This window comes from Seriola lalandi, unplaced genomic scaffold (assembly GCF_002814215.2).
Source record: "Seriola lalandi dorsalis isolate HSWRI2012SDOR001 ecotype SW California unplaced genomic scaffold, Sedor1 jcf7180002053074, whole genome shotgun sequence".
In the NCBI taxonomy this organism is placed as follows: Eukaryota; Metazoa; Chordata; class Actinopteri; order Carangiformes; family Carangidae; genus Seriola; species Seriola lalandi.
In genome coordinates, this window is record NW_019523627.1 from 213,833 (window position 1) to 336,079 (window position 122,247).

At 39.7% G+C, this 122,247-nt stretch overlaps 2 protein-coding genes across 7 annotated transcripts; one reads left to right on the top strand and one right to left on the bottom strand.

The window, feature by feature from the left end:
• Positions 1-6,637: 6,637 nt before the first annotated feature.
• arhgap40 (Rho GTPase activating protein 40) lies at positions 6,638-32,383 on the bottom strand. 5 transcript variants are annotated; one of them, XM_023400934.2, is made up of 16 exons: positions 32,238-32,383; positions 29,821-29,955; positions 21,211-21,434; positions 20,144-20,364; positions 19,292-19,370; positions 18,158-18,306; positions 16,680-16,845; positions 16,093-16,184; positions 15,653-15,730; positions 14,465-14,624; positions 13,469-13,551; positions 12,044-12,250; positions 11,586-11,729; positions 11,191-11,342; positions 10,561-10,619; positions 6,638-9,902 (listed from the first exon to the last, which is right to left on the bottom strand). In XM_023400934.2, the coding sequence occupies exons 3-16, from the start codon at positions 21,413-21,415 to the stop codon at positions 9,796-9,798; spliced, it is 1,902 nt and encodes a 633-aa protein (XP_023256702.1). In that variant the 5' UTR covers positions 21,416-21,434; positions 29,821-29,955; positions 32,238-32,383; the 3' UTR covers positions 6,638-9,795. The 5 variants fall into 5 exon arrangements, with proteins under 5 accessions (XP_023256702.1, XP_023256701.1, XP_087028652.1 ...); XM_023400933.2 differs by lacking the exons at positions 29,821-29,955; positions 32,238-32,383 and adding an exon at positions 26,281-26,441; XM_087172526.1 differs by lacking the exons at positions 29,821-29,955; positions 32,238-32,383 and adding an exon at positions 26,281-26,440 and having other exon boundaries at positions 10,561-10,616.
• Positions 32,384-46,753: 14,370 nt separating this feature from the next.
• On the top strand, positions 46,754-118,241 carry ppp1r16b (protein phosphatase 1, regulatory subunit 16B). 2 transcript variants are annotated; one of them, XM_023400942.2, is made up of 6 exons: positions 46,754-46,900; positions 73,037-73,453; positions 97,909-97,979; positions 109,508-109,653; positions 112,627-112,730; positions 118,024-118,241. In XM_023400942.2, the coding sequence occupies exons 2-6, from the start codon at positions 73,186-73,188 to the stop codon at positions 118,224-118,226; spliced, it is 792 nt and encodes a 263-aa protein (XP_023256710.2). In that variant the 5' UTR covers positions 46,754-46,900; positions 73,037-73,185; the 3' UTR covers positions 118,227-118,241. The 2 variants fall into 2 exon arrangements, with proteins under 2 accessions (XP_023256710.2, XP_087028653.1); XM_087172527.1 differs by lacking the exon at positions 46,754-46,900 and adding an exon at positions 71,569-71,732.
• The last annotated feature ends 4,006 nt before the right edge of the window (positions 118,242-122,247 follow it).

Here is a 122,247-nt window from a genome sequence, read left to right on the forward strand (position 1 = left end):
GGGTCATCGAAGGCAGTACAATGCTTTATCTCGGGACCATGAATGTCTGTACAAAATGTCATGGCAATCCATCCAATATTGATATATTTGAGTCAGGACTAAAGTGGTGGAACGACATTGCCTGCTGTAGAAAAATACCACTAGAATGGCTAAAATCTGGATACCACGTTCTACGATGGTGCCCCATTCATTGCAGTGAAAACTGGTCACTGGGGGCATATGCACAAAAAGTCTTTTGGGTTAATAGAGCACGTGCAATAGAGTCCTTCTACAGCCAAGATGGTGGAGAGTAAGACTGCCTCCACACATGAATGGAATAAAATGAAATTACATAAAATAATTAAATGATACAGCTTTTCTAAACTTTCCTAATTCTGTAATGGAAATTTGATATACGCCGTTTTGTATTTGTTGTGGGCTATTTTCAGCTGCGGATTAAAACACATTTGGGACACTAGCATGCAGCATCAGGATGTTGCATGTAGAATCAACTTCAGAGAAACACAAATACTTGTTAGAAGGATCAATTCCTTGTTGTTTTTGGTCTTTTCGTGGGATTTATAGATCATTTAAAAAAAATAAAGAATATCATCAGACTTATTAATAAATATGAATTAAAATGTAAGTATTAAAAAAAAAGCACTGTAGCTGACAGTGTGTTTTCTCCCTGCTCACTATATCTCTGTGTCTAGCTGTGTGTGACCCTCTCTGTACGTCCGCTGTCGGCCCATGTCTCAGTCTGTCTGCGGCTGAATGAAGCGCTCCGTCCCGTCTCTCTGTCACAACACAGCAGCAGCATCATCACCCCCTGACACACTGAGATCACAGGGGCAGGGGTGTCCCCCACCCTGACTGACTGAGACACACACACACACACACACACACATAGATATGTGACTGGCTTGCCAACCTCCGGCGTCCCACAGTCATCATTACTACTGTCCACCCACATCCCTCTCCCTCTCTCCTCCTTCCTCATGCTGTGGTTAGGAAAAGCCCCCTGGAGGGAGTGGTGCAGCGCGGGTGTTTCTCCACATTACGCATGGCATAAAGTGAAGCAGTCACCAGTGGGGACAATGTGGTGATGACGTTGGTGTGTCGGTGGGTGTGTGCCGAGTTTGTGGTTCTTCATTGGATGTTGGATTTGCGTGTGCATGGTCACGATTGTGGTGCAAAGGAGCTGTTTGACATCTGAGGGTACACCTGAAGGACAGGGCTGCACGTTCAGCTTTTCTTCTCTTCTCTTTTCTCTTCTTCTCTTCTCTCCTTCCTTTTTCATCTTCGTCTCCTCTCCTACCCTCTCTTTTCCTCCTCTTATGTTTATTCCTCTCTCCTTGTTTCCCCTCATCACCTCTCCTTTCTTCAATTCCTTTCCTTTTGTCCTTTCATCTCTATCCTTTCCTTTCCCCCTCTCCTGTCCTCTCTCCCTCTCCTTCCTTCTCTTCCTCTCTTCTTGTTCCCTTCCCGCACCTTTCTTAGTTTCCTCTCCTTTCCTCCTCTTTCCTCTTCTTCCTCTCTTCTTGTTTTCTGTCTTTTTTTTTCTCTCCTCTCCTGTAGGTCAGGGTAGAGGTGACAAATAAAGACACTGGAACAGAATATAAAACAAATCAAAGAAACCAAGTTTTAACTTATATAATGCAACACAGTTTTTTTTGTAAGCGAAGATGCATTTGATTTGTGTTTATGTGTAACGGGGTGAGGGTCTGTATGGCAGTGCTGCATGTGTGGGGGGCAACATGAGTCATGTTGAGGAGGGGAAGCACAGCCCTCCTCCTCCTCCTCCTCCTCCCCCCTGCTGTCCTCAGTGGGTTTTTTTTAAATGAGGGACACAGCAGCAACATAACGCTCCGGGCAAAGAAGCTCCCTATTGTCACTGTGTTGAGGCGATAAGGTTTATGTGCCACTCAGTAGCTGCTGTCAGTGTGTGTGCACAGGCATGCAGTCACACAGAGACACAGACACCTCCCTCTTTTTCTTCTTTGAAGTGTGAAAGAATCAGCTTGTGCAAACATACAGTCAGATTTGTTCAGTGTGAGACATGCTGTCAGTCTGAAGTGTCACTGTTTCTGTGTGTGTGTGTGTGTGTGTGTGTGTTTGCATGCTTATCGTCAACATCAGCTGTTTGAATCCTGCCACAAACACAAAAGCCACTGCAGACACAAACACACTAACAGCATTTTTCTGCCACAACCCAGTGCCTCACACTCCAACAAAAGAAAGTAAAAGGTTATCAGACTCAAAAACAATACAACAATAAATAGTGCAGTTAAAATTAAAATTATAACAATAAATAAATAAACAAATAAATATGCTTGTCCTTTAACTTTCAGGCAGTTGACTGAATTTATCTGTTGATAAAATAAATTAAAAATGTTACTCTTCACATGGCACATACAACACAATGACATCAGTTTCATAACAGTTTTCAACTATGGCCTCAGTTTCGCACAATGGTCGCTCCAGTCATATAATAGGTTTTGAGCTAGTCTCGTTTAAAAAGTAATAACAAGCAATCAAGTTGGAGAAATGGTTCATGTCAGCCTCCTAACTGGAGATATTGGTCATTTTTGATACCAACGATAACTCCCTCTTGAAAGAAACATGAGTGTTAAGAAAATGTTGGCAAAATGGCATCCAGTGAAAACTAGTTTGTGAGATAACGCCAAACTCTAAAGTTCCCCCTTGTTTTATAAATATTCTTATGATGAAGTCTTCCTCATAATTCAGTTTATGATGTGAATTTTACTCAGTTTGGTGTGGTTGAGTTTAAACCTTAAACCACTTACTTATGTACTCAATTACAAAATAAGTTATTGTATTGATTACAGTATGAATATTGATCACAGACTGTATGTAAAAATATTAATAGCACCAGGACATGTAGAAACCCACACCCAGTAACGAATACAGAAACACTTTATACCTACAAGCCATGGAGCATAAATAACTATAAACTAAAGTTCATTTTCAGAAACACAGTCTGTTGGTAGATACAGCCCGCTGACATTTCTCTGAGAAGTCTGCGAAGAAGGCATTTTTTAGGTATTGTGTGGGTTTTACAGCAATAGTTTTTTGCGGGGGTAAAAATATTTAATCCTAAAAAAGACTGAATGAAAGCATTACAACCCTTCTACTTGCCTTGGTTGGGCACTGTTGCTGGTGGAGGAAAGGTATTAAAGCACGTATTTTTACACTTAATTAATTATACATCTGATTAAAAAAATATATATTTTTATTAAAAATGTATATATAGTGTGTTTTAATGGAAAAATATTTTCTGAATAGTTAAAATGAGAATGAAATTCCCATCAGCGTGAATGGATCAGTTAGGGTTATCTGCACCGGAAGCAGCCTCCTTTAAGCATATTTGCACTGATGGATATTGAAAGATAAAGACGGCCTTTTCCATGCAATCATTTTATCTTTAATTATGTGTTTTATTAATGGCACTTTTTATATGGAAATGTGATTATATTAACACTACATACAAATTGTAGGTTTATTTAAAGCTGCTCTGCTTTTAATTTGGCCCTTTTCCTTAAAGGGGGGGGGAGTGGGGGGCGAATATTTGAATATCTTTGATGTTCCTTTCAGTGTGTCTTCCTGATGCAGATTCACAATCAGCTCTCTGCCTGTCTGTCGGCTTTCTGCAGGAGAGATAGCGCTCTCTTCATTACGCGCTTCATTAATTTAAATGCTAATTGATTCTGCGAGGGCCTTTCAGACCGAGGGCCAAGTCCTGTCTTCCCCCATTGATTGTGTGTGTGTGTGTGTGTTTGTGCTCGTGTTAGTGTGTGTTTTGTGCACCTGCTGGATCCTGGAGTGACACGTCCTGACAGAACAGCCTCTCCTGCCTGTCTGTCTGCCTCAAGTGTGGCACTGATATGGTTTGAGTGCTCCAAGCCAGAGAGACAAGTACTAAAAAAAAAAAAAAAACACACACACACACAAAAAACGAAACACCAACAATCTGAGTCTGGGTAGTTTCGGGGCCTGAGTGTTGAAAATAAGCACAGAAAATGTAAATAACTGCAGTTGGCATACTGTGTAACAACTGGAGGAATAAAACAGTGGATGCAGGGGCAGTTAAATTATCCATACTCTGTTGCTAGGAGACACCAGGGCTGGATGGTGGAGATAAATGCTGGGATCCACCCCTGGCAGCAAGCAGAGGGTAGGGAAGAGTGTGTGTGTGTGTGTGTGTGGGGGGGGGGGGTGCAAAGGGTAAGAAAGGAAGATGGGGGGGAGGGGGTGAGTCATGTGACAGAGACATCCTCCTTCATGGTAGATGAGCTTTTCCTTTTCTCCCTCCATCACCCCCTTTTTTCCCCTTCTTCTTTCTCATCAGTTATTCACAAAAGTGAAAGTTGATCAGGGGCCTGTGTGATTTCCAACCTTCACACGTTCACTTTTACACCTTTTAACTCATTCAGCCACTTAAGAATGTGTCGTTATTTTTTTTAAAAACCTGATGCCTTGAATCTGTGTCACTAAAAACAAAATAGTCAAACAAAAACATAAAAATTCAGAATCTGTGAAAATGTAAATTTTCATAACTGCTGGACACAAGATGAATCTTGATTCACTGAAAAGTCGATTCTTCTTAGTGTTTGTTTGTTGGAGGTTTAAAGTTTCCACATCATACTTGAACTTGAAGTTATATATTGAACCATGATTGGTGAAGTGAAACAAAATGACAATTCAGTCTCATTACTTTCTTCATCAATGAAAGAATGAATTACTGGAAAAACACCAGGAAAAGCTGTGATGTTTTTAAAAATACACTGTATGTATTTATATAAATACATGTGTATGGATACATACATGGTTTATCTATTCATGTTCATAAATGTTTCCCTTGCACCTGAACCCCTGAGGCAAGTAGCATTAAACAACTTTCAAAAAGTGTGGATGTTCAGTAGTAGTTAGTTTGGATCTGTCATATCCTTTTCTTTTGTTTTTTGTATGTTTGATTTTGCTTTGTTCTGTGAGTTTGTTTTACACAATAAGGAATTGATCACAAAAAAAGGTGTTTACCAAAAATCAAAGTTGAGCTTAAAAATATCAGAATTACCTTCAAGAATCGACCATGTGTAAAATTACTGTAATTAGTCCTCCTCAGCTCATTAAAGTCCCCACATTACCAGAGACAACACAGTTATGGCCCTGCCTCAGTTATACTTTGACAGGAGTAAAATCATACCCAGTTTGAACTGGTCATCAAGCCTCTGAGTGATCACTTCAGTACAGTCCTGTAAGTCTGTTAAATTAATAGCACACACACCCCCACCCCCCGTTTCCTGCCTCACTTGAACACATCATTAGCAGCAGAAATTATAGTCTAAATTTTTATGTGAAACTTTACTTTTGTGTAAAGTGTCTCATCAGTGGTGAGCCTCTATATCTGGAGCCAGGAGGGAAGCCATGGCTGCCACCATGTAAGCACAGGAAAGAGCTTCATCTCACAACGTCATCCCTCATCAATCCGGTCGACTCCGGTCAGCCCGACACAAAAAGACAAAAGGAGGAGAGGAGTGCTTCCTCCATCAAATGTGAGGGAAGTGGTGAGCTCTGAGTGCACATCGTGATTAGCTGTGAATGGGACGCGGCGGTCTGATTGGTGGAGAGAGCCGGGGGTCAGGCGTTCTGCCAGCAGCTCGTACAAGGCTGCTGATTGCTATTCATCCTCTGATTACAGTAATTTAGACCTGCAGCAGGCCAAAGGGGCCTGCGTCTGGCAGGGTGGATGCTGCTGCTGCTCTGTCTGGGGGGTGCAGTTCGGTCTGCTTAGGGATTTTTTTGTTGTCAGAAATGAGTGAATCAGGCTGGAAAAGGAACCAAACACAGTATTTACTCAGAAAGGCATGTGAGTGATTCATGTTCTCTGAACTGAAAGTCTGAGAGGTATGATGAAGGTGAAAGTGCAGACAAAAACACAAATATCTGCTTTTATAGACGGAGAATATTTGAAGGCCATTCCGGAAACGATGCTGAAGATGATCAATAAAAGCAGATTATTACATCTTTAAAAAAATGACCTCTTTAAGTAATGATACTGATCCATCCCATCACAAATCATTTTGTAATTCTATATTCAAACAAACAAATAAAAGAATATCTAATTTTGGATTTTAATGCTTAATTTACAACCATAATTAATTCCCCACACGGAGCATGTCCAAAAATATAAAATCCATATCTCCAAACTCTCATTTCGTGAAATAAAAAAAAGCAATGAATGTAATGTGATACATCAGTTTTAGTTCCTTTTGTCTTCCCTGTCGTCCGTTTGGACCCGCTGGAACCTTGAATAATCGAAGCTGATGAGGCAGTTAGTTGCGAATGGTTTTTCGAGGAGCATGGCGATGATTAATCAAAGAACTGAGCAGCAGTGGCCTCTCCACCCACACTCATTACAAGGTTAATCTCTCCATTGATTATTTCTGCAGAATAAACCAATACTTCACTACAGATTTTCTCTGTTTTCACAAATGTGTGTATGTTCGCTTCATTCTGTGGATGCATGAATGTGGTGGGAAGCAGGAGCAGATACAACTGTAGATGTGATGAATGGTGCTCTTGTTGATACCATCTTTCCACCACACCCATTACCCCATATTGAAAAAAATAAATCATGTTTAGCACAACATTAGATTCACATTTATTGACATAAAAAAAGAACATTTGTTTTCTCTCTACAACAAAGCCTAAGGTATTTTCACAGAAGTATTAAAAACAACGACTTGTGTAAAGGGCATAAATATACATTCTGATGTCTGCTGACTGACGTCTAAACTCTTCACCACAATAAAAGTTGGACGCTGTTGAAGACAATAAGAGGTCCACAGCCACACTTTGATCAAGACAAGGGACAAGTGTCCCTCATAAATGTCCATCATTTAGTCTTGGGTAATTACGTATATAGATAACACTGTTTCAGAGATATCTACCCCTTCTCTCACACACAAACACATTCACATATATACAAACACAAACAGTCAACAGTAAACTGGTGTAGTGTGTGAACTCGCGGCCCCTGTTTTAGTTTGTCCGTGTGTGTGTGTGTGTGTGTGTGTGTGTGTGTGTGTGTGTGTCTTGTGTTTAGACAATACGTGTCCATGTGCTCTACTCCTCGGGGTGTTTGGACTCACACTGCTTGCCCTCTGGGATGCTGCTTCAGAGGTGACCTAGTTCTCCTGATTGTCAGCAGAAGGCAGTTTCATCAGCTCGCTTTGTGCCGGGGCACTGAACTGTGCCTGGGACCCTGGGACAGGCCAATTGGACTTGTGTAATGAAGCTCATCACACACATGCACACACACACACACACACACACATATGCACACTCCTGCTGCTGTCGTCAGGTCCAGGACCGCAGAATTTATAACAGCCATTTATTACCTTCTCCTTTATCAAAGAAATGTGATTCCTCGGTGCGTTTCAGATGCATGCACCACACTGCCATTATAGTCCATTATGGGGAGGTGACAGAGATGGAGCAGAGGGTGTTGATAGATGTTGGTGCCGGGCCGGCTGTCATTACTCCGTCTATCGAGTGGAGTGTGTGCGAGATACTTCCCACAAAATGGCCGCGGAGCACCAACATGGCTGCGATTGCGAGGAGTAAATGATTCACATCTGACGATCGGTACAAAATGTTAAACACATTCATTTGCTGCTTGCGTGTGTTTGGAATAACTTAACTGACTTTGAGTAGCAGCACGATCACAACAAACCGTCGTACTGCGGTGATTTTAGTGCCTCTTCACAGCAGAGTGCATGACTGAGCAATATCTACACAGGAGATCTATCTTACTGTACTGTTCAGGAGAAGCAGATGTAAAGAGATCCATCGGGAAAAAAAGAAAACAACTGAGCATGAAGATATATGTACAAGAACACTGCAAATTCCCACACTGAGTATGGGCGACTTAACACAACATACTGTTACACTTAGTGCAGCAAGTCCACATTTATCCTAAAGTCTCTCTAGCCTACAGAATACTCATCAAGTACAGAAGCAACAATGGCATTACATTCATATAAATAATAATAATCCCAGTATACCCAAGGAGTCACTTCAGCACTTTTGGCTCCATTCATGTGTTTAAAAATGAAAACTGAAGACCAGCTTCACTGTGTGTCATTAACAACTCCCTTTAGAGGTACAATAACTGTCCTTGAGGTTGTGACACCAAATCCCTTGGTATCAAAAAAAAAACAGAAAGTCTCTTTGAGGACTGTTCTGTACAGGTCAGGGGTCCTTGGAAGTCCATGGATTTTTTTTTAATTTTTTATAAGGCCCAGGAGATCGCAGGGTTTCACAGATAAAGGGGATATCAGTTCACCGGGGTCTCTTTCCCTCTTTGAATGGCACAGACGATGAAAGGAGTCGATACAGAGGAATCTTCCGTCTTTGTTTACTTTGTGATCAAAATGTCTGCACTGCAGAGTGGACATGCCGGCAGGAGAGGGAGAGAAAGCGTGAGCGAGAAAGATCAGCCAGTTGATTAGTTGATTGATCAGTCAGTAATTGTCCCCACCAGTAAGTAAGTTCCCGCTCCATTTCCAGGTTGACTTCTGTTCCACTAGCTTTTGGGTTTCAATGTATTTTCTCTCACTGCTGTTTTTATTATTATTAGTAATTCATAGAAACTGGGATGCAAAGGTTTTCTGTCCATATTCTAGGCTGGGGTGGGACGGGTTTCTACTGCAGTCAGTGTGTATGCAGTCGGCTGTCTCCAGTAAATTGATTTCTTTAATGTTAAAGCAAGAAAACTGGTTTCTGTAATCAGGGTAGCAGATTAATTAAACCTGATTAGAAATCTCCTAGAGAACACATGTATACAGGTAACCAAGTTTCTAACTGGCTTTTTACAAACACACGTGCAGGACAAAATTCTGCAGACAGGGAAAGTGAAAGCTGAGACCATTACACGGAGTTATGTGTAAAGTCCAACTGAATTTGAAAATTATATTTTCCTCTAGAAGTCTAAATAAGCAGGTTTCTACTGTTGAACATTTGACTCCTAAATTCAGAAACAGTCTGTACGTGTGTTTCGATCACAAAATCTCGACAGCTGTTGTTTCCAAAGACAAGAATGAAAAAAAAACGCTGTTTTCTTCTGTATAAAATAACAACATGTTTAACATTTACCGACTGGTGCAGAATTAGAAACCAATTTAGCAAAGAATATGCACAGAAAACTCCTGTATGATGTTTCACCTTTTCTAAAAACGGCTCATGAATGAATCCCACAGTAGGAAAAAACACACTGTCTGACTGGCCGGAGAAAAGGGGAGGGGCTCTCTATAGCCAGAGGTGCTCTGCATCCCCATCTGCTCACTAATGGTTGGACATGATTGTTTGAGAGGAAAAGATGGTGAACCCAACTGCCCAGCCGCTCTCCCTCCTCTCTTTTCTATGCAGCAGGTTCTCTGTCGGAAATAATGAGTCACGTCAGCAGCTTTTTGCTTTCAGCGTCGTAGCCCGGAGAGAAATGATGGAGTTAAGGGAGAAGAAAATGTAGAGAGCTAGAGGAGAAAGAGAAAGAGCGCAGTGTGTGTTCATCTGATCATAGACAGTTTTTAGGCCCTGCTCCTGGCAGATTCTGCATTTTTAGTGTTTCTGCTTCCTCCATCTGTCTCCCTCTCCCATGTCGCTCGAAGGTTAAACAGGACAGGAAGTGGAGAGAGGGCTGTGTGGATTTGATCCTTTTTTTAGGCTCTGCATTTGTCATCTTCAGCAACGTGTTCCCAGATCTGTCCATCCTTCAATCCGTCCACAGCCTCCATGTCACAGCCCTCTGCTTGCGTTGGGTTTCAGCTTGATGACCCACTCCCCTCCAGGGTTACTGTTGTACAAATCCAGGAGATGTGTGTCGGGATCCAGACAGTGCTCACCTGCAAACACACACAAAAAAATTGACTTAAAGCTCTAGTGGTTGGAATTGTTTACTGGTGAGTTATAAAAAGTTTAGGGTTTATTTTATGTATCAATCAGGGTTGCAATTAACATTTATTTTCACTATCAGTTAATCTGCTGATTAGTTGATTATTTGACGTATTCAAATGTCTGGTTTTATTCAATCATCAGTCCAATACCCCAAAATATTCAAGTTTACAATTACATAAAACAGAAAGAAGCAGCAAATATTCACAATTGTGAATCTGTAACTACGGATTTAAATACCGATTTAAACCAATTATCAAAATAGTTTCTGTGAATTACCTGTTTGTTTCAGCTGTAGTATCAATCCAGGATTTGTGTTTGTATCAATGCAATTTGCATAAGTCAGTAATCTAGGTGCTAATGTGCAGATTCAAAAGTTTTCCATCACAAAGTTGAAGTCAACAAGTTTCACTGTTCACTGTGTCAGCTCTCCTGTGAGAGCACAGACACGTGTGTAATAAGCATTTGTCTGCTCTGATAACTGCAGACGCACTGCTCGTCTCTTTGGCGCTCGCACAGTTCATTACATAAGACCTTCCTATCCTCATCAGTTCAATGAACAGAAAGACACGCAAATGTCAGCGCTGCAGTGCAGCCGCTTCCACTTACCAATATTCCCTCCCACTTCGTACAGGGCACAGTCTGGACATGCCACAGCGCCGTTTCTGCTGAGAGACATACAACACACATGTATCATCGTCTGTTATTCCATAAAGGAGATATAACACACACATAATATTTTATTCTTAGAGGTAAAATCCATCAGGTGACAAACCGACACTGTTACTTGACAAAATGCTTAAACTAGACAGCTACGCACATTGAAGTTACCGGCTGACATCAGACTTTTGCTTGAGTAGATTGAAATCATTTGGTTTTTTTTTTTTGAAAATGAAGCGTAATGATTTTTTTCCTTTTCCATCCCACATCATCTTGTTGGTTTCATATTTCTCAGGATACATCCAATTATTGTTCTCGGGTTTCATGTTAAAGGCATCTTTGCGTTTTGATATACAGTTTGTGCTATGCCTTTTTCGAATTCAGATTCAAACTAGTCTTTAGTCATAATCTGCTAACTTTACTTTGTGCATTTAAATGAAATCTGAGCCTTGGTACTTATTTGTTTAAACACAGTAAAATGAATTAAACTCCTGACTAAATACAAAAAGTGCACACAGCATTAAAATGAATAGAAGGCGGAGGTTAGCATGTATTCTTTGAAACTCTGTGATATAGTACCTTCGCATTTTGCCCTTTCCATTTTCAGGGCTGCGGAGGAACTGGCGGTGAAACTGGGCGAGCAGGTCTGAGGTTCGTGAGTTGATGTTGAGCTGGAACTCCATGGTGCCGCTCAGCAGATCCCCGACCTGGACCTTCACCGTACGGCACGGCTTCAGAAACAAACAGGGGAAGAGTAGTATATTTTTAAGTGTGTACTGTGGCTCTTATTCTGACTCCACTGTGACAGTTACCCACTATTTGCTGTTCACGGATCAACATTTGTATTTGTTCCACGGACAAAATGACCACATGAATTGAGATTTGATGTTGTAATTTACACTGAATCTTTTATCGGTTCCACAGTTGCTTTTGCCCAGAGGTCCAGTCAGCAGAGTGTATAGAGCAGTGCTCACCTCTGAGGTGTTTTTATCAGGTTTTTCCCGGCTGTCTGTGTGGATCTTCCTCAGCAGGTTCTTGATGCGGCGATCGTAGAACTGGTAACGCCGGTTACTGTTCTCATTCAGCTTACGCACCTGGCTCATGAGGAAATTGGGGATCTGAAAAAAAATTGGTTATGGTTATATTTTTATGCAACAAATGTGTGTGCATTTTGATTACAGTTTGACAAAAATTCTTACTTTTTTATGGAACTTTCAGCTGGAAAAGCAGAATAAAGGGAACCTTGTGATAAAAAATTTCTTTTGTCAAACTGTTCTTTCTTTAAGTCAGGGATGTTTCAAGTTCAATTAAAGCTTTGGCTGATATTTCATTCCCCAACCAGCATATTAAAAAAGTACATATAGAAAAGCCTCTAAATAATTGAACTATTGGATTTTTGTTGTTTCTTGTTGTCTGACCCTCCATCACCTACCGTCCAAAGCAGGTCCTGGTAGCGGATGAGGAGCCTCATAACATCAGCTGCCTTCTCCGCCTGTCCTTTCTCTGCCCCCTCTGTCAGTCTGCTGGGGACGGCCTTATGGAGGAAGAGGTTGGGAGCCATGATGGTCGCTACGGCCCACAGATTCATCCTGTTCCTCTTCTCTCTGGAAACCACCTTACTGAGGAACTCGAGGAGGGCCTGCAGGACACACAGATGGAGACACGGATAGTTTGTATAGAGTTAAAAGACATTCTCTCACTTTCAACTCAGTGATCTGTAATTGTCTTTCAAAAGAGAGAGAGGCCACTTAAACACAAGCACAAAATGGAGTGAAGTGAATGATCACGATGACTGAATCATCTGTAACACCTCTGCTGAGAAGTATGTTAATGCACAGTAAGTTTCAGCTGCCTCCACCGGAGTCAAAGTAATTAGTTCAGGTGGGTTTTATGCTTCTGGATGCTATAAGCAGAGATGACTGCACACTTGTGTCAGTGAAAGTGAGTCATGTTTATTATATAACAGAGCAGAGTGTTTAAACTGTGGATTAAGAGCAGCACAATACAGTGTATATGCATATATGTGTTATGAAACAGTGCTTTGGTCTGTCGTATTTCACGAAGGCTTAAACTGGAATCAATTCCTGACAACCCTAAGAAGAGTCTGAAGGGTGTGGTGAGGAATCCTAAACACAGCTTTACAGCAGAGGTTGTTGTTCAAAAACCCCATTTAACATTTTCATAATCATTTATGGATTTTGTAAAATTCCTGTAGTGTTTTTACACTTCACCATGAAATATTTTTTCTCCAAAATTTGTCAAGGACACAGTCACATCCTTTACTTAAGTAAAAGTAGCAAACACCAAAAAATAATCAGTTACATGAAGATATTAGTTCAGAAACAGCACGTATTAAGTATTACCTAAAGTACCAAAAGTAAAAATGTCCCCTGCTAGTGTTATAAAAATATAAAATGTATTATTTGGTTATTAATACTGATGTATTAATGCACAAGGAACATTCTGATTTACATGCATTCAGTCATGGTGGAGCTCATTTTAAATATTTTATAATTTGCTACGTACTTTAATTTACAACAATGAATTATATTCAAAAAAGCTCATTGTCTGTTTAGTGTATAAAATCTAAATTCATACAGTAACTACTACTAACGCTATAGCTGTCCAATAAATATAGTGGGCAAAAAAATCCAATGTTTCTTTAAACCAGAAACATTTCATGTTTAAATGATGTTTTACAAATCAGGCGACTGCCAGAAACCAAAGAGTCTGATTACTGAGTGCATGAAAACACAGTGGTTGAGATTATATAAGAAGAGAGCAATGGTAGGTGTTCAGTCGATTCCAGATGTGTTGTTTAAGTGTGTGTGTCTGTGTGTGTGTGTGTGTTCTGTACCTTGAGGGTGTTCCTGTTGGGCTCAGGCAGCAGCAGGATGAGCAGGTTCAACATGTGGAGTTTCTGCTTCAGCTCTGTGATGTCTGACAGAGGAGGGAGGAGCAAAGGTAAGACAGGTCACACCCAACACACACACACACACATACACACACACACACACACACACACACACACACACACACATACACACACACACATACACACGCACACACACTCTTCATTTCCTCTGTGTTTGGCTAAGAGTAATGGGATGTCTAAAGATTAATGGCATTGTGACAGGTGGTCATTAAGTATGTTAGTTTATGTCTCAGTGGTCACACGTCATTTATCAAATTGCACTGAGTCTCCTCACAAACTACACATCAGTGAGTCATCAATCAGATTATATTAATATCAATCCATTGTTTTATTAAGGTGAAACTAATGAGAGAACAGCTGATCTTTCACTCCTCTCTGACACTGTGTGTGTATTTGTGGCAGTGTAGAGAGGCTTCTTAAAAGTCTATGAACTTGTTCATGTTGATGTTGACTTCTGAGCCGAAGCAGAAAAGACAAGCGTCACGCTGTGCTGCCATCATGGTAAAGAGACTCAGGTAGTTATCATGTGAACCCTGCTGAGCTGTCTGGAAAAGTGGGCTGCAGACTGTTATCAGACTGTGAATATACAACTTGCCTGATATGGAAACACACACATAACACAGGCAGTCACTTCAGCAACACACCCATCTACATACTGATGTACTGTGTGATCAATCACAGGTGTGGAAGAGCTTTAATCCAAACAGACATTTGTCCTGTGTCTCTGGATAACAGCTTCCAATGACTAAAATATAATGGTTGTGTAAATGTGACGCAACACTTTATACATTTCGTTCAGTCCTTGCACAGTATAAATCTAAAAAGCACTACATTTACATTTGGGAAGTGGAGCTACAACTGCTGGTGTTAAAAGCTGAGGGTAAAACCAGCACAAATCTTCAACTTGTGTCCACTGACCTCTGACGGCGCTGAAGGTGTTGAGGTACTCAGCGGTGAGCAAAGGAGCGGGAAGCTCCCGGATGAACTTCTTCAGCAGTGCAGCAGCATCGTTTGGACTCACTTCGTCCCAGCTGACCTGCCCTGAGTAGAAGTTGGTCTCCAGATTCTGCTGCAGCATCTGCAGACAGAAAAAAATGTTAAAAATGATCGTTATTAGCTAATTTACAGTTCTTAATTATTTTATGGTTGCTTATTTCTAAAAATGTCTATTTATTAAGACAGTAAAAAATCTCATCTTGAGGGTAAGTCATCACTGATGAGTGACAGCTTATGTGAATCTCTATGTCACCCTCAGTCTTTGATTGGAGAGTTGTTTGTTGCTCACAAAGATGATATGGCTTTGGAGCAGCTATATAAAAAGGTAACTGCAGTTCATAACTAACTAGCTGGCAGAGCCATTAGTCTCTATTTGTGCCTCAAGCATATGTAAGACTATGTAAGCACATTTGGTACCTATGTTGGTTATAAACTTGTGTTACCTGTTATTTATTCTTATCATTTGACTCATCTAGGAACGGGCAATAAAAACTAGCTTAGCCTATAATGCTGTGGTATGTGGCACTGGTTCATGTTGTATGCTTGTTCCTGTAAAATCACATTAAATACACAATAATATTGTAATACTTTGGTTCACTATCAACACCCTAAAATAAAGATAAAAAAAGGAATTTGGTCAATTCTGTCGCATCCATGATCCATTAGCAATTACATGATTGATGAAAGCACATTGATGTAAGAACAATTTGTCTTACATGTTTTTATCCCTCAGTGCTACATGGCGCCCTCTTCTGGTAGTTTGGATGTAATAGCATCACCATCTACTGAACGTGTGGTGAATTAAATACAGTATCATAACGGGTATCTGGCAGCAGCAGTTGAAAAAACCTTATTGATTTTGTCTTATTGGACCTTGTATTTCTAAATGTCACCTGTAGTTAAACTCAGTACTCTGGCTGATTTTTCTCTCTGCTATTGCAGCACTTTTGACATTTTACAGTGTCAATATTTTACCTGCTCTTTAGGTCATGAAACATTTTTTCTTTGCTTTGCTTTAAACATCAGACAGAAAAAAGGGCAAATTCTGTGATAAAATAATCTGGTGCCAGTGTTGTGTAACAGACATAAGTGTAGATCCAGATTTTGTACCTTAATTCTGGACTGAGACCCTGGAACCCGCAGGATCCCCTCCGAATCGACTCCTTTCTTTTCCAAAAACGACAACAACTGCAGAGAGAGAGAGAGTGAGAGAGAGGCGAGAAAGAGACATTAGCAGAGAGTCAGGCACGGCTGGATAAGAATCTCTTGCTCACCTCTGCTGGTTATTTTCAGTAACTGCTGCTACATACAGGGTGTGGTCAAAGCATTTCACATTGAGAGGACAATGACATCGTGTTATGTGCTCTATCTGACGATGTGAACTTAACAAAGGCAAAAAGAAAAACAACTCATTTTATGTCACACCAGGGGTGAAAGCAGATGTGATAAAAGAGTTTTTGCATTGTTCTAACTTCTTCAAACACTTAGTTTATTTATTGTAAGTTAAGAAAAAAAGGTCTGTTGACGTCATATGTATTTTGGTCTCTCACCGCCTGCAGGAAGAGAGGAGTCGCGGTGGTGGGCTTCATTTTCTGATCGTTCTCCATCAGCGTGGCCAGCTGCACCCCAAAGAGTGTGCTCTCTGTGAAAGACCCAAGTGTCATTCAGTTGTTCATCAGCCAAAACAGCATCGTGCATGTGTGAACACGTTCATACTGCCAAGTTATTGCTAGTGTAATTGTCTGTAGGTGAGTGTTTCTACATACAGTAATTGCAGTGTGTCAAACTATGGCTGCAAACCAAAAACTGCAAGGATTATTTATGAATCATACATTCCTAAAGAGAAACAGGTGCTATATAAAATATTTAGTAAAGAGGCTGGAGCAAAATGCTCAGTTTGTAAGTCTTCTTGAAACCAATATAATGAGCAACTAATCAACAGTATCTGTAGACCCACTGCAGTCCAGTTCTGGTTTGAGTCATTGTTTTGATATGATTTGAGTGGCTCACACTCAGAGACAAAGTATGACAATCACAGACACAAAATAAACATAGTTAAAATGTTATTGTCTCTGAGCTTTATTGTCTGTACATGTTTTTCTTTCTTGTGTGCACGTGCCGCTGAATGTCGTCATACCTGGGATTTTTCTCTTGCAGGTTTTGTGTCTTTTGACCTCGAGCTCTAAGAGGTCGCACAGCGCCGTCATGTCGATGAGAGCCAACTGACGCACCTTCTTCATGTCAGTGTGGGAGAGATCTTGGATACGAGTCACTCCTAGACGGCACTTGGGGCAGATCACCCGCTGAGGAGGTGAGAGTGGATGGAGAGAAAAGTGAGGAGAGGGGAATTGGAGTTGAGAGGAGGAAAGAGGAGATGAAGTGGTAAAGAAAAACAAAAAATATTTGAAGCAAAAAATAAAAAATAAATAGAAGAGGTAGTAGGCAGAGGTGAGTGGGGTAGAGGAAAAAGGATGGCGACATTCAAATTCCAATGTATGTACTGTACATACCGTAAGTTTATATCATTCCCTTGCTTAGTACTCCATGAAGTGTCTTCAAGTAAATGTGGTAACTGTATCAATACATATACAGTTAACACATTTAAAAACCCACTAATTCTTCCCTTTAGCTGAAGAAACATATTCAGCCTGACATAAGAAAATAAATCTGATGTTACACAACAACTCTCCTTTTGTTTTGAGCTAATTCCTTCATTCCTTTACTCTGTTTAACCCTGTTATCAAACCAACAGTGGTGCTGAATACAACTGGCTTGCAATAACATGTGTGAGTGTGAGTAATTTGAACTCAGTCTGACCCAAAATCCAAAACACTTTGGTCCAAACACAGACTGAAATGTACAGGGACTTCCATGTATATGTATTGTATTGTCTCAAGCCCTAAAGCCATGAATTACTAAGATTGATTTTCCCTTATCAGTTGCAACTACTTTTATTTTTCACAGAAGCTTATCATAATCAGAACCACAAACACAGAAAACCTTTTTAAAATAATTGTAGGTTGGTTGAAAATGAAGCAAAGTGAAAGTGTAAGACCCTGAGGTTGTATCTAAGACGTTTAAAGTATGTGAAAACCAGAAGCTTTGGATGCAGCTTGAGCTGCAGAGCAAAAGGTGAAGATGAACACACATCAGAAAACAGTGTTTAAGGTAGTTCTGACATTAAAAAAAACTTTTTAGTATTGCATTTCATATCTTTAAAGGATTAAAATTAAATTCAAAAACTGAGTTCTCACCTTGTACATACTTTTAATCTTAACTTTGTTATGACTTTTACTGACAGTAACTTGAAACCCCTTTTACTAAAGATGAATTTCCATCCTGATACACAAGCCAAACTTTTAATAGGGGTTATTATTCATCATGAATGTCCATTGCCTTTTTCCAAAACTATGTGGTTCTTATTTCCTCTTCATCTGTAAACAAGTGTCCTTTCACACCCACCAAATGACATGAACGTAGGAAATAGAAGCACTGAAAAATATTTCCCTTTTATGCCCCATTTGCAGAACTTCTCTTCCCACTACATGATGTCACTGGAACATTTACAAAATTCCTCATTTGAAAGAACATTTTAAAATGTGTTTGGGTGCTTACAGGCAGAGTGCCGTCCTCTTTCCTGCGTTGGCTGTTGTTCTGCGGCAGTTTGGCCTGTTTGAGGAAGATGACAGCTTGTTCGCAGTAAGCCACATCGGTGATGAAGAATTCCTCTTTCGGAGCACCACGCTGATGCTCTGGTGTCACAGCTGAGCAGGAAACACACCCATGAATACACACAAACACGCACACATACACCAATGTTTTAGTTCATATAAGGAAGTCCACTATAGAGATGTAATTAAGATAAAATTTGAATGCATGCTACATGAGGGAGCAAGAGGAGGAAACACAACAAAAAGGTCAACAAATATGAGGAAACGTTTGTACCCACACACTCGCTTTATCTCTTATCAAGGAACAAAAAAAATCTTAAAAAAATATTTGGCAGAAGTGTCTACTCGGGCTCTTTTAACTGTTGAGCAATACTACAATTGTCACTATTTATTGTGGCAAAATTGATCCGTAGCATCCCTTTTGATTTTAGTTATGTTATCATCATATATGTCATTATATAGAACACTATCTGAGATGTTTATAAGGTTCACGTCTCCAGATTTGAACCTGTTGTATGTTTTCACTCTTAAAGTATCGGCAGTGGACATTACAAAATCAGGCATGAGGCATTTTCTGAAAGGACTGTTTTTCATGCTAATTTTTTCTCAGTATGAAACACTGAGATTTGTCAAGTGACCTCAGCACGGTGTGGACAGGGACTTTCTCCAGTGGCAGTGTGTAAAGACCAGGAGTTACCTCGGGATTAATCTGAACCAATTAAAAGATCCAGACAGACAATCCCTCAAAGCTGCTGCTCACCCGACTTCTTCAGGAAAGTTTATTTTTAAAGATAAGGCAGCTGATGTGTAGTTAAGCCTATGAGTAATTTGTAAGATGACACAGCCATGGAAGTTCCCAGTTACTTTATTCAGATGTAGTAGGCCTGGTCATGGGCTGAAGTCCTTAAGTCCTTCCAGACTCAGTCTGAATATCAAAATAACTGCAGCTGTTGCTTTTAGCACTTTTAAAGAGCTACATACTTGCTCTTGAATGCCTATGAGTGTACTTTTACTTCTGTGTTATTCCCTTTAGTAACTTTCTAGTTTTAATTTTTTAAGTATATTGTGTAGCTCTTACCTGATAGAGGTGTTTTGGCAACTGAAGCCATGCTGTTTTGGCCAAGGTCTTCACTATGCTGAGACTCAGGCAGAAGGGTCTGGTGAGAGAGAACATTGACACAAATACACTTTCTGTAAATTTAATAAACCATCAGCCCTGTCATATTTTTTCCATCACTGGGAATAGTAGTAGTGTTTCATTTTGTCAATGGAGCAGATGAACATGGATACAAAGAGTGTTTCTTTTGATAAAGGACTGATATAGATCAGAAAAACACTGTCCCTATTCCCCTCTCAGGGCTTCTCAGGCAGACAGGGAGGACAAAGCATGGCCTTTACATGTGATTTTCCTTTATTGTCACAGGTCAACCCCTCTGCATAGAACAAGACAGCACAATTCACTGGAATGATTTGAGGTCTCTCGCTGAGTCCTGACAGTCCCCATGGGTATTTTATATTTTATTGCATTTTATTACAGCTGTGACCCAGACGCGCTCTCTGTTGCTGTAAACTTGTATAACAGTGTAACAGTAATACTGCAACTTGAAACCCTCGAAACTGATGAATTTGTGTGTATCCAGGAAAGTCAAGTCTGTGTATGTACAATACATATACAATTTTTAATGTGTATACTGTATGTATGCATATTACTCTGCATTATGAACTGCATTTACAAGTCCCTCTTACATTTCCTTCTTAATTTAACTTTCATTTGTAGATCATTTGAAAACGTGGAAGGCTAGCCTTTTTTTCCTTTTATTGCTTTTTCTGGCTTTTCCTCCTCCACCAGGATGTCTGACTTTGTTTCCTCCCTCACACTGGCAGGGATTCTGGGATTCAAATAGTTAACAAAGTATTTCAAAGTCCTAACCTGAGTGATGGGGGAGTTGAAGATGTCGCGAACGTCGCGCGGCGCCGGTTTGTTCCTCTTGCGGAGGGACAGCGTATAGGAATCCAGTCGACGCTGGACGGCCTCGGCCTGGGTCCGAGTCAGAGTGGACAGCAGCACCACGTTTTCTACATCTCCACTGTCCTCGCTGATGAGGGTCGACAAACCAGCATCAGCCAACCACTGCTCCTCCTGTTCACCCTCTAAGAGACACACAGACAACAGGCATGAATAGATCCAAACGGGCCACATGTAAATATACACTGACAACAGCAACAAGAAGTGGATAAAATACTGAATGTTACAACACTAAAGTATATTTTTGATGTGATATAATGAATGCACCAGCTATCCAAAAGTTACACCTGACAGTTAGTGTGTGAATTTCTGACCATAAGAACTAGTTTGTGTGGTGCAACCTGTTTTAGTGATCTGCTAATCTCCACTTTGTAAACACATAACATTATAACCAGGCTAAGTTTGAAGTGATGAAGAGCTGGTGCAAAGAGCTCTTTATGGTCACTAAATACAGTCATTAGTAAGATGTTTAAAGTTAATAAGCCACAACATAAAATTGTTTACCCTCTCAAAATAATAATGAGCAATGATTACACATAGACACAAACACACATACACACCAAAATCTAGACAGAGGGTTTAATTACTTGTAAAAAATACATCTAAATCAGTGCCTCTGTTTAGCATAACATCAAAAGGATCTGTTAAAGGTAGAATTAACACAATCAGATCCTTTGAATGGACAACCTAAAACGGCATTCCCACTGAGTCAGCATTCATGAATGGCTATTTGGCTTTTGCATATACACCACTTCCTGACACAGAGTGTTTGATAGTGTTGTCATGGTGATGAGCTTTACTTTGCTGCATGAGAGAAACCTGATATGTTGCCATGGCAAATGCATCATTTCATGGTGGATCTCCGTAGCAGCTGTGCTGCAGATTAAAAGCTTGTAATTCTATTATATAAAGTAATAATGACTTCTTTGTATCTGTTCTTAATCTATCAGCGCAGGATTTGCAGTATTTACCTTCTGATTGTCTGGAGTCTCTCCTGGTGCAGTCGACGTCTGTGTAGCCACTCCCCTGTCGGATGGTCTCCACCTCACTCCAAAAGGAGTCCAGACAGAGTTTGTCGGGGTGCTGCTCCTGATCCTGGGCGGGAAGCGCGTGCGTGCTGTGTGCGTGTTCAGCGGCTGCCTGGTCCTGCGGGCTGGCCCAGGGCTCCACGCTCATCTCGGTGGGGCTGGGATCTCTGGTGCAGACATACACACACGTAAGGAAATCACACGCATGCATGCAAACAAACGAGCAGAAACACTGAGACACATACAAACACAGGAGGAATGGTGAAGAATGAGGTGCTCCGTGGAGGATAAATCAGCCAGGACAGTCCAGAGAGATGGAGAAACAAAAGGAGTGGGATGGAGGAAGGGCCGCAGTGAGGAGAGAGACGGCGAGAGCGGACACAAAGGGGGGTCTCTATTGTTCTTGCAAAATGTGGCCTGGAGGCAAAGTACCCTGTAGATCCACTAGATGTCACTGTAACGATGTGAATTCTGTTTTCATAAGGGTTACACCCCTCTATCAACTGAAACAGGCACATGAATTTAAAACACTACCAGTGGAAGATGAAACATGCAATGAACAATAAAAAAAAGAAACTCATCTACATCTGCTCCCAGTTTCCTTTCCAAACACAAGCAAGGGAAATACAGTCTGCTTTTTCCTGTGTAGCACTCAACAACAGAGGATACTGTTCTCTAACAAACAATGAGACACACTCAGCTGGCAGACAAGCTCGCACCCTCAAGCACTAAAATGTGACCTAGTGATCTCAGGCACAGGAAGTGGTCAGCTGACTCATTCAGTCGGTGTGCAGTTCAGTCACATTCTTGTAGTCAGCATATCTCAAGATACATACCGAATAGCACTAGCCCATTTCTGAGGAACGGCGGATGGCTCATCGTGCCAGCATGATTGAAGAGAGAGAATTAAATGATAGCTCCTGATGTATCAGAGCCAAAATACAAATCATACTTTCAGCTGTGAATCGATGAGCTTATGTTCCTCGTTCAGTGAATGACCACATCAATTACAAGTCAGCTGAAGTCAGATCAGATCAGGTTTGTTCCAGATCAGTGTTTGGTGTGTTAAACCAGTTTCTCAAAGTGGGGTGGGGGGTTGAGTTTCAACAGATACTAGCAAGTATTAGCAAAAAAAAAATAAAGAAACAGAATCTGATTTCTATGTTACGTCACATCCTACACCAGGGACTATTTCTCATACACAACTGAATTGTGAATCTGATGGTAACTGCCAACAGTTGGGTGAACCAAAACAGACTGGATCCTAAACCAAAATGCAGTTCTGACAATATCCCATAAAACTATAAGTACTTTTTTATCACAGTAAAACTTGTAAATGTTTAAATAAAATGGGTCATAGTATTGTTTTACTGTTCTAAACCAGTAAGGTCACATTCTAACATACAGCGCAGTGGTATACTATGTAATGTGAGTGCCACTCAATTTAATCACGCATGTCATTCGAGAAACTTCAAACATTTCAGTGGTTTAAAAAAGAAAAGTCCTCCCTCAACATGACCATGAAATTACTTAACTAAATGAGTCATTGATTGCAATGTCAAAAAATTATGCACAGATCCAAAATAATGCATTGGTATCAGCAATGATGACATTACTAATTAGCCAGACAAGACAGATCTATCAATTATTTTTCCAATCAATCCTTGAAGTGTTATGTCAGCAAACAGTAGGAAAATCACTCCACAACTCTTGGAATTGCTGGTTTAAGTCCAACCAGCAGACCACGACCCAAAGATATTCTACTAACAATAAAATAAATCAGAGAACATCAGCAAATCTTTACACAACCTTTATAACAGTGCAGTTAAAATTTGCACAAACCTAAAAAAAAGAAGTTATATGACCATGACAGAACATGACCAAGAAAATATAGAATCCAGCATCTGATCAGAACATCAGTTGATACTCTGAGTTTGTGTAGGGAGTCAGTATTTGGATACAAAAATGCAGTATAGATGCATTCTTAATACGAAATATGGACATAATAAAGACAGACAGTTGTCCAAAACCACAACATGTGCTCATACCCTGTCTGTCATCATATGCATAAACTACATCAAGCCTCAGAGACAGCTGACTCAACAGAGCGCTCATGCTCAGCAGCCACTTTAAAGGCTACCACAATTCAAAATCAAATTCACCTTGTTTCTCTCTCACAAATGGAGGTTTTTCTGCAAACTGTCATACAATCAAAACTTTAATCATATGTTTTAAATGTTAGGACCAATATAAAAATAGAGTCAACATCTAAAAAAGTTTGGGAAACCAAGACTTTGTCATAAAGTACACGAACCACAACTGCATGGTTTTGAATGACATGTTTATGTTATGATGTTGCAGTTCACTGTCAGGTTATTTTCTGACTTTAAAACACATTGTACCATCTACACAACTTCTGTTCAAGAGCTGACAGCATTCAAGCTTTCATCAAAACATTTTTGACTTCGGTCTTGCCAGTCCAGCTCAAATGCTACTGTCTCATCCCACATACCTGGCTTTTTTGCTGTGGGAGGATGGCTTCACACGCTTGCCCATCACTGGGCTTCGGACAGGACGGAACCTGAAACGGTTCAATCTGGTGTGTGTGAACTGCATGTTGGACCCGGGCATGCTCCACACAACCTCCTCTCTGCCTCCCATATCCACCGTGCAAAAGGAATAAAGGAATCACAGTCCAGCACAAAACCCAGCTTTATCCAGTCTTGGTGGTTGAACACCATGTGAGTGCGATGTAAATCTGTCCGCTGCTCCGGTTTCTCTGTGCGGTGACAGGAAGGGACGTTGCAAGTCTTTACTGGGGCTCGAGGCTGTGTGGCGTGTTTGTGAGCTGAGTGGAGCTAGAGCTGGAATGCAAGAGGGAGTGACGAATCTCTGAACGTCGGCACATCATTTACACCTGTCCCCTCCCTCGCCACTATGAGGTGACACGCCCTGCCTGCATTCCTGATGGCCATCAACTTCCTCTTTGGTTCTAACAGGAATCTATTCCCTGCTACACTTCTCAAAACCCCACTTAAAAATACTTGAACTGAAATTCCTTGTTTCTGTGTTGCTTAAGTCTAATGGGCATAAACAATGACGCCTCGAGCCACACGAGGAAAAGCTGACTAACTTCAGTGTCCACTCACATGTGCTCCTCAGGCACTTTGTTGTCCTTTTAGTGAAAGCCACACAACTCTACTTGAGCTAATTAATCAAGGATTCTTTGTTGGAAAGACGAGACATGTTATCGCCTCTTTGCTTTAATGTTAATGCACGAGTCCAGAAATAAATTAATCAAATGGATCAAAGGATAAAGATGTTTTCCTCTTACTCAAACTCTGTTGTTGAGCTTGCATTGCAAACAGGCAATCTCACATCAGCTATCACATACTAGTGATGTGACAGCCAGTGTTTTGGTGTCATGCCTTATATGCAGGAGACAGACACCTATTGCGCCATTCAAAAATATGTAACAAACATCCTAGTTCAACCTGAGCATGACTAAACAGTTGATATAAATAACCATCAGGTGTGGAGATGATGTGTGGGTGTGTGTGTGTCTGTGTGTGTGTGTGTGTGTGTGTGTGTGTGTGTGTATGTGTGTATGTGAGCATGAAGCAGTGTGAGAGAAACCGATCAGAGAAAGTGCAACAGGTCTGTCAACATCGCCTGTGAGCAGCACTCTAACTCCCCAGCCCCTCAGCAAATCACTGCCTCATCTTCATTCTCTTTTGTCGAGCTGATGACAACCAATATATCAGCTGAGGATGTAAACAGACAGAAGCAGACGCCTGGTGAGGTGAGGAGAAAAGTGAGAAAAACATGCCAGTGGTTTGACACACGTGTCATTTTGGTGACGATTACTGATACTATTTTCACACACTCCTGCCTAAAAACAGTTGTGTTTTTGATGTGTTTAATAAAAGCTACATGGAACAAGTTATGGAATGTATGTCCATGAAAATTCAACTGAAACCTGTTGTGCAGCTTACAAGAGCCTAAACAGTTACCTCAACCTCTGCAGTTTGTCATATGACTTTCTATCTGAAAATATACCCAGTATAAAGATTTCAAGGTCTTGAGCCAGACTCATAACAACTGAAATCATGACTTCTCAAATGACCAAAAAGCCATCAACCTCTGTATTAAATATCCTCAGAGGACAAATTATAAATAAGAATGTTTTTTGCTGACTTTCTTTTGCCCCAAGAATCAAGAGGAAGAGGAAAAACAGTTTATTTTTAAACCTGCTAATAATACTCTTAGCCAAAGCTCAACTACAAAACAAAGCAAATGCTCCATGCTAGTCCATGCTAGACAATTAAAGAAAGTTTTACTGCAAATGTCAAGGTGTTGGGATTGTTTCTTGTTGAATGGACTTCCCATTAATGCAGAGAATCAACAGGAAAGCGTCCACTCTGAGAGAAGAATGGACAAAATGTCAAACGGTTGACTTATGTTTATACTCAGCACTAAGGGAAATAACACAAAGTAACCCTGACCAACAACTCAGGTCAAGGAATACAGTAATCCACTTGAAAAAGCTGCTTGTGTTGAAAGCAACACACTGTTAAATCCTCGTGGCTGAATTCCACTGCAAGCCTCTTAGCTTGCAGAGAATGCAACAGTTAGCTCATACAGCCATGAGAAAGTGCTTCTTCTCAAGGTCTGTCACAGCATGTAAGATCTGTCATGTGATATGGAAAATCCTAAACACAGAGTCACAAAAACAAGTAGTTCAAAACACAAAAAAGCACCAAACAGCAAAACAGAGATATTAAAAATTCAACAATTAGACCATAAAACTGTTGCACTAACTAACCAATAAAGACAGCTTCCCATCATAGATTTCTCAGTCCATCTCAGTCAGTCAAGTTAGACTATGAATCATAGAAGAACTGTGTTTTAACAATCCCAGTTTAGTTAAACAGTAGAGTAGCTTAATCCATACAAGAACCTCAAGCTCGAGCGGAGCCTGAGTCCACAGCAGCAGCAAAGGCCTGATCCTACCTGGCCTTGGCGCGCCCGCTGGCTCTGCCCGACAACAGCAGCAGGACCGCAGAGCCACTTCTTCCCCACGGCATCCTGCTGTTGTCCCCCCAATACTGCCGCGAGCTGTAGGAAACAGCAGCTGCCTGCCCCTGGCAAGCTGCTTCCTTGTAACCTCTTCAGTGCACAAACACATTAGGACAAGGACAATTTCAGTGCGCTGGCAGGCACGTCACTACACTGCATCCTGGGGCAGGAAAGGAGGTCTGCATGGGAGGGCGGAGAGGGAGAGAAGCTGAGTGGTTGACTAGCTAACCAGGGCTGAGACACAGACAGAGCGAAGAGATTGTCTGAATCTGGTAGGATGGTCAGGGCTGGAGCTGGGAGTTGAATGGACAAGGGCAGACAGCTGCATGCCTGACTGTGCCTGACTGAGTGGACGGCTGGCTGGATGGTTTGACTAAGTGTTTGGATAAAGTTACTTAGGGCCTGTATCATTTCCCCCACTGGGACAAAGAAAAGTGGAAAACATCCTTTATCCTAGTGGCATCATGTTCACTCATTCATTTACTGGTTTACTCAAACCCAAATGCAAGAATCTGCAATGTTCCCTTTAACTTGACCTCTGGTCTTTAATCTGTACAGTTTTCGACGGTAACTGGAGTGATGATCCAGTCTACTGTCACTTATTTACAGCTTGGTTGAATATCAATGAATAGCAGCAAGGTGTTAGTTCGACAGGGAGGAATGAAAAAACAGTGGCTCTTAGACTTTGGATCAGGCCTACAGGAGAGAGGAACACAGGGGACAGTGGATTGATGAGATAGGGCGGCATGAACAACACACAATAAATACTGTGTCCTCTGTCTGTCTTCCCTTACATATGTTTGGGCATGACCTGGTTTAAAGCAAAATTCATATCTGACTTGCTATAATTCTGCCTCCGGATAATAAATGTGATTTGGGACCAGTCTGCGTGTGTTTCAAGAGCTGTACCAGGGTAAACACACTGTTAAGTAATTATGCTATGCATAGATAGAAACCAACTGCCAGTTGTCTTGCTCCAACTGCTGAAATGATGACTTTTAATTCCATGTTTTCTGCTGTCTGTTATTAACATTAAATCACTAACATTTATTGTAGTTATAACCTACTTAAAACTGCACTTTTAAATGTACTGTTGTAAGTATGCCTTTGTGTGCCTTAGGTAAAATGCATTAACCCACTTTTGTGTATGAAATGCTTTTTACAAAGAAATTAGTCTTGTGCCTTCTTGCCTTTTTTGGCAACACTTGACAGACACTGTAAATGTGTGAGGAAAAATACTTTTGATATGCCATATGAAAGGGGAACTTTTAACACCTAAGAAGACAGGGGCCTAGTTCACTCTGCCCTGTGACTGTCCTGTTCTTTAGTTATACAAACTGTTACTTGGTGGCTTTATTATGACGTTAAAATCAACATCAAAGTAAAGGTTTACTAAATTTGTCTCATTATGAGAGATAGCTTTGAGAGCTCAGTAGTAAGTATTGGACTTTGTACCACAGCAGTGTTAGGTAAGCTTTAAATACAAGGAAATCTATACAGTGTTTCTAGGAACATATGTGAGCTAGATCATGTGATAATGTGACATCTCAGACTTTGTTCACAGCAAAAACCTTTTAAAACCACCAGGGCATTGAGCAAATTTGATGCCCTTGCACACTGTGCTCTATACACACAGATGAAAAATTATGTGAATAGTATAGTAAGTGTTTATTTATTCTGTAGAATTGTAGGACTAATTACTACTAATCCTCATTGAATTCCCACAATGGGTATCTTCATTAAGCCTACAAAAAATTGGTCATGGATTAGATTAGATTAGATTAGATTAACTTTATTTATCCCACAACTGGTTCGCCCACTGCTTTGACTTATGTATTTGTCACTAATGGCATGATTTTAGGTTTTTAGGAGGTACAGAGTGATATATGTTATATATACTGTATGTGTGTGTGTTCAAAGTATATCCACTGTCCTTTGTGTGTTTTTCAGTAATGTTCTTTTCAGTTCAGGTGTACCCTGTGTCCACTTCATACTGTATGTATGCCCAGTGAAGCTTCCTCATTACAATTTACATAATTGAAAACACACGCCGACTTAATTTTACTTCCCACTGAAATGAAAATCATCTTTGTGCCTATCAGTCACTGTTGGAGTTAATCTTCTCAAAAATGTTCCTCCATAAAAATACTCCCATTTCAAATTAAAAATTAGTAAAAGGATCGAGTCACACAGTGTATAACTAAATACGCAACCAATTAACATTTCCATTTGGTGTGGATAAAATCTAATTTGACCCCACTCTGTTGTACAGTATTTGGTGGTATCAGTATAGTCTATGCTTGTGTCTCAGCTCTTTGGCAGTTTTCCCAGTCACTTCAATCTGATCAACACAGATTAGGGAGAACTCAGGGATGCCTCTTGGGATTTTGCTTTCCGCACCAGCTCCCTCTGCTCACACTAACTTATTACTTACTCCTCTTTTCTCCATTGTTTTAGACTAGCATGACAACCAGACCTCTCTGAGGTCTCCCATGTTGTGTGCGACCCTCTTATCTTGATTTACCTCCTTTGTAAAACCACGATAACTCCTCCCCTGAAACTGCTGGTAAAACCATACTCTTTGTATAATACATTTCTCTTACAGTAAACTAAAGCCCCTCTTGCCCCATCCTTCTTCAAAATGTTCAAATGTTTCTTTCCTTTCTCTCAAATCACCTCTGACTGTCATTCTTGGCAAGACAAGCCCTTTTCTCGCCTTCGCTGACAATCCTCCTTAGCTCCCAGATATGCCTGGAGGAAAAGGAGTGGAGAACGTGATGGTATGTCACTGTGTGACCCTGCAAATGTCATGTGACAGTTAGCTCAGCCACGTGCAGCACTCATCCACCTCTTGGCAAGCAGGGCATAGAGCCTGTGCAGAGGGGAGAGGAAGGGATGAGAGGACAGGAAAATGGAGCAGGGTATACTACAAGAGAGGGAAAAAAGATGAGAAAGAAAAGAGGGCATATAATGACAGCGGAGAATAAGAGATACTTGCAGGACTGGGGGTCGGAAGAATGGAGAAAAATGGGCAAAAACCACAATTAACTCCCAAAAATGTCTAATAGGAGAATCTGATCAATGTTCAATAGGATGAATTAGAAATTAGGATAAAAACAGCGAATGGCCCCAGGCTGAGGCCAGGCTCAACAACAGACTTCCAGATGGTTTGACTTAGAATCAAATGGTGACACAGAGCCAGAATGATGAAGCACGTCACTCATACCAACAGCTCCACACACAATTAAAGACCAGCATGCCAGCACACTGTACTGTAAACGCTCACTGGTGTATAAACACAAAAGCACACAGAAACAAAGCAGGCATATGTACTGTGATGCTAATGTTCATTTGAGGCAACTGAGGCAAGTTCGTTTACAATCAAACGACCACAGCACTAATCCACACAAACCAGTGAAAAGATTTTTATGAAAAAATGAATCATGCACATGTGATTTTCTTCTGTATACATACACATAGAGAGAACAGTGCTGCAGCGATCAAATTCCTGTATCATGCCCACAGTGATGTGGATTTTTCTGCTCATCATTATTTATGGCTGCAAAGTTTGGCAAATTTATGAATCCGGGCGCTGTAGCTGAACTTGTTCTGAAGGACAGACAGGGAGTGAGTTAGAGAAAGCTTTAATTATCTGGTCATGTAAACATGCATCATTCAAAGTATGTCCTTGTCCCTGTGCAGGGCACTAAAAGAAAATGTAAAAAGAAAAAAAAAAGGAGCAAAATCAGCCTCAGCCTTTTCTGTTATAAATGCTATGGTAATGGTATTATTTCACCCAAACTATGGTTTCCTTAAATTGTTCTCAGGAAGCTGAATTCATAAATCTTTACCAAATTAGCACACTGAGGACTATTGGAAATTTTCATTTAATTGTTTGAGAAAAAATATAACATTCAACATAAGTGCTCACTGCTCAGCGTACACTATAACACCAGCTGTCAACTGCTGCCTCCACACATGCACAGATGAAGTTATTGTATTTCACATTTGTTTAAAAGACTATGTCTGGTATGAAAGATACGCAGGCCTGGTGAGTTTAGAAAGATCATAACCACCTTCGCTCTGGTGGCAACAGCTCATACTCTATAAAAAGACCATATGATGCATGGCAATTAATTCCTCGCTGTTTCTGTATGACCCTACAATACATCACTGTCAAGCCCTTCTGTTGTTGACCTGTAATCTCACTAGAACTTTTAACTGCTTCATAATTTTATCACTTACTGAGAATGAAAAGCTGGCAATAAAGCAGACTGTGAGCATGCTCTCCACAGAAGAGCTATAAATCAATGTCTGACTTAAACTTGAAACCCTATACATATGATCATAACAACTATGACAGAGTCATTGAAACATGATCTGATGTAACCATATCTCTCCTAATGATGAGGTTAAAATAACTTGCTTCACCATATTCCTTCCACTGACCAATTTCACAAACACTGTCTTTCCAGAAACTTGCTAATGGCAGCAGCTGCATTACTCAGAATGAGATCATTCTGTTATTTATTTTCTGAAGTTATTTTATCTTATTATGTGTGAGTCCATGTTTGCTCTTTTGAAAACAGATTTCACATTGCGTCAATCAAAACAAACACAAATGTGTCCTCACGTGAAGTCGCTCACAGCAGCTGGCCTCCTGAGCTGTAAAAGGCTTAAGCAATGAAAGCTGCATCACCTTCTCTACTCTTGCCATATGGAGCAAAAGTGGATTACAAGAACAGCACTACTTTGCACTGACTCTTACCTTTTAAACTTGGCATAATGGACCTGTCGGCCTCGCTTTTCTCTTATATTAGTTTATAGTTATAGTAGTATAACAGGTTAGCATATAGTTTTCTGATAATGCTCCAAGGAAAGGCCTTTGTCAAAAACATGTCAACAATGATATTTTGATAAAAATTAAAACTCTGACACAGTTTGCTGCGCTGCTGTGCCACCTTTTTTTTTTTCAAATTTTAGAAACACTGTCTCCATTACAAACAGTAGTTTGTCAGAGAGCACTTACATGTTTATTATTCAGCTGTAAAAATGTCCTGCCCAGTACTAGCCCCAGTTTGTGTCACTCAAAAGAGAAACCCAAAAGGTAGTTTAAAAATATGTATCAGTTATAACAATATTTTCCATATTTTATTAACCATCTCGATGAGAAAATTGTTCATCAGCTGCACAATGACAACTGTTTTTAACTTGTTTCTCAAGTTGCAACTAGCTGCCATCTTTAAGTTTTGATTTGGAAACACAGGTGTAACTTGGGCAACAAGTTTAATCTATTTTTATCAGTCAATATGCCAATACAGGAGGGGCATGGACTGGGTGAGAGCTCACTAATTGTATCTTGGTCACAAACTGTTAATGTTCAAATTTAAAGGATCCCCATCAAGATGTTTGCATGAGATGCAATACATCTCTACATTTTTTCTTAAATATCAGTATCACTGTTGGGCCAAAGTGTGGGGACTGTTAAAACAGTTAATTATGCATAATATTATTGGACTAAACTGCAGTTCATCTTTTGAAAAACTTGATTTTTTTTTTTAGATTGGTGTTAACATTCAGCAGACAGCTCTGTGCTGCAGCTGCACATGCAGGCACAAGAAACAAACGCCCATAGCAACATGTCCTGACACCTTAGCAACCAGAAACGCTTCTCGACCGGAGAGGCGAAACACAAAGCAAAACGGAGAAATGACACAATAAACATATAATTGCACAAAACTGCATTATCTAGCCTATGTTACAAATACACAGAACATCTAGTGCAAAATAACAGCTGAGGTTTTAACCTGAGAAGTCTAACACATTGATGCAAATGTAAGCTAGCTCACTGAAAACAAAGAGATCCAATAACTGAGCCAGTTTGTCGTTACCTGAGAAAACACCGCCGATAGCCCCGGTGAGAGAAGGCGCCAATGAGCGTGAACAGAAGATATTTGCATGTGGTACAGTAACAACATCGACGTGTCTAGCTGTGCACGGTGACAACAAACAGATGGCAGAAGGGAAGCTCTCGCCCTACCCGCCCTGCCAGTGGATGAGTGAGAGGAGAGAGGCTTCCCTCCTCCGTTAACCGTCCACGTTATCCTTCTCACCTTGCGGCTGACGTCACCACGCCCGGCCCCACTACCACACTGTTATTTGTGTTTGGTTTTTTATTGGGTTAGGGTTATCAAAAACACAAATGCGACCATTGCATTGTAATTTAAATATTTATCACTATGCAGCATTGGAATAATAATAATAATAATAATATCAGTGGTGTAGCACAAAAATCTGACAACAGTATCAATATGTAGTGGTTATTAGGATTATCAGCAATGAAGGGTTTGTAGCACATTTTAAAAAGTCTGTATAATCTTCTCTCAACATACTGTAATTATCCTACAATGTGGAGTTTTGGTTTTACAACATTACAGAACAGTTTTTAGGTTTTCATTACGCCTAGGACAGTAATCTTCCTCTGGCCTCTACCCTGAGAAATGATATCTGTATTACAGGCAATGGAATAAAACCTCAGTAGAATCATGTTTTATTTTCAGAATTAAAGTAAATTAATGTCCAACAAGTACTATAGCCCTTGGTTGTTGCAGTATAGAAGTAGAATAATAAAACTTTAGAGACTTAAAGTCACAATCTAAATATATACAAACACAGGATCATAGGATTGCACTCTCAAACTAATTGACTGGACTTAGTATAAGCGTGTAATGTTAAATAATATTTCTCCTCTAATAATTAATTCTCCTCTCACTTCTCTCAGATCAGCAGTTTCGATGAGTTTAAGTAGCTACTATATTTTATACGGTTGATGCCTGAACACTGGTAAATTTTGAAGTTCAATGCCTTTATAAAGGGCATTTATGGCTGAAGCAAAGGCAGATTTTACTCTCTCACTGCTAGGCTAAAGCGTCTTACTATAAAATGAAACTATTTGCATAACATTTAATGATACAATGACATAGTTGGAGAGCAGCCGGACTTCTAATAGCTTTAGTTTCTGGGGTATGAGGTAAACCACAAAGAAGTAATACAGGACCACACTGGCCCGACGGATAGTATAACAGGAAGGTTGTGTGAATATATACTAACCATGCTGGGATAAGGTCTTTCTCATTTAAAACATCAGTTTACAAAAATATTTACCCCTCATCGTTATTTGATAAATCCATGCAGATACTGTAGGTCCAAAAAAGCAAAGTTCTTAGGAGACTCAAAGCATCAATTTGTTACCAATTACAGTATATACATTAGCTGTGGTTTTAATTGGACATTGTAGTGGGCAGCTAGTGTGACTATGAGCTCTCAAAAAGTGGAGGAGCGAAGGATGGATCACTGATTGGGCAATTGGATCTGTGCTCACTGGCCTCTGACTTTCAAGGCATGAGTCAGGACATGTCCCCTGGACACAGGATTAAATGTCATAAATTTAAAATGAATGGCACTTGAATCTGAGTGAGTAAATAATTATCGGCACAAACTCCACTTACTGGAAATTTCAGCCACATTTCATGGCCTTTGCCAGGAGATAGAAATTATTAACTCCATCCACTGATGAAAGCCAAAAAATGCACTCAGAAGTCAGAAAACTCCAGTAAGTGCACCTTGTGCTAGGAATTTTTCGTCAGACTGCCATTTCCAAAGTCAATAATGAACCTTCAAGCTCATGTTCATCAATCTATCAGCACTTTAAAATGGTACATGCACCAAGGATGGTAATGTCAGTCAGGCTGTGGTTCCACCACAATGGTCCGAACTAAAATATCTAAACACCCACTCAACGGATTGAGATGAAATTTAGTGCAGGCATTCATGGTCCCCAGAGGATGGATTCTATTGATTTTGGTGGTCCGCTGACTTTTCCTGTAGTGCCAGGGTCTAAGTTTTCACTTATGCTGTGAAATATCTCAACATCTGATAGATAGCAGCCTCTGTAGACTCTTAGTCTTGTTTTACTACGGTTAGTGTGTGGCTTAAACGCTGGTTTTCATTTGTTTGGTTTTATTAGATTGGATCTCTGAATGACTAATTGAAATTGAATTATTTAAATCTAATCTTTATTCATTTAATCCATGTTAATATGAGTATCTATTGCACACTTAGTCAACCTATCATGTTCACTTCTGCCTTCTGACAGCTCTCATAACCCTCTCTGGAAAAAATAAATAATTTTCTCTGTAGACAAAGTAATGCAGCAGGAGTAATTTATTTGTCATTATCCCATTCCTAACATACTGTAAACCCAGCCTGACTCACTCGCTCCACCCCTGCATTTTGTCTAGTTGCAGCTTGTAGGAGGAAAGATCACTCCTCTTGGACAGATAAATTCTCTCTAGCATCCTGTTTTTGTTTTCATTGGCCTCCCCGCTTTCTTGCAGACAGTCCGTTTCATTTCAGGGCAGTGTGTCGGGGTGTGTGTCTGTGTAAGCGTGTGTATGTGTGGGTGGCTGTGTGGGAGAAACACACTCAGATAGACAGAAAGAGACAGAAAAAATGAGACAGAGAGACGGAGCACAGAGGGCCAGTAAAGCAGCCCACTCTCTTCCTGCCATTGTTTCATCTCAGGGACCCACATGAGGCTCAGCTAGGCTACGCGTCCTGGACATCAGCTCAACCTCCCCGCCCCCACTCTGTTGGCCCACGCCTCCTACCTACGGCTGCTCTGCGTTTCCATGGAGACGGGGAATATGCCTGCTGATGATTGCATTCCCTGCTGAAAGCCTTTCATGGAGACAATAATGCAGCACAACCTGAAATTCTGACCATTAAACGAGCATCATGAACACAATTCACGTGTGGAGTCACAAGAGAACTGTGCTAGCAATTGTGTCTTCATTTATTACCTCTTGTGGAATTACATATTGTTTCTGTCCAGTAGAAAGAAATGTATTTCCAAGAGCATTGTTTTAAAGTTTGTGAGATTTGTGCATTTTATGAGATAACTTTATGAGTTTTTAGACATGGTAGTGTTGTTCCAGCACTTTCCGCTGGACTGAAATATCTAAACAACATTTCAAATGATGGATTGCATGAAATTTTGTACAGATATTCCTGGCCCCCAGAGGATGAATCCTACTGACTCTGGTGATCCCCTCACTTATCCTCTTATGCCACCTTTTGTGGTTTTGAGTGAACTATCTCAGCAACTATAGGATGGATTACCACGAACACTGGTTCAGATATTCTTTTCCACCGTGGGATGACTGGCATTAACTTTGTTCCTGTGAAATTTTATCTGGTGCCACGATCAGGTCAAAATGTAAATTTGTCTCATACTGTTTATGACTGAACACCTGCCCCAGCTGCACTTTGTGTTTAGTGCTATGCCTGTGCTTTATGCCTGCTAAAGATCAGCATGTTAGCATTGTCATTGTGTGCATGATAACATTTAACTCATAACACCAGTACAGCCTCATAGCATGACTGTCATTTTATTCTTGTTAGAAAGCACATTAGCCTTGGACGTGGGTGAGCTGTTTGAACCCACCATTGAGCATTTAATCCTCCAGTTTATCTGAAAACATAAAATAACCAAATATGGGGATGCACAGTTTTTCAGAGGAAAACGACTGTGTGAGTTATGTGAAAGTGCAAAACATGTGGTGTGTGTGTGTGTGTGTGGGGGTGTGTGTGTGTGGGTGTGTTCGTTTATGATCGTATTTGCATGTCAAAACTCCAACTCCTTTTACATAACTTTTTTAATGTGTGTTTTAATGTCTTCGGCATGCATATTTGCAACCGCACATGGGTGTGTCTGCTCATGCATGCGTGGCCACATGACTACCGTGACAAGCGACTGATTGAAATTCTATCTGCAGCAAGGAACCTTATCTGTGCTGATGATGAGGTTAGCTTCCTTCATCCCGGCCGAATTTCCTCCACTGAGTTACAGCCTATCAACAGACTTGTTGCATTTAAGTCAGACAGAAACACGGAAACTCACAAACATTTGCACTGATCAGAAAGAAATGCTGATACTTAGGTTTTTCTTTGGCTTACACACTGACATGTGGGCATTAAGCTGGATTGCTAAGTTCCTTAAGGCCCTCAGCTGTAAACCTTGGAAAGGGGCCAGACATCTGCTGTGTTGCTCACTGTATCTCACGTCAGAGCAGCACGTGAAACCTGCTCTGCTTATGTGGTCTGTAATGGAGTCTAATCATTACCAAGGCCAAAGACTGAGTGAATGCTTTGCAGCATTTTTTCCCTCCAAGTACATGCAGTCATTATGAGGAGCTTGGTGCACCTGTCTCACATTAATATTGCAAGAAGGCAAATTGTGTCTTTCCTGACTGATGTTAACATGTCTGGTTGCAGAGTCTCCTTCAGTGTGTGTGCTGCAGATGACAGGAAAATGTCACCAAGCAGCAAAAATGACAACAATTGTTGAAAACAATAAGAAATCTCATGCAGTAAAATATTACATTATATTGTTAAGAAGCATTCATCAATGTCTATTTGTATTGGCAGTGGTAAGTTTACAAAGAAGAGGTTTAAAATGAGTGGGGTGATTACATAAATTCCTAGACAATGGACACCATTCAAACAGGGCTAAAATCACTTTCTATATTTATCCAGCTCTCCATCATTTGTAGCAATATCCTGCTTTGGGATTAACCCCTATTGGAACTGGGCAACAGACTATGAGTGGTGGGATGTGAGCTCAGCAGCACGAGTTGTGATGACGTTTGATGGGGGAATTAAATGACATGAGAGAGAAAAGAACCAAAAAAATAAAAAAGAAAGACAATGACAACTTGTTCAACTGAAAACAAACAACAATAATTTAAAACTGTGATCAGAGCAATAACTAATTTCTCAGAATGCATAACTCAGAATACTAATTCCTTTACAACATAACTACAATCATATCAAATGATAAAACAAACATAAAACCTGTGCACAGTTTTGTTTTATAATATGCAAATAGTAATAGTCCATCAGCCTGTGGCCACTTCATTTCCTATACTCCCATGCAGTGCACTTTCCCATGCATAAAGATATTACTTTTGGTAATTGTATCACTACATTTAATGAGTGAGTAGAGTGATGTGAAGAGGGACACCATATTACCAAATACCAAACACCAAACTGACAGTTTTTTTGCATGTTTTGCGAGTTTTAGACCATTTCATTTGAATCCAAACCCTATTATACCAAATTAATAAATGCTCACCTTGGCCATTGCAGGAAAAATAACAAATGCCTGAGACAGATACAATGTGCACTTTAAAATGTGGCAGTCCATGGCGCTTTGTGTACACAATAAAAACAACAATATATACTGTGTACACATCTGTGTGTCAACATGTACTCCGTTTTGTATTCAATTGATTCAATAAAGGTTGACTCATAACTCATAACCTCATCAGTGTGCTTGTTTCTGATGTTTATGAATATCTGGTTCATTTTCAGCATTCACTTCATACTGTGTGTGTATTTAATCAGCATGGTGCAGTCAAAAGCAGTGCTGCAGTGCCAAGCCTCATCTCACATATTCAGCCGCACTACAAAGGCTGTTGCTCAGTTGTTGCTAAGGCAAGTAGAAACTGTATGAGAGGGCATTAATATACCTCTGTGCCACTCTGTTGTTCAGATGTGGAGGGACCATGGTGTAATACCACACCAGCACCCCTCTGTGTCATAATGTGTGTACTACTACAGAAGACTCAGCTCTTTGTAGTCTCTGGGATGATCAAAAATGTATTTATGTATGTGTAATTGCCTAATTTAGCCACTAGAGGACACTCTTTGCTTTCTGTTGGGAAAGCTGCAGAGAGTGATCAGAGGTAAAATGAAGGGGAGTGGCATTCATTCTTTTGTTATCAGAATGTACTAATACCGGAGAGGATTCCTTAAAAATATTTGCGATAACAAGGTTCTGCATAAATCATTATTCAATCTAAATGAATGCTGTGATTTTTAGTACATTTGCTTTCAAATAACGCGGTATTCTGGAGAGATTTCAGTGTTAAAGCTTCTCTATGTTTGCTCTTTACTTGCTCTAAGTGCAGCAGTTTACACTCTTGAGTCTCCTGCAGATTCATTTGTGAAATGCTCAATTCTGAATCCTATCTTAGGGACTCGACTACAAACACATTTCTTTTAGATGCAGCTGTGGCTTGTAGGAATAGCTGAGGTGCTGAGTGTTGCAGGAGATGTGGCTTTTTGGAGCAGTTAACTGCTTTGCTTGAGGGAACTTAAAGAGTTTGGTTGCTATGAGTGGGGAATACATAGGGGCTCCTCCTTTCATCTTACATATCCCCCTGTTTTAGCAAGTATCCTTCCTTCACATTTCAGTGGTCTATCGGAGTTAACAGAGTTTTCAAAGCTTGACAAAAACTGCACTGTCAGTGTCTGCACTCCAGCCTAAACCTCCGTGGACCTCCCACAGAAGCTCTGCTGCAGAGTCAGAGCGAAGCATGCCTCCAGCAGAGAGTGAAACACCCCTCTGCTGTTATTGTTCTGGGTGTTTTCAAAATTTTGGAAAGCTGCTGTGTCATTTTTTTTGTTGTTGTTGCACACTCTAAAACAAGAACACCAACTTTTATACAGTAACTGCCAGAACTGTGAAGAGTTCTTGGTCACGATCTATGCCTAGATTTACATTTTAAACATTCACACTCACTGGCACGAGGGACAGCAACACAATGCCAAGAAGAAAAAAAAAGACTAGAGGGGAAATTCGTTTTATTATTGCCAATGCAGATGAAAGAGAATGTCAGTGTGTTGCCAAAGAGGAGGCAGAGCATAATCTGGTTTATTGTCAAATCCTCCAAAAGAACACTCAGACCTTCAGGTCTTTCTACAGAGCTGCAATATTGTTCCTCTCAGCATGACATGTGTTGTAATCATTGGCTGCTATGGCAGGATGCAGAGGAGCTCAGTGCTCTGTCTGAGTGACTGACGCAGACTGAATAAGCTGCCTGAAGCAACTAAGTACAGTTACTCAACCGCTGTAGTTAAGTACAGTTTTTAAGGTTCTTGTGCTTTACTAATTTGTGCTACTTTACTTTATTTCTATTCCATTACATTTTAAAGGGAACTTTTTACTCCACTGCACTGATCTTTGCAGTGCAATCACTTTTCAGATTTTACCTTTTATAAACATATGATAAGCTACATAAAGAAATACCCTCTGATACCTGACCTGTTGAGCTTGTGACCCCTTATGAAAAAGTGGTGCCAAGAGTAAAATAAAGTAAATATGAATTTCATAGCAGAACATTGCTCCCTCTTTTTTCACACCCCATTAATCATCTTACAACCCCTCAGATTTATCATTAGTCCCACTGGAGGGGCCCAGCTCCCAGGTTGGGAACCACTGGTCATGAATCATGAGCTACCTAACTGTATATACAGAAGTTAAAAGTAGCTCCTACTAATATCATTTAACATTTTATCATAATATTTTGCTGATTATACTGGTAGTTTTAATTACTGTTTGTATGATTTTGAATGAATGACACAGTATTTTTATTACATTTTTGTATTGCTGCTTTGACATAAGTAAAGTGTTTAAAATGTTTCACTATCAAACAGAAACTCTCTATAAACATATTCTAATGTTACAGGGCCACTGTGGATTCACTATAAATCACTAAATGATAACAAATCAAACAGATTAGAGTGAATTTAAAAAATAATCAGAAGTAAATCTTACTGTCCAGAGCCAAAGTCAGCTCACTTTTTCCCACTTATATGGCTTTGTTCCATCTTCTATATTCATGATTCCTCCCTGCAACTGAGACGTCAGCAATATGCAAATAACCTTAGAGTAAGTGCTCCCAGGAAACACTTGTTTGTGAATTCTCTTTCATTGGGCCGTAATGACGACACTATCTTTTCAGCTCTCAGAGGAATTGCTTGCACAGCAGGACTATTGCAAGAAAAGAAAAAATCTACCCCTTTTGGATTTTTGAGACTGCAAAAACTGTCATTAGGGGGTTCAGGATTTCAGTGCAGGGGCTGATGTAATATATTCTTTCTGAGTGGAGTAGTAGAAAATACAGCCTGTGCAGGGAAAATTATTTGCTATAATGCAAAAAGAGTTTGAGCAGTGTGGGTAAAGTGAACATGGAGATTTATTTTCACACCTGAACATATGGAAATTCTCTCACATTCTATGAAGGTAATAAAACATACTCTCTATCACTGGGTTTTTGCAGATAGTCTGTGAGAGATCAGATGTATACAATTACCTCCTCTTTCATTCATCTTCCTCCACTTTCAGGTTGTTGCTTTCACAGTTAATTCAAATCTCCCAGTCCGCCTGCTATTGAAAAAGGCTCTGTCTGCAGGAGATACGCTCCCCTTTGGACCCCCTTAGCGGCAATTCAACCGAAAACAATATTTCAATTTTCCATGCCAGTAAAGTGTTCTTATTTGCTAGTTGAATGAACTAAGGGACCGCATGTGTCATTTGCAACTGTCACATTTGCATCTCTATGAAGTATTCTCTCTCCAAGTGCATAGTTTGGAGCATCTGCAGACATTTTAAAGCCCACCCTCCACTCAAAAATGTGTTTTGCTTATTGTCACTTCATTGAGGTGTCTGACCTTCACTGTGTAGAATCATGTACATGCAGAGCTCAACGTCAGAAGGCTGTTTCTGCTTAAATAAAGAGGAAGGTTTGTCAGTGCTCACCTTAAATTTGATTTTAAAAGAAGATTTTGGAAACATCGCAACAAATTTGGAGCCAATCTTGGCATATTCATAGATTTGGGATTTTGAAATGTAATTTTAAAAGCATGAAAATTAATTTTCACAGTCAGCGTGTCACTGTGAGTGATGGGATTCTACATGAAAGAGTTTTCTAATTTTTTTAACCGTTTTTTTTTTTTTTTTTAAGCTTTGATTCAGTTAATGTTAATGAGAAACATTATAATTTAAAGCAAAGTTTGGAGGGCTTTCAGAGTTTTTAACTAGTTAATTGGACCAGTTTATGGAAACAACATCTCTTTTCCATGCAGACACCCTTTTATTTTCTTCAGTGAAACTGAAAATGATTATACCAGGATAGTAGAATGAGTCTGCTATTTTTTGAAATGAGTTTACCTCTAAAATACATGTATCACAGAAAAGAATTGTTTTAGTTGAGAAAACAGTACAGTAACTACTTGTAGGCTCAGCAAGGCAGCACCGTCAAATGAAATGAATGAGCTAGGTTAAGAATCTCCATTTCATGACAACTTTGTAAACATCTGCATTCTCATCTTTTACTTAAGTAAATGTCACTAAATCACTAAAGTTACAAGAAGCATTCGAAATCCTACTTAAGTAAACAAATGTGGTATCAACAGCAAAATGTACTTAAGGTGTCAAAAGTAAAAGTACTCATCATTGGGAAGGATGGCTCCCCCTGTGTTCTAATAGTATCTATCATAGTATTGGATTTTCATTAATACTACTTTATATTCTATTAGGCAGTTTAATCTATAACAATTAATCATATTCATAAACTGATCACATTTTATATGAAAAGCTGTATCTGCAAAGTAATTAATAACAATAGCTGTCAGATATATTGTATGTATTAAAAAATGCAATATTTCCCTCTGAAGTGCAGCAAAGTGGAAGTAAAAAAGTACCATAATATTGAAAATACTCAATACTAATGTGTCTTTGATTAAGTATATGTGAATGAATGTAATTAGATACAGCTCCACCACTGCTGTCTTCCATATGATTAAAAATGAACACATATGTGCTAAGCATGTAACTACTTCAAACAGAGAGACATTGTGTACGCTCTAAAAGCGGAGAAAAATTACATCCACGTCAAGATCTTCAGTGTAAAGCCCATCCTGGTGTTGACAGGCCTTTCTGTTCACTCATTGTTGTTAACCACAGGACACAGGTCAATAAAATAAAAAAACCGCAGAGCTCTTAAAAGAAAAGGCCAGTGCATGAATGCTTCAATTGCACTGTGATAACAGTCTGATTGATATACAATCGATTGCAAAAAAGCTGAAAGTGGTTGATAATAAGAGCATACTCCATCCTCGCTGATGTGCTAATATCTTAATTGCAGGATTTGACAACATGGACTCATTGCTCGTGGCAGCTACTTGGCACTTATCCACTCCTCACCACAGAGAGAAGAAAGAGACAGATACATAAAGGAAGGGGTGGATCAATGCAGGCCAGAAAGATGTACCGTGTATTGTGGGACTGATTTATAATTTTCGATTTTTTTAATTGCATAACTCAAAGAAAGATGATCTTTACTGAACCGCTCCATCAGGAGGAGCATTAGTCACCAACATTGTGTCTCTTTGTCTGCCTGTTTATTCAAACCATAAAATCTGGTGATGGAAAGCCTCTGACTTCCACACTCACTTTCAAATGCAGTGCTTAATGATCCGATTAATCATTTCAAGCACTCCAGACTCTACAAAGTTAAATTGCTCCAAAATAAGCTCAAGTGCCAACTTGAGTGACACAGGCAAAGACCCAATCTTCATTCTTAGCTTGTTACTTGTGGGCTTTGTTTTGTGGTGCCACTCCCAACGACAACACAAACCACCTCTGTCTGCTCCTTGGGAGAAGTGGGGCAAGTGCAAATCCATGAAATATGTAAAGGGCAAAGTCTCAAGCCTGTCTGCCATTTCCAGCTGCCATGGGACCAGGAAGATTGGGGTTAAGAGGAGAAAGGGGGGGGGGGTGTATGAACAAATACTTTACTCCATCAACCATTACTGCTGACCCACATTCTCAGATCAGAGTGTTTCAATGTTAGAACTTTTATTTCCCCCATTTTATCAAAGACCATTTGTGCATATGTGTGTTTTGGTCGAGTTTAGATATTGTTATATTTTGATAAAATGTTATCATCATTATGTTTCCCATTTCTTATTAGTATTGTAGATCTGTAATGTTGTGGCAGTTTTTCTTACCTCTCAAGCTTGGAAATGTCTTTATATTTAGGTCATTTTGCTTTGACTCACAGGGACTGTAGCTGATACTTGAAAGCTCTTAACAATCACAAGTCTTCCATCCCTGAGGAATCTCAAGAAGCCCACAGAGTAGACAGCGTTTTTCTCCACTGGGCAAGAGTAATAACTGAATCATTGAATGATTAATAATTTAAAAGAGAAAACACAGGTGGGGCAGCATATTTACTACTTCAAACAGCTTAGGAAACTCAGAGTCTCTCCAGGGATCCTGAAGATCTTCTTCTGCTCAGATGCTGTGAAAAGCATCTTAACAGGGGGAGCATCATGAACTGATCTAGGATCTGCCTCTGCAGGACTTATCTGTGTACACCACAGCTCAGGCCATCAGGATGGTGAACCTCTGTGTATTCTCTGCTTTGTCTGACATGAAAATCATTATTTTATCAGTAAATACAATCTGGGTGGGATTGCATTTTTTTCAAAACATACCAAGTGTACGTACTGTTGCAAATAGTATATAAAGTCATTTCTAGGAGACAGGGTGGAGCACATTCTCCTCAGTGAAACTTCTACACCTTTGTGCCTGTCACGTGTATAAAATATTATTTCATAATTTGCCTGTGACATATTTATTTTTTGTACTTATAAAAACAACTTTTAACACATAAATCAAATCATTTTTTTTTAATTCTTATCCTTTTTATTTCTTTCTGTACTTCTTATTTATACTCTTTTTCTAATTATTATTGTCTATTAATTACATTCTTCATTGAACACTAGCCTTTTGACACAACCTCAAAACCGCACCACCCTGCTTTTTCACTATGCATATTGTTTGAGAATGAGATAAATAAAACATTTGAATCTGAATCTTCAGTGTTCTCCATTCCTAAAGAGTCATTTAATTATAAATTTTTCAATTGCGGCATAAATTATTTATTTTCAACAAATCAGTCAGTGGGTGAAATCTCGTACATTTTGCTGCATTTGAGGAATTTTTTTATGAACCAGCACCACTCTCATGTACCAAGAGGCAGATCTCTGCAAGACAAGAAGGAGAGGAAATTAGAAAGTAAAGAAGACACAAAAGATACAGAAATAAATAAGGGAAATCCCAAAGAGTGGGAGAGAAATCTCAGAGACTGCGTTAATTTTTCATATGCATTAGACTCTTTCATGGTCTACTGTCTCACCAGAGAGGTGGCGCAGATAAGGCACTAATTTTATGTTCAACTTCTGTGTATTTCTGACACCTCATGAGCTTTAAGACAAGTAAAAATACTGCTAAATAATAAATTAAATTGAAAGTCTGTGGAAAACTATTGTTTTATCAGGATGACTTGTTGGAACAGTAAATCTAGTGCTACAAAAAAAGAATTAGTCATTGAATCATTAACTACTACCCAAAACTATTGTTTTAATAGTCTTGAGGCAGCAACATCCATATTTATTTAAGCCAGTCTTTAAGTGTGCAAAATTTTTTCATGAATGTAGAACAGCACAGAATTATAATCAACTTTATCAGTTAAGTATGTTGATATACACAAGTTGTCAGTGATTGCTCACAGTTCTGATAAAAAAAAGCACAGCCAAACAAATATCTGGCTACAATTCAGAGGCAGGTTAATGGGCTACACAAGTTGTGCAAGATGGGTCCTATCAATTTCCAGTAGCTGAGATCTGACCTGGATGATCTGACTCAGGTCGGGTCCAACATATATTTTGTCTAATTTGTGGCTTGTTCTATTCTCATGCAAACTTGCCACCAGTGTGGTAGGAGAAAAAATGTCTTTTATGAGGCACGACACAGAATTTGCCCCTCTTCTTGACCCTCACTGCTCATTAGCTGGTGGTGGTATCAAGCTTCTGCTAGTATCGGTGTTTGCTCTCTGTTAGGGTCTTTTCAGGTTGACTGCTACTGGTTTGGGTCTGATTATCTTCAGGTCTATTTTTGGAGCCTGTCTCACTGTATTGGGTCGCTTTGGGACTGGGTCTATTCATTTGAAAATGCATTTATGCAGTTCAGATTTGGGCTATGGATTTCCAAAGGTCATGTTTAGTGAGGACCTCTATATACCTGCAAGCTGGTATATTGGCGTACAAGAACCTGACACACTGACTAAGGGTGACCAGGGGTGTGGACACTATCATTAATAGGATTATTCTCTTGGCTGCATTTAGGTGAATGTGCAAGGACTGTATTCAGGTGGCTGTGTTTCTACTTGTCTGTAAAACTACACTGAGACATTTACTAACTGTATATCTTCACAGACACTCAATTCCAGCTTAAACAGGAAGTTTTACATGCGTTTATTAAGTCTGGGCGGGCTCAGACACAGTGCAGACTGCCAGGATCTGCTTCTTGGATCACAAGGACTATTGAAGCTTAATTTATAGTTTTCATGTCCATGTGGTTGTGAGGGTCCGTGTGATGTAAACTTTGTCATCTGTTGACCGTCTGCTTGCAGCCTAAGATTTATGACCAGCCATCTGTGCAGACATCCAGTGTAGTCTGTGACTGTGTCTGGAGTCTGAATCCACGCAAAACTTTTTTTTTTAAGTTTGAGTGTCTCCTACTTTAGAAACTGTTCCCTGCAATACAATCTTAAAAAAATGCATATGGTAAGAAACATCTGACTCAACCGCTGAATAATGTATGGGTAGATTTATTATCTGCAACTACTACAGTTACATAATATTATGTGCAGAATGAAATGTAATTATTCAATAAAATGACATCACATTACATCAATACACTGTACAGGATATTTCCTTAAAACCCTTTTCCACCCAAATTAATAAGTACAAGCGGGTTTTTTTAATGTGGGTGAACCCGTTAATAAAAGCTGATTGACACCTCCTCCACTGCCAGTCGAGTTTGCCTTTCTGTTCGGACTGATGACACACACATATGCGAAGAGGGATGTCATCACATGCACTATACAGAGCATACACACAGGTGGGTGGAAGGTTATTTGATTAAAAGTATGTTTTACACAACACACACACAACAACAATGAGAAAAGATAAATAACAAATATATACAAAACACTAGCTTTGTGGGAAAACTTTCCTCAATACTTACAATGAGTCCTCACACCGTCTAATGGATGCACCAGTTGCAATCAGTCAAATTTTGCTCCTTTTACTTGAAAATTAAGTTTGGGAGGTGGAGGGGAACATGTGTACATATGTGTGTGAGTGTGTGTGTGTGTGTGTGTGTGAGTGTGTGTGGTGGGGCTGTTTCAGGGCCCCACTTTGTGCACTCCTGCCGTTCACTGTGGCTGCATCCGCCTTTCAGTCTCCTCCTCCCTCTCAGCCCCGCCCGGAAGGAGTGACTTGGTGCTGGATAAGAGAGAGAGAGAGAGAGAGAGAGAGAGAGAGAGAGAGAGAGAGAGAGAGAGAGCGAGAGAGCGAGAGAGCGAGAGAGCGAGAGCGAGAGCGAGACTGCAGACTCACACTCACACACACACACATACATACACACACACACACACACACACACACAAGTCACACACTAAGCGTTTCTTACCAGCCCTACTGTCTTTACTAACGGGACAAGTTTAAACCTCCGGGATATCGCTGTCGGGGCTCCGCTGTCTCTCGCCTCCATGTGAACATCTCGACCCGGAGTGAGGTGAGTGCAGAAATTTAGACATGTTGACAGTTTTTTTTTGGGTGGTTAGTGAGCTTGCAACTAAACGAGGGGGAAGAAGGGGATTTTTTGTCAGTAGAGGAAAAAGCGGCAGGAGGAGAGAGGCATGTCCGACTCTTCTTGGAGCAGTTCTAGCTAGCTCACTTTACCGCTTTTCCAGGGTCCCCAAACGCCTCCATAACGTGCACCTAAACCTGCGAAAACCGTCGCTTCCGCTGCTGGCGTCTGTAGGTTTCAGCTCCGTGGTCTGTGATTTAGCAGAGTGGCTTCAACATCCTCCCCGGGATGTTGCCATTACACCGCTGTAACGTTACACATGGCTTTTCCTACAGCAGCGTTTTTACAGCCGCTGCCTCGGCTGCTGGGACACTTGGACACAGTTTGAAATGGTTGAAAGCTGTAGGGGTTTTTCTTTTGTTTTTACTTTATAAGTCGCTGTGCCGAAGCGCAAGGAGCTCCCCAAAGGCTGTGAATGTTCAGGTTTTGTAAACGGAGGCTTTTAAGGAGGAGCAGTGTCATCTTCTAAACTTTTGAATGGAAAATATGCGCACACCTTCATTTTTCTCCCTCTTCTGTGTGCAACATGCTTGATGCTTTGAAGTTACTCCATTTCATGTGGGTGATACAATAATGTGGGTTTTTTACTTTGGATCAATAGGGGAGTTTGGGCTGCCAACGTTTATTTTCATTTTCAAGTAAAACGGTTGAGTAATTAATCAATGAGTCCAATCAATCAGTCATTTAAACAAACAGTCCAAAATTCAAACATATTCAATTTCAAATGATATAAAACAAACAAGCAAAAAACAGCAAATCATCACAAACCAGAGGCTAGAACCAGAAAATGTTTGACATTTTTGAATGATTAATTACTTAAAATGTTTGTTGAGTAACTCTGTCATTCGACTTACAGTCCAAACCCCAAAGACATTCAGTTTGCAATGACATAAAATAACATTTGAGAAGCTGGAAAAAGCGGTATGCATGACTGGTTTCAACTTGCGTTTGATTAATTATCAATAAATCTTCAGGTCGTGGTCTATCTGATTATTTAGTCTATAAAATGTCAGAATGTACATCACAATTTCCCAAGAGCTCAGGGTGAAGCTTTAGTTTAAAAAAAAAAAAACCCAAAACGATTCAACCAGCAATCATATAAAACAGAGACAGGCAGGAAATTCTCACATTTGAGAAGCTTGAAGCAATGACCGTCAATATTGCTTGATAAATGACTTAAATGACTGATCACATCAGTCCTATAATACAGACTAGGCCACATGAAAAATCTGAGGCAACAGAACTGTACCATTTAGAGGCTCTGTCTCACGTTCACACCAACACAAAAAAGATGGAAAACATCATCAGCTGTATTCGTCTCACAAAGTGTGCCAGATGCACACTTTGTTAAGGTAGGTGGTATCCCTGCCTGTCAGTGTTGGCCTTTAAATGTTTGATGTGTGGAGACGTCCTGAGCGCTTTCTCCTGCTGCTCCTCTCAGCATCTGCACCGCCCGTCGGCTCATGTTAGAAATGGGCTGTGAGAGAGTGACGGTACAATCTGCCTTCATGCATACACACAATACCGTACATACACACACATGCATATAAGAAGTGATGAAGTGTATCTGAGCATGCAAACATGCCATCATCTGATGCCAGCATCCAGATTGTAATGTTTGGTTACGTAAAGGTATTTTCTGCTGTGCACCTCATGATGTACGCACAAGTTCAGGGCTGAACTATATACAATATATCGTTTCTTGTTTCAGCTCTGACGTGTGATGTTCACAAGTGGACCTCCCAATGCAAAGAAGACTTTTAACGCAAACTAGGCTCAACAGTCACCTCAGCCTAAATGCTTCGGCTGTCTACCTATGATTAGTGGTTCGGGGTGCAGAGGCAAACCGCATTTTAGGTTTATGTCACCAACGTGTGGTACGTAGCAGGAAAGCCCCAGGGAATTTCAAAAACAAAACAACAAGCTTAGCAAAGACTTTTCTGATGAAAGGCAGTTGTCCTATTTCGGAGAAGAACACGAGTAAAGAAAGAAGGGTTTGGGAGCATGAAACCTTTTTCATCCATCATGTGCTGCTTTCAGGATACGTCACAGATCTTGTCTTCTCACTGGTTGTGGGTTGAAAGGTCACCAACAAAACAAGGTCAAACTTAAAACTTCAAGCACAGCAGCGATGCAGTTATTAGTCGCGCCTAAGGTAGCGCTGCTATGAGGCTTAGCATCTTTGCTCTCTCCACAGGAAAACAATTTCACACTGGTGCAAAGTGTTTCTGCAAGCTGATCATGTGTAGAGAGCCTGAAAATGATAAAATGCATATTGGGCCTGCAACAGTTAGTTGATTGATCGATTGGTCAATTGACAGAAAGTTAGCCGGTAGTTATTTTGATAATAGAATAATCCTCAAACTCGGCAGCAGGGCAGACTGTGCAAAACTACAGCTGCAAATAAATCGTTTTTTCAATATTAGGAAAAATATTGAAAATGGCGGGAAATATTGCAATATTCACATTATTGAATATCAATCCAGGCCTAGTCACACATGATATTAACCTGAATAGCTTTGGATTTCGGTCAGTTGATCAGACTAAACAAGACATTTGCAGGTGTCACCTCGGTCTGTGGGAAATTATAACGGCATTTCTCACTATTATATTGACAAAATGATGAATTGAAAAGAATTTGTAGCATATTAAATAATAATGAAAATTAATCTTTATTTGAAGCCCTAAATGCAAGTAGGGTTTGGCTCTAGGGTCCAAGGGGTAATATACGCTGTACTGTTGAGCTCTGGTGAATCTTTTATTTTGAAATGGCAATAAGATACATTCAGATAGTATTTCACCTCATCATTACATATGTAATACATCCGGCCAATCATTTGCATGATCAATCAATCAGCAGAGAAATACTACTGTTTTCATATACAATGAATCTTTTAGGTGAAGCAGAGAGACCCAAACATTGTCTCATTCCAGCTTCTCAAATGTGATGATTTGCTTCTTCTCTATTTCTTATGTGATAGTAAACTCAGTGTATTTACGATTTGGACTTTTTGGTCAGATAAAATCAGCAATCTCATGATGTGAGCTTGGGCTGTAGGAAATCTTTACAGTGTATTCTGAAAACCTATATAGACCAAAGATAAATGGATCAATTGAGAAAGTAAGCAAAAAGTTTTTCACTAATGAATCATTAGTTGCAGACCAAGTTTTAGTTCTTTAGATCTCAATGTTCAAATATTAAGTTGTTCAATATCAGGTAAGCTTGTTGCTTCAAATTGTTTAAAGCTCATACTGAATGGATTTGATAAGGGATTTGAAAGCATTTGGATTCAGTGTTGGATTTAAATTTCATAACAAAACATTTTAACTAGGAAGGCGTAACACAATTTTCAACTTAAGGACATCTTCACTAAGCCTCCAATATCTTCAATATTCTGTATACACCAACCTTGTTTCTTGCCATTCAAAGAGGATATACAGTCCTGTAATAGTTTTTGTGCTGATCATGGATTTAGCCTTGGTGGATACAGGAGTGTTTTCTGAAATGGTGTTGTATTGAGTCAACCAGAGATATAAACAACTATCTCAGTTCTGCCTCTAAAGTCAAACTTATCTTTGAAAGAGTGATGATACTTTCTTTCCACACGCAGTTAAGCTGCGTATTTGGTGTAATGGTAGGACAGTAACACATGTTTTCTCATATGTTGGAAAGCATAATAATGCAGTTCCTTCTTGTATTATCGTTCATACTGCAGACAAATAAACACGCACACACATTACTATTGCAGTCCTCCACATTACGACCAGCAGTTCCTTTGGTATTTCAGACGATCAATCATTAGGCTGTATATGGTGTAATGGCAAAATTAGATTTCTCTGAGTGTCTGTGGAGCCCCACTGCTCTCCTTCACTACTCCCTCTTCACTGATGAGCTGCCGCCATAATATATTCTCTGTAGTTTTGTACCCTAACTGATGTTTAATTATTTGACACGGTGATTTGGCTGTTACTCATAAAATATTGAAACAGAAGTGGCCCGGGAGGCTCACTGAGAGACACCGGCCTCACTTTATCCTTAAATACGACTCGGATTGGAGCTGGGCACTGTCTATTACAGACATCAAAGCAAGTCAATACAGACACACAACCACTGAAGAGGGTTTTTTTAATTTTTGCCTTAAAAAAATACAATTTCCCTTTACCAGTCCTCACAGGAAGTCTGTTTCTTATGTTTGAATTGTTGACCTCCTGCTGCTTAAGATGTCTTCTCTGAGCTGTGCCTGAAACCTGTGTGCTTGCTTACTATCGAAAAGCGATTACACTAGATCAGCGTTCTGATTACAGCGAGCAACCGGGTGCTGCCTGCTAATCTGTGGTCTTAATACGGAAACAGGCAAGTCTCAGGGCAGCTATCAAGGCTACTTACAGACCCTCAAAGTTCACCTCCACATTTCTTGGCCATTTCTGATACACACCTTAACAGTGTTAAAATAAAATAAACAAAATAAACAGGTTTGGTGTGAAGTTTAGGTGAAATTATATGTCATTTTTCACACACGTTTTCTCAGAATAGATAGAGATAAAATAGATAAAGAAACCACCTGAAAATGAGTGGCAACAAGAAGAATGTAATTTCCTTCTGTTTCTCCGATGTGAATTTTAGGTCCACAACCAATTATTTTCATTATCTAATTTCTTGATCTAATAATCATTGCGTTCATAGAATGAATATCTTGTTCTATCTGACCAACAGTCCGAAACCCAACAATATTCAATATACAATCGCTGATAACTAAGAAAACAAACCGATATTCAAAAATGAGAAGGTGGAACCAGAGTTTTTTGTTTAATAATGCCTTAAACGATGAATCGATCATCAAAATTGTTGATAAATTTTCTGTCTATTGGCTTTGTTCGTTCAGCTCCAGTATATTTTCATCTGTGCGGGAGTGGTACGAAACTGTATCTGGTCTCAGTGCAAAATAAAATGAGACCAAATTAAAACAAGTGGGTATCTAGATTATAGTATTTTCCAGATTGTCCCTGTAGTGGTGGATTTTGGCTGCTTGGGTTCTTAAGTGATCAGTGGACATAATGGTGGATCCCCTGCTGATGGATGCTGGGATATCTGAGCCCCTTGTGTGACCACTCACCGAGAGGATAAAACCATAAACATCACTGTTTTGTAGAGAAGAGCTTTCGCACCACGCCATCCGGGTCGATCAGTCCTCTCTCTCTGTGTGTGTGTGTGTGTGTGCGTGTGTGTGTGTGTGTGTGTGTGTGTGTGTGTGTGTGCGTGTGTGCGTGTGTGTGTGTGTGTGCGTGTGCGTGTGTGTGTTGCATGACATGCAACAAAGCTTCCCCGCAGGAGTCAAACCAGCAACGTTTCTATCATCACATGGGGAATGAGTATTAACCATTCAGCTACCAGATGCCATACACTCGTGTGTTTGTAACAAGAACATTTCAGACAAATCAAATTTATTGCAGTGCAATTGCTGTGATCAGTGGAGTAGATTTGTGTGGTGCTTTGATGCAGAGTTCAACTTAGGTTCATGGGAATTTGAGTCACTAACCAAATGTAAACCATCTTTATGCCGAATGGGAAGTCAACAGCAATGGCCCTTTTCCTCTTATCTGTTTTGTTTTATCTATTTTGCCATGACCAAAAACTGTCCACAACCGATTAGTGGGAGGTGATGTGACGATATGTACCATGAGACAAGATAAGTTAGAGATCTGGAAGCTCTCCTTTATATATTTCTGGATGTATTAGGTCAATGTGGGCAATATTTCAAATTAAAAAAATCAGGATTGTTAAGCAGATTTAAATAGGATTTTTGTGTTAATGTGATGAAGTACCTTCATATGTCGGGTATGTCATTTGATGGATTTTTGGATTTGAAATATTCACATTTGTGGTGTGATATAAAATTACATTTACTGTGATAAAGAGTTTTATTTAACCCTGCAGCGAATGATAGCCACTGTACAACCTGCTAGTAGTCACTACCTCACCAAACTTCCTGCACCATGTGCCCAGGCAGTTGGGCTCATGCAATCCCCTAAAAACTCATGACATCATCTCAAAAATACAATGTCAACGAGCTTATAACAAGGCAGCTTTTCTTAGATTATAAAAATGGTACGTTTTGATTTTCACTCCTGTGTTACTCTGTGTTTCTGCACATGGATGTCCGTGCAGCGCAGTGTGTTGTTGACATTAAAGAAAAAGTAGAACATGTATTTAGAGGCTTTTTGTGCATATCGAGTGTCCTCTGTGACTGTGTTTTTTTTTTTTTGTTTTGTTTTTTTGACATCCTTTACTGGGTTGATATTGTATTTGTAGGTCATTGCATGTTTCCCTGTTAAAGCCCCACATCTCCTGCAGATGGTGTCTTTAGAAGTAGACCAACCAATCAAAGCCACTGAAGCACTGTGAACAGGAAGTGAGCTCAGAGGCGTTTGACCAGGGAAGCATTGTGAAGGTTTTTTCCTCACATTGTTGAGAAAAACACAGCAAGCCTCAGCCTCTGTGGTGTAGCTTGACTTTAGCGCATGGTTAATCATATGTACAAGAAAAATCCTTAGGTCCTATTGAGGGTACATCCATATTGAATAGAAAGCATGAAATGTGTTCTCCTCTAGGCATCTAAAACATTGCTTTACCAGCCTTTCTGCATAGAGTCTATAGTAAACAGATTCTGAATATGAGGCCTCTAAAGATACTCAGTGTCTATAAAGAGTCTTGCTTTTATTCTTCTCTCCTGATGAGCAAAATGCCTCTTAGATTAGACGAACACAGCTGTTGAACTTCAAAGGAAAAATTCAGCCAACATAGGAAGTGTTGTTGAAACAGTCCCTCTCTGTGTGTGTGTGTGTGTGGGTGTGTGTGTGTGTGTGTGTGTGTGTGTGTGTGTGTGTGCATGCTTTTTGAAGACTGTTTTTATGAATTCTCCCTCTGCTGTTTGAGATGGGCCCTTTAATGTCTGGTTTGCTCTGTCCTACGTCTCTGTCTGCACTCTGCACCCATAGGTCTAAAATTGACAGCACACTCCGGTGCCTGGTCGTACCAAGGCTGCGGTTGATGTGTGTATCCGTGTGTCTCAATAATTGTGGTTTGTGCCCTCGGTGTTGTTACTTATCTATTGTTTTTTTTTTTTGCATGCGCACGTATGCATAGAGGTATCTGCCAGTGTATGGCTCACACACACCACACTTTGTTAACCACTAATTTACCTATTAGGAGTTTTAAGGTCTCAAAAAATGCTGATAACCAAAGAAACACTGAAGTGTGAACAGTTGTGTCTATTTAAATATTGATGAGTGAGCACAAGTTTGTCTGAAAGCCTCCTCTTAGGAATCCTCAAAGGAGACCGAATGTTTTAAGTGTCTAGACACGATGCTGGTGATCCCCCCCCAGATGTGTCTGAACTGAACACCAGTTGCAACATTAATTTACAGAAGGAACAGGCAGTATACACATGGGCCTTGTACTGCACAGTCATCTATCTACTGCAGGGGTTCAGTCTTCAGCTATCTGATGTAAGGAAGCTATGTTTTTCTTCTTTTGTTTGTCAGCTTGATGGCTTAAAAATCATGTTAACACCTTCCAAAGAAATTTAGTATGAAGGAAGAAGTGTTTTCTGTTGTACCTCCCCTGCAGTGTATTACTTTAGAAACTGTTTCTTATCATTGTGAAATGTTTTGTCATGAACTATAGTGCAATAACTTAAGTGACGGTACATTGACGTGAATCCAAACTCGTGTTAAAGAATTTCTAAATATTTTCTGACATTAAAATGACAAATTTAGAGCTTTGAGTATACTTGGTGTATGTGCTCTTTTTCTAGTCTGTTATCGATTAATATTCGGCTAACCACTCAGCAGAATAGAAAACCAGCAAGAAACTGCATTTAATATTGATTAAGAACCAGTTTTTGTATTTTACTTCTTTGTGCTGTTTCCATTATTTAATTCAAATACTTAATTCCAGCACCAAAAACTATTATATGGTCGCAAGTAAGTATTTGCTGTATTGAACATCAACTTAATTTGTAGGAGACAGGGTTGGTTTTGACTGTATGCAGACCATACTGGAATTTAACAGGAACTGATCTCCGACCTCGCTCAGTATCTTGTTCCCTTCATGAGGTCGGAAAAAGTGTTCATTTTTTAGGCAAAATGCCTCAGATTCAGACTAAGCTGGTAGTGTGAAAGCACTAAAGACATTTAAAGACCTGATCCAGTTGAAGTTATCAGTGTATTTGTTGCATGGCTTCCACTTTTGTATTTGATCTTACCTTTTGTAATGCAAGCAAAACCCCAAGTGAAACATAAGCTCACTCTTACAGCCACCAAACTGTCCAGCAGGAAGAACAGATTGCGGAGACCAACTGTACTCTCATCCTTTTCGTCTGTCTCTGCTTTTCTTAATCTAACAAACACAGACAGATCTTTGTTTTGTAGCATAGTAAAATGACAAATCAGCATGTACAGCTCTTACTCTGCCCATACCCCCAGTTACTGGGACAGTGCGGGCTCACTGCGCACCCATCTTGGTTTAGTAGTGGATTAGAAGTGACACTTACTGCAGGCTGGCTGAGTCTGAGTCTTGTTTACTCTGGCTGGGTCTTAGCCGGGGACTCAAACCATCATTAGGCAGTGAAATGACTCAACAGTGGGACAGAGCTCCAGACAGGGAGAGGGAGAGGGAGAAGACCAACAGGGAAAATCAGTAGGAGGAACAGTTCAGAAAAGAAGAGATACATGAAAAGAGAGGATATTCCCAAATTTGCTTGGAGATAGAGTGAACCGGATGACTGCAGTGGGTCGGGGGGGGGGGGTAGTTAGAACCTGGAGGCCAGGGCGTGCTGTGGTCAAACCCTTTTTATAAATAAACAGACAGATTGGTCTAAAATAAACACAATTCGCTCATGTCAGTGTGGAGCAGATGGACGAATAACCCCACCCAGGACCGGGACAGGACATCAGGCCCTAGAAATGGGCTGCTGCTGTTGTGCAGAGAGGCTGCAGGCCAGGTTTTTCCCTGCTTTGGGGTCGAAGTCTTTTGTAGAGCCTCCAACACAGGAAAATCAGAAGAAAACAACCAGCCCAGACATTTATCCGTTTAAAAATGGAGTTGCGGGAAGCAGATCAGTGTGGTGTCTTTTTGGGAAAGGTTGTGGTCTTCTGCCGGAAGCTCGGGGATTCTTGTTTGAAAGCTGTAGTTGTCTCACTGCCACCTCTGACCTGAACACTGCTCTGCTGATGTAACAGAAAGCATGGTGGGCAGGTGAAATGAAAGCCATATGTTTATAGAAAAAAAACCCCAAACATCTCAAGGATTAACAAGAGCCATCACACGATGAGGAAGATGACAAGCAAATAGAGGGTAGAGACATGCATAACAATAAAGCAAAGAAGAATAATTGAACTATATTTTGGGCATGGCAGGACATGAATCTTTACTGCAAAGTGCCAGCTGGTGAGAAGAGGTGAATTATATTCCTTCAAAGTTCGCCTAATGGACTGTAAGACAGGAATACAGATGACTGAGTTTAAGCTGCTTACACACAGGGAACCTGCAGCTTTTCTGGTTTAATTATCTGAGAAAATTAGACGTTGAGAGGAAGTCCAGGAACTCTTACACATGTATTCTGTTGTACATGGAAACCGTCTGTGTCATGTCTTTGACCACACAATTTGCCTAGGTTGAGTAGATTATGCAAGATTTGCGCAAGACATGACCTGCGGCTCGTGAGACGGTATAACGTAACATATTTGAAGTAGCCTGTGTGGTTTTTGACCACTAACAGTGCAACTGGGCACTGCTTTCACGAGTAGGTCCCCATTTTGTTTGTAGCACATGAGCACATCGCCGATGCAGTGCAACGTTCTTGCTGTGGTTTCACGTTGTTATGCAGCTCGGCAGATGGTGGCGGTAATGTGCAAAGAAGTGTTTGATGCACTTGAGTGAAGAAGACTGCAACCTAGCACACATTAATGCAAACAGTGCACAGATTGAAATAGTTTTAAAATGTCTTTGCAAATGTTTTATGAGGAAGGAAATGCATTTAGAGCTGTAATGTTTAGTCAATCAATCGATTAGTGGATTTTCAGAAAAGTAATTGACAAGCAAAAGATGCCAAACAGTCTCTGGTTCCAGCTTCTCTGATGTAAAGATAATCAGTTTCTCTGTTTTATATCATTTTAGACTGAATATCTTTTGGGGGGTTTTGGAGTTAGTCAACGAAAACAGTTATTTGAAGACAACACTTTGAGCTCTGAGAAATTGTGATTTACATTTTGTTTCACAAACTCTGACATTTAACAATCAGATGAGAAATAACATTAGTTGGTAATGAAAATATTCGTTAGTTGTGGTTCTAAATGCATTCAGTGCATTTGTTTGATTGTAATCATAAACTTTGTTGCCGCCCTTCGTTTGCTTTGCCTGGGAATGTCGCTGCTTTTGTCTTCACTAGAGCAGCAGAGGAAGATTTCTGGTGGCCGTGTCTAACATAAAAAAAACATGTAGGTCTTGACCCCACATGAAGCAAACGTGGAAACAAGACACTCAACAGGTTCAAGTGCAGGTGGGAAAGAGGCTGAGAATCATCAACACATCACAACACTTGACAGAATTGCCTTTACAAATGGTAATGAGGATGATGATTATCTGTTTGGTTGTCCTGGGTTTGTACAAGTTAATTTCATTCTCATTGTGTTCTTTTGTCTCTCCGGTAAGATTGAATCCACTGTGTTTATAGAACTGATTCTGACCCCGTGCCCTGTTTTGAAGTATATCTCCTTCTGGTACATTATGTGATAAAATATAAGCACTGCTGAAAATGCAAGTTGAATTTATTTTAGAGGCTTTTTCATCAGATCAGGCTTTCCCTATGAGAAACCTCAGTCTACATGAGCAAAGATAAACAAAGAGGCTTACGAGATGTACAGTAAGAGTGCTCCAAATCCTTTAGTTTGCACACTGTCTTCTGGGTAATCTGAGGCTTCGGCCTCCATCTGACCTGCTGCTGACGCTGTGTTGGCCTTTTTCAGGGATGGCAAAAGTTTGTGAATGTATTTGTTTACATAGTTTTGCGTCTCTGGCTTAGCTACAGATAGAAGATCTAGAGGTGAAATGATTATTCAGTTAATGAATTATTGTTTATATGTACTCTCAACAAAGAAAAGACATACAACTGGTAACCCCCTTGTTTGGCTATACTTCTGAGAGACTTAGTAGATGTATACTAACGATACAAGAATCTGTGGCCACACAGGCAAAGTGGTGCGTTTGTGTATGTGTGTTTTCATTTTACCTGCTTTTTCTTTGCGTCTGTCCTTCCTCACGTTGTTATCATCCTGGGCAGATACATGATTGTGAGGCGAAGATGAATCTGTCTGAGTCGAGAATCGGAAGAAAATCATCCTCTGAATCCCTTATGAATGCTCAACAGCATACATGCAGTGTTTTTGTTGTTATTTTCTTCTTCCACATTGCACAGTGTCTTTCTTATTCACACCACACAGGAACAATGTAGTAGATTGACAGCATATCTCAGCACGTCTTGATATTTGAGAAAGGCCAGTTCGTTTTTAGTTTGTTTGTCTGTCTATGTAGATGCTGTTGCACATTTTAAATGTTGTATTTTTGTTTGATCACCATTCTATTCTTATTTAACCTATTTAACTCATTTTTGACTTTATCCCACTAACATTCTGTTTTGTTTCTCCATGATTCAGCTACATGTCACCGTAAGGTCCATTAGATGAAGGAAGGTGTCAGATCATTTCTGTTGCTATTTTAGTGTCAGTTCAGGTGCAGCATTGTATTCCTGTCCAAGTAATGATTGCTGACACCTGCATGTGTCCTCGGAGAGTGCTGTCATATCTTAAGAGGCATTATTAGTCTGGATGAAAGTGTAAATGCCAAAATTTCTTGGCTTGTTCAGGCTTTTTTCAGCTGTTAGGATGAGGTATATTTAGCATCATTTGTCTGTGGCGCTGCCTCCCCTCACTCAAAATGGCAAAAACCAGACAGAAGGCAGGCCAACAAGAGAAACTTAATATAGACTAGAAAGACTTTAAAAAAAAAAAAATAGAAACATGCTGTAGTAAGCAAAGTGGGAGAAACAATCACTGTAGGTACAATTATGTCAAACTGGTTTGTTGAATTGTCGCAGCAGTTTTTCTAAATAATAAAGTAGAATTAAATAAAGAGAATAAATACACAGTAAAAGACAAATTGCTGCTTCATTCGGATAAATGCTGAGCTTAAAATGTTTCTAAACAACAGTATTACTTGTTCTTGCAGTCTTTTAAACAAGTTGAGACGTTTGGTAGGCTCACAAATACTTCCTAAAAATAAAAGGTGTCAGATTGGAACTACCGTCTCGGTTGGATCTTTGAAGCGAGCTCTGGTTCTGTGTGCGTTGGCTGAATACTGGATTGAAGACAACACAATGGTGGAACTGTTGGTGCAGCGTTGACCTGGCTGTGTCAGGCAAGACGAAGTACAAACATGAATTAGGTCAAAAGGAATTATAATGTGGACTGTGCATGAGTGTAGGGCCAGCGGTGTTGTGTTGCAGTGATTAATATGTTGGTCACTTACATGTTGGTCAGTAGGGCCTGCAGGATCAGTCCTGGCAGAGACGCATAGATTTACTGCAAGATTGCTGGCTTAATATTTACAAGCATCAAGTAAATGGCTTATGTGGACATAAGCTAATGTAATTTGGGTGCTTATGAGTTGAGCTTATTGCTTCATGTTTTTCACTGTTGAATATTGAATTACATTTGGGCACAAGAACTTAAAGCAGCCAAAAATAATTGTTGTTGCTTCCTGGCTCCTTCTGAATTCAGCTGTCCAGCTGTGGCATCCTCAACACCACCTCAACACCTTACTTTTGTCGATATGCAGTGAGCTGTCTAACACTGCCCTGGTTCATTACGACAGGGGAGACAATGACCCAGAATCAAGTTGACCTGAGTGCTTTAAATCAAGGCTCCACTGGAGGAAATAAATTCTCTCCCCACCAGCACGCCTAGCGCCAACTAGGACAAGTAATCCAGACAGAATAAAAACGTCCTCTTAGAGGACGCAGAGGGAGAGAGGGATGGAGGAGTGAAGGCTTGGTAGGCTGAGAGGAAGGAAGTAAGGAGTGAGGGGAGGAGTTGGATTGTTGCTGGTGTTGCTGGATAGAGAAGTGGCACATTGCTGCAACAACGTACAGTGGATCACTTTATGACATAAGGCACGTTATCTCAACAGTGCAGCACGTTTTTGCATCAAGTGTTCTACAGTATATTTACAGTTGTTATAGCTTCCTGTTCATAAATCTGAGCACAAATATTCATCTCAGGCTTGTCTACCAGTTGATCTTGATATGTAGGGCTATGTGTGGAACTTCAGTACTTTTGAACATTGACAGCATCAATGTCTGGTCAGATTAGTTTATTGATTATTTGATTATAAATAGTCCCTGATTGTCCCAATTTTAGACTGTATTTAATCAAGACAGTGCTGTTCTTTTTCGAAGAATCAGAATCGGTCAAGAATGAACTGTTGTGTCCAAAAGGTTGCCAGTTTTAGGCTTTTTAAGATTTTAATGTTAATTTGTGAGCTTTAGAGGTGCTTGCAGGTAGATTTTTGGGCAGATCCAGCCTTACCTCTCTGTTTCACCCCCTGTCTCCAGGTCTTTGCGTTGAGCTGAGCTAACTAGCTGCTGGTTGTATATTCATGTTTACTGTAAAGACATGAGAGTGGAATCAAGTCTTCGTATCTAGCTCTTGGCAAGAAAGCAAAACATACGTTTGTTACAACGAAAACAAGAGTTTTGAAGAAAAACATGTTTGTATTTGTCAAAGTAAGGTGTCAAACATTCACATTGCTATTGCATCATCACAAGTGCTGAAAAATAGTAAATTATACCAGGGCTTAGTTGAACACGGCACAATATAGAATCCTGTATAAAATGTGTATTTACATGTTTGTGTGTTCAGACATGTAGAGTCGACCATTTGTGCTGTTCAGTCCAACCGTTCTAACCCAGAGAACATCTGTTGCCTCGTTCGACTCCAAACATCCATTAGGGCATTTTCTTCAATGTTTAAGATCCAAGTCCTAGAACAAATGTGTGTGTGAGGAGCTTCATGGCTCAGTGAAGTGTTTTCTGTTGATCTGTTTATATACAGCAGCAGCTGCTACTCTGCTTTTTCTTTTCACTCCTCTGCCACTGAGAAACAGTGTTTCCTCTTCATTCTCCATTTGTTGGAGGAAAAATAAAGGAAGCTCCTGCTGTCGCTACAGAGGGAGCCGAGACAGACGTCTATGACATAACACAACATAAAACACTGACAGATTGGTTCATACCATGAGAGAAATATCATGGAGAAAACTGAACAAATGACACATCTGTAAGAAATTGCAAAATGTCCAGAAAGTAATCCTATTTGAACTAAATGCTGATTTTGTAAGATCCAAAATTGTAGAATTTTCTTACATGTTTATTTATCACATCCACAGAATAGAGGAAAAAACAGGATAAGGCAGAATTATAATTACATTAAAAGGTCTATTCTGTATATTGCATCAACGCATTACATCACAGCATTAAAGACATTAGAGTACTATTAAATACACATACACCACGCACTGAAATGTATAATACTGGAATATGAATACACAATGCAAAAGACATGAGATGAAACAAATCATACAGCATTAAATATTATTCATGATTTAATTGAATGAGGGAAAAAGTATGGGATATCCTCCAGCAGAAGTTAAAGATCTATGTAGGGGGAATGTATAGTGACTACCACTGTGTTAAAGGTGTGTGTGTGTGTGTGTTGGCTCTCCAAACACAGACCTGCGTTCTGTCAGTTTGACTTCAGTGACTTTAGTTTGACATGGCCGGGGGTCGTGTTTCGGCTAATGGCCGCGGTTGTTAGATAGGTCAGATGTCAAATCTCAGTGTAACAGTCAAAACCAACTGCTTCCTGTTTTAATGGCCATGTGCTGTGTCAGTGGCCTTTTGTGCAGTGTTTCTTTGATGCTGGCGCAGGGCCCAAAATAATTGCTGGTGTATTATAATGAGGACATTGGGGTGAAACAAAAGTTTGCTGTGAGAAGGTTAAGAGCCACTGTCACTGTCTAATCATTAAACGATAATTTAGGTTTATTATAACTCTGATCTTTTTCATAGTTCTGTCTGTCATTTCTATCAGTTACGATGACATTGTACTCACCAAGTTAAATGCTGAGATATGGGAAGAGAGCAACCTTGCTAAAAAGATGCAGAAAAACACAAAGAAACATGAGCAGTCAGATGATCATGCGTCTTTTTAACACCCTTTTTTTTTATTTATCTTGAATGGCAATATTATTCCTTAATCTGTCCGTTGTAAAAAATTATTGCTAAATCCAAATAGAAAATGATCGTCAACACTATGAAAATGAGACCCAGGTTGAAATAAACTGTAATGAGTCTTTGACTCAAAAGCAGCATTTATTATTTTAGGCCGAACGATTAAATAGATCTGGTAAATGGTAAAAGTGACCGACATGGAAATTGATTAAATCATGATCATCTCTGTTTAGTCCTGCACTGAATTTCCGAAGTGAAAACACACTGACACTGAACATTAAGATATTTCTATGTGCTACGTCTCTTAAGCACCTATTAGCATGTGATTAAATGCCATACATTGTCAAGGCTTTTCTGGTATGCAAAGCGTAGGCTATGCGTTAATTTTTCATAGTGTGATATGTCAGCGGAGGCCGTCACCTTCACCAGCACCAGTGACAGACACAGTGTGCTGACAAGTCCCATGTTGTGGATTTGGTTTTTGTCTCTGATGCCCTTTCACTTTCGTAAGGCTCAGTAATGAATTCAGAGCAGACCTTCCCTTTGCAAAAGCCTTTATGGTTAAGCCAAATCATGAAATGAGAAGAAGTCATTTCATTTCATTCCAAGAGACTACACTGCTCATTTTAAACATGAAATTGGATCAAGCTCTTTCAGAGCAAATTTCTTCATTGTAATCCTCCAAAGTGGTGTAAAAAGTTAACACAGATTGAAAGAAAAACTTTGCATAGCCATATAACCACTCAATGCTCTATTTCACATTAGGACCTTGAAGAAATCCTTTTTTTTTTTTTTACAGTGATTAACAGTGAAATTGTCTCCAATACTTCACAACCATGAAATCAAGTCAGTCAAGCGATTAAGGATCTTGGTGTGATACAAGGTTTCTGCAGTGAAGTGCTTGTATCTGTGCAGTGAGTGATGGCCTGTGTCCCTGGTACAACAGCTGTAACTCCTGCTCAATGGTTTCGGTGGGCTTTTTAATCAGCTTGGCCCGCCTTTGGCATTAGCAGGTGATTAAATGAATTAGTGGGACCTGGAGACATAAGCACCGGCCTGGAACACAGGGTCTCAGGGCTCAGGGGCCATGATGGTCCGGATGGTGAGGGGGTGGGTGGGGTAAGGAAGGTGGTATGAGGGGGGCAGACTGGAGGGACTTGGTTTTATGTTCTTCTGCTGAGGCCACCGTTTCACAAGCAGGCATGCATACACAGTGTACACACACCCTCTCATGACACTGAGGGGTTTGTACAACTCACATGAGTACACACACATGTAGATAAAATGCAAACACACAGACAGACTCTGTCAGACACACTGGACCATTGTGTGTGACACTGCCGCCACTGTGTCTCCATGCGGAGCATCCTGACACAGCACACGCCTCCTTGCTGCTAAATGTCACGCACTGATACTGACAGTATTGGTGATGTGAAGTGCAGTGTGTGTGTTTGTCTGTGTGTCAGCATACTTGTGAAAATCACAGGATGATCATTTCAGTCAGTTTTTATGCAAAAATGACAGACATTTTCTGGTACCTGCTTCTTAAAAGTGATTATCTTCTGCTTCTCTCTGTTTTATATGAATACAAACTGAGTATCTTTGCGTTTTAGACTGTTGGTCACTCAAAACAAGATATGTTCACATGTCATCTCGGGCTCTGTAATCAGCATTTTCACAATTTTCAGATACACAGCGATTAATCGATGAATCAATTAACTAATGGCCAGACTATTCAATATTGAAAATAATTATTAGTTGCTGCCATAGTGGACAGAGACCCCTTCAATTGTGCTTCAACTGTCTATTATTTATTTTATTTTTTTTCTCTTGAGAAATAACTTTCAATCAACAGTTTTTAAGGAATTGTGTTACAATTGGAGATTATTTTCATGATTGATGATGAAAGTGTATTGTTTATTAAATGTCATAAGGGAAAGATGACCAGCACAGAGCTCAAATTACCTGACTTGTTTTATCCTCCCACAATCCAGAACCCAAACATATTCGCTGTCACATAAAACAAAGAGAAAGTAGAAAACACAATAGTTGGGTTTTTTTGCATTCTTGCCCTAAAAAAAGATAATCGAACTTGTTGCTGATTAACTTTCTGTTCAACTAATTGACATCTTGTTTCCACTCCACTTTGTTTTACTTTGGACATCTTCTTTTCTCAGGCCTGTTTTCCTCTTGCTGCCTGGTCTCGTCTCTTTTCCTGTGCACACACTTGTCTCTTCATCTTCTTGTGCCAGGCGGAGACTGATGACAGAATTAGCTTTTATCCTCGTAACAGCAGACGATGAAACTGTAAGTGGGAGAGAGGCGACAGTGAAAGTCCGGCGAGAGTCCCCAGAAGATCAGGAACACAACACGAACACATTCACTCTTTTGTGGTCCAGTCCTCGGGCTTCCTTGTGGCGAGCTGCTGATTGACGGGGTCACAGCCTCAGTGGGAGGAATTTTCATACTTTAGCCGCGACTTGCTCCTGCCGGCCATTACAGCTAAGAGGACAACTGTGAAACTTTGCACCTCTTTGTTCCAGTCTGGAGTTTAACAGGTTGTAAAGATGATCTGTTAGCTACCTCAGGAACATTACCGTTGTAGTTGAGTCATTTGAGGTGTTATTAAAAATCTTTTATTAGCTGAGAGGTGTGCATACTCAGTGTTCTCAAAAGAAAAACTTTTTATTTAAACTTCAAAACCTTTTGACCTCCACACTGTTTTCGTCAGCTGTGGATTCGTCATATTCTCTTCTCTTAATATAAATTAGATTAAAGGAAGCGATAAGTATTATTAAGCCTCCTCCTTCAAAATGTTTTGATGAGGCGATGAGGAGGAGATGGAGGTGAAAAGAGAGAGGATATGAAGTATTAGTATTAATGTATTCTCCCTCTAAAAGAATCTGCATTAGGACACCGACTCTGTTGGCACTCAGACAAAACATTCAGCACAAATGACCGACTTCCGCTTGAAAATTCAAATAGATTCAAATGCGATTTTTAAATAGGAAGAAAAGGATAGATAAGACCGGTTACCTTGCATTGCCTTCATGAATGGGGAATGAACTTTCTGTTGACTTGTTCAACTCTTCATGAACTGTTGTTACAAAAATCCCGATGACTGCACTGGGTGTGGGTGGTAGAGAGATCTTCTAAAAATGTGCGAAAACACTGCCGTTCAATTACAGATAACACATCCAGTTTGAGTGGCAATTTCTGATATCGTTGCCGCTGTTTTCTCAGTGCTACTGCAATATCACTGCTGATACTTTGCATTTCTTTCACATTTTCATGCACTGAATGTGAAAAAGGTGACGTCGTAATCCTGAAGATTGCAGTCTTTGGTTGATTTGCTGGCACTTGTGGTTACTGGTAGTCACAACACGTGGTTTAATACTACAATGAACTCTGCTTGAGCAGATACTTTGTCAGAAATACAACAGAGGGATAACTGGTGTATCTGTTTACAGGTCATCTAATACCTCACTGTTGTCAAAATGAAAAATGCTGACGGAAATTTTTTTTAGGAAAAGTCTGTTCTTGTTTTGTAAATGTTTTTTTGATAATAATGATCACAGTGAAAGGCACATTGCGTTTTTTGCGATTGCTTCACATTAGTTGACATTATTTATTTATTTATTATAATTATTTATTATAATAATTTACACTTGCATTAGATCTTGCGTACAAAAAATCCCCTGTGGAAATTCCCTCAGTCCTATCTCCAGGTCCATTTACTAGCTTTCTCTGTTGCTTTCAACCTTATCAAACAGTCTTCATCAGTGGCTGGAGTTTACTCAGTTGTCACAGACATAGATCTGTTGACCAATGTAGGAGCTCATTAATTCATCCTTATTACTTTTAGGACTTCTTGTGTGAGCATCGTAGTTCGTTATTGACTTACCCTGCATGCATACGGTGGTGGAAGACTTCATGGGAACGCCCCTCAGGCTAGAACAACAACTTGAAAGGTTAGCGAAATGAACACATGAACACACTGAAATCGGAAGAACGACCTGGAAAACTGGACCGTCCGAGGAGCAGGTGAATGCCGCATTACTCAGTTTAGTCATTTTTACTTGGTTGTCATGGAGATGTGTCTGCGAGCTCGTTAGTTAAATCGTTACAGCTGTTCACACATGCTGTCTGTTGAACTCTTCTCTTAGCAGTGAGCAGTTGTTGAGTTGGAATTGCTTTGTCAGATTGAATGACTAAATGTTTATACTGCTGACAAACATGTACCTGGAGGTTGAGGTGTGTGTTCATGTGTGTGAGTGGAAGCTATGTGGGGAAAAATCAATTCAAGGATTTCATCGAAACATTGAATGTGGGGGGAAAAAATCAGGAGTGTTAATATTGATAAGAGGTTTAGATTAAATCCAGTCTGTGGTGCATTATGTGCCGTACCATGATGTTCTCCTATTATCTATATGTCTATAGTGTATTGCCCTCTGTGCCAAATCACCTTAATAATGATGATGAAAGATCCAGAATGACCTCAATCCATGTGGTTTGTGGAGATATTAGTGCATTAAAGCTGATGTCAGCACTGATTCTCTCTCTATCTCTCTCTCCCTCTCTCTCTCTCTCTCTCTCTCTCTATAACTCTCTCTCTTTCTCTTTCTCTCTGTCTATCGCTCTCGCTTGCTCGCTACCTTAAATATACCTCTAGTCTAACATCTTTTAATCGAGTGAGGACTGGTTAAATGTTTTGGTTTGGGTTGTCTGTCCTTGAGAGGACATTTGGTCCTCATAAGTGTGGGATCTCATGAACACACACGAGCGTGTTATGATTGTCATTGATGAAAAGGAGAAAATGGATCATTATGTCCTGAATGCTCAGTGACAGAGCCTTTGTACTGAACCGTCAGGCGGCCATGACAGGTGAAATATTAAAACCACCCTGTTCTTTCCTCCAGCTTCTTCGTGCAGCCAGCTCTGTGAGATGTAGTAAATGGCTTTGAGCTAATAACAACTGATTATTGAGCTATTTACCTGAGAAAATGTGGGCTGTTTTCTTGGTATACTATATTCTGTTTTTAAGGCCCTTACCTTTTCTTAATGTTAGGATAACCGACTTTTAACAAAAACGTCAATTATGTTTTGAAACTGAAAAGTTAAATGGAGAGTCTGCTTTGTCTTTTGAGGCAAAGAAAGAGCTTTAGTTCAGTTATGTTTTATTCAGTGTTGTGAGGGGCGGGTTACATTTTTGTGATCTTGTAATCACAACGACGCAGAGGTTTTTTGATATGTCAGCAGCTGGCAATTTATGAAAACAACCTGAATAAAAAACAGACAAAACTAGAAGAACAACTGTGAGTAACTGTCACACTGTGTTGGTGATTTGCTTTGGGCATAAATGCAGTTTACTGATAGCAGCAGCTGTTTGATGCAACATTCTCTGACCTGCTTTTTCAAAGAATCGGTGTAAAATTTAGGTTGTGCCTTTTCCCTAAAAATGTGAAATACAAAGTGTAACATTCTTATCTGCAGCCAGGGAGCTGATTGAGGTCAATCTGTGATTTGCTGCCTTGGCTCGAGGGACCGGCTGTGATATCACCAGAGGGCTTACAGTGCTCACAGCTCCCTGTGTTTTACATATCTTCAAACAGTTTGTCTTCTGCCTCCTGCTAGGACGTCATGTCAAGTACACTGAGTGTTTGCATTGTTTGTTTTTCATGCACTGCTGAAGCTCTTAATGGGCAAGACAATCTCCCCTTGGGGCTGCAAATGATTTATTCTCTTCTATCTTCAACTGTTTCAAAAATGCCAAAGGCTCTTCTCACGTCATTTTCTTGCTCACCTGTTGTTGAAGTTACAGAAACAAGATGACATATATCAGCAAGCGAGCTCCCCTTGAATTTCAGAAGTTGTCTCATAGAGCTGTCAGTCGCTATGTCAGTCAAACTGTCGAATGGAAACTTCTTTATTCCCCACATGATAACGGCTTAAGCTGGCATGACGTGAGAAACAGTGAAACCGCTGTGTGCTTGCTCAGGCACTGGTTTCCTATCAAGAGAGCGGAGCGATGGTGCCCACCAGCTCATTGTGCTTTTTTACTCATGTAGTTTTGGGTGCTGGTGGGGGAGTAAAAAGATGGATATCAGTCTAAAGATCTGTGGTCTTCTTGGAAAAGTTCATGTTAATTTGGCAGCATCCTCCCCGCCCGATGATTGTTGTTTTCCATGAGTGGGCAATAATCAAGTACTTAATCAGAAAGTTAAAAAAAAAAAAGCGGGAGAGCACAGGAAGTTCAGTAGTCCTAGACCTATACTGTTGTGTATACATATGTCAGCACTCAGTTTGGTTTCCGTGGGGGTGGGGGGTTCTGGAGAAAATGTGGTAGTCAAAAAAAAAAAAATGCGAAGTGTGAATTTAAGATAATTTATCGATTTATTGATCAAGCAAAAATACCAAATATTCTCTGGTTCCCACTTCTGACAGGAGAAGGACTTTATGCTTTTGTCTGTTTTATATTATTTTAAACGAAATAATTTTTGGTTTTAAACTTTTTGTTGGAGAAAACAAGACATTTGAAGCCATTCATTTGGGCTCTGTGAAATTATGATTTGGGGAATTTTTCTCAATTTTCTAATATTTTATGTAACACACAAAGTCAATCGTTCTTTTATATTAGGGTCTAGAGATAATAATGTGTGGTTTTTGCGGTACACATTGTGAAACCCCTTGAGGGAAATTTGTGATTTGTGGTGTTGGGTCGTATAAACAAAAAGGATGAATTGTTTTGGAAATTATTCTTTTGCTCATTAACTGTCTCTGCTATATGTGTAAACTGTTACAAAAATCCAGTCTTTGACAGAAGGTATGATGAAACTTGGCAACTAAAATGATTTTGGTTATCAGCTGTTGATAAATGCAAATGATTGTGTGTTGCTTTTTTTTTTCATTGTTGTGTGTGTGTGTGTGTGTGTGTGTGAGTAATATCATAACCTCTTCTCTGATTCCCCTGATTCGATCTGCAGTAGCTGCTGGGTTTCATATTCCCGGAGTTAATGCCATTGACCATCAAAGATGGCTAAAAAAAACACTGGATGTTTCTTGTTTGTCACACGTTCTGTCTGAAGTTAATTCAGTTTGCATGCTGCGCTCACATCTCAGAGGAGAGAGAGTGGGTTAGATATTGTCTAGGTCCTTTCGGAGGAACCTTTTACCTTGTAAAATCCAGCAGGTAGTAAAATAAAGCATGTCATGAAAAATGTTTTATAGATGTCAGTGGTTTGGAGTTGTAGTGAATCTTAAACCTAGTTTGCTCGTTGGCCTTTTCCTGGCTGCTCTCTACTGTGTGCTGCAGTTATGATCGCTGTGGGGAAACTTGGTATTATAATAGTATACTTATTTTGTAACTTGAGTCTTATTTATTTTACTTTTAATCATGCAAGCGTTAAAGCAATCTGACATACCCTGAGGCAACAATAACAACAACACAAAGTGGAATATATACTTATATTATTATATTAATATATCAGCACACGTTAGTGTAGTATCACAAATATTACTGTCAAACTGTCAACTAGGTTTGAAGCGTCCAATTAAACTGTCAGCCAATCAAAAACAATATTTTCTTTTATTGGAATGGGTTTTTATTTGTAACCAGTTTTCAGTTGTTTGTGGCCACCTCTCAAACTCTTATTTTACCGGTAAAATAAGGCAGTAAAATCTTTCCAGCTAAGCATTCATATTAACTGTAAAGTTTAATTTGAGCAAAGTAAATAGGGTTGCAGTTTGTTTGAAAGACTTGATGGGTGAAACATGCACAGGGAACTGTGTGTGGCCTTGTTTATAACCTTTTACTACAATTTTCCACATGATCTAAGCGGTCACTTAGCACTGACAGTGGATGGAGATGAGCTCAAAGGCCTGTGTCTTGAATGGATGAGTCTCTATGAGTAGGAACAGTGTGTCAGGAACTGGTGATAACGACAGAACAAACAATGTACAGTATTTATGACCTTAGTTGATAATGTGTGTCTGTTCTGGATATCAGTACGGGTGCTTTCACAATATATTTACATAAAAGAAATTTATGAAGAATTATTACTATTACTTAGAGTGTGATGGCGATACTGGTGGATACATTTATTGCTTGTTTAAAAAGTTGTATTGTTTACCTGTAATGTTGCCTCGGGAAAGACATCACTAGAGCTGTAACACCCAGATATCATGTTGATGGATAGTCATATGAATTGCGTTGTGTTTTGTGTAGAGCAGTTGTGTAACTGTGTTGTGATATTGTTATTTTATATTCCTGTAAATTTTCTTCCTTGCTTTTCGTAAAGTCTAACGATACACTAAATCATACTGACAAATGCATAGATGCCAAATAACTGAAGCATTAAGGTGAGCTGTCGGCCATACAATATACAGAATATGCTAAAATTCTAAACTACATACATAAAGATGAAGAACACAATTTAAACCATAAAATATGTGATGTAAAAGTTTGTGTTTCTAGTAGTCAAATGTCAAGCAGGGTACGTTGATGACAGGACTGTTTAAGTAGACAAGATGATAAATGTAGAAATGATGAACAGAATTTGGAAAGATTTTAAAAATCCTAAGTAGTGAAAAGTTTCCACATTGCCAATACTGAACTAACCCTAACCCTAGCATTTTAACTTCTAATGGTTCTGATTGTTTTTCTCAACCCCATTATCATAAATCTTTATAGACTCTTATTCAAACCAACAAATGAAACTGTGGTAGAGACTGTTCAGCACTCTGCACTTCTGTGTCTGTCGTCTGTCTTCCTTGAAACACTTTGCAAAAAAAAAAAAAAAAAAAATTTGCTGACAGCTTTAGTTTGAAATACCTCCAGAATAATTTGAGACCCTGCGGTTAATCCTCTTGTGATCGACCTTTGGATCCTGACCCAGTCTTTACAAATCATTTGCTGTAAATCCATTTGCTGTGTTAAAGACACCTCTCGGCTCTTTCACACAACCTCTTACAGTCTCGATCTCCTCTTGTCATCTGAAAGTAAAGGACGTTTGAATCTTTGTGCTGGAAACTTTCATGCATCTAAAGGATTGAGAGTGAACAGCTTGGAAAGGGTCAGTTGCATGTGCGGATCTGGATGCCTTCTTGAGTTTTCACTTGGCTGCCAGTTGATAACGTATGACATCTGTTCACATGCGAACGAACACATGCTGCCGCTGGTGAACTGAGGACTGAAAGTGATGCTGTAGGAAGTGCTCGTTTCCTGTCCATGTTTTTAGCAGTTAGGTACAAGTTTGTAGAACTGCAAAGGAAATGTTGTATAAGGTTGGTGACAGACAGACAGACTAGATGTAGCAACACATTTGTGGAGCATTTCATCAGGCGATGCTGGACTGCAGGGTTTCATTAGTGAAGGGGATGGCAGACATGAGGAAATATTTATCAGCATGTGCGAGATAGTAAGTAAGAGCATGTTTCACTCATAAAACATGCATGTTTTGTTTTTAAAGCTATGGAAATCATATGAAATGTAATTTGTTTTGGTGTGTGTGTGTTTGTGTGCTAAGCGATTAGGAAGGGCTGGACTTCTATCAGGAGAATGTTTTCTGGCTGCAGTGTTAAAATGTCCGTACATTGTTGAGTGCTGTTCAAAGGAAGTGGTCTCAATCACCCAGAGCTTAAGCTCAATCATTAGTCACAAAATTCCACAAAGCCACAAAATCAACATGTTTGTATTTAGTCTGTACATACTGTATCTTACTCAGTTATGGCTGAACGTGAATGGTTTTGCTTTTGACCTGTTATATTGATAAAAAAAAGCTGATTTGTACATTTCTATAGAATTAATGAACATACAGCTCGCTGCTTTCTTGTCACTGCTCTAAAAATGCTAAGAAGCTAAAGTTGTTCTTTTGTTGTGTCAATGACTATGTAGCTTTAAGTTATCAGACAGAAAGACAGAGCCTGTTGTTCATGTGTACAGTCAGCCTGAGTACATCAAGGTAACGATGACATGAAAAATCCCCACTTCAGCTCACTGCCCTGGTGCCTTTTTTTTCTCTCTCTCTGTCTTTTATCGCTTTCTCAACATACTGCCGTCTACTTGTAGCACTCAGGAAGCGGTTAACCTTCATGCAGGATGGTAGACAGAGGTCTATAACGGCTCACAAAGCAAATGGAAAATTGAGACTCCGACCCATGCTCAGTCATTTAGATAAAAATAGAGAAATTGGCCTCCATCCTCGCAGAGGTACATTTGTCCTCTTAACTGAACCCTAAAAGGCATCATCTTGATGGGTGGAAGATCATGCAAGTTAATGGAAGAAAACAGAGCAGTTATGAGAATAGAATATTGTTTTTATTTTTGTTTCACCTTGATGTGAACCTCACTGTTGGATAGAACAGAAATATATGATTTTATTTACACATTTTGGCATCACAATAGACAACACAGTTTAAAGGAAATGGTGAGACAACCAGAAAACACAGCGCTTGGCTGCATGGCAGCTTGAACTTGGATCTCCCTAACTAGGCCACCAAAATGCATCTCTGTGCACTTTTCTGTGGTACATCAGGCCATGCTCACTTTAAAATGTCAGTGTTTTCCCAGTGGCCAAAGATTTACTAGAAGTGTTACACTGCATCAAACTACTTCCACATTTTATTTACTGACGTATTTATTTAAGTTCCAAGTAGTAAAAGATTGTTACTGATATTTTTATGAGCAGTGGCTCAGCTTCTCTCTTTCTGTCTCCTCGCTCAGGAAGTTTACCACAGCTGAGAGGATGATGCTGACGATAATGGGAGGAGGCCACAGCCGAAGGTGCAGCCCTCGCTAGAAAAAAGATTACATTCTCTCTGAATTTCACCCCTCCGCTATCACCCACTGCCGCCATCCCGTCCCCTGGCGCCATGGCCAACCACCTGGAGCTGATCCAAGAGCTGCAGCAGCTGGACAAAGTGCCCAGTCTGGAGAGGCTGCGAGCGGCCCAGAAGCGGCGCACACAGCAGCTGAAGAGATGGGCTGTGTACGAGAAGGAGATGCAGAGCAAGAAGCGAAAGGCAGACAAGAAGGGACGCAACGCCAACAACCTCCAACAAGCAGAGTCCAAGAGGCATGTGTCTTTTGCCGCCAGCGTGGCGCTTCTGGAGGCATCGGCCAGGAATGATCCAGATGAAGGTAGGGGCAGTAAAGGATATTTATGATGTGTGCAAATTAGAAAGCACAAGCGTAGATTCATGGGGAAAGTGCACAGTGTTTTGAAAATGACGACACAAGCTACACAAGGGCACTTGACACACATGACCAATGGGCACACAAAATACACCCGCTGTGGATTTATTCCTGTTGTAACAAGGCAACGAACTAAAAATATGTGCTGGGGTTTGGTTCATAAGCTCAGAGTGAAACTCAGCACAAAGCTCAGTGACGCCACATTTGAATAATTACTTTAATTTCAGCCTCACCTCACTACTTCAGCTGGATATCAAAACGCCAAGGTCAGGAAAACGATTAGCCGGGCTTGCCCACTTAAACTGCCAGAGGAAGTCACTCCATTCGAACTGAATTTGTTCTGCTAGAAGACTGTTTTATCATTGGGAAATAATGGAGTTGTCACACTGAGATGAAACTCTGCCAGTCTTTTAATTAAAATTTCTACGGATGACGCCCCTCCTATTTGGAGATAATAATTGTTTTCCTCCAGTACAAACAGTCCCATGATGCTGTGGCTGTGCTAACAGTGTGTCAGCGATGCAGGAATGATAACGGGCTGCTTATTGTTTAGATATGGCATCTAATTTAACTTCTCTTTAACTTGAAATTGGATTGAACTCTCTATCATGACTAACTCAGCCCATGGCTGTGCTACTGTACGTTCTTTGCTCGTGCAAGCTGTCTTTATAGATATGGAAACGACCACGGGCGTTATGTATTTTCATAGTAGTTCTTACAGAGCAGAAGCAGCTCTTTGCTGCGTATAAACATTTACACGTGCACACATATGCACATACACATGGACCGTGAACTGGCATGTATAAACTCCAGCTGGAGTGAGAGTCAGTGGAAGGCTTGGGATTTGTGCTGTCTGGATGGCCTGTTATATCATCTATTTTACCATCATATAACCTAAATAAAGATGAATAAAGATTTGAGAGAAACATCTTGCAGTGAAACATCATCACCTAACTGGGTAAAAAGGATAAACTCTTTCCAAACTGAAAAAAAATCCATAAGTTTCATCAGCTGTGTTGCTGCTTTTGCTGATTCTGCTGCTGCGTGATTACACACAGACAGAGGTGTTGTTGTGTGAAAGGTTTTGGAAATGGCATTGAAAGGTTTTTGCTGTACATGGTTGTGCTGAGTGTAATTACCAGAGAGTCTGCTGAGCCACTTAGACTTTGAACATGGATGTTGTGGCCGTTGGGGATCATGCAAGTCTTTTTATGTTGGTCTGAAATACCACGAGGCGTTCAGGGACATGAAACATCCACTCATTTACTCTCAGTTGCAGAAAATATGTATTTAGCAATAATATATGCTCTCGCTTAAGGAAGGTTTCAAAAAAATAAAATACTCATCCACAGCAGCTTCTCAGAATTATTAGCAATGTGGGTCTGCATAAGGTGTACGTGGGATAACATTTTTAGATGGTGCTGTGAATGTAAGTGTTCCCAAATAATGAATGAAAAGATGGCTCTCGGTCTCAAGGAGCTTGGCAGGAGAGGAACTTTCCAATGTGACAATGAGATCCCAAACACACTGCAAAGATCACACAAGAGTTGACACATGACCTTTGCAACAGTGACGCCTCACTTGACTCAAATAGAGAACCTTATTTTAAAGCAGAAGGTAGAGCATCTGGAAAAGTTCATCTGTGAAGAATGGCACACACCATCTCTCCATAGATTTGTGATGTGCAACAGGGTCGAATCTGTCGACAAAAATTATACGCTTGTATGCTTATATATGGTTGTTTATAGCATAATTTAATGTTATCAGTAATAAAATAGTGTCAGCCCTTGCACGTGTGAAGCCCAGTAATGTAAATAACAAACATATATTTACTTGTTAGTTTTTCGGCACGAGTGAAGTTGACATTGTATGTAATTTGCAAACCTCAGAATAAATGCACCAGCACGTTCGGACACATTGAGAGCAGATTTCTTTGCTTCGCTTTGCTTTGTATCACTGATATGCAGAAACTTTGTCAGTTCTCCTTACTGCTGACAACGCCTGTGCATAGACACATTCGCTATCAGTGCTGTTTAATGAGGGTGACCATGAAAGAGGCAGAGAGATAAAAAAGAAAGGGAGGTAGGATGTAGTGTTGCCCACACAGCTCCAGTGGCAGCTGGCTAGCTCAGGAGCCTGATAATCTCCTCTCTCATTCCCTCTGGTCCCCAAATGCTCGATCAGGCATCATGACTCCACACGCTATGCTGCTCCAGCACACTGCTCACAGGCTCTGAGCTTCATCTACAAAACAATATTATTTGACATTATCTTGGATTCTCTAGTGCGGCCATGTTAAAAGAGGAAGGAAAATTAAATGCGGATCACACTGGAATTAATTTGAAGCATCTTTTAAAAATAGCATCACTGGTGAAATTTAGACCCCTAATCTGCAAAACAAACAATGACTGGTGAAAGTTACTGACGGGGACAGAAATAAAAAGAGCCACCCATCATCTAATTTTTGTATGAATAGAAGGAAAGGAGGAGAGCGCGAGTGAAGGAAGGAGGGAGTAAAAACAAACACACAGAGATTGAGATTGACTTTGACCTGAGGTTGACTCTGTTGTGCATCAAGGCTGTAATAAGATGAGAAGGTTGGATTGGCTGGACTGACTCCTGTTTAATCCCTGATTGGTAGGAGCAGACGAGTGAGTCTTTCACTGCTCTTTTTTTTTTTTTCTCTGTGGTTGCAGTCACAGTATCATTGGGTTAACTGGAGTGCATGTGTGTAAGCACGTACTGACAAATGGGTGTATGTGTGTGTATGCGTATGTGTGGGTGGTTATTGGTATGCACGTTTTATAGATGGGATAATTGCTGTTTCTTGCGTACTTTGAAAGCTTTACTGTATCTTGAACGGTAGATGGTGTCATTGAAACTAAGATCTTTGTACTTGCAGGTGTGTGTGTGTTTATGTGCTTGTGTCGAAGTGTGTATATCCTTGTGTGTGCATGCGTGTGTGTTTTCTTTCCTCTCTGAGCTACAGTGTTCCTGTCATTATAACTTCCTCACTGGAAGCTGTGGAAGCAGACCGTGAGGAGATACAGATATAGTAAAGCCGCAGAGGACACGATGTGCACCCGAGCCCAAGTTTGTGTGTATGTGTTTGTGTGGCCCTGACAAGGAGAGAGGAAGAAGCAAGAAAGTGTTCATGTGGATATTTCAGATTACAAAAAAGTAAATGAACCCTGTTTGTGTTTCTGGTTGTAAAGAAGTATGTGTGTGTGCCTGTCTGCAAGCCAAAGAAACCCTGAAGAGGCTTGGGTGTGAGGGGATGAGAAAGGAGAGAGTAGCTGGAGGAGATTGGATGGAAAAGGGTGCACGCTGAGTCTGAGCCCTTTTTTTTTTACCCTTTGGCTGCCACCGCTCTGAACCCTCTGCCCCCTCCCGGTGATGAGGACTGATGACTGTGAAATTACTGTGGAGCACCTCGGTGTCTCGCTGCGCACCTCTCCGGCTATTGAGACTGATGGGTTTTCTCCCCTCCGGGTCGCTGCTATCCTCCAGTTGGGTCAAAAAGGACAGTCAACACATACGCGTACACACAGTATGGAGTGACCTGACATTTCCTCTTAACACCGCTGTGTTATCTGATAAAGTTGTCAAACAGCTCAGACATGAATGAAGGAGTCAAGAATCTTTGTGGAAAAGGGGAAAATCTTGAACAATTCAATTCAGTAGTTGGATCCTACAAATATAAAATGCACTGGAAAGAAAATGACTACAAAATAAACATTTTACGTTTACATTCATGGCCTAAGCAAATGTTCTTATCTAGAAGCAGCTCAGGATTTATGATTAAGGCAACGCCATCAGGTCAGGTCATGGTAAACATTTGGTGGCAATCAAATCATCCCAGTGATTAGCTGATTGCAAGTGCGTGAAAGTAGCAAGGTTGTTCAGTAATCCCAACTGATTTTCAAAGTGTCCTTTAACAAGGCACTGAACCCCTAGCTGCTCCCGATGAGCGGGTCACGCCAGAAAAGAGCCAGTCCATTTCACAGTTGCTGTTCTGAACAGGCACACTTGAATGCAAAGTGGAAAGCCAGCCGTCAAAGAGAGAGATCCGATGATTGTTTAAATATGAGGGGTAACGTGCTCTGTCTCCTGGTAGGCCTTCACAGTGTTGGACTGGGTTGTTGACGTGAAAATGACGAATAGTTTTGTAACAAATGAAGAAAAGAGAGCTAGTGTGTGTGGACTGGGTAAGCTGCAAAGGAATTGCCCTTCTTGAGTTAAATAGTTAGGATAGAGTTGTCTGAATCTGAAGCTGAAGAGATGTTTAAACATCTCACCTTTCTGTCCTTTTTGAAAGTTACAATAAACAAATTTTATAGAATACATAAGTAATTCAAAAAGATTCAGGGACAAAGCAGTGAAATATAAACATTGAGGATAATAAAGGATGTTGTCTTCAGCCTGTTTGTGATCATGTGAACATCAGCCATGGTATGCTTAGTCATATTTTACCCCTCCATGAACCTAGCCAGTGCTTCCCACCCCTGCACGCTATTTATTCACCCACACTCGTGGAAACACCCAGCGCACTAATTACCACTTATTCCTCACTGAAAGTCCTAACTTGTAACTTGATGTTGGAGAAGCCACACTTACAGTCCAACTTCCATTTTTAGCCATGTGGCTTCTGCTCTTGGTTCACCACCTTTTTCTCTGCCATATCATCACCATAAAAATACAGAGGAGGCATAACTAGATTTCAGGATAGAAAAATACCCCAGCAGCGAGCGGCGCCTCTTGGAAGGAGAATTCACGTGTGGTTTTGTCTCCTGTGTTTTTTTTTTTTCTACATATTTGTGTGCAAATTAGGTCTCAGGGGAGCTTTTGTCTTCTTCTGCTGCCTTATTAGAGTGGTAAGGCCTTCTCCTCAGAGGCCTTAGATAGGCTTAGCTGCTCCCAGGCATATGGCAGCAACAGAGTGGCATTAAAAAGACACACAACCGCAGAGTGAAAAGACAAATGCAAGAAACAAAAAACAAAAACAAAAAAAACATTATCAGATGCAAAAAATTCTCAACACTGACCTTTGACAGTGATGTCTGTTTTGTCTCTTTCTTACACACTCTTCAGTTCTGTCACTCTCCAGCTGTTTGATTGTTTTCTTTTTTGGATCTAAAGGAGGAAACGCATTAAGACACTGTTTTAACCTTTACTTTTGCTTTCAAATGCCAAAGGGGAGATTTAACCATCTCCTCTCATGGTGTTTGATGGGACATTACATTGAAAGACTGTCAGTAGGATCTTTTGTATTGGTTCTTTTGTGTGAGAAAGAAGTATTTAATGGTTAAAGATGACGTGACACAGAAATCCAGACTACAACTACTACACAGTAAATAGGAATACAGCATGTTGGCATACATGTGTAACCCGTTTACACTACGCTCTTATCCAAACTTATCAATGAGAGGGTAAATATTAACCAGAATTATGGCAGGAGCCTGGGATCTTTGTAAATCTGTTAGGAGACTTTGACACAAGCATGAATCCAAGTGAAACACCCACAGAACAACATTCAAGACACTGGCCAGTCCGACCCAGGACAGTCTACCCAAAACTAGGGTTGGTGATCTTGTAGGACAGTGCACCGTAGAAGAGAGGAAATACGGCTGCTATCGAGCCAATTGACGCTAGAATCAAAACTCAAAAACCGAGATGCACTGTAGTGTCTGTAGTATTGATACTTTTGGGATCGATCCACCCACCCCTACCCAAAACAACAAATGATACACAAAAGACAGATATCAGTCCTGTTTTTAAATGTCCAGTCAGTGGATGTTTGCCTGGTTATCGCAGTTTCTCTAACAGGGCCTACACTAGCATGCTAAGCTAAGATCATTAACATGGTAAACATTATACCTACTAAACATCAGTATGTTAGTATTGTTATTGTGAGCATGTTAGCTCACTGACCTTAACATTTAGCTCAAAGCAGCACTGTGCCTAAGTACAACCTCACAGAGCTGCTTTTTCATTAGAGCTGTGTGTGGAAACAAAATAAGTTTTTGTGTAAGGGAATTATAAATCAGTCATTTAAGTTCATCACAAAAATAAGGCTCTACATCTTGACACCTCATGATGCTTCATTTCTTTAACAAAGATGTTGTTTTATTGGGAGGAATGCACTAACAAAAAGCTACTGTTTTTCTTGTTCCTATGGAGGTTGAATGCATTTCTTGTTCGTCACCTTGGGAAAAAAAGTGTGTGCCAAATGAATAATGTAATGTAATAATGGTATAATTCTGATAGAGAACTGCACTCACATGTCATGCTCGTTAGAGGCTGTCAAGAGTAATGAGCTGAGCGCTGTTAACTAATCACAGGCTGTACTGTGAAAGATAAACAGTGCTGTTCACTGATGATGTAGGTCACTCAGTGTTGCTGCTCTCTGTGTTACATTGCAACAATAATCTTGGACCAAGGAAAAGGGAGAACTGGTAAACTTCAAACGATTTGGGCAAGGACACATAAAAGGGGGGGGCTTTTGAACCAGATTTACCAGTGAAAGCCACATGGAGCTTGTTATCCACCACTCCTTCAGATGCTTTAAAACACTGGATCTGATGTAAGGAGACAAGGAGATACGACAAAAGAATCAGGGGCTCATTTCAGGCATGCAGAATTTACTGTGTACCGGGTCTCTCTCTTTTTTATTTATTAATATAGCAATGGACAAACACAATTAGAAATGTTTAGTCTCTTCCACTATTGTTTTTCTCCTTTTGGGTCTGGTATACAGGAAGAAAGAAACTGAAAAAGAAAATAACAAAGAAACAGAAATACAACAAGAAAGCAGCAATAAAAATGTTTTGGGTTGCATACTGCTTGATTGCATTATGATTCTTGTACTCACGCCATGCGACCACACCATACCCACCGTGGCTCTTAGCCAAACAAAAAATAAAATAGAAATGTAACCTTTCAAAGTAAGATAGTACAGGATCCTAAATGAACTTTTTTGGTTGATACCCTACTGGAATACTTGATTTATACATGATTGTGGATTATGAGGCCTTGCATATCTTCTCAAAATTACTGTTTGATTCGTTTTTGACAGAGCATGAACCTTTTCTTTTCTGTACAAATGTGTGGATTTTAACCAAGAGATTTTGTTTTTCTCAGCACTAACTACTGATCTGTAACAGGAGGTTGTTTACTCACATGCTCAGCTAAGCTCATGTGACCTCTGACCTTTGACATCTGTAGCGTAAGATGGCCGGTCCCTGTTGTGCATGTGTCACAACACAAGTAAAAACAAGGGTGAGCAGTCTGTAGGACACAGGTATGTTTGTAGCCCCGTATACCTAAAGAATTATGGCACCACAGTCTAAAACTATTTGGAGTGAAGAAGTGCGTATATAACAATATGTTCTTTTTACTCTATCTGGGTTTATTAATCATTTAAGTCATTTTTTGACCAAAGCTTAATTGTCTCCAGCTTCTTGACTGTGAATGTTATCTGGTTTTCTTAGTCTTTCTGTGATAGTAAACTGAAGCTCCCAGTTTTGGATTGTTGGTTGGACACAACGAGCAATTTGAATATGTCATCTTGGGCTTTGGGAATTTTCTTATAATTTATTGACTAAATAAGTTATTTTGAAAATTATAACCAAGACTAATAGATAATGAAAATATTCTATACTTGTTGCGGCCTTTAATCCCACTGACTTGATGCTTACATTTGCCCACTGACCAGATAGTTTTAAGCGTCTCTTTCTGTGTTTGCTGTCCTGTGAGCTCAGATGTGCACTGATATTTTAAATGACTCAAATCTCAATTAAATCTATCAAGCAAAAATTCAGCATTTACTGCATCCAATCTGCCAACAACATAAAAAACCACATGTCGTTCTCTGGAAGCTGTATTCACTTATTCATTCATGGGGATGAGTGTGTTCATTTTTGCTATCCCTGCATCTTTCTTGGTGACAAGATTAACATGCTTCACTTGAGGGTCCTTCACCAACAGCTCGTTGCCTTTTTCTTTTTTTCTTTTTTCTTTTTCCACTTGTGTGATCAACGTTGATTTTATGTGAGTTTTCTGAGCGGTTGATTACTTAAGTGGGATTTGACATTTCATACCCCGAGCTGGGCTGTGACAATGACAGGGTTGAGAACTATACAGTCAAAATGGATCCTCGTGTGGGTGGCATCAATCGAACGCTTCTGTGATTAGGAGGACTAGACTTCTCTCCTGACATCTGTGGATTTTAGAAACAGTTTTTGTGATGTCTTTGCCACTGCTACTGCCAGATTGTGAGGTTTTGGTGCATTTATTTCTTACTCTCAGCCTTTCTGTGATTAGGAAAGTCTTCATGGAATCTCAGGCAGCCTTCAGGTCAACAGAACTCTATTCATCTCTGCTCTGTCACACTCTTTTGCTTTCCCTCTCTTGCTCCGTCTCTCTAAATTAACATTCCTCTATGGGCTTGTCACACTGGGCTCCTCCAGGCGTTGCCGCTCTGCCTGGCACACACTGACACTGCTGTCTCCTCGCCGCCATGCTAGTTCACGTGCTTCAGCCTGGACAGAGGGGACTGACTCATCCTTGTCATGTAATATCATTTGGGATTAACATTACAGGGAAAAAAAAAATACAAATACAAAAGTGTAAGCGGCCTGATTGGTTGAACTAGTATGTACAATGCTGCGAGGAGTACAAATGTTTGTGATATTATGACAGTCGGAAGAGCAGGATTCACTGGGCCGTGGCAGTATCAGAATTTTGGCTTATTTAGCTTCATAATTGAACACGTTTCTTGACCGTGTAACTGTCACACTACAACAAAGGGTCATTTATTGAACTTGAGCACTTCATTGACTGTCTCTGCCTTTCTGTATTCTCTACTTTCACTTCACTGCTCACTTTTGTCTTTTCATTTGCATGTCTTTGCATGTCCTTTCAGAGTGCTCTCATGCGATCTCTATCATTATTATTATTATTATTATTATTATGATAAATATTTATTGTTATTTGCTGGCTCAGATGCTGTCTTTACCCAAGAGTACTGCACTAAGCGGTTGCCTGCCGAGTTCGCTGAGATGTCCTTCTCCCTCTCCTCCCCTCTTCCACATCAGTCAAAGCTCCTGGGAGAGCCCTGACTCTCAAGTTAACTCCTATTTCCATGGTAACTGAGGCAGACATAGAGAGCTCCAGGCAGCCATGGCCCAGAGCTACTCAGCTGCAAAGGCACAAACTGTGCATCATCAATGCTGCTGCTACATTGGATAGTATGTGGGAGACTGTTGGATGTAGTCGTGGCTGCTTGACTAACTCACACTCAAGTAAATCTGTCATGGTTGGAAGTGAACGCTGTGATTATAATCATTGCTTATAAGGAAATATTTATGAGAGTAAATTTGGTATTGTATTGATGAAATGAAATGGGGAAGGGAGCTTATTATTGAGATTTTCAGATGATGATTGGCAAAAAATGTCAGTCATTATTGCCATGGTGAAAAGCAAGTAGTTACATTGATGTCAGAAATGTTTGGGGGAGTATCATTTGTTGTAGACCACGCACATATATTATTGAAATTGTAAAGCAAACACTAGGATATAAGGTCCCTATATATGGTACTTTCTATAGAAAGCTTTACAGGAAGCAAAAAGGTATTTGGTGTAAATACTGTTACCAAGTAACAGTTATAATGGAGTCTTTCTGTTTTCAGGGCTGTACTCACAGCTCACTCAGTGGAAGGTGTAGCTGTGGTGTTTCTGGTTTAATAGCACAGTGCTGGGCAGGTGACTGGTCTGTTTACAGTGTTTGTGTTCTGAAAGACGTCACAGTACAGAAAAGGGGTGTAAATTAGGGTGTTCACCTGGGTGTCATGTTTACATCACTGCTGATCGGAGCTGGAGCCCATAAATACCTGTGGCTGCTGCACAGTCTTTTGACCAAGCAGTGAATGCAAGTTGTAGCCTTTCACACTGATGAGAAAAGCCAGGTGTTAGTGGGTGTTTTGTCCAGTGCAGAAGGGGCTTCAGACAAATAATGGTCTGCTGAGGAGGGAGTCGTATCAGAAAACCCTTCTATGTGTGGTTCTAGAGCGCATGGACAAACAACGAATCTAATTGTTTAGTGGAAAGGCAAAGGCCCCGGCAAAGGACTAATGGATACTAATTGTTGAAGAAATCTTCTTAATGGAAAAGCTGGCTCATATTTTGTTAAACAATAAGAAGCTCATCCGGAAGGAAAATAGCGAAATGGCCATTATACAAGACTGGAAATGGTAACATCCGCACTGAGCTGCAAGTAAATCCATTAATAGGACTGCTTAATTTTTTTAATTTAATGTTGTTAATCTATTGCCACTAAAGATTTAAGTGGAACAAAACTGCTCTGGGTGTACTTGTATTGCCATGAAAGAGCATTTATTGATTTTGTATAGTGTCTAATTTCCGGCAATGTAAATCGCTTATCGTAAGTTGAACTAGATCTGGTACAATTGTTCCATGCATCCCAACTGGAAAAATGATCAGTTTAAACAGTTTTATTATGCAAAATGGGGCAAGCAGCTTTGCTCACAGTTACAAAAACAAACTGTCACTAATCAGGTCCTTTGAAATTCGTGCTGGTTGCTTTGACGCATGTCTACATCTCAAGAAGCCTGTCAGCCGTCCTACGTACTTATCAGCGACAATGATTGAAGCCCACCTGCCTTCATGCTGGCCTGCCGGAGGCGTTAAAGTGGCAGTGTGAGTCGGGCTTGATCCACCGCTGCCAATCCTCCGAGTGCCTGTTCAGCACCCTGCTGCTCCCCCGCTCTTTCTAAACCAGCTTGTAACATCTTCCAGTGTCTCTCCACCTGCCCACCTTCCTCCCCAGTCATAGTGAGTGAACAGCCCCCCACCATAAATCCTGCAATAGGATTCAGGATTATCCGGTGAGGATTAGGCTTCGTCAAACCAAACAGGGGAAGCGTCATTAACAACAATTTGATAGATGTTAATACATTCTAGGAGCACAGTGAGTGACCTTTTTAATTGTATGAGTTGAAACTCCAAGAGCACTTGCGGACAGCGAGGATTTATTTAAGCCCAAGGGGGAGAGTGAAGTTTGAAGTGTTAAAATGAACCAAAATACCATATTACCAAAATTACAGCTTTCATATCAGGAACTGAACTTTTAGTTTGTCTATATTTGACAAATATGATGAACATGAATGACCATTAATGTAAACTTTGAGCTGATTGCGACCTTAAAGGAAGTGAAAATGTATCTCATTATTGTTACTTGTAGCTTAATTATAACTGAAGCTATACAATCCAAATGAGGGCTGTGAAGTGGAGCTGAGCTGGGATGAACAAATACAACTGCAGCTTTTTATAGCCTGAGGAGCTGTCAATCAAGGCAAACAGCAAAGCCAAAAATACATCCATCTTTAAGCCCCAGATACCTTTTTAATGCAATCATAATTTTCAAAATTTTGCCATCAAGACACATTTGAAGAAGTAAAATCAATCATCGAGTCTGGTTTTCTAGAGAAAAATAAGCACTAGACACGTTTCCTGTCAATCATAGTACTGTCAATAATTTATTTTGGACCCAGCATCTAGTGGATCTTGCATCTTAAGACGCTTGATCATTGGCTTTAAAGGCACAGCAGCTTTTAAAACAGCAAATTCAATTCATTGTAATGGAATTGCCTTGATTAGTGGAGTCACTTGTGAATGAAAAGTAAATCCGTGCAAATTTTTACATTTAAAGTTCAACTTTGGTCAAATATAACCTACAAATTTATGTTTTGGACCAATTACAAACCATTATGACAGTGCAGATTTTTGAGGTGATGAGGAGGAGCATTGTCCAAAACAAAGAAAACTATTGTAGTTCATTAGCTCTGTTGTACCATTCAGCTTTTCTCACACCACAATGGAGAATTGGGGGGGGGGGGGGGGGGGGGGGGGGGGGGCAATGTAGGTAAAATAGAGGGAGTGACTAGCACTAACCAATTAGCAGTTAGCTTGCCAGCTACACAGGATCACCAACTAGCCCTGCAAGTGTAGTAACTACATCACCAAGTCTTAAGAACCAAATATTTCGCAAATTTGTGTGGAGTAATTTCACAGGACCACTTTATGGTGTAAGCAGTGCTGGTTGTTGTTTGACTCAGACATGTCAGGCCACATTCAGCCCAGGTCCTCATCTTGGGTTTGGGCTGATTTGTTGAGCCTTGCCACTTTGTTGTGCCATTCTTCCCCCAGCAGTCAGTCTTACTTTTTATCCCATCCTCTGTTTCACTATAATCAGCAGAAGCCTGCTATCTTAATGCCTTTTAGCAAACATGCTGAATCTAATTGGATGGGGCACTGCTATATAATCCAGAGGATTACAGAGACAAACAATACTGATGTTTGTCTTCATAATTCTATGTAGCACTACTTTTCTTTTTTCACATCCGTAGATCATAAGCAAGTCCAGACTTTTAACACTAATTACTAAATTAAATTCAGCATATAGATGTACAAATGGAAGTTTAAGTTCCTTGATTATATCAATAAAACCTGTATGAAGCAGTTTAAAAACTCAATTATATGAACCAATGTGGTAATTAATCTTGGATTCAGGTTTGGAAGATTGGCAGAGAGGGGAAGAGTATTAATCGAAATCCTAGGTAAAATTTATGTTTTTAAATGGTTTTAGCCTCTCTGCGTGTGATGTGACTCTGCACTGATATGTCTGATTATGAAGTCAGGTTCGTTTCCTGGGCTCAGTGCATCATATGAAGTCTGTTACAGTAAATGGTCAGTAAATATTTTTTAAATATTTTGATTTATAAATTATTTTTATTTTAGTTTAGCATGCTGACACGCTAAATTAAGATGGTAACATTGTAAAAAATTTACTTGCTAAAAATCAGAATATTAGCATTGCTACTGTACACATGTCAGCATGCTAATATTAGCATTTAGCTCAAAGCACCACTATGCCTAAGTACGGCCTCACATAGCCACTAGCGTGACTCATAGTCTCAATTAAACACGAGTGATCAAAATGTCTGTCTTTATTATTATCAAAAAGATGGCTTAAGCATATAAGCTGTTAAGTTAATTAAAAAAAACAGATATAATGAATGCTGTTAGTGTGATATATTTGGCCCATCTAGTTTGAATGTACATTAACAGCTGTGTCTCAAAGCTAAAAAGAAACCCTGATACTGTTGTGTCATGTGGAAGTAAACGGCTCCAATGTTTGAGATGGGGTTGATGGACTTGAGTTAATGAATTACATGTTTGTCTTGATATGATTCTAATTTTTTCATAGTGCCAGATGACGTGTGCGGACTACAAAACAGCATCTGGGATTTGTCAGTGTGTCCGTAATATCATTGGGCCACCTGAAGGATTTGTCTGTTGATTACATTATTAAGTGTGCCTTGACTTTGTCGAAGTTTCAGAATGAATACCAATCATCTTTCCAAATTGAAACCTGAGATCTTTGAGGTATGTCATGTATATTTTGCTTCAGTGTTAAATTAGCTCACGGTGACCCAGAAAACACCTGCTGCATCCAAATCTACATTTTGTTGTGACTTCCAATTGCCTTCCCTGCTGTGCTATCTAACTACATCTGTTAAAGCAGCGTAACATACAATTAAGTCCCTTAATAGCTCATCATGTAGAGGATAATTATAACACACAGTGGAATACTAATTATATCAATGATCCTCTCTCATAATGTCCTACTAAAACCAATGTCATTTAGCTGCTACTTATGGACGTGCCGAATGGCCTTCTTTCTGCATGGCTGACAAGAAGACAGAGGAGGCTGCGTTGCCTGAAGAGCATTTGGAACATAATTATGTTATTATTATATATACTGAAAACTGCTGCGCTGCTTTGTGGGAACTGATGTGCACTTATGAGTAAGTGTGCTATATCAGCCACTTTCCATTTGCAGTAAATTAGTGAAAAAAAATAATGAAATGAGGTTGTGGCAGAACCTAATGATGACAGAAATGCATACTAGCAATATGTCTATCATTTACCTCTGTTGTGAATTGAATGTGAAATTATCCTCAAAGTGCTGAAAAGAGACTGTTTTTAACAGTGTCACCACACTGTAAAACATCAGACTTGAATTTAGAGAAACAATCATCTTTTATCATTAAATTAATGTATATAGATATGTTTTGTTAATACAAAGTAAACTAAGAATTTATGGTCATTAATTTTAGACATACCGTATTTCAGAATTTATAATCATGAGTTCTTCTGAGTTTAAACTCAATATTAAAATAAAATTGTATCACTTTATAAGTTTGGTGCTGGGCATGTGTCAGAAGATACAAGTTCAGTAGAACTGAGGGGAACTGCAAGGTATATTGATAATAGAGTGCAGCTGGAATGAGTCCTAAAACCTGGAAATTGGTTGGCACTTCAGCACTTCTGGTTCCCTCATCCCAAAGTCTGTGTTTTTTTTAAATGGGTTTTTGGTTAGGTGGCTGAAATAACACTTTATTGCGTGGGCACAAAAAGGAAGCAAAGACACACTGTTAAGCCTAATTAGAACAACAAGAAAAAAACAAGAATTCAGTTTTACAGGGGTTATGTGCGGGGCTATTTCTTGGCTCTTCGCTGGTTGTCTGGCAACTGAGATAGCAAACTGGCTGCTAGCTGTAGCTTCATATTATCTTACAAACATTGATATTGCCATCTAACTCGGTAAGAAAGTGAATTTCCAAAAAACTGTGAAGCACGATAGGTCTTCACAAATGTTGAATGTTGTTAAAGGAGAGACAACTTCAATTTCAAATCTATGCGGAAAAAATATACAGTAATAGTATGACGTTTAGTTTGTAGCAAGACAGATGTTTATGGTATTTCTCCTAGAAAAACCAACTTAGAGTTGTTGTTCCACCGATGTCGTGGTGAATACCCACTCAGGCTCAAAGATTACATGCTGTTCTCTCAAATATGTCCAAAATAGTTTTATCCTCCTTTTGAAAATTAAAAAAGATATGCAAAATAGCCATAGGTTGATTTAAATTCAGATTTCAGTGGACTAGGAAATTAAGAAATTCACTGCGAGCGGACTGAAGCATATGAAACCCTAGTTTTTGTATTTAATTTGAATCATCTTGAAATGTTTTACTCAGGACTGTAAAACATTAATTCAGTTGTGTAGTAGAATCTACCCTCTCAACAACGTATGACAAATATTTGCCTCTTCCTTATGTCAAAGACAGATACTCTGGAAGGAAAATCATTTCTCCACTTGGACTCCTTTCTGCTTTTGAACTTACATAGCCCCTCTCATATCGCAATCTCTACTTGATCCTCACTTCACTGGCTATTCCCCCTTATCAGTGATCATTGGCTGTGAGATGTGCGCCTACAGGGGGATCTGTATGAGTCAGCATCCTGAGCTAAACCCTGACAATAAGAACATCCATGCTATTAACTGTACTGTTCACTCGGCTCCAACACAAAATATCCCTTTTCCATTAGAAGAGACATGAAAGTGTTATCAACCGTTTTTTACTGTAAGTCAGTTTCAAACTTTAAAATTCTCAACTGATCTCATAGATCACAGCATCCGTGCCTGCAGTATGCTGTGATATAAGGCTTCTTCATCAATTATGTGCCAGGGATTTCCTGAACATGAATAAGTGGGACTCATGAATATGAATCATAAAATGAACTCTCTGAAAGATCATGGTCTGTATAACTGAAAACATGGCAGGTTAGAGTACCTCTACAAGAGTTTCACTTTTACAGTGTTATCTGATATGATCTATAGGAACTCCTTGCACATGGTGTGATGAATGACGGCACAAACCGGGCTAAAATGGAAACAATTTAAAATTCAATCTCTCTCTCTTTTGTTCAAATCCAGCTTTGCATGAAGGTTTGAAAAAAGAAGCTATGTTGACATACAATATATGATTTGACCATTTATAACATACATACATACAACACACAGCTACATTAACAACTAATGATTGCCTACATTATCGATTAATCTGCTATATATATATATATATATATATATATTTTGGAGACATATCACACAATACTTCATGGAGGCGCTGGAGAAAAAAGTCGGGGGGATCACCAAAGTCATTAGAATTCATCCTCGTCTATACTACATCCATTCCTTTCCTTGCTCCAAATACAATAAACTTGTGACCCTTAAAATATTTGCTGGTGCCAAAAACTACACAGGTACTTCATGGTTGTCACTATCCCAACTATAAAATACCTCCTCAAATCTTTTGTCTTGTTAGAAGCACACTACAACAAAGAGTATTTACAGGTTTAATAAGAGCGCACACAGAAAACCACAGAAATATTGTGGTAGTATTCTTGACCCTTGTTCCACTTTGGAGCCCACATTACTGTTTGTGAAAAACTATCATCGATAATCAGCGTTCAGGAAAGTCATGACCTAAATAAGTTCATTCACTTGGGATTTGTTTCCAAGTCAAACACACGCACACACACATTATTGTTGAGGCACTCTTAAGATAACAGGAAGGAAGGGTGGGTTTCTCTTCCTGTGTTGCTGTTTGTTAATGTAACTTTTATCTTTTGGGAAGCATCTCGTGCAGCTCCATCTCCTCCCTCAATGGGAATTTATGGGAGCTGCCCAGGAAGACATGCATGAGCTTTCTGCAGCATTGTGTTACTGGCTTGTGGGGTGGCAGATAATCACCATGGTGACCATTCGATGTAATGGATTGGTTTAAAAGATTTTGCATTTGTGTGTTTGCTCGGTCCCATAGGGTGGTGTTGGTCCAGACAGATAGGAACCACGCTCATGGTGGTTCCAACTCTATTTGACTTTCTTCCCTCTCTTTCTCTGCCATCCTCCAGCACCTCAGTATCTGTGGGTGTGATGAATAATGATGGTTTACCCTCAATATTACCCTTTTAAAGTTTGTATCATATATCCTTTAAAATCCCCTTTTTCCTTTGATCTTAAAACTCACACACCAAGGGTAAGATAAAAGTAAAGAAGTTGCACATTTTGAGGCACAATTTCTCGTTAAGTCCGGGACTACATGCTGCTAATGAGACATGGAAGAGGCAGAAGAACAGATTTTCTTGATGAAAAAGGACTTCAGCTTTGAAGTAACTAAATCACCATTACAAACACTGCTGCAACAATTTGTGAGGTAATTGATTAGTTGATTGACCTGCCAAACATTTGCGGGTTCCAGCTTCCAAAAAGTGGGAATTTGCCGCTTTTCTCTGTGTTGTCATTGTAAACTTAATAACTTCGGATTATGGTTGGTCAGTTTTCTAACATTTAGAGATAGACATAGACAGAGCAATTAACTGAGAAAATAATCATCAGATGAATCAATAATTAAAATAATCATTAGTTGCTGTCGTAATTGCAAATACTGCTGCAAAGGTGGATCTCATATCAGACTCAGTGCCAAGAGGAAAGCCCGACATACGAACAGTCGTACGTTGTATTCAGATGCTTTACTTAAGTAAAAATATCAGTACCACAGTGTGTTATACTCTGTTACAAGTAAAAGTATTACTAACTAAATGTAATACTTAATGGATGTAGTGTAATTTAAATCTGAAAGTACTCATTATTCAGAATGAGTCTTTTGATATACAACATGTTATTGAATTTTTCATACATGCAGCATTTTAATGTTAGCTGATAACTGAGAAGCTTTAAGTATTTTAAATGATGATGTTTCTTCAAGGGAAAGACTTGGCCCGTCGAGTTTAATCATTTTCACCCTTCTGACAGAGATCGACTTGTTTCATGAAAGTTTTAGAAATTAGTGTTGAGAGAATCTTTAAAAGAGACAGAATAAAACTCACTGCTTTAGAATCAAGACATATCTCACCTTATACTGCAAATTACATAAATCTTTTAAAAGTCTTAAAACAACTTGAAATCCTCTCAAAATAGTTCATTTGCAGTAACTCAATCAGATAAATGTGGTGGAGTAGAAGTATGAATTTCAGAAAATGGAAGCACTGAAGTACAAATATCTCAAATTACACTTAGTACAATATTTGAGTAAATATATTTAGTTACTTTCCACCACTGCAACACTTTATATGATTTTATTGAACCATTGTGCACCACTGAGTGTTTCCGAAGTCTTCTATATGACACTGCTTTGAATAGCAGCTATGCATCATTCATGCTGCTTTACCTATATGTTTATCATCCCCCGGTTTTGTTTACTTCTTGAAATATTAAAGGCTGTAGTTTAACAGTCCGAAGCGCATAGTCTAACATTGCGACAAGTGCATTGAGGGCGTGTCCATATCTACTTTTGCTATTTTAACAGACTTTGACAGACTAATGTGCTTAGTTAATTAATAATTAATCAAGTGTTTTGGGCCTACCATTCAATAAACCAATCAGAGTGCCATCTCCTATTCCCTTTCAAAGCCTGCTGTGCTTGCACATTGGCGGATTGCTATTATGACAATGGCCATCTGTGTGCCCATGGGCGTGTTGGTCTCGAAATCAGGTGTGGTCTTGAGGCAGTGAAAAGCGATCGAGCGATTGATCAAACCCAAATATCTTTGGGTTTTGTGACTGCAGCTGATTGGGTCATCATTAATCAAAGTTGTGGGTAACTTTCATGTGCAATCAGGTTGGATGCAAGTGATTTCTTTGGAGCTTTGTTAGGTGACACATATAGTTTTCTTGATTGCCACACGTCTGTATAAGCTGACTAAAGCTGCTACCTCACACAGTGTTTGTAATTGTAATTATAAAGTGAGGTATTGACATTATTTTGTCTCTCCCCTGTGTAAGCTAATGTGTCCAGTAAGCTATCTGTTAATCACATTGAATTAGTTTATACCCCTAAAAGGATTTTGCTTGTTTGTAGTTTTTCATGTTAATGTATTCTCTCTCTCTCTTTCTCTCTCTCTCTCTATCTCTCTGTTTTCATTTAAAAAGACAAAATGTTCCAGCCATCGTTCTTTCAGCAGGGTGGGATAGTGTTTGTTTTGTCTCATTATGAGGGTTTGTTCTGAATGTGTGTGTGTGTGTGTGTGTGTGGGTGGGGGGGGGGGGATCTTTGCCTTTTATTTAGTTTTATCTTACAGGTTTTGATATGATTAAAGGCTACTGTCACCCCAGCACATAATTCACATGGTTGTTTAACAACGTTCAACTATAAAACAGGATGAATCCAAACAAAAAGGGGCAGAATTCCACTTTCACAATCACTGTTCATATGAGTCGATTCAGATCACGTAAAGATCATCCTGGCTTTTGAAATTAGAAAGACAGCAACCAAAGAAAAAAGAAACAATAATGAAATATTCTTACTAACACACAAAGAGACTGACAAAATGTAGTTTGTTGCTGTTGGGTGAAAACGTCTTTTTAAAATAATAAAGAATATTAAAGAATATTTCAGGTCGTTGAACAGAAACATTGATTCAGGAGTTGCCTCAGGATTGATGCATTTGTACGTGTTACTGTGTTTTCACATGATAAATGAGCCTATCATCATTCTGCAAACACTCTCACACTGTCTTATACCTACTGTGCTCACATACGCACACCAGCTCCATAATGTAACTACAGCATATTGCATAAAAAGGGAGATCATTTGAATTTCATAAACATGTTATTGAACACCGTTTGCACAGATTGGTTCAGACAGACCGAGGATTGAAAACAAAGACTAAATATTCCACCCAGACATGAAAAAAAAAATCAAACAAACTGCAACATAAAATATGCATTAAAAGAGAGTAGAAACAAAACAGAGCAATAGAAACATTCATAAACATTAAGAACTAAAATTTATGAAACTGTTTTTCTCAAATTGAGCCATCTCTCTCCCCCCACCCCATCTCTCTCTCTCTCTCTCTCTCTCTCTGTCTCTCTCTCTCTGTCTCTCTCTCTCCCTCTGTCTCTCTGTCTCTCTCTCTCTGTCTCTCTGTCTCTCTCTCCCCCGCTCTCTGTCTCTCTCTCTCTGTCTCTCTCTCTTTCTCTTTCCCTTTCCTCTAGCTGCATCTCTCTGTCTTGCTCTGTCCCTCACATCGTCAGATACATCGCACATCATAAGTCAAATCCACTTTTATCTTAACTAATTCACCAGTAGCCACCTTTTTTTTTTTTCCACAGGAAAGCAATTCAGCACCAATGCATATATTTTGGGGCACGGCTAAAAACCCAAACAAACATCAGGTCATTTGGTGGCGGCGAGTGTGTCTGTTCTATCTGCAATCTGCATTTGTTCATCTCACACAGGTCTCCACGCAGCTATTTTAAAATCCAGCCTGAAGAGCAGAGCAGAGCAGAGCTTTCTGACTTCTGCCTCCAACAGACACTGTTACACAACCTTCACCTTCTGGTTGCTATTCCAGACCAAAACAGTAGGAAAACAAACCGTGTTTATACATCGCTGTGTTCATGGCAAATATGCTCATGCAGAGGAAAATCTACACACACGTGCCCCCCCCCCTGTGTGAATGAGAAATGACTTGCACACAATCGTTTCTAATCTCAGATCTGCTTTCAGGTGTAATTCTTCCCATACTGTAGCGCTGCTTTGTGTAACACCAGTCAGTATTTAATAGCAGGGTGTTCCAGCAGGGGAAGTGAACAGTGACAAGATGGTGTTTATCTAGTGCTGGTGACACAGACTGTCACTCATCCTGAATATTTTATTTACTTTAAAACCACTGTATTATTTATCATTAGACTGCCAACCTCTGGATTGTTTTCAGTCATGCTAAAATACAGTTTTGTTCGAACTGAATGCAACAGAAATTGGATTTTTGTTATCTGATCAGCAGAGTGTCGGAGCTGTGGGAAAATTGAATTTTTTGCTTTATTCACAGTCATGTCTTCCAGCAGGACAAGAGATTATTTTTTACAGTTTTGCATTAGTGAGATGTCAGATTGGTTTAAGTTCTGCTCAACTCCTGCTGTAGTAAAAATGCAACCACTTGTTGAGTTTTCCTTTGTCTTAAAGTTGTTTCATGCTTGTCTTTTGTCTGTTTATTGACTATTTATTGTCACTTTGTTTCACGTTGCCCCGAGTCGTCTGGGGGCTACTACTGTAGGTATGAAACTAGTCAGCAGGACATTTTAACCTGGATCCAAACAACAGTAACAGCTAACGTTGATCCTAATAAACAATAAACATGCTAACACTTGCAGGTAGCATTACAGCAGATAAACACCGTGTTTAATCATTTTCTGTCACTTTTGTTCTTGTGTCTATTGTATTGGAAAGGTTAGAAAATACACCTCCCTCCAAAATCTTTAAATGCTTTGTATCTCTCTTAATACAGCCAAACAATCACTGACATTAGCTGATGTTTTGGACATATAATCAATGTCTTACAAATGCAGGAATAACAGGAATGGTTGGGTGCATCTTGCAGTGTCCTGAGCTGCAGCATGTGTCGCGTACAACTGCTCTTGTATCCACTTTACATTCTCAGAAGCCGGGCTGTTCCCTCCTGATTGTCAGACAAAAGATTTGTGGTCATGATGTCACAGACACATCTAATCTTCATCTTCATCTCAACTCTTGTCTCATAAGAGTGAAAGAAATCATTTCATGATGAGCTCCACAGGTGCAGTACTGAGGTAGAAGTCAGCTGTTAATTTGCTCTACAGAGAGTTTTATTTTCTACACCCTATAAACCACATACCTTCAGTGAAAACAGCGGAGGTGTCGGCAGGATGCATCTGTAGTAATGATTGTCCTGCTTGTGTGAACACTTGACCTGAAATGTGCACACTAATGACACGTGCATGTCTGTTAACAAACATGAGGCACATGAGGCTGTCATTAGCATGGAGGAGTATAAGATCAATGTATGCGTGCCTCATCTTCTGAGGCTGAAGCTGTGGTGCTGGTTGACATACAGCATCTATAATAAATCATCCTGTAGATGTCCCCGTACAACACTTGATGCTTTATTTATTTTGACCTTTTTCGATCAACAATATAAAAATGTTAAAAGCTGCAAATATTTAGTTCCTCTAAAATATTAATAGCCTGCTGTTTACTCTATCAGGTGGCCATATTAAAGCAGAAGGTTTGGTTGAAGCTGTTATACCAAGTAACTGTCTTATTGAAATATAACTATATAACTATTCAACTATAGCTCAACTCTGACGTCTCTGCATAAGAGGGTAAGGTGAAAAAAAGTTGATATAGTAATTCATATGGACACTGCAAATAAAAACTGTTAAATCTGTTTCTGTAGTTGCAGCAGTTGATTGTATGAATTAGATACTTATTACTGACTAAGAGGTTTCTCTTCCCTTAAATTATTAAAAAAAAGACTGATAGAAATGATGCCAGCACAGCTTGTCAGGCTTTGTCATCACAACAAACTCCCATGCATCTCTTCAGAGCTGATCTAATTATTTTACAGACAAGTTTAAGGCCTTGACTGGAAGAGACATTTTTTGGCAGTTTAAACGCGGTTTATTTTTCTCCTCCATGGCCCCAAGAATTAGAACAGACACATAGTGCATGTGTCAACATTCATTTATCGCTTAATTTGTTACATAGCGGGGATGTTTGTTTAGTTATGGTGCTGCTTAATTGTATTGCTGTGACATACAAATTTCTGTAGAAATTATTATGCTGTGACTGAACTATTTTCATTGGAGCTGACGGTTTAATAGATAACGAATGGAAAAATACATCTTGAGGCACCTAATACTTCTACACTTCTAAAAATAAATACATTCAAATACCATGACCACTTGTTGAAAATTCAACAAGTATATGCTGCTTTCCTCTGGGCAAATGGAAATAAAAATATTTCAGTCAGTTATTTTTGGGAAAGCTTGTGCTTGATAAATGCTCCTAAATTGTTTTATTCAAATGCAGTTTTCAAACCAATTTGATTATAATCTCCTTAGGCAGCTAAACATGACATTTATAAGGTCCTCTTAAAATGCTGAAGTCCAGAAGAAGACCTCTGCAACTAATTACAACTGTGATGATAGTGCTGCAGTTCCTCTGACACGTTTACAGCCAAGGTTGTACACTGCTCGTGTCTAACACAGCTCTCTAAATATACAGAGGAAAGCAGAGATGGTGTGTGACATTTATTGGATGCAGTCACACTGAGCTTTCACCGTATAACCTTGAGTCCAGTTCTCTCAGCACTCAGTCTTTTTTCACTTTCCCCTCCTTATCTCTTACAGACACTGCTCAGGGTTAAAAAAAAAAAAATCCCTATGAATGTATCTTTGTTTTTATTCAGTCTTAATATTGCCCTAAGAACAGACTAGAATTTATCAATTATAACGTATCATATTCTATCAACAAATCTATCAGTTTTATCATATGTTATTCATAGATTTATATCTGCTTTATAACTTCTGAAGACTATGACTATACTGGAGTTTATCACATGTGTATCCAGCTGCATGAACGTGCAGCTGTGTGTTTATATCTGTATAGCCCACTGAACCTGCGTTGCATGTAGGTTATGTGCACGTGACCATTTTTTTTTTTTGCTGTGAGTCTAAGGGACAGATGTGATAATTATCATCCCAAATCGCTCTCATCTCCCTCTCAGCGCTCATCACCATAACCTGATTCGCCCACTCTCTCTGTTTTGTTTGTTTGTTTTTTTGTTTTTTTAATGCCCCTGTGAAATAAAGGCAGGTGGCAACACTGCCAGAAACAGGGGATAATAGTGACGTGGAGAGGAGTCCTATGTGCCACTGCCACTTACAGCTCAGGCCAGCAGGTTTAGCAGTTTTAGCAGCCAGGCAGATGTCCAGTGTGCAGACTGTGATAGCTGATATATTCTGAATTAGTGTCCGGGTGGAGGGTTTATCTGTTTGCACCATGAGACAGACAAACAGTGTAATCCCAAGCATCATTACATCATCCTCCATCACTAACCCTCCCTAGCTCCCTTCACCCCTCACCCATCATTCATCCATATTTCCAAGGTCAGTTGGGTAACATCCTGGCGGGGCTGATAATTTGAGAGATTGAAGTTGTGGCAGGGATGCATCACGATGATGCAGAATGATTAATGGATAGCAGATTGATTGGTGATGTCACCAGGTAACAAAAGGTTAAGTTGAGGAGCACCTGCAGGCTGTGTGAGCAATTAAGAGGAATTGGTTTGTGTGGAATCGCATCATGCTTTTATCCTGCATCTATTGTTTTGTTTGGAGCAGCCAGAACATCTTATTCTCTCCGATATTGATTATAACTGAACAGTAGGAACATGTGTGCCTCTTGGCTGTCAAGTGAGAACAACAAACCGAAGCATGCAGTGAAGCGAGACCTCTAAATCTGTTTTAATCTGTAAAAAGGAAATGCAGTTATTCAAGCCAACAGAAGGAAATCCAGTATTTAAATAGAAAGATTGCCCATAGTTCTCAGAGAGTTCAGCCTTCATTTATGTTTCTTTGTCTCTCTTTCCACCAGTACGTTACCTGCTGAGGAACAATGTGAGTCCTGACCTCTGCAACGAAGACGGCCTCACCGCCCTGCATCAGGTAAGACTGTCCAACTGTTTCTACCTGTATTGTTTTGTATTGTCTCTCTCTTTCATTTCTCTGATGTGTCCCTTTCAGAAAGTATTTTCCTGTGACACCGGGGCACTGACTGACAAGTCAGTGTCTCATCTCAAACTGTAGATTGTTAGCTGCATGTCAAACATTAGAAATTAAGCAAGGCGTCTTCTGGTGACTCCGGCAGGTTATCCACTAATTGCAGGGTTGGCAGTTTGAAGCCTCACCTTTTCTGTCAAATAGCATCAGTGTGGGAGTGTGTGAATGGGTGAATGACGTGCTTTGGATAAAAAGTACTATAGAAATGCTTGAGGGCTGAAAGCAGCTGTAATTGATATTTTTTCATCAAGTGGTCTGCGGAACATATGGAGCATTTAGCAGCTAAAGAGCCAGTTATTTCTCTCAAAAACAGGTCAAACAGGAGCGTGAATACTGGACTTACATTCACCAGGTGGTCAAAGGCATGACTCCAAATGACAGATAATGTCGCTGGATTTTTACCAAGTTCATTATATCAACTTAAAAGGTGATAATATGTCAATTATGTTTTCAAAACTTGTTTCCACTGCCCCTAGTGGCCAAAGTAATCTGTTATTGCAGGTTTAACAAATTAAAATGAGGGAATAAAGACCTGAGGTGTGTATATTTACTTGCTTAGTTGTATTGTTGAGATGTAAAAATTTATTTTTTTTCAGTAAAGCTGGCGATGTAATATCAGTAGACAAAGTCTTGCTCTGGGTAGATGAATAAGACCGAAAATGCATCTTGGGATACGTTCTTGTTGACTTGTTGGTTCAGGTTTTTCATATACTTATAATAGAGAAATAGATTCATACACCTCAGTGATTTACTGTGAGTCACAGTGTGGCTGGAGCATATACTGGTTTCCTGTGGGCAAAATTAAATAAAAGTAATCGTTTACTGTCAGAAGACCTTGTTAAAACGAGTGGTCTTTTACTTAGATTCAGTTGCTGAAGCCAATTTAAATTCATTTATAATCTCCTCAAGTAGCAGAACATGACATTTAGAAGTTCACAAACAAAATACCTAATACATTGCACCATATAATTATTTTTTCCTAACTTACCAGTCTTTCTCTAAATGTCTAACTTAAATGTTTCCTATGTGAATAGCAAAGTCTTTTTGCTTTGGCCATTGTAGCAAATTTGTTTTTATTCTGCTAAATGGAATCTTTTGAGTGTTCTAGGAAAATGGATAATAGAAGAATTGAGCAAATTTTCTGTATCATTATAGCACAAATCTACTTTTCTTCTTCAAGACTGTCATATAGTTCAATTTCAACATTATATTAGATATGAAAGCCTAAAATATTATTTTTCAAAAGGTCCCTTTCAAACTATGTCATTTATTACTGAGTTTATTTTGTTGTTGTCACATATTCCACATATCCTTGTTTTGCCTCTGGTTCTTTGGTAAGCAGTAAAACGAATGTCCTTTTAAAGCTTTTATTAGACAAGTCTTACTTTACCATCACCATCTCTGCCTTTGTTGAAATATAATTAAATCACATCCTGGTGTAATTAGTTTGCAGGGGTATGAATTAAAGGCCTTGTGCAGAATAGCGTGTTGAAGTTTTCTGACACTGAAAAAATGATTTTATTCGTGAGGAAATGAGTTCAGTATTGGGGAAATTAGTCCATTTTGATAGAGGAGATCAGGCCTATTTTCACTTGTTAATTAGAGTCATTACTGCCATGATAATCAAAGTATCCAACTCATCCAAATCAATGCTCCAGATCAGTTTTCAGTGTAAATAATGTCTCACTTGCTCACAAATCAACCAACCTGTGATTTTGAAAAGTTTTTTCTTTCCTTAACTTTAAAACAATCTCCGTATGCGACCAGCTGGAAAGGATATTTTATTGTAGTTGATGTTGGTTACTTGAGGAGCACCATGTCGGTTCGCCTACTACAGGAAGGGAGACGCTGACGTCCAAACTGTAAACAAAAACAATCATCGACTCATTGTTTGTCTCGAGCACAAAGAGTAAACTCACAATTTTATTTCCGTTCGTAACCTCGCATCAAGCTCTGGATGGCGTCTTTATGTGCAGAGCAGAAAACATTTACAGTAAGAAAGACACCAAGTTTTCTTAACCCTTAAGGTGGGGTAACATGTTGATATAAAATAGAAATAAAAATCTGGCCATGCTTTCATCTTTCAAAAGGCTGTCATGCTCATTTATTACATCAGTTTCTTCTCTGCTTCTCTTCCTTCCTGCCCCCTCTCTTCTCATCTGTCTCTCTCTACAGTTGTAGCGTACGTCTCACAGTTTAGGTCCCCTCTCTCTCTCTTTACCTCTTTTCGCTCTGCCTCAGATAACACAGCCATATCTCTTTCCCTCTCGGCTGCTCAAAGCCTAATATTCAGGGTTCCTGCTGGGAGGCAGAGAAAGGAGCAGGCGAAGAGAAAATTGAAGTCCATCAGTCACCACCGGTGTGGCTGGTGTTTTAAAAGCTATGGGCCGTCGGCGGCCAAGAGATCAGATTGACCTTTCGGCTTTGAATGTGTGTGTGCCTGATAATCTGCTATTTGGATGGGTCAGCCTGCACAGTGTCTTCAAGATGAGACCTTTTCACTTGTGCTGCAATTTGACACACACACGCACGCACACACTCACACACACTGGAGGATAGGGACACAATAGAGATACACACATAGGGAATACATAAATGTGCACACAAACACTGTGCTGTTATCATCAGCTCAATGAAGGATTGGAAGAAAGAAATATACTGAAAAACGAGATATGGCTCTAACTCTCTCTCTCTCTCTCACTCTCACACACAATCTTATGTTGGGCTTACTATAGTTGTGAGGGCACTTACTGACTTTATGCATTCCCTTGGCCCTTACCCTAACCTTAACTTAATTCTAACCTGAACCTTAGACATGAATGTACACGTACACACACACACACACACACACACACACACCCCATGTGGCAGACGGTGAGATAAATGAAGGAAAGTGGTGGTGATGTTTCTCTAAATGAGATGTCATACCTATCTAGGGTTGGTTTCACCTCACTGAAATGGGGCATTCATCAATAAATGGCTTGCAGGAACAACTAGCACACACACACACACACACACACACACACACACACACACAGACTCGCACACACACTTCAATATTTACTATGTGAGCCCTTCAGGAGTTAATGTGTCATGAAAGCACCACGATACCTCTATTTCTGATAGAGATGTGTAATTTTCTATAGTTTGTTGGTTAGGTAATGTTGGGATGATGCGGTGGATAAATGGAGTCCTTTTGTTGAATGAAGGCTGTGCTTGCGTGTGTGCGTTTGTATGAATGTGTGTAAAAACAACCTCCTCGGTAAAGCTCCTACACAGTGTAAATGTTGGATATCGCAGCTCAGAGGGGTCAGGCAAAAACAAAAAAAACACCGCAGGGTTGTCTGGAAAGAGCTGTTCTTCCTGGCTCCTCTTTTGCCACAATGTGGCACGTTCTCTCAATTAATCAGTGACATGGAGAATAAAATGATAACTCTTCAGAGATGTAAAATTTATGGCTCAGTTTGCTTCAAATAAAAAAAAAAAAGTGTTTCTTGGATCATCAGTTTCCAACAGTTATAACTTTCCAAGTAAGCCCACTCCTTTTTCTTAGAACTTGAGGCTTTTTCTCATTCTTCACATTGTTCTTCTGTCACTTCTTTTTATAGCTGAGTGCAACATGATTAAACTAAACCCTTCATTATTTACTCTTTGGTAAATAATGAAAGCCTTAAAGAAATTTTAATAAATATGGTGATTTTTTTTTTATTGCTGACAGTTTGATGAGAGGATCAATACCACTCTCATGTCTCTCTAGTAAATATGTAGCTACAGTCAGCAAACAGCTACAGCTACTTAGCCGTCTTCTTTGATTTGTATTAAAAAAAAAATTAATCTCATCTCACTTCTCCTGGGTCGTATGGATTTTTTTCACATTAAAAACTGCAATATTTTTTTTTAAACACACCATCTGTCTTCCCAAAGCCCACACCAAACCCTGAGTGGTGTTCAGACAATTACCACAACTCATTATAGTAACATTCAACACAAAGGAAAAGGTCCTCCCTCATTTTATTTTAGTTAGCCTTTTTCTCACTGAATCTTTCTTTCTTTCTGAACAGTGGCTGCAGCCTTTCAGTAAATATTTTTTATTCCCAAATGACATTCTCATAAAAAGACATCAGAATTGAACGTCAGTCAAAAACAAGACAGTAAAGTACAAAGATCTGTGGAGTAAAATACAACCCAGCCACTTCTGAAACCGTTCTTGCATTGAAAACATTTGTACTCGTAGCGGGCTCAAAAAGTCTGAGATATAAAGTATCAGTACAAAGTATAAAAGTCTATATATTTTTATGCCTTTATTTGACAGTGGCAGTTAAGGTAGGCAGGAAATGTGGGGAGAGTAGGAGACTGACATGGATTGAATTGTCCAGATAGCTGCGAGTCGAACCAGGGATTTACTCTGGGTTTTTACGCCCATGTGGTATGCGCCGTAACCACTCACCTATTGGGCCGTCTCTAATTGATAAGAGGGATGTAACTGAAGATTTGGTTCAGCCTGTGAGGTTTTTGTGGGTCCTCAAGGATATTTTTGGTCAGAACATCCTCTGAGGTGGAGGGAGATGATCTCTTTACAAAAAAAAAAACCACACTGGCCTTATGTTGTCCCATATTTGGTCTGGCTCTTGGTTTTGCTTTGGGACCCCGGTGTTGCCGAGTGGGCCTCGTGACCCAGAACATCAACAGACTGCTGGAGGCACATTTTAAAAGCATTTACTTCAGTGATCCAACCCCTCAAATATTTATGCAGAGATGACAGAGACGAGTTCAGAGATGACTGAGGTGGGCTTTTAACTCGTGCTGTAATGATCGTCTGCAGGATTTGATCATGTCGAGCTGTGTGAGTTGCGAGTCTGCATTCCTGTGTCGTTCCAAACCTTTCATCAGTCATTCAGCTCTTCATTACTTCAGCCTTTGAGGACTGCCAGCTTTGGAGTACCATGTTCCTACACCTAGCTCCGCAAATTCAGTAATAACCGAGGGGATTGTCAGTCTATTCACTCTGTGCACCTGCACCAGGTTTTATTAATCTGCTTTCAATTATTTTTCAGAGATATGATTTAGTGTTGGTGCCCTGTTAGACAATGTGAAGGAGAGTGACAGGAGGGGTAGAAAAAGAGAGGAAATGATGTGCAACGGTGGGGTAAATTATGCTGGAAGCCCAGGAACCATGAATGGAGGGTACAAACCGTACTCCACTGATGTCCCAGCTGCTTGTCACAGCTCGGATTCAATTCATTTAGCCCTTTTAGGTCTAATTCTCAACAGCTGAACTCGGCACCTCGGGTTTCTTCCCTCAGACCCTTTCACTCTTCATGATTTGCATTAGTCCCTTCAGCTCTCGTGAAAATTTAAAGCCTATTTTAACCTTTAACCTCCTGCAGTCTCAGCTGTACTCTCAGCCACCTGGTTCCCGGTTTTGCTCTCTATAACACCTCAGTGCTTCAGTTTCATTGCCAGCCCTGTCACCGACAGCCCTCCTGGCACTGGCCCTGATCAAATTTCAGCCATTCAGTCAAAGTCTCAGCCTTATTTCCTTGTCATTTTGCTCCTCACCCCGAGCCACGGTCCTCTCAGCCCACTGTCGGATCCCAGCAAGACTGTTGCTGTTGTTTTCCAGCCACACAGACATAATCTGGGCCTTTGTCCGGTACCACACTCCCATCTTTGTGTGAATAGTTTTCGTGAAAGGCACATTATTTCATGCTTGCTTCGCTGGCCCGTTGCCAGAACAAGAAGGATGGAAGTGGTAAACAACAGATCTACAGGGCAAGGCTAGGAGTTTAGTTTGGCGGCTAGCTTGTGGGTGTTTTTCTTCAGAGGAACAACTAAGAGATTAGCCTAGCAGTCAGCTATCAGGTGGGCTGTGTATGAGTATGTGGGTGTATTCAGAAAGAGGTTAGGAGATTAGCATAGTCGTTAGCTGGTGTGTAGGTTGCAGTCTCTTGGGTCTTTCTGAAGACATCTGTCATGCCACTGCTGCAGGCTGGAGCTTTAGATGCGAGCTAATCCATCAGTGTATCGGATGCCTTTGACAAGCTTGCGTGTCTCTTAAGAGTCTTGCTCTTGTCAGTTTTATGACGCTGCTCTTTTTTTCTTTTTTTTTTTCCCTGAATTATATCTTCAACTTTGCCAATTACCAGACTCTGTCAGAAAATGAGAATCCATAACTTGTCCTGTGAATTAGCATCACCGTGTAACAAGATGTACCAGTTGACAACTGAATATCTTCATACATGCGTGCACACACCGAGACGCATGGTAAAATTAGGAAATGTGTGACTCACACTCTTATGTCTTTTACTCTGAATAAGTCCTGTTCGCAGCTGTTGTGACATCATTGATACCGGAAGTATTTGGAACAACTAAATCAGTCTCTACTACTTCTGCTTTTAGGTCACACAGCCACTTTGCTGTTTAGCACTCATTCGGTCTCACACATTTTCACATCAGAGCAACTTAATATATACTCTGTGAACAAAACGAGCGATGAGCACATGGTTCTCTCGCACCGTGCCCAATGCAGTTTTCTTCAGAAAAAAATTGGCATCGGAAAAAAAGAGAGACCTCTAAGTGCACCCCCTGCTGTGCTCTGTGGCTGGGACCGAGATCTCCATACTGGAACTTTCATGTATTCCTTTTTCTTTTCACGCTGCCTCCCTACTTTTAGTATCAGTCTAACTCTTTTTCTTCTCATATGCATATTGCAGAGACTTCTCCCCAATCTTAAGCTTTTTCAACTTCAAAAAAAGATCAGGCATGGAGGCATAAATTAGAATTCAAGAGAGTGTGACCAGAGGTTGATGAGGCAGCAGTGTCCAAACCTGAGAAGCAGACCTAATTGCCATTTAGTTTCAGTATGACATCATCTTTATGTTGGCAGTTTTCTGTTTTGACAGTTGTTGGTATTTTGTCCTAATCAACAGGATGTCCAGCTGCCAGCATATTCATTTGCAGTTAAGGTGAGACTATCGACTATCGAGATAATAACATGCTGATTAATCAATAATGTAAATAATCATTAGTTGGGGCCTTGGACATCCCTGTATGTAGGAGTAGCACAAATACAGAAGATTCATTAATCTCAGGAAATCGCTCACTAATCTCAGATTGATCTAAAGATTGGTCGTACCAGACTGAGCAAGACTGCCCTTGAGCTGTGTTGTCTTTAGCAAGGGTGTGTTTTGTTGCATATAAATTCAGAGTTTTATTTTTAAGAGCAAGAATTTATTTCCTCTTTCAAAAGTTTAATTTTAACTTAAAGGCATATGCCGAGTTAAGAGTTATTTGTTCAGTTTTCTGGCACGGGCAGATTGATGATATCACTGTTGTTAATCACTCCTATTGTGATTGGCTCAGTTGTTTTTCCAGGCAGGGGAACATCAATCAATGAGCACAACACCAGACCTGTTTGAATACAGACAAATTTGAGATGTGGGAAGATGGGATTTACAGGTATGGACCCAGATCAAGTGTTGCCAAGGTTTTTGTGTTTTCTCTAGTTTTCCTTCACATCTGTACCTGCTGTCCTGCTTGTTACACAAAGTCTCATACCCAGACGTTAAAATGATGTGCATGTCAGACACTGTGTTTCTTTGGAGGCATGTCATGTAAACAGCAGCCACAGTTCATGACCAAATATGAATTTCTTTTAGTGGTCAGTAAGATTTTTAATGGACAAAAACAACATGGAAATGAGGTGAAAAACCCCCAAAAAATCAAACAGTTCATCTTTTTTCTGTATGATGTAAAACTTTTTTGGAAAACTTTTAGACGCAGATGCAAACAGGCTCTAAATCTTTCTACCTCAACTAAAATGTTACCCACAGGATGTGTTTGTCAGCCAGTCGTGTTTCCAGTCAGTCGAGCGTTTGTGTTTTCCATGCATCTATTTCACCTCTTATCTGTCTTCCTGGTATCTAGCCTCTGCATCTGTGCAGTAATTTCATTTCCTCTCTTCTGTTGTACATTAATTTATGTACTCCACCCCTACACTCCTGTCAGAGCCGCCTTATCTGAGTAGCCTTGGCAGTCAAAGCTACAAAACCCTGGAGAATGCGCACAACCTCCTTATGTAAATGTAGTCTAATAGTCTTTTTTTAAATTGTTGTATTCGGATTAAGGTTTTTTCGGACGGTAGGAAGGCAGAGACAGAAATGGAATACAGGTTCCTGAGAAGAGAGATTGAGGTTTTGTGTTCACATCATCACGGGATGTATGTGGAACCGAAGGTGACAGTCCCAACCAGTGAATCACCTCACAGTCATACTGGTCGCCTTGTCACAAAACAACATGGCCTGTGCTCAGTACATGTTGGCTGGATTACACTTGATGCTGATAATCATAACATTTACTTTTTTTTTTTTAAGAATATCTAATTGCCACAAATGTGTTTTAAAAAAATTGCTGAAGATTTAGTTTCTACTTTCATTTTTCATCCATTGGTGTGTTACTGGTGCTGTAAGCCCATTTATTGTTCTAAAATAATTTGAGAGCATAGCCAAGTCTTAATGATGTGAATTGGATGCTGGAGAGGAAAGTCTGCTGTTGTTGTTGTTTTCATTTCCCAAGGTGATTTTCTTCTGTCTTCAAATCTGCTCTTTTCGTAGCTTTCCTGAGATTTCCATCCTGCTGGTTTATATCCATATTTGTGCCTCTCTCTGTTTTACTGTCTGAATTGCCTTCGCTTCTTCTCTCAGATACTAGAAACCTCTAGAGATTGCACTCCAGCTCGTCCTCCGTGTAAATCCATAAAATAGAGAGAGAGAGGGCGTGTCCTCTCTTCACACCTCAGGTTTATATTACATGCTCACCATATGTAAAGTGTGGTGGAAGGTTCAAAGACAAATGGGAAAGGTGAGAAGTTCTGATTTGGGAAAGTTCATCACTTAGTACAACAGACATGTAACAGCAACTCGAAATCAATTGTTTTTAATCCTGATCACGAACATCCCTGATATCCCTTTTGTTTTAGCCAATCAGAGACTGAATTTGTAACTTGACTTCAAGTTGAATGCATCTAACTACCTGGTATGTTCGAAAACCCATCAGAGCCCCCTGTCAGACATGCACCTTCTGATGTCAGTGATGCATGTTTTTTTGCAAACAAAATTCATCGTCGCACCAATGTTTCTGTAACACTTTAAACATTGTGCAACTCTGGATCTAATGTCGTCAGATTAACATAAAGGCTCCAGCAGAGGAAGCCAGTAATGTCACTTAATTCACAGCTGAAAAGAGTTGCACTTTTTGTCAGCACTTCAACCGCAAGAGATGGCTGTCGCTTGAGATTAGAAAATATAATGAATTTATTCATTCATCCATGCATGTTATTCCTTATGGGTAACTTTATATTTCAAATTTGTATTAGACTTATCAGGTTAAAGCATTTGCAGAATACTGTAACTGTATGTTGCCTTTTCTTGGCGAATAAGAGTGATGACACATTTGCAGGTAGGATGAGCAGGTTGTGGAATAATGCCTGTAACTCAGCTACTTACTACTACTACCACTATTAGTAGTAGTACTACATACTGTAGCCAGATTCTGATGGTGCTGGTATCAGTCACTTTCATCCTTTCTGGTCTGGAAACAAAATTCACTGCTCCTCCATTTATCAGCTGCCAGGAGATAGGGGGAGGACAGTCGCAGAGAGAGCAACCAGCTTTGTAGACATTTTGTTATTAAGCCAAAAAAGACCCACTATTATTAATTTTTTTGTCTGTTGTTACAAATTATAATAATATAAATCAAAATGTTTTCCCGTCAGTATAATTTTATTGATACCATACCACCGTGGGTAGGAATGACAGATTTAAAATAGTAAACAATTAGAGACTTGTGTTCACCTTGTGATGGACTAGTAAGTAACCTGTCCAGGTCTAGGGGTCCTTGCCTCCTTCACAATGCATGCTGGGATAGGCTGCTGCTTTCCAGAACCCTTAACAGAACAAATGGTTTTAAAAATGATTGTATTTATTTGGTTCTTCTTCTTGTTACCTCTATTTTCTCTCTATTTGCTACAAATGTTTTTTTCTCTATGATTGTTTAAATCTTCAGTAAAGTATGCTCTGGCTTTATAATGGGAATAACAGCAGTCACTTTGTCAGAAGAGATTTTGCATTTCATCATGACAGATGTGTCATTTTCATTTCAAAGCAGAGAGTAGAGAGATGACAACACTCCAGTGCTCTTTAGTAAAAACACACAGCTTTTTCTGGGAAAAAAAAAAGTATCTTGACTTTTACTCTTAAGTACACTATACACTGGAGTAATGGAAAGTTTGATAACATGAGACAAATGTCATGAACCAGACTCAAACCCACAACTTTATCAGCAAAAATAATAAAATGCCTGCTGAGAGGCCCCTCTCAGACTTTGGAAACAAGGCTTTTGCTCTGAATCCTCTCTGATTATTTCTGATTCTCCTACTGTGACAAAGTAATCTCGTTCTTTAACCCCATGTCTGTCTATATATATATTGTTTTTCTCTCTTGTCTTCTCAGTCGTCTTTGTTTTTGTTGAGCCGCATGGTGTGAGTGTGACACTCTCACACCAATTAGCTCTGATGGAGAAAACTGCTGTTGCTGACAGCAGCTCCATAGGAGGATGGTTTTCATGGAAAGTTCTCCTTCCTCTCCACCCTATAATAACACCAAGTTTAACAGAGAAAATACTCTCTGTCCCTGTGTCTTTGTCTCTCTCTGCAGATGGGTGTGAGTTATGGGTGCATTTCCAGTTTTGTCTCAGGTCCAGGGAACAACTCACACAAAGGCTGAGATGTCAGACTGACTCTGTCCAAATTGGTTTAATGTGTTCTCCATTTTGCACTCTGCAATACGCTGTTAAAGGACTTTGTTAGAGATGGGGTTTGACTTCTTTATGGACTTCTTGTTCGTCTGAGCTACTGGTGACAAATGAGTCTCTCTTCATTCTTTTCTTGCAGTGATGAAGGTGCTGAAGCGTACAGCATCAGTGCAGCACAACTGAAAATTCACTGTATGAATTAAATGCTACATCAGACTAAAAGCTCCTTTTCAGCCAGCATTTGAAATTTTTCTTCAAACAAGAGGAAATTGTGGATCTCAGTTAGTCACCAGAGTTAACACATTATTTATGAAGTTAAAAAAACAGCAGTTTACAGCAGCAAGTGTTAACTTTGTTACAGCTGACTTTTCTCTTTTGTTTTTTCTCTCATCCCGTCCTTTGGCTGTCCAACTCACTGCCTCTCACTGTCCTACCTCCTTACTTCTTTCTGTCCTCCTCTCTACATTTCATTTATCTCTCCTCACTCTATTTCCTCTGTGTCTGCTCCAGGGTTTTAAGATATCACACTAGCGAGTATTACAGTATCAAAAATTCAACACATCTCTTCTCTCCCCCTTCTTCTTTTGTCCTCTGTCTCTACACAGTGTTGTATAGATAACTATGAGGAGATGGTGAAGATCCTGCTGGACCGAGGAGCCAGTGTTAACGCTCAAGACAATGAGCTATGGACACCGCTGCACGCCGCTGCGACCTGTGGCCACGCAGGACTGGTCAAGATACTCATCGCACAGTAAGTCACCAAGGTTTCCTGCAGTGTTTTATAGGAGGCTTCCTGCCTCTAATATCAGAAGAGGTTCCTTTGTTTTTATGAAATGTAATATTGCGCTTATTAGGCCTCAGGGAAAATGAGCAGTGGTGCCACCTTTCACAGCAAAGGCCACGTATTTAATGAGGGATCGTAACTAAATTGATATCAAGATGAGATGCACCAGAAGCTCCCTGATTCAGTTCAGCAGGTGATTGGTTGATTTATCGATCACATTGTAAGAACACTTCACATTATTTAGTCAGAGCATTGCATCACAGTGTTGTGGGAAAAAAACCTTCAGTTTTTACAAGTACTAATCAGATGGACTATCAATCAATCAATGGCATTATTCAGATGAGGGAGTGGGCAGTGCTTACCACCTCAGTCTCAAGTAAACAGGCATAGCTGTGCTGTCAGATATTCAGGTATAAATGCAACCACTGTCCCCAGTGGGCCACAATAGGCAATTTGTAGGAACCTATGAATTATTTTTTAATTGAGTTCTTGGCAAGAGAAATGAGGTTTTTCCCAGATACAAAAACAACAGAGGATGCAACCTGGAGAAGTGCAGATTGATGGCAGTGCTCCCAGCACTAGAGGAAATGCCAAGCCCACACTAGCAGTACCATAAAAAAACAATACTTTTTTTTTCTTCTTTTTTTTTACAAAGTCAAAGATTGGAAAAAGAGTTGACGGCATGGTGGAGAAATGGCATCATTCTCCATTTTTTCCCCCTGTGGTAAAAGAAGCATAGGACATATTATGACTGGGAGTTATGGTTGAAATCAGTATCACAATAATGTTACGGCATATTTTTCCATTTTCAATATAGAATGTGTTCTGATATGGCAAATGTATATAGTCACCCCATTGATGTTTAAAGGTACTTGTCATTGCCTTCGGGGGTGACAGCTCTTGGTATTGTCATGTTTTATTGCGTGGTGCAGTCGTTCCTCTGTTAATTAAGGCTGGTCAACTTGTCATCCGCTTCTCCGGAGGGATTCCCCCTTGGTCAATGCCTCCGGACCGCCCCTCTGTGTCTGTGCCCCGGTGTTCCCTGTCTTTGGCTGGTCCCTCCCCTTTTGCATCACTGCAATCGCAAGCCTGCCTGGTCCTGTCCTCAAACTGATAAAAGTTGCTTCGTGAAAAGGTCAGAGGCGGCTGTGATTCAATCTGAGCGCTCCGCCTCTGTGCTTGTGTTGTAATGTTAACTTGTGTGGTCTTTTTGGTCTGTAAATTGATGTTAACTCGTTTGAGGCATTAGTTCAGTGATGTCGGGATCTGGTTAATTTGTTTGTTATTTTCATATTTTTCTTATTTCGGCACCACACCTGCAGATAATTCAACTGTCTAGTTTAATGCTAGTTCTTATGGTTGGCTGCTATAGTGTGTTTTGTTTTTGGCAGGTAAAATTAGAATAGGCAGTTCGGTCTTTATTTCGTTTGTTTCAGCTATTTTCGGCTGCAGGAATTCAGTGGGGATTGTTGGGTTTGGAAGCGTGGTTTGTTTTGTTTGTTTCATGATTTGGTGCCCCCCGCAGCCCTTCCCCTTTGTTCTTTGCCTCATTTGATTCATTTTCTGTTGATTATTTGGCATTCAAGCTTTGAATAATTTTGTGAAGGAGCTCTTCCATTATTGAGTGATATTTTGTATTTGTAACCTGTGTTTTTTTGGTCGCTAAGCAGTAAAAGGCAGTACTTGCCTGACTACATCGGAAATATGATGCTTTCCTTATTCCTAGACATCTGCAGGTTGTAACAGAGCTATTTGTAAGTTCTACTATTGCTACATAGCCAACTTTTGCATTAACAACTGTTTACTTACTAGTCTAGAAATGTTGTGAGTTCAACATAAAACTTCATCCCTTTTCTCACCAAGAGCTGTCTCCAGTGGTGGAAAGCAATACCAGCCTTTACTCTTGTCTCTATCAAGTCTTTTTTTGTTTTACTGAAGTTAGCATGCTAACCAGCTAGCCCTGGCTGCTCAGAAGCCGTGTTATATGCAACAATGGCCGAACCACCACCCGCTCAAGGCTCAAATTTTGCTTTGCACAGAATCATTAATTTAGATAACAGAATTTGGCAAAACAATAACATGATATGATGATATCATCATGCTGTGATTCCAGCCCCAGGACATTTAATGATTTACAATTTGAACAAATTTAGTTTTTATTAGTCATGAGTTATGCAAATGCGATTCAAAATTCTTTAACACTGACTGAGGTTTTCCAGAGGCAAAAATGTCTTCTTTATATGACACACCTGCACATTTGGACTGAGTATAGAGTCATATAATCTCATTCATTGTAAACATATTTAATGAGGATTTAATAAGATTATCTGGCATACCAGCAAGACCCATGTACACACATGGAGAGGCGTGTACCGATGCAGACAAGTTAAGATACTGTGTGTGAACTCGCCTAATATTGTTTCTGCCTGTGCACATACAGGGCTGAATTACAGCTCTTATGCAGTAACTGGAAACAACACACAACACACACATACAAAACATACAGACACACTACTGACATCTGTTGACATGCAGAACTTGTCAAACCACTCATCATATCACTTGAACTCATTATCCACAGTGAAATGAGTAATTAAAAACTGCTGAATAATGCAGGTCAACTTGTTCTGGACTGAAAGAATTTAATTAGCACCATCAATTAATGCTTTAACTGAGATTTATTGTGTCATTCCTGTCCAAGACTATGAATTATAGATCAGCAGGTTTCAGTATGTTATAAAAAAAGGTCACAAATTTGATTTTACCAGTCAGTCACTTTTACCCTTTAAAGTGCCTTTGGAGCACAGATAATGGTAATTAAGTACAATGTATGAAACGACTTTTCCTCTTCTAGTCCTCAAGCTAGCCACGGAAATTGTACATTTAGTAACATTTAATATGCCAGATTTGTTTAATTATTTATCTGCTCGTTTCCCACAGCGGTGCAGATCTGCTGGCGGTCAACTCTGACGGGAACATGCCCTATGACCTGTGTGAAGACGACCCAACACTGGACATCATTGAGACGGCCATGGCCAACAGAGGTAGAGTATAAATGCTTGAAGAGACGTCAGACCCACAGACACTGAGGTCCGAGGACAGAGTCTTTTGGATGAGCATCTTAATTCAGTCTCACAATGTCAGCAGAAAGACTGAATAAATGACATAATGCTACTTCTCCATGTGCAGTACAGTACAGTGTCTACCTTCTTCAATATTAAGCCAGTTAGGCTGTCTAACCCTCATAGTCCTTGTACAACATGTTTTTGTGAAGCTGAGAGTCATACTGGTGTAAGATCGAGTCAGTACAACCTGTCCAAGGTTTTCATTCTGGCACATGTGCAGCTTACAGTGATAATGATGTCATACTTACCATCTCAAATTCTCACTAATTTGTTGAAACAATGAGTCCTTGATTTCAGGCACAGGCTGCCAAAAGCTGGCCTCTAATTTCTAGCTGGCTGAAATGACTGTCGCTAGCAGATTTACCTAGCTAGCTAATTGAGCGAATGTTAGCTCCATAAATTGGTTGAAAACACAGTCTGCACTTTTTAATGTTTCTAGCTGAATCGTTTTCAAACTTCAATCCTGTGAAAGGGTTTAAATATGCACTTGACGGCTATTTACATGATATTGGACTAAAAAAACGGAAGCTAAAGCTGCCACGTAGAATACATGTCAATAAAAAAACATCATAGGTTTTTAATTGCAGTGTAAAAGGTACAATCAGATATACACGGTTTGCTCATGTGTTGCTGGTTTTGAAAAGACTAAAAATGATCCTCCAAACTCTTTAAGTGTAAGAATATCGCTCTTGCTAGAGCTCCTTCCACACTGCTTCAGCATGTGAAGGAAAAAAGCTTGACGGACGTGTGTAGTTACAGTAAGATATGATTGGAGAGGGGTTTAGCTAAAGTTGAATGTCACACAATTATATTTGATATATACTTGTTTTTGACCCACATTTCTTTTCTTGTCATATACAATGTAAAGTTTGCTTAACCTATGCAGCAATACATAAGTGTTTGAAGCTTCTGGCACAGGAACAGATTGCTGAGAAGGATGGCAGTGGGGCTGTGACCTCAGAAAGCACTCAGTGTCCCACACAGTCTAAGGATTGACACTTCAGGGAGCTCTGAGATATTCACAGTACTCTCACTCCCGGCAGGATGCAGATTGCAGTACTGTATATTCCTGCTGTGTCACTGTAAACAGTCCCAGTCGGCTCACTTTGTCTGTGTGACATGACTGAGAAAGAGTTCAAGGAGATCAGTGCTGGCATACGCATGGATGCACATCAGTGATGAAGCAGGGGAAACTCGCACTTGTTTCTGATGTGTTTAAATTTCTGTTTGTGTGATACAATCAAACACCGACATAAAGAAAGTCGCGGTGACGTTATTTACAACCAGACTGCTTAACATAAGCTCTTGTGTTGTTTTTGTTTTCCAGTCTGCAGTTACATCTACAGGCAGGAGTGCGTGTGCATAGTTGGCAACAAGCGAGCAAAATATGTGGTTGCAAGGGCTTTGATTTTAGAAGAAATATTATGGTATGAATGTCCAGATTGACTGCTACAATGTGGTTGGTTTATAGGAAGAGGAATTTTGGGACATGACACTTATTCGCTTCCTGACAGTCAGATGAAAAGATTGAAAGCATGCTTAAAAAAACACGAAAACTTCAATTTGTTCTTTTACGGGAGGTTAATGCTGACCCCAGTAAAACGACTATATCAAGGCAAAAAGCCTCCTAAACCTTTCCGGCAATTTTACAGAAAGTATTTCAGATGCTTGTCTTGGCGTCTCATAGACAGAAAGTATCCCCAGATGAGCTATTCTACTGGGGGCAGTCCCACATGTGTGAGGCTGTGGGTTGCTGTCGATTTAGCATGTATTCATGCTAGAGGAGTTGCAGCAAACAACAGAGGGTTGAAAAGTGCTGGAATTTTCCTTGGTCAAGGTGCCCTTCAATATTGCACTAAAGCCCAAATGTTTCAGTGGCGCTGCTTTGTGGTAAACAGCAGAAGGCTGTGAGGAGGCAGGGTGGTGCTGGAGAGCAACATGAGCTCAGTCATATTTCCCTGGATAATTAAAGGTCAGGAAATCCCTGTTATGATAAGCACTGTATTGTAAACAAGTGCAGGGTTAATGATTTTGATAGTTTTAGCAGTGCAAATAGGACACATGACAGCCATTGTGTGGGTCGACTCCTGAATGTGAGACAGTATTGAAAACCAACATACCGAGAGAGAGAGAGAGAGAGAGAGAGAGAGAGAGAGGGGGCTTGGAGAGAGAAAACAGACACTCGAAAATGAGGTTCTCAGCTTACAATAGGATCTCTCCAGCCGCAGAATACAGATAGCGGTACACTAGGTGAGAAGAATGATTATTAAGCCGATCAAAGGGAGAGCGGCACTGCTAATTGCTCCCATAATGTTCTCAGCACTGTACTGCTGGATAAGACTTCTCCACAGGGATGGGCACATGGGCTCTCTCTCTCTCTCTCTCTCTCTCTCTCTCTCTCTCTCTCTCTCTGTCTCACTCTCACACACACACACACACACACACACACACACACACACACACACACGCATACACACACACACACACACACTTTCACAGCAGTTGATATGTAGCATTGACTGATCTGACTCCTCCTTGATCCTCCCCTGTAGAGCCCAGTTCATCCGTGATGAGCCGCAGCGATAAGGCGAAAATGTCTACCAGGAATTAAACTGGTGAAAGAGAGTTGGGAATGTAGACAAAGTCAAATCCATTGGCTGCACAACTGACACAGTTGATGAAATTTTGTTGAAAATTGAAGACTAATGGAGGGATGAAAAATAGCATTTCTGAAGGATTATTTTAAAGGTTTCAGTGCTGAAATTATTTGTTGATTTTGATAATCGATTTGTTGTTCAAGTAATTTGTTCAGCAACATTGCTTTTCTCTTTTTCACATCACTCAGTTCAATATGTGTATTGAACTCAACAGTCCACTATCTTTATATCTAGAACTAGTGGTCAGGCAGAGCAATGCATTTGGAGACAACACCTTGGGCTCTGGGAAGCAACATTATCTAATTTGTCTGCAGATCTTGTGTGACCAATCAGTTTAAAACAAATTTAAACTTGCTCAATAAAGCACAAAAATACGATTACGATAAGATTTTATCCACAGACCACAGGCTTTAATCTGCTTTATATCATTTTAAATTGAATATCTAGAAGTTGGTCTGTTGGTGAAGCTAAACAAAACATTTACAGAGATTTGCAGGAAACTGTGATGGATATTTTCCCCCAGTTGTCTGACATTTTATAGACTGAAAGACCACAGCAAGAAAAATCAACACACCATTTAAATACTGAAAATAATGATTGGTTGTAGTCCAATTTAGGTTTACTGCTCACTACCCTTCCTGGAACTACAGTCCTTGGTGAAAAGGGAAGTAAACCTACACGGAGCTAATGTGGGATGAGTGAGTGCTAAATAGCACCACTGACTATGATAGGCCATCACAGGTGATAACAAATCTGTCAGCGATTCAGTCTTAAATCATTTGCCATTGCAGGACACAGCTACACTTGAAGTTTAGCTCAGAAAAAGCTGGTCACAGTTTGTGAGGAATTAGGTGCTAGTTCTGTTCCACAAACCCATCTTTGTTCCTGATGAGATCCCAGGATCAAATTGCTCTTGTCTGGTTATTTATGTGACAAGATATGGACAGTTTTTCTGTTTGCTACATTTGTTGCAGTGTGACAATGAGGAATGTTTGTTGTATTTACCTTTTTAAATCCTTTGGGGTGTTGTGTTGGGCATCACTACAAAATATGACAGAAACAAGGCTGGTGAGACTGATTCTTGCAGGAACAAACGACAGAAAATAGAAGAAAATTATACCTGGAAGGGTGCATTTCATTTACGTCGACAAAGGGGACCATCATCGCGCCGTTTCCTGCGCCTTTAAATACCCTCCGGCTGTGATTCTGATTGTGAATTCAGAGAGAAATACCACTTTCCCCCTTCGCCATTTTTTAGCACCTCTATCACGATGACTGGCCATCACATGTCAGTGTGCTGCTGAAACGAGTGTGGGGACTGTGAAGCAGGTATTTAACTTTAAAATGGCAGGTTGGAAGCTAGAGTGTTTGATGGGTGGATAGATTTAAGACAAGATTAATAAAGGTCATAGAGCTCAAATACTGATAGTAAAATATGCACAATTAGGTGATGCCTGACTACTTCTACTTTTTATTTCAAATTAAATCTCAGGGGATTGTTTTCCATGCTCGACAAAAATCCCTAAATAACATAAAAGAACCTAAATTACCAACTCGTGTGACTTTTCCAACTTTGAAATTTCCAGCTGCTTTCATTTAAAGGATCATTAACCTTCTCCTCCGGAGAAATAAATAAAAATGTTTTTTTTCTCATGTTTTCTCACAAAGGAATGTAATCTTATTTGCATCCACAACACTTAAACTAATTTATTGTAGCTTTAGACCTCATGGGCCTTATTCATCCTTCAAATAACTCACATTTAGTCCCACGTTGCAAGAATATAAGAGTTCTGACTGAGAGGCTGTTTTCATTTTCATATTGTTAATCGGACACTAATTTAAATTTGCTGGACAGTACAGTACATCACTGCTGAGCCGTGGAAGGATAAGTTTTTCCCCGAAGTGTGGCGGTCACAGTATTGAGTCCTACCTGGCAGCAGAGCGATGGATTAACAGAAAAATTTAGAGTGGTTGTGACAGCCAGAATCACCAGAGCCTCAACTGGGCCAAGCACCACAGAACTTTGCCAAAAGATGAAAGGGAGGCCAGCATGAAAGAAAACTACTGTTTGTCACCCAGAGAAAATTTCATTTCTTTCAAATATTTAAAATCAAAATATGAATGCTGTACACAGCAGCTCTGTGTTGATCTTAAAAATGGTGTACCCATTTGTCAGAAAGTAATCATGTGAAACTTAATCTGTTTGTTATAACCATTAACATTATTTAAATTCTTTATTTTATTCAGAATGCTATAAATTGCTCACCTTTAAGTTTGGCTCTCACTGTGCCCATTATAGACCACTGTGATGTGACAAAAAAACAGTGTCTGCTGCTGTCTCATGAAAACGTCCAGTCTACTTTAAAATCTAGAAAAAAGCTTTCACTTTTAAAGCGTTATGTCCCCACTCTATCCCACCTGAGTTGCTGCTCCACCCCCCATGTGCCTCAGATTTAAACTGCCCCTGTCAGCATGCAGCGGTCATATATTAAGGCTGTCAGGAAATGAATATCCCTTGTGATGAACACTCTCCTTCCTGCGTGTGTGATTGACAGGCATCACCCAGGAGATGATCAATGAGACACGAGCGTCAACGGAGAGGAGGATGCTGGGAGACATTCAGGAACTGCTGAGACAGGGAGAGGAGGTCAACCAGCAGGACTCTCAGGGAGCCACACTGGTAAGAGACTGTTCTCTCCGTGTGTTTGTGTTTGAACCAACTCAGAGTTGTGGGCAGCACACGAGCCCTCAGATTTAGGCTATATGGTGTCCCTGTGTAGAAAACTGCAGTTCAAACTAGGGCCACCTCCAGTAGCAACAACAGTAACATGCTGCTTACACAAAATTCTTCAGTATTAATAATCTTATAATGATGTCATATGAATTAATAAACCAGTACTTTACAATAGGACATACAAACTAGGTCTGACTTTCTTACCTCTGTGTTTGTATCTCTTTTACCATTTTCAAATGAATCATAATTAATGGGCTTGCATGAAATTTGATCTGAACTTAACACTTTCCTGCCACGATCGTTCTAACCAAGCAAAAGCCTAGCAGTGACAATATTACTTAACACTCGAGAAACAAGTCTCTGTGACTTCCTCAAACCAGAAAATTATGCCACTAAAAGCCTGTAAGCTGTTACAGGTGTGATGTCTGAGAAATTGTTGCAGAGACACATGTAACTCTTGTCAGATGATCAGGCTTCTTCACACAGTTAAAAAAAAAGGAAATGGTGTGTAAATATTCAGAGGACCATCTTTATTATAGATTCACTTTTTAAAGATTAAGTGCTCTGCAACACTGGCTCATGAGGCTATAATACCTTCAAAGCTAATCAGGCATTTAGAAACTCATTATAATCTTCTTGAAGGCAAATCAGCTGTATGATTTTCAAATGCTCTGCAGATATAAACCTGATCTGTTCGTGAACACCGAATACACCTGCAGTCATAAAAAAACATGCTGTAGCGATAAATTAGAATAAACTTGTAATGATAAATATGTATGCCATAAGGAAAAATAATAATGCATTATATGAGAAGTGACCACCAATCATAAAAGCTAAATTTCACTGTGGAATGCATAAACCAATCCAAATTAGTGCTATCACAGCTGTTGAGTGAGACAGTCACAGCTATCTGAAATGAAACACAATCTCCCATGAGTCTAATAAATGAGCAAAAAGCTTGCAATTACAGAAAAACCGAAGTGTGTAGAGAAGAAATGATTAAATTTGAAACATAAGATAAAAGCTTCTAACATGGTGACTCATGAATTAACAAATATATATGAAAAAAAGAAGATACTGTATCTGAATTATAATGAGAAATACCCAGCAGAAGCCTAGCAGAAGTGAGCTGCATTCCGACCAAACAAATTCATGAAATACAGTTGCTGTAGGTTTACAGGTAAGTATGGGAAAAAAAACAGTTCTCAGAAACATTCTTATGGTTTAACATGGACTGTATGTTGTGCACACTGTTAAGGTACATAGCTGTTCATTTCTCTGCATTGGTTCAGCTAGCAGTACTACTACAATACATCTTTTTGCAGTGCTTTCTACTTAGACGATTCAGACTGACACTAGTCAGTCTGCACTGGTGCATACTGTTTCAGGGAAATAACCACAGCCTTGCCTTCCCCTGCTTACTTGGCAGAGAAGGGTGTTATGGCTGCAGCTCTGGGTACAAAATGGAGACAAAAACAAATGAATGTGCTACATACAAGTAAAAGTACGCAAGAGCCATTTAAGAGGTCCAACCTGATGTATTTCGAAGCAATTTAACACTTGAACCTCCCATCACTACACTCTTGGGGCCTTTCCATGGGCCTAGTCAGGGTCTAATACATGACTAATTGTCAAGCAAAGTTCTTAAATATTAATGCAGCCAGCATGTCCTGTTCTGTTTGAATTATGCTTTCATTTTTACATGTTGTGTCAAATATATTAGAGAGGACAGAAGTGTGCATGAAAATGAAAACAAAGACAGGGGCATTTACTGACTCACAGCCACATTCCTCTGTGTGGAAATAAGTAAGTTGTTTATTAATGGGGAGGTGCACCAAGTAAAGTAGTCACCAAGTTTGTTTCCTTCAGAAGTGCAGAGAGCATTGATGCATTAAGAAGTCAAGTAGGGCACAAAAAATCTTAAGCGTATAATTTCCTGAGCGGAGCGTAGAATGTCAGATGCCTTAATGAAGTCTTTATTATGTATCAGGGATTTAGCTACGCTGGGGAAACACAGTGACAGATCACTGGGTGAAAATAGCTAGGGGACATTACATGGTAGTAGCCCAAAATAACCCTGTTAAGCTTTAAAGTCTTACCACAGATTGTCTGATTGAGCTGCTTGTACCCCTGCTTTATGTGTCCTGTTAATCTTCATTCGAGCATGATGAAGCAAACTAGAGCATGCCTTATTAAAATCGCTGGCAAAGACAAGAGGAAGAGACCTGGAACTGGTCGGAAGTTATGTAAGGTTAATCTTTTGTTTTCCAGTGGAATGCATTTGTGTCCTTATTTTGATGCGCAGGAACAATGATTTCAATCTGCGTCAGTTGATCAAACTGAGAGGAGAAACAGTTTATTTTTGTAAAGTGAAAGTTTATTTTATTTTAATTGATGCAAACAAATGAAAAAAGAAAACACAAAACAAGAGGAAAGTGAAAGTAATCTTAAGCATATCAGTGTGACAAACTCTCACTATTAACAAATCTGTCAAAAATACACAAGGCACTCACCAAATGATCAAATTATGTCTAACACAAAGTAAAACCTGGAACATAAAAATAACATGTAACAGATCACCTTCCCCTACGTTAAAAAAAAAAAAAAAAAAAATTGGTACAAAACCTAAGTCTGTTGTCCCAGTTCTTGCATTAATTTCATTTTAATGAACATTTTTTGGCAAGGTTTTTGAAAATAAGCTTTAATAGTAAGCTTGTCAGGAAGAGTGCTTTGCATAATGCATTGAAAATTAAACAGGAAATGCAGCATAAAGCACTGAAAACACAAAAGCCATCCATCGTCATCCGTTATAAAACGTGTATATCATTACATACACGCTTGCGCACGCACACACACACACACACAGACAGACACGCACACACATATGATGGTCAGTTGCAAACGAATGCGATTATTATTATTTATTATTTATTCGTCCTCTATACTTTTCACAGCTGGATCCTAGCCCAGCATCCAGGCTGCCCCAAGTAAACTAAGGAGGTGCTTAGGGCCCCCGTGGCCACAAGGGGGCCCCCAAGAGTGATTGAAATGTCCCAGGAGATGTTTATATGTGTGTGTGTGTGTGTGTGTGTGTGTGTGTGTGTGTGTGTGTATATATATATATATATATATATACTAAAGGGTATAGAGAAATATTAACTATCCTTCTACTATTGCCAATTAACCTACTATACTATGACTTTTCATGCCTTACTATACTATGTCGTATTTATGACTTTTCATGCCTTACTATACAATGACTTTTAAGACTTACAATACTATGACTTCATGCCTTACTATACTATGACGTTTTCTGACTTTTTATGCCTTACTATACTATGATGTTTTATGCCTTACTATACTATGACGTTTTTATGACTTTTTATGCCTTACTATACTGACTTTTAAAACTTACTATACTATGACTTCATGCCTTACTATACTATGTAGTTTTTATGACTTTTTATGCCTCACTATACTATGACTTTTCATGCCTTACTATACTGTCATTTTTATGACTTTTTAAGCCTTACTATACAATGACGTTTTTATGACTTTTTATGCCTTACTATACTATGACTTTTTATGCCTTACTATGCTATGTCGTTTTTATGACTTTTTATGCCTTACTATACTTTGTCGTTTTTGTGACTTTTTATGCCTTACTATACTTTGTCTTTTTTATGACTTTTCATGCCTTACCATACTGTCATTTTTATGACTTTTTAAGCCTTACTATACTATGACTTTTTGTGCCTTACTATACAATGACGTTTTTATGACTTTTTATGCCTTACTATACTATGACTTTTCATGCCTTACTATACTATGTCGTTTTCATGACTTTTTATGCCTTACTATACTATGACTTTTAAGATTTACTATACTATGACTTCATGCCTAACTATACTATGATGTCTTTCTGACTTTTTATGCCTTACTATACTATGACGTTTTTATGACTTTTCATGCCCTACTATACTATGACTTTTCATGCCTTACTATACTATCTCGTTTTTATAACTTTTTTATACCTTACTATACT

What these genes read in the sequence shown, in the direction of transcription:
- arhgap40 (XM_023400931.2), bottom strand. Translation starts at nt 23,928, where the DNA reads ATGGGAGGCAGAGAGGAGGTTGTGTGGAGCATGCCCGGGTCCAACATG. An exon ending in CACCTTCAGCGCCGTCAGAG is followed by an intron (nt 13,552 to 14,464) that starts GTCAGTGGACAC and finishes CTCCTCTGTCAG; the next exon opens with ACATCACAGAGCTGAAGCAG. An exon ending in CTGATAAAAACACCTCAGAG is followed by an intron (nt 11,343 to 11,585) that starts GTGAGCACTGCT and finishes TTGTTTCTGAAG; the next exon opens with CCGTGCCGTACGGTGAAGGT.
- ppp1r16b (XM_023400942.2), top strand. Translation starts at nt 73,186, where the DNA reads ATGGCCAACCACCTGGAGCTGATCCAAGAGCTGCAGCAGCTGGACAAA. An exon ending in GCCTCACCGCCCTGCATCAG is followed by an intron (nt 97,980 to 109,507) that starts GTAAGACTGTCC and finishes GTCTCTACACAG; the next exon opens with TGTTGTATAGATAACTATGA. An exon ending in GTCAAGATACTCATCGCACA is followed by an intron (nt 109,654 to 112,626) that starts GTAAGTCACCAA and finishes CGTTTCCCACAG; the next exon opens with CGGTGCAGATCTGCTGGCGG.